General features: G+C 35.2%; 7 protein-coding genes across 7 annotated transcripts; 2 read left to right on the top strand and 5 right to left on the bottom strand.

Annotated features, from left to right (window-relative positions):
* Positions 1 to 52118: 52118 nt before the first annotated feature.
* Positions 52119 to 54711, bottom strand: IFT57 (intraflagellar transport 57). Its single transcript, XM_014357785.2, has 9 exons — positions 54520 to 54711; positions 54190 to 54426; positions 53852 to 54060; positions 53508 to 53789; positions 53266 to 53428; positions 53072 to 53180; positions 52805 to 53001; positions 52576 to 52720; positions 52119 to 52360 (listed from the first exon to the last, which is right to left on the bottom strand). Exons 3-9 carry the CDS (start codon positions 54007 to 54009, stop codon positions 52194 to 52196), a joined length of 1221 nt encoding a protein of 406 aa, XP_014213271.2. The 5' UTR covers positions 54010 to 54060; positions 54190 to 54426; positions 54520 to 54711; the 3' UTR covers positions 52119 to 52193.
* A 669-nt stretch (positions 54712 to 55380) lies between these two features.
* Positions 55381 to 57177, top strand: cnir (cornichon-like protein). Its single transcript, XM_014357783.2, has 4 exons — positions 55381 to 55815; positions 56335 to 56403; positions 56486 to 56739; positions 56817 to 57177. Exons 1-4 carry the CDS (start codon positions 55726 to 55728, stop codon positions 56881 to 56883), a joined length of 480 nt encoding a protein of 159 aa, XP_014213269.1. The 5' UTR covers positions 55381 to 55725; the 3' UTR covers positions 56884 to 57177.
* A 14447-nt stretch (positions 57178 to 71624) lies between these two features.
* On the top strand, positions 71625 to 83419 carry Plc21C (Phospholipase C at 21C). Its single transcript, XM_089589084.1, has 18 exons — positions 71625 to 71812; positions 73771 to 74062; positions 74577 to 74723; positions 75600 to 75871; positions 77954 to 78456; positions 78531 to 78651; positions 79012 to 79207; positions 79264 to 79612; positions 79696 to 79884; positions 79948 to 80157; positions 80286 to 80605; positions 80683 to 81000; positions 81433 to 81474; positions 81841 to 82048; positions 82131 to 82374; positions 82435 to 82768; positions 82964 to 83155; positions 83229 to 83419. Exons 2-18 carry the CDS (start codon positions 73964 to 73966, stop codon positions 83352 to 83354), a joined length of 3870 nt encoding a protein of 1289 aa, XP_089445210.1. The 5' UTR covers positions 71625 to 71812; positions 73771 to 73963; the 3' UTR covers positions 83355 to 83419.
* Positions 83420 to 94084: 10665 nt separating this feature from the next.
* On the bottom strand, positions 94085 to 98352 carry LOC106642877 (juvenile hormone acid O-methyltransferase-like). Its single transcript, XM_014357787.2, has 5 exons — positions 98013 to 98352; positions 96416 to 96587; positions 94739 to 94871; positions 94502 to 94649; positions 94085 to 94415 (listed from the first exon to the last, which is right to left on the bottom strand). The coding sequence occupies exons 1-5, from the start codon at positions 98200 to 98202 to the stop codon at positions 94219 to 94221; spliced, it is 840 nt and encodes a 279-aa protein (XP_014213273.2). The 5' UTR covers positions 98203 to 98352; the 3' UTR covers positions 94085 to 94218.
* Positions 98353 to 102718: 4366 nt separating this feature from the next.
* LOC111643740 (juvenile hormone acid O-methyltransferase-like) lies at positions 102719 to 110608 on the bottom strand. Its single transcript, XM_089593078.1, has 5 exons — positions 110294 to 110608; positions 107202 to 107373; positions 103216 to 103348; positions 102991 to 103138; positions 102719 to 102903 (listed from the first exon to the last, which is right to left on the bottom strand). The coding sequence occupies exons 1-5, from the start codon at positions 110478 to 110480 to the stop codon at positions 102719 to 102721; spliced, it is 825 nt and encodes a 274-aa protein (XP_089449204.1). The 5' UTR covers positions 110481 to 110608.
* A 2862-nt stretch (positions 110609 to 113470) lies between these two features.
* LOC106642862 (juvenile hormone acid O-methyltransferase-like) lies at positions 113471 to 116878 on the bottom strand. Its single transcript, XM_089593082.1, has 5 exons — positions 116664 to 116878; positions 114817 to 114988; positions 113968 to 114100; positions 113743 to 113890; positions 113471 to 113655 (listed from the first exon to the last, which is right to left on the bottom strand). Exons 1-5 carry the CDS (start codon positions 116848 to 116850, stop codon positions 113471 to 113473), a joined length of 825 nt encoding a protein of 274 aa, XP_089449208.1. The 5' UTR covers positions 116851 to 116878.
* A 4255-nt stretch (positions 116879 to 121133) lies between these two features.
* On the bottom strand, positions 121134 to 126977 carry LOC106642874 (juvenile hormone acid O-methyltransferase-like). Its single transcript, XM_089591486.1, has 5 exons — positions 126597 to 126977; positions 122738 to 122909; positions 122048 to 122180; positions 121814 to 121961; positions 121134 to 121738 (listed from the first exon to the last, which is right to left on the bottom strand). The coding sequence occupies exons 1-5, from the start codon at positions 126784 to 126786 to the stop codon at positions 121536 to 121538; spliced, it is 846 nt and encodes a 281-aa protein (XP_089447612.1). The 5' UTR covers positions 126787 to 126977; the 3' UTR covers positions 121134 to 121535.
* Positions 126978 to 144179: the final 17202 nt, after the last annotated feature.

Below are 144179 nucleotides of genomic sequence, written 5' to 3' on the forward strand. Positions count from 1 at the left end.
CGTCGGAGGCTAGCTCTAGTTTACGACGGGCAAAGCCATTTACCCGGGGTTGGGGGGGTAGAGGCTGCTGCTTCTCCAAGTGGGAATATTCGCGCCTGCTGGCTCTAACGACGATTTACGCCGACCGGGCCCGACCGACCTCTTTGTTTTGACGCGCGTGGAAAGGTACAAGTGCGCGCTGGTCCTGACACGAGGGGAGTGACCAACCGCGCGCTATACGGAGACCCTTTTGCGGAAGCGCAAGCGTGTGCAACCCCATCCGAGGGTTTCGTAACGTTTAAACGGTGAAAGTGTGGACGTTCATGGCTGCGCCTCTTTGTACCTGATCGTACGAGTCTTGTTAGTACCAAACGTGAAATTTTTATTATTTTTGCTCCATGATTGCGCTGTTACAATCGGTAGGTAAATTTTTTTGGTTTCAATGTCATAGTCACTCGTGTTGCCATTCAAACTTGGCAGTCCTTGTTATTTTTGCTTCCAATTTACTTGTACATTAGGACGATAAATCACTCATCCCTATTTCACAATCACTACTTCCAACCACTAACATCATCATCAATTTTTCTTTCAGTGATTCCTAGAAAAATTGAGTAAACATTTATCAAGTACCTTGTTTGCTCTGGGCAAATAAACATTGTCGAGCAAATAACAATTTTGTTTATTTGTTTTCTTTTCAAATAAAAGATTGACCCATTTCTAATTTTTTTTTTTTTTTTTTTTTGCTTTGTTGATTGACAAGGACATTTTGCAGTATCCGCATAAAAGCTGTATTTCATGTAGCAAGCACGAAAACAAACACCGCGTTTGTACCACATCACGATTTTTTTATACTGCATTGTTTTTGTTTTAAACAACCTCGGAGGTCGAGGGCCTCTTTGACACACGAATAGCATTTCATCTAACGAAACAAGCCCAAACGAATTTCGCAGCAGGAACGAAAACAGATCTGATTACGCGATTGTAGGTATGATATTTTTTCCGGTATTTTTACGAATTTTCCAAACGCAAATGAGCGAAACGCCAAAATACCCACAAATGAATCGCGTACGGATTCAAGTTACAATAAAAGACGTGCGAAGTGGAACACAATACGTGACCCCATATGCATGAGGTAGCAAGCAGTGACGCACAAAGGAAACGTGTCGCGTGGCGTGTTTTTGATGAACGAAGAAATGAAATAGATCGGACCGAGCGACAGGCGATGCGAGTCACATAGAATATTGGAGGCTGCAGAGGAGAATGGATTATGAGTCCACGTGTCGGGGGTGGAACGCGAACGTGGTCAACTCTGGCTCTGCTGGTATGTATTAAGGATACGTGGAGCCGAAGTGCATGCTATGAACGCACATTTTTCTGCAAGACCACTGAGCTGCTGCTGCATTCGATGTGGGGTGTGTTATTGGGAAAAGTTCCCGTGAGGTACTGCATTTACCGTTATTTGTTTGTTTTTCTCGTCACAAATTGTGTTTTGATAACTACTTCTCCTGATCAATTGCACCGTTCCAGTCATTAAAATCGGCATTTTGTACAACGATTAGGGAGATTTGAAGTAAAAATCTACAATTACGCGATAAAGCCTGTTTTTCACGCGTGTCTTCTACTAATGGTGTGCCGAATACCTGATCCAAATATAGTTTTAGTTTTATTCGTTTTTTTTCTGCCTCGACCTATCCGTGTGAATCGCACGTGTTAGCAGCCTCTTTAGAGTCAAATTGTGAGGCCACTGCACACTTTTTTTAAGAGAATTAACTTACCATCGTGTAAAATATGCAACGCCATTAGCTAGTTTCGGCCCCTTTCTATCGCTATAGTCAGGCTGCATCGTCTATCCCGTTCGGTCTATCAAATAAACACCACTATACCTCGGTCTTGCTGAAAATTTCCGACAAGCTTATACAGGTTAACTCTGAGCTTTTTGCACTGCTCTTCTGAGGGTATGCAAATTTTAAACTCACCCAGAGCTACGTACGTTTGCGAGTAAAGCCTGTTGTTGTTTAATCCAACCTTTTTTTAAAAAGGGAAAATGTATGTTGCGTAAGTTTAGTGATCTTGAGAGAAATCTAATAGTGCAAAGTCCACTATTTCCTCCAAGTCGTGGAAATAGTTTAAAAATCTCTGAAATCATCGCTAATGCAAAAGTACTCTGTGATCCCCTTTTTCCAAGTTTTTCCAGTAACTGCACACGTGCACCAGCCACAGTATTGACGAGAACACAAAATCCGCAGAGAGTCGTATCTTAATGAGAATTTCCATGTAAATTATATCCATCTCGAAAGCACATTACACGCACTGCCGAGCAATTAAAGTTACACGCGGCTACGTATACGCGCTGCGCAAGTATACACAGTATGGAAACGAACCTAAATACACGCGCGTATAATAACCATTCGCTGTGAGAGGGGCAGGGCTCGAAAAGTTGGGGGGCAAGGGAGAGTTGTACTTTTGAGTCCTTGAATATTCAAAGGACTCGTGAAATTCCTCGCGCAACGAGATAATAATGAACGAAAGATGTGGACTATTAACATCCGGGCAGGGTTGGGCTAAAAGTCCAGACCCTTGGTGAAATTTACAATTTACAAATGTAATTACCAGTGTCTTTTTCGACTTTTACCGGGTTGGGGGTGCATTTATACCTCCACGCCCGGAAATTATTCCATCCGCGTTAATTCTCCTTGTTCGCGCGCGAGCCCACTCGAATGTATACAGGCGAATGTACGTTTTGCGCAGCGAGAGCGGGGGGCAAAAAAGCAAATTACTTCGCTACTGAAAGCACTGCAACCAGTTTTTCAGGGTCCCGCTCCTGTGTGTATTAATGAGCGTGATGAAGCGCGTGCCGGGGAACACTTATTAATAGACGAATTTAATTCGGAAAGTTGATTAGACCGGCGGGGAAATTAGAAGATTTCACTTTGCGAGGCGGAAGAGGCGAGAGGAGTCATTTAGTTAGATGTACATACAACTCTGAGTTTACTCGATGTTTTGATAGGAATGAATATGTACATCCGTGCATTAGATTTTTCTTTAATCTTATGCCGACATGTATTGGATCGATGGGTAATTAATTAATTTCTAATTAGTTCATTTTGGCGAGTATGGCTTTGAGCGTGGAAAGTTTTTTTGAGCTTTTTTTCATACTCCTACCCACATATAAATACAGACGCACGGCTGGACGCAGGAAGTACCCTAGGCAAATGTAAAAAGCGAAATGGAATGAAAAAACAGCTGACTCCCAGCGTTGGGAGCACTGTCACGCGCGATGTTTTACGTGTGCACGTACAATGGGGGGGAGAGAGGAAAAAAAGGAATGTTTGCTAAACACACGCCGGTCAATCAAGCGTCATTCAGCGACTCATCGACACAGACGGGCGAAATAACGCCCAGCACGTGAAAAGTCGTTTGTACCATTGGACTCGATTTTTTTTTTCCTTCCAATGCTTTTGGGTCGTGTGGATATGCAGGACTTTTATCTGGTCAACTTGGTCTACGTTGTTCAACCTTTTTGGGAATTATCAAAGCTTCCTCTGAGCGTGTAGGTACATCCACTATTTTCACTGGCTAATTGATATAAAGCGCTTTCTTTTGGCTACTTATCATCATTACAAAGATTCAAGCTATCCTCACAATGATGCACTTAACAAAAAGCTCGGCTATGATAAGTTACTTAGCAGCGGAAAATATAAATGAATAGATAATGGTTGATTCACATTTTTTTATCATGTATTCTCTGAGTGACAGGGCATGGACAATTTTTACTTGGTTCCTCAATGTAGTACAGCAACAATTTTAGCTCATTTGGAAAATCTGTAAAATGTATTGTCGAAAGTATTTGTCCACGTTGCAAGTAGGCGTTGAATATGCTAGTGTACAACATATTAATGTGGTGTTGTTATTCATTTACGAGCATCCCAAGCGTTCCAGTACATCAATACGATATGAGTACCCGTGACATACGTTACTACAAGCAGCTAATGCAGCAAAATCATCTAGATTGACACTAATAAGCATTTATACAATTTGACATTGTCAACTGTCTATGAAATACTCGTTGTTCTATCTACTTACAATCGTGGATCGAAATTTAAAAGTTCACATCTGCCCTGTCCTACGGCAGTTTGAGTCTGTCAATCAAAATTTAACCATATGAAATATAAGCTATTTTTAAGTTATGAAAAGTGAATTATACATTATCACAAACGAAGTTCGATTGGCTTTTTCCTTCTTCTCTGCTGTCTTTTTTTCTCCTTCTGTCCCTCTTAACGTTTTTTTTTGCTTTGCTTTTTCTTGTTAGTTATGTCCTTTTTCCTCATTATTTTCCTCTATATCTTTATAATCATTTACCTAGAGTCTCCTTTGGTATTTTTTTGTTTTTATAAATGTCCCTAAATATATTGTCTTTACATCAGTCTCATTGAAAGTGACTGGATTTGAATCAGGGTCTTATAGTTTGTATTAATGTCTCTACTTATAGTACCTTTCAACGTGTGTATGGGTCTCTACTTCAAATTTATTATGTCCCTACATTTTTCTTGTTTGTTTTTCTTTCTTGGCTTTTGAATTAATGTATATCTTAATTTACAGTTTGTCTTTGTAATCGATGATTCTCTTTACTTTTTGTTTGTCTTTGTTGTGCCTACTGGCTATTTGTCGTTTTTTCTATGTCAATGACATTACATGTGTTTTTTTTTTCAAGTCGTGAGACAAAGAAAATCTTTGAAAGACATAAATACAGAGGGTAGTCACCATTTGAAGTTGATGTCCTCTTGGTTAAAAACTACCTCCCAAAGGAAGCTTGACTAGAAAGCCATTGCTTCGCGAAAAATAAAGGAAAAAAGAAGAGAAAAATAAAAAAATCATAAATTTCTCTTTTTCTTCCGTAACGTCTTTTTCTTTTCATTTTATTTCCTTCGACTTCTCTTCAATTCATCCACCTTATTAAAATCTCCCAGTGTCGTGTGCTCTCATTTTTCCTACTGTCGTCTTATCCTTGCACTTCTAAATTTATGTAGCTTCTTTTGTGCATTGATTTCAACATAGAAGCAGTAAAGAAGAGCCATAGTTACTGGAGATAAAATTTTAAGCTTGTAGTATAAGAAAAATGACAAATGAAATTTAAAAAAAGTAATGTATGAGAAAATGAAAATACTAATGCAAAGTAAAAAATCTGCAGACATAAAAACAATAAACTTTGCGTTGTTATACAAGCATAAAATATAAAATCTTGACAATTAAATATAAATACACTGTGTAAGAGTGACAAGAACTTAGAGCCATAAGTTTATGGAAAGAGGAAAGATGGCCATAAAAGAGGATTTAAAAGCAAATAAAATTATTTGAATATTGAGGCACGGATATCTTTAAAGAAAATGTTCAAGGGGGGATGATCCTAAAATAATTTTGTAAATACGACAAAATAGACGAAGTATAAATATAATTACGTGAAATAAACCTAGAGAGACACATATTTGAAGGTATTAACTCTAGTGCAGTGAATAGAAAAATATAACGGTATGGAATAAGTCACACAGACACAAAAAAGTGGAAGAACTTAGCGACTAAAATTAGAGATGTCTAAAGACAACCCCCCCCCCCACCCAAAGAAAACAAAGATTTACAGATGAAAAAACGAATGATATGTGACAAAAAATAAAAAATAGAGACAAATATACAGAAAAAAAGACGAATATATTGAATATATAATTTAATATATTTTTATTTATATCTATTAAGCCATACGGTCCTTGAGTGAGACAAATAATGCTACTAAGGTAAGTGATTAAAATGCAGAGAAGCTGGAAAATAGAGATCAATAATGGATCATTTTTACATCTAAAAAGAGAGCTCATGTAAACCTCTTAGTCACTTTAACAGTCCCAAGTAGAGGAATGGACATACCATGAGCATAAATATCGTCATCTGCTAGTAGGAAGGAGGTAACTCGACTATCGCAATGTGAACAAAAGGGAATGAATCCATTTTATACGATTTATAATCTTGAGTAAAAAAAAATTGTTTGGATTTTGAGAGTACAAGGACAAGTCTGATGGCTTTCGAGCTCACATTATAACGTAGAGCCAAATTATATTAGTTTTTTCCTGAAGATTGAACTGACCTCATTTATATGGCAAAGTCGATTCATCCCTTTCTTTTTTTCCAGCCGAGGATGATACATCCTGAACACTTAATCATTACGAATATCCTCTAGCACGAATTCAAAAAGTATCAAGCGTTAAATACGGGACAAGCCAATAAATCCCCTTTATCAATTTGTCGCTGAACCGATTTCAATGGGGAGCTTTGAAAAATCTCCCGTGTGCTTTGAACGCGGTGAAAAATCATCGCAAACGCCACGCTGCGCATACATAATAGATTTTGGCTCGAAAGTCAAACAAAAGATACGTATATCCATACGTACGCATACAAAGAGAGAAAGAGGGAGAAGTGCGCATCGTCGGCTGGTCGTTGGAAATATTTGCTCGGGCCCAACACGCGATCTCCGGGTTCCCATCCCAAATTGACGCTTCGGGTCAAACGAATATGATTCGGAGCGAGTTTACACGAGTGGCTCTAACGAAAACCTTTTATTTTCGTGCCTATGCCAGACACCAAGAGGGTGCCCGAAAATGCGAGATATTGATGCAAATGGAATTTGTGTCAATAAGGAATAAGGACTACGATTGCCTGGACTCTGGATGTTTACGAGGAAGTGATAACTTATTCTTGATTGAACAAACCTGAGTGAAATTGTTGAGGCAATAACTGTATAGAATGCAAGTGGTATGTATATCAACTCTCGTGAAAGAGAAGCATTGAATAAAAGAACATCATAATGCTCTGGAAAAACTTTATTGAATGGTATGAATCCTTTCAATTGAGTCAGTCGACAATAAACTTTTGGTCGATCTAGTTGCTGAGAGAGCAGCATCTGACAAAACTTTTGACTTTCTTCATAAGCTCTAATATTGTATTTTCCTCAACAATTGTCCGATAGTTGTATGGTTGGTAGAAAAAAAATAAATTTATTAAATCGTCGAGCAATTCTACTTCTTGTGCTGCAACATTCACGGTAAAATTATTGACACACATTCCTGTAACGCATTCACGTAGTTGGTGCACGATAATAATAATAATCGACGCAGGTTATATTGGACGACGTAATCTCGAAAAAATCATTCATGAAACTCGCATCGCTCATTCGCGTACTACACATGCTTATTACAGTGTACGCGCGTAAACACAGCTCGTCCAAACTAACTCCCTTATTCGCCCGTGTGTAGCCCTCCGTATGCTCGACAACCGATAAGCCTTGGGGGGCTCTCGTGCACACGATGGTTGTTCCAACATCGTCGTCCCCTGCACGTTACAGGTGTACATACAATACACGTCACTGTACACCCCCCTATCCCCTCTATGTCTACCGCTGCTGTGCGTATAATAAGCAGGAAGACGTGCTGAGTGCAGTCGCATACTTTCGAGGATGAGCTCCGTCGCGTGCGCGATTTTGCGAGCCCACTAAAAGCGATACTGTATCCACGTTTTCTTACTCCCGGGGAAAGTGCACTCGGCGATTCACGGTGTGTACTTACAGGTAAAGAGCGACATTGTTGAGGTCTCAATTTTTTTTCTTTTTTTTTTCTCTCTCTCGAGCTTCATTCGAAGTATCGCGGTGATGATCGATCAATTTTACTCTTCGAGAGTCGAATTTCACGTAAATGTTGAATCCGTGCTCATTTTTTCTTGGTTGGTGCGAGTATTGTGTAACACTCGAATGATCCGAGTATTGTGTATCACTCGAGTACGCGAAAATACAGGTGTACGCTCGAGCGAGTGGATGGAAATGTTTCGTGTAATTGGCAGTCTGATGAATTGTAAATTTTCACTCGCTCAACAGGCCAAGTCTTTCCCCCTGGTGAATTAAAAATTTAATCAACGTTTATTACGATTTAATAAATATTTTCAATTTTCAAAGGAAGCCTCCGACATTTGTAATTTAAATTTCACTGGGGGCCGTATTTATGTGAAATGGCAGTCCGGTGCGCAAACGCAATGAATAGAGGAATTGCGTTTGAATGTGTATGAACTGGCGATTAAATTTCTTTTCAAACGTACACAAGTAGAGAGCGTTTATCCCCTTTTTTTTCTTTCTTCTCTGCCTCTATAGTTGCTTCTTTCACGTGTAAACATCCATTCCTTTGAAATACCTTTTTTACTGCAATTCAGTATATTACGTCATTTAAAGCTCCAACAGCCAATATTGTCATGATATGAAGTGGAGTTGTAGATATTCACGTGGAAAAAAAACCCCTTTTGAAATACCTTTGATTGCTTTTAACAAATTGATAAGTATACTGTTGAACTCCAAATGATTGTATACCGATGGTATCTGTTGCGATTCCATGGCTCTTTGATTTAAAAATCCTCCAAAAGCGTCGATGATGATTTTCAGCAGCACGTGGTACGCGAGAGTGGGTACCTATAACGTTGGAAGCAAAGTTTGACAAACAGATGCTCGCGATGCGGGGCAAGTGTACATGTGTAAGCAAAGGCCAACAAAAGGGCTTTTTACGGCTAAAGTGTTTACCGGGAGATCAAACACATGCAGTGCACTGTCAGGGTGGCTCTACGCATTTTTCCGAGCCCAAGTTTTATTACTGCCTTCCAACAAACCTCGATCCATCTTTGCTAAAGAGATATCAAGTTCATAAAAAAAAAGTTGCGCACATTTTCGCTGCTCGGTAATCTAAATTTACCGTGCAGCATTCGTTGGGCAGGTGTTACACACACGAGTGTTTATAGGCCGACTTTTAGTGTTTGTACAACGCGTGAATATGCGGACGGGTGTAAAGTAGGAAAATTTGTGGTCATCTTTATGCGCGTGTGTTTTCACGCTTAAGAAGGTATAGGTAGGGGAAAAAAGCTTTACGGGAGTTGTTCGTAGCGCGGAATTGAAGATAAAAGCGCGGCATAAACCTTTACGACGTGCACAAAGCACCCGAGGCACCTTTTCGCGAGTGATAATTTCAGGAGAGGAGCCTGTTTTGTTTTGAAATTCATTTTAACGCTGGGCAATCTTTTTGGCGTAAAGACACGCGCGTCGCTCCGCTCTCGAGTAAATGTATTGCTCGTACGGGGACTATTGCTGGAGGTGTACGACAGCAGAGACGATTGAAAGAGCCACGGAATTGCACGCGCGTTAAATTACAGGGATTTAGGGGACGCGCTGAGCTTCGCTGAATAATTTGTGTCCGCGTTTGTGGAGTCGTTTGAAAATTTCATGGCTCGATGCGGAAGCCTTTGGAGTTTACCGAGTAAAATAGTTGCTGATTAGGAACAAACCACGGCGGGAAATGCAACATTCTGGTACAGATAATTTGTAAGAGCCGTACATCCAAAACTGCGTGTGACGATCATGGTATCTTGAAATTATTACATTTCGGGTAATAATGAAAGATGAAAAATTAAAGAGAAAAAGCAATGACTACGATAATCTGGAACTATCAGTTGCACTGCAAAAGTATTTTAATTTAATCTGGCCAAACCAAACATTTCTGTATCGCGTAGAGCTCGCTACCACCCGATCGATTCATCAAATACGCATATGTATAAATTTGCACAATTTTAACCAAAGAGCTCATATTCATATTGAATTCAATCAAATAAGCTGGTGTACTCAAATATTATTTTTTATCTCGCGTGGCTACCGGGTTACGATGTAAAAAAAGTTTCAAATTTACTAGGTCGTAAAAAAACAAAAAAAATAAATAAATGAATAAATCTTGGGTTTGAAAGTACAAAACCACATTCCCGTGGAATGGCTTGGATGGCGCAAGAGATCGACAAGATAAACTTTCGCCCATGTGTCAGAAAAGCCAATAAGAAATCGAAAACCAATAAGATACGTACCAGCGGAGGGGGGTGGGCGGGTAGTTAGAGAAACGAAGCCTTGGTAATGACAAAAGTTGGTCGTAATAGAGCAGCGACGTAGATTGAAAAAGAACAGCAAGTCGACGATTAATCCCAGCCTGGCCCAACAACGAAACGAACGCCAAAGATTTATACGGGGTGCAATGGAGCGGAGCTTCCATCCAACGACGACGCGACCACGACCCAAGCAATGATTTCCAACTGGAGAAACGTCTGTCCCTCTCTCCCACCCAACCCGTGCTCTTTTCTCTTTCCTCACACATATATATTATCTCTCGATCTGTCGCACGACCCTTTTGATCTCCGTAGCTCAAAGACACGAGGCGCGATCTGATGCCTCGCGAGTCTCCCTCGCGTTTGCGGTCGAAGAAACAACTTAATGGCCATCCGTGGAGCGCTCGACGTCTGCAAGTTCGTGCGAGCTAAGTAATTTTCACCTCACTAACGATCCCTGAATTTACTTACCTGTTATTTAGTGTACACAACAATAATTTGATGAATAATGATGTTATCGCTGCGTTACATGGCACTCTTTTCTTTACTTGTACTTGGAGGGTAGGTCAGAGATTAAGATTAAAGGTTTTAATGAGTTTCGGCTTGTTGAAACAAGAAATGGTCACAGTACTATTAAACCCTAATGCGCTGTTGTTTTAATACTGTGTTGAACAATCAAATTTTATTAAAAATTTGTAATTGTCTTACTGTGTTCGTGGCTTTTTGTTTTGACTTTTTCATTGGTATAAAAATTTCATAAAAAAGTGATTCATGTAGAGTCACTTTATTTGGTGGTCATCAATTATTTCAATAGACAATATCAATATATATAATATGATTACCACCATTTATCGGTAGTAAAAACTTTGTTATGATTTATAATAATTTAAAACTTTAGCTTGAAGGTTTTCCATTTCCAGCGTTTGTTTCATTCAAGGATTTGCAGAGTATATATATATATATATATATATATATATATATATATATATATAGTGTCGTCGATTTTAGTGTACCGTAAAGCCATAAATTTCTATTGGGTATCAATATAACATTTTGCTTCCTGTAAACTTCCTTTCTCATTCTTAAAGTACAAATATATTGCCTGAAAAAACGCCTGGAATCGACGAAAAAATGTTACGAGAAATTTTTCTCGGCAAATCTTAAATGGATCAAGCTTTATTTATGAATTTTGCAAACGATGCGTGCTGTGAAAGAAGTTCCGACTTTTTCAGGCCTAAAGTACCTTTTGAAAAAAGGATTTGAGTCTTGTTAAAATAAATATCCACAAAGTGATATTGGAACATCATGGCACCATATCTTTCAAAGTTTTTCATCAATAAATTCACAACACCGACCATTTAAATACCAAGTAGTGGCTCGTAGTGGAATTCGAGTAACGCATCTTAACCATTCAGCCATCGTATTTGACATTTCCATGGAAACTCTTCTTATTAAAAATACCAAAAATTCCCGAGCTTTCAATCCTATCATGAATTTCCACGGTTTTTTGCGTAGCTATAAAGTTGAAAAATATTTTGCTTAAAAAAGTACAAAAATTTATTGCCTCAAGTAAATTCCGCACCCGTGCTTTACCGAGAAATAAAAAAAATAATAATAATAATAAAAAATAGAAAACAGGTCTTCCTCTGCACCACCAACTCCCGTCTAAAACATCTTTACGCGCTCTGACACTTTTCTTCATGAAAATGTTATTTTCCATACACGCACGTGGTGCTCAAGAGCCCCCCATTATCTCCTCCGAACAAAGAGGGCTAGGACCGTACAAGCCTCATTCTTACACATACACACATGCATACTTAGGTACAAAGGTGCAGCCGAGTAGATCCCGCAGCTACGTCACTCATAAATTATGCAAAACGTCGCTTTGAATGGCCCTTGTCGACTACTAGTCACCCCCACCGCCCCTCCCGACAACAAAGCGATATCGTTAAGCGATACCCCCTCCCGTTCGCCCTGCCGCTTAACTATTGGTGTAATCACGTGGTGACTATTCCAACCGCAAATGCGGTGGTGCACGTATACGTATGTATACATCCGTGCATGTGTACCACTGCCTTGAAGGTTGAAATTAAGCCGTCAAGCGAAAACCTGGTATTATGTGCTTGAAAATGAAAGTAATGCTTCGGCCGCGTCGGACGTATAGCCGTGGTGCTGAGATTTTTATAGTATTTTTGGGCCCTTGATTGATTGTTGGCCGACCATGCAAGCGTACAACGATAGTCTGCACGAATGTCGGGTGTATACACGGCCACGGGTGCGAGAGCACGTGTTTTGCGGGGTGTGGGGTGGAAAATTGTAGGGGTGATTTTTCGAATTAATGAGACTTCGATGTAGATAATCCGTGGAAGGTGGGTGAGTGATTGTGAAAAGGTGGTGTTTAACGCGCGCCGCGATTTGTATCTTTTCGTTCGCGGGTAACGTTGCTCAGCAGCAAAGATGCGAAATTCATAACACGCAGTCATACGTATGTGTACTTGGTTTACGAAAAAATAAACTTGGATACGATGAATACAAGTCCTAGGGAATTTCTCGTTTTTTTGTTTAGGGGCACGTCAGTCTGGCACTTTGCCGTAAATATTGATTCCCCGGGATGTCTGCCATCGTGGCCGCGCGAATAAATCTCATGAAGCGTCGTTCGGCCTGAAAGAAGTGGAAAAATCGATAAGAATAACTGTTTGGAGCCTTTGAAAGTCAAATATAAACACCAACCACGGAGTCGTGGAAAAAACAGTCGAGCGTCTACTACCGCATGTGTATACATCAACGTAATCTCCCCATGGAATATACTGTGTGTACGGTATTCAAATACTCGCTCCGCAGGATTTATAAAGTATTTTTTTCAACTTGATGGTTCGTTTTTTCCATGTTTTATAAAGAAAAAACTCCATGGTTGAAAAAATCTATCCAGTTTTCGTTGCATTTACACTCCACTGTAAATATTTATTCTTTATAAAAAAAAATACTGTGAATTTAACAAAACAAAAAAAATAGAGAGTTAAAAAAACAAGTCGAGCGTACCACCTTTTGTATTCGTAAACAAAAATCACGCTCCTGATTGTCATGTACACATGTATTGGCTTAGCTGTATGCTCCCATGACTTGTGCTAATGCCACTGACAAAATTACACTTAAGTATACATATTCGACTCGCAAGACCCACTTGATATCAAAACGATCATCCAGATGGAGCGTGGCTCCGGATAAAACCGTGCGGGAGCACAGCCAGTGAGAGAAAGACGGCTCAGTTACGATGAGCTGCGCACGGCAATACCAAGCACACGATGCACGCGTGGCCGTGAGCGCGCTCACGTCCTCCACAAACCTGCAAATACACGAAGAAGCTGAAGAAGCCAAAAAGACCCTAGCTAGCGTACGTAAAATTGCGAGCTATTTGCATTCCGCGTAGCTATCCCTCACCCCCCCCCCATTCCCCAGACTGGCACACAAGTAAAGTTCGGAGGGAGCGGCACTTTTGTATTCAGTGTATTCCAGTGGGGGGTGCGCATTTCGCGAGATCCCGCGCCATCGCCGCACTAGCTGGCCCGTCCTCTCTTTCCTCTATATATATGGCGTATATTTGGCCGCAAACTTTGGCACACTGATGAAGACGGGGCGGAGAGGAGTTTCCGCGCTGCTGAGATGATGGATGATAGTCGCTGCTGTACCCCCTCTCAATCTCTTTGGTGGTGGGTGGAGGGTAGGGTCGTTGGGTGGGTGTATGTTACGAAATGTCGGGCGCGCCGATGGTATTGAATCGCGGCCGCTGGCCTCGTGCCTTCCTGGTTATACGCGTGCGATCAAATACCAAATCGCTATGCTGCCTTCCATCGCGCGCTTCTTCTTTTTCTTTGCCCATGTGACTCGACGATTTTGGACTTTGCAACGTAAAGCTCATCAGGCACATCTTTCAGGCAAAGATGTTGCTCTTCTGCTTGCCTGCGGGAAAATAAATAATTTTATCGAGGTAAAAAAAACCACGTGTGATTTATTAGTTTTATTTTTGAGATCTCAAAGTTATCTTACAAAAAAAAAAGTTTCAACTCCAGCGTGTACTCCCCTGAGGGGCTTTATTCGTCCAACTGTGACTATTAAGAGATATACACCTTGATGAACCAAAAACTCTAGATATCACATCGTATGAATTCATTAGAAGACTCGATTTTGATCAAATTCTCAACAACTTTTGCTAACAGGCTAGATTTTTAGAATACTTGGCAAGTAATTGATGGCTCACGATATTTTCTACAACTACATTAGAATAGAGACAATTGATACTATGAGGAAACCGGGGGAACTATGCTATTTTTACCTAGATGTCTATCTTAGATTACATCAACACGAATTTTTTCAAATCAGAAAAGCAAAACCCTAAACTGATGGCAGTTAATTAACCCATGCAGAATGTCCGAAGGAGCCGATGACAAAATGCGTATGCTTTCGAAGGAAATGTGGGACAGCCGCATGTCTGTGAGTTCTTGTAGAGATTGGGAGAGAAGTAGTGTCTGGATCTTTCCAACAACTGAACACAAAATTATTAAGAACGAGAAAAATCAATCCGTAGTCGAGTACAAAGTTCAAGGACTATTTTGTGCGGGTAAAAGGCTGTCTTGTAGATTGAAAAAATTGTTCAAAAAAGTTTAGGTACTTGCTAATGGAGAAGTGTGGATATAAGGTACAAGAAACTTAATGTGATGATATCAACATACTGCCTACTATTTCAAGCTTTACTATCTTGTTAGAAATCAATCGCATTTTGTCTCTAACAACATAAAATTAGATACAGAAAGACAGCTTTGTAGCCTTGCAACTAAACTAAAGACTTTAAATCCTACAATTAACTTATAAAATAAGGAAACAGCTGGCTTTGACATTTAAATTATGAAATATGCGTCTTATCAAGTTAATAGAGTAAGTATCAGAGTCAGAAAAATTATAAAATTAGATCATAACTTATCTCCTCTTGAAGATGTAAGGGATATGTGTATTTTGTAAGGCTAAATGCCTAACTAAGTTATGGATCTCTATACCTCTAAACCCTGAAAACAGCCGAAATAAAGTATGTCTCTAGCTCACGTAGTATCGGTACTTCTTAATAAAAAATGAGTGTTAAGATAATAAATCGTTTGGTAATAATTTTATAAAGTAGTTTATTGATATTTAAAGACAATTAGATACATGAAGGACCAGTTCTTATGTTCAAATTCGAAATTGAAGGCAACATGTTCGGAAACTGGGTGGACTTCTGCTTCGTTACCAGAGTTATTATAAGGCAAGATAATTTATAATTCTGTATGATCAACTTATTAAAACTATTGGGGTTGAATTAACAAATATCAAAAAGATTTTGAAAAACTTTGAACATTGACTGTCTGACGAAAACTCGAGTTTTACTACTGAAAACAGTACCGACAACATTCCATTCAACACAATTTCACAGATAATCGAATAACCAATTTTAAAGTATCGTTTAAATTTCTGTTCAATGGAACAAAAATATTCACAAGCTTTTAAAAACGGTCTTGATAAGCAGAACGAAAAAAAAACTTTTTTATCGCACTCATAAATTCAATGGGTGAAAATGTGCATCTGTAGTATCCAGGCAGTGTATTTTTTTTTCGTGTGCGAAACAAAGAAAAATCAATATTTTTATATCGGCCAGCCGGGATTCATCCGATTCGTTATGTTTAAAACCGAGATATTCACACACACACCCCCCCCCCGTTCAGTACTTTACTTTACTCTCATTTCCCCTTTGTTTGTCGATTTCCAGTGCTCACCGGCAATTGATATAAGCTGGTTATAAATTTATTTTAATAAACTTCACCTCCGACAGCACAGCTGCTACGCTTATTTTTTTCAAAGATACCTACTAACTTTAGAAATGTATCGATCGCCCACGACAAAGTTATGGACGTAATTTTTTTTCTCTTTCGTTTATTTTTTGTAACTTTCTCATTGCTTGAACAAACTCTGCACTTTGCGAAGAAAAAAAAAGAGATTAGTAATTTTCCAACGTGCAAACGAAATTCCTCTCTCCATTTCAGTTCAAAAGTTTGTCCGGAGAATGCAACATTTTTCCAAGTCATGATTGTATACGTACCAAGTTATCGGATACTTGTTCAAGTGATCAAATAAAAATGTACAAAATATTTTAATAAACGAAACTTAAAGTTAAAAAAAAATGTACAAAACCCTCGTAATTTTCATGTTAAAGAAAAGCCCAAGGTGTAAGCGTGTACGTTTCATAATCAACGCGAATTTTAATTAAACGTCAGGTAAAAGCAATGCATCATACGCGAACAACCAACCCCGGTTCTGGGGTAAACATACGCGTGAAAGAAATGAGGGACGATCGATTTACAATCTATTAATACACACGCTCGCACGGGACAAACACGCAACCGATCGCCCAAAGACTTTTCGCACACAATACCGATCGCGGGAGTGTTTGTATCCCCGTTATTGACCAAATAGGTACGAATTCGTGACTCTCGCCTCTGATAATTTCGCGACTAAACAGTGCCGGGGTCAGTCCATCGCGTCCATACGCCCGCATATCGGATCCATCTGGTGCTCAAAATTTAAAAGCCCACGTGTTTACACAAGCGTTGAATGTCGGGTGGAGAGAGAGAGAGAGAGAGAGAAAGCTCACGTGTACGGGGTGTAAAACTGTGCATCGGCACATACATCTGCGCAGTGACGCGTGAATTCGCGACATACCACCCTTCTGCCCCTATGTAGCATCAATACGCTCATGCCTACGCGATATTGGAAGTTGGGAAACCGCACGCGAAATTGTTAACGCAAGGCTGCACCGATTGCTGCTCAATTCGCCGTGACTCGCGCACTCGTGGTGGTTTTCTCTCGCGCATAGTTGCACGTTTGGGATCGGGGGTGAGGGTACTCTTTTTTTTACCCCCCACTCGTTTTTCCACTTTAGCTTCCGTGTGTTGTGCGCCACGACGCTCCAAGGGGGGGAGGGGGGGATCAATCGACGCTGCGGCACAAGTGCAGGCTTACCTATGAGTATTTACGCCCACGAGATACTTTTTTTTATTTTCATCGTGTTTCTTTGTCGATGCTCTCATGTTTTTGTACGTGAGGCACGTTTTTTTGGTTATCGTGGGCTAGCGTGGGCAAATGGATTTTCACTAACATTCGGCTTTTTGTCCCTTCTCTGTCCTCCCAACCTTTCTGAATTATGAATCACCATGTAAAATATGTATTTTTCGTATTGCATCATTTGTTCCAAAGTGCTTTCGAATTATTCAAGTCATAAATGACCACCCAATCTACCCAGTGTGTGGTCTAATGCATTGGACATAAGCTCGTTTTCCGCCCAGCAACCAAAAAATGGGTATTGACATTACGCGTCAGACTCATGAATTTTTGTCAGAAATTTTCTCTCCACTGATAATTTTTTTATTCATCAGTGAAGGTTAAACTCCCATTGACCGGTGAAAGTGTGTGTTTGTGTGTGTACCACGAGGAAACTTTTATTCCCGCAAGAGCGTATAGTGAAAACCGTTGTTCAATAACGAAAGGTAAATCGTACGCCAGTCAGATAAATACGAGGGTATATTGGTTTTTATTTTATTTTTCCTAGCAAGTACGTGGTCACGTAGTGAGATTGTACTTAAAGTTATAGTTCAAAGATAAGTTACTTGTGAATTATAGACATATGAATTGTTCCTTTTATCTGTAAGTAAAAGCTAAATCTGTTTTCAGGGAGGTTTATGAACGATTCATCGAGATAAATTTTTTAATTTTTGCTTTATGAAATAATGTATGAGAAAATTTAATAGCGCAATAAACTAAAAAAAAAACTGTGTCAACATTTTATGAAACAGACTAGCGAGATAAAAAGCTCCTGTACGTATTAGCATGTGCACGCTGTTGGTACCGTAATGTTACCATTGCAATCTTAAAAGACTGTGGTATCTAAAAAATTAATTGAACTATCTATCAGAGTTTCTAATATAAATTGCATGTGCTCATGTATACCGTAGAAAAAATCCTAATGTCATATTGACTAGTTAATTGGCACACAAGCTATATTGCATCTTCTACTTATATTTTTTGAAGTATTTAATAGGAACTCGACAAATATTAATAAGAATGTTGCATCGTGAGGCCAGCCAGTATGGGACTGCAAGGACTGCTCATGTCAGAACGAAGCTTTTGTCTGTCAAACTTACCATAAAAAACAAAAAAATAAGTAACCATGAATTTGACTATTTCCAAACGTTGATTTGTAGACAAATTTATGGTAAGAGGTGAATCGAGAAAAACAGACTGGCGCCATTGTCACCCATTCGAAGTATTTAGCTTCCCGGTAAATACCCGGACGCGTGTGGTTTTGATATTCCGTAAGCACGAGGACGCCACTTTTTAAAGTTCATGCATACTCAAGACGTGACCGGAAAACAAAAGACAGTCCCGTTAGAACCGCTGAAAAAAAACAGCGATTCGCTCCGGGGGAGGAAAAAAAAGAAGGCAGGGGAGGCAGGGTAAGTTTCGAAACTAATCCAGGCATTTTTCTCTCTGTCTCCCTCTTGCTCTTTTTCTTTATTCTCCGCTGGCTAGTTCGCGGACGATGAATTATTAAAAAGCTACACTTGCCCGAGTGCGTATTTCAAACACGCGTCAGCCTGACAAACAAAGGGGGCAGCGCTTCTTGGAAAGAAGGAGAAAAAAAAGAAACAAAAAAAAATAGAATTAAGTGCAGTTAACACTGGAGCGTGAGTTGTTGACCTCTGGTATGCGCTGATAAATTAATTAGGCAGGTAGTTGGCCAGGTCAGCAGAGCTGGAAAATTCGAGGAACTACCTCTCGTAAACTCTTCTTTGCTGTTGTACGTGCTTTGTCATGAAAGTTGCTCTGGATTCTTTTTCATTTCCATGAATTCTATAAGTACATTGGTGGGTAAACTTTTTTAGAAATAGAAGCTTCCGTAAATAATATAATTGTGTACAAAACTACGGACATACTGATGGTAGAAATGGTGTCAATGGCCGCCACTACTGGGTTCAACTGGTATATCTGGTAAAAAAATCATTTAACCTTATGGATACGTAGGCACCTCTTGCAAAAACTTTTCACTTTCACGATAAAGTCGAGATAGTATTTATTTTTAAACGATTACAACCCAGAGAGTTTTGTGTCCTCACTATGTGAACGAAAATTAATGTGTTTACTTCACACGATCAATCCAACGATGATTTTCTCTGAGCAGAATGGGTCGATACATTTTTTTTTTTTTTTACTGCGTTTCTCGACGCACTGACATTTTGTGTAAAAAAAACGATACGGTAAAATTCTTTTAACTCGTTTTCAACCACTACAAGTGAAACATGGAACAATTGCCCGCTTTACAGCGAAGATACATTCAAGAGAGCCTAAGAGAGTATAAACTCGAATGGCTTGAAAATATCAACTGCTTCCTTAAGTGGTACTAACAGTTTACGTATTGCCCACTTCACGTCTGTTCAGCAGAGTTAAAGCGTATCACGATGATTCTTCTAATATTTCAACTGTAGCAACGTTTCGCCAACATCCTAAATCCAGTAGAGAAATAAACTATACTCACGGTTCAAGCTCAATTTTTATGGAAAATGAAACAAGCGGTTAATCTAAATGCCTCGTGTAGCCAGAAAATTAAAAAAAAAATCAGCAACATCTTTTTAACATGACAACGCTCGTCATTTTACATTCGAACGCATTTTTCTTATTTTACTACACATACAAGACAAAAACTTTCACATGTTTCACTTTTAAAACGTATGCTCAATCTATCTAGAACATAATAACTCCTTGGTCGACGCACAATCGATTATTAAAAAGGTCCTGTGTTTTTCATTCATTAAACGTTTGTGCAAAGATGATTTTCCGATCGCGTGCACTTTGCATAATTTAAGCCACGTGTTGTTCATGGGAAACACAAACAGAACGCCCAACGACGCGGTGATGTAGTGAATATGTAATATTACTTTGCGCAGGAAATATTGGTTTTTAAAAAGTGTACGCTCGTAAGATCGAGACGTATCCTGGTAGCAAAAGAAAATAACGTGGTACGCTAATAACGTATAAAGAAAGAGTCAAAGAAATTTATCACGTGCGTGATTATACCACAGACTCGAGGGGGTATGGTATAGACGCGGATAGACGACCGCACGTGTACATGTAGGGCATTGCAATTAAATTATTCACTCGACCATGTAATTTTGTTCGAGTGAATCTCAAATATACAGCCGCACAGCCAACGGTCGAGACAGTAATACGCGTCAAGGTGAAATGTACTTAAATATCCGTTTTAATTTGATTGCCAAAAGCAGATACGCTCATTTTCTAATTTTAGTCTTATTTTCCAATGTTCAAACTAGTTACGTGAATTTTCGCATAGTTTTCAACGTACCGTACGCACCTCATGATTATTCCGTTAAATTCATATTATTTTTGTATATTTTTCTTTTGACTCGAGCACATACATTCTATTCAAATACATAAATATGCCTCTTATTCCTAATGGACATTTTCAGAAGCCATTAAAACATCAACGGAATAAATGGAATTGAATAACTTTTTTAACGTTTTGATTCACACTTTACCGTTGCACACTGCGTATAGACTCCTTTTGTGGACTGAATGGTAAATTAAATAGTGGAAAATGCTTTCATCGGTGGCCTGATTTTGTATTTAAATATTGTAAAGCAGACTATTAAAAGCGTTCAAATACGATACGAGCACTCACTTTTAAATAAAAGAAAAAAAAACTTCTGCTCTGGGTAAAAAAAACTTTTTCATCCAACGTATATACCACGATAAAACAATGACTCGCCCGAGCATTATCGGATTCCGCGTAATGCACACTCTTGTTCTCTCTTATCAAAAACAAGATAACCCTCCCGAATCCATAGGCAACGCGATTTCTGACGCCATTAACCAAGACCACCGATCGAGCTATCCGTTAGACCACGTTCCTATAAAATTATACCATTAAATTTGTGATATTGAAATAGCCATCGATAGATTATTCACTCAAGGGATAAAAATACTGTGAAAATGGAATCAGCAAAAAAATAACAACAGTATCAGCATGAAAAATCAGCTCCCCTCTAAAGTTCCGGTAAAATCCCCAGCTTCGTTCCCCCTTGCCGAAACTCGCTGTACAGGCAAGAAAGAGCGATGAGACGCGCGCAGACTGTTTTTCGAGAAAATACCTGTTCCAAGGGAGAAGGGCCTGACCCCCCTTGTCCCCCAACTCTGAAAATGAAACTTGGAACTGCAGCGAGAGGTGAGAAGATTCGAGCAAAGTTCTCCACGGGGAAGGCGTCAGCGAAAAGTTAAGCCACCGCAATTGGCAGCCCATCCCACCCCACGGGAAGAGTTCGTCTCACACCGTGTTCTTATCCACGTGGAGAAAAAGAGTGACAAGGGAAGCTATGGAGTTTATTCCAGGCGTGAGTCGCTCATACATTATCTTGACCCAAATAGAGTAGAGAAAGGGAAGGGTAAAAAGGAGAGGTGTGCGTTCCCTTGGGAAGGGGGGGAGTGTTGTTTGAGGAGCAAAGAGAGAGCTGACTTTGCGCGATCGAGCCCGATCATTGGCTTTCCATTAATTACTTGGGCGCTTTCGCGCGTCACGTAGCTTTTCTTGTCGGTGTTTTTCCGAGAACTAGAGAGTTCCACGGCGGGCTTTGAGGCTTGTTTGGATGAGTAAGCCTTTTTGTCGCGCGCGTCCTTAGTCGAGTGGCTGTTTAAATATTTAGGTTTCGCAAAAGTTCCTCGACAAAGCCTTTTTTTAATTCCTGGGAGACATTACATCCTCCTAGGTATACGTAAAATGATTTTTATACTCAAGGAAGCTTGATACCCTTTTTTATTACAAATAATTTATGCAGCAACTTGCTAGAGTTTAATACTAACATAACGTTACGACACGCTTGCTACAAGTTTTTCCTTTGGTGGGAAAAATTTTTTTAGTGAAATTGGCTTATGTCTCACACTCATGGTAATAACAGCCCTCGTATAAGAAAACCAGTTGATAAAAAACCGTTATGTGGATCAAAGTAACAGTAGGACAAGAAAATTGAGAAAACAGTACTTGAAATTAAGAGAAAAAATAAATAAAAGTAGCCGAGGATAGGAAAAAAAATGTTGAAAAGCACATTAAAGAATCAAGCCAAGAAAAGTTCCTGCAAGCTCAGCGTGCCCATCACTCCAATCAGACGTACCCTGCCTGACACGTTAATATGAACTCGATGACAAATTCAATTTTTTGTAGAGTCAATTCACAGACAAAATTTTTCCCCAACAACAAAAAAAAAAAAAAAACAAGATACCTGCTTGTTAATCCTACCATGTACACAAGCACAAAGGTAAACACGAGCAATCGTCTGCCACAGCAGAGCAGCAAACACGACCTACCGCTCCGAGCATCAACAACCACTCGAGCTTCTATCCCTCCGTCGCCAAATCCGTGAACAATCTCATTCGCATTAGATACCGCGACTATACGGCTTCCCCTGGTACACCGCGCACTCGCTCGAAACAACCTATGCATATCGCAGTATACACGATCCCCCGACTAATGCGCCTCGCGAAATTATCCGAGAATTACTGCGCGTTCAACCGTAAAGCTCAAGAGGATACCACGCGAACGTCGATTACCCGGTTAATATTGAAAGAACGTGCGAAACGCGCAGTCCCACGCTATGTATTTATCGAGTGCGAATGAGGAGTGCGACTCGTGATTTGTGACTCCTATGTTCGCGTGTACGTGTTTGCGTAGCGCGCACGTGTTCGCGGAAAAAACGGACTTTCCTTTATCTCCTACCAGGGCATTTATCTTTGTTGAATTTAATATCGCTTGGCTGGTCGTCGGGGGCGGGAGGGAGAGGGCTCAGAGTGCCTGGTACTTATTCTTACACATGGTCGGGTACGTGTGTGGGTACGTAAGGACGTTAGTAGTCATGAGGACGCGTTTTGGCCGAGAAGGTGTAGGGGAAACGAGGAGTGGCTTCGGCTCACTTATTTATATTTATGGGCTGCGAGCGTATGCGGGGAAAAAATTCCTTTTCTGACAGAAAGTCATTTTGGTCGCATCGTTTCTTTTCCCCTTTCCTCAAGGTTTTGAGGATATGTGGGGAGAATGGAAAAGGATGAATTTCATCCATAGTTGCTCTTTTTTATAGCGATATTCGGGCTGGAATGAGCTGGGAGTTTGAGAAAAAAATTTAAGCTTAGCTCTCGATTAAGTGGATCTGAAGTCCTTGATTCACCTTGCCTTGAACACTTGAGTCTCAAATAATCAGCCAGCATTGCTGATAATAAAATTCAAACGTCAATCTTCGCTATCCCACATTTTTTATGATCTCTTATTATGTCAAATTTTCATGAAAGTACATCATGTCTGATGTAATCGGGCTATTACTACTGATTTTAATACATTATGTATTTGATACTATCGTGTCTTACTTTTAAATAATACACAGCCTTGAAATACAAAGACAAGTTTTAATTATTTTATTCACATGTGTTTACTTTCATTTACACGGCTCATACAATATACCTTCAACCAGAGTGCACTTTACATTCAGTAGAATAAAACCTCGATCCGGTCGGACATTCATTTCTCGTAACATCTGCATGTATTTATCACAAAACTCAAAGAGAAACAACATATATATTCCTCTTGATACAAATAACTCTCTGCAACACGACTAAACTCTGCAAAACTTTCTTCTCAAACAGCACCTACCTCAAGTTGTGATGTATTTGGGAGTTGCGCAGCCAGCTCATATGAAAAAAACTCTCCGTAGTCCGTATATAACACGCACCGTCTCTGTCTCTTCTCCTTAGATTTTATACATGTGTGAATCTTTGCAGACAGGAAAAGATAAATCTTATCTAGCTGTTCTCTTATGCTGTGACGCCGCACCAAAAATGAGATAGGAATATTGACAATTCAAATCTTAGTTCTTAATTTATCTCTTCACTGAGTAACTCGATTTTCTCAATTAAAATACAACTTAATAATTAGATCATCTACAAGTTATCGTTTGAGGTTTAAAAATATACTGCGAAATAGCAAAAAGACTTTACACTTGAGTGAAATTTTCACGAGGTTAAGTATTCATGTACATTTTTTCTGATTTCGCGGAATCATCATTAGTCAATATTTTTTGAAGTCTTTAAATACGACAATAAGTTTTCATTCTTTCGTATACTCATAATTTACATGTACTTTTTTTGGTACTTATTAAGACCCAATTGACTATAAGGCTTTAAAAAATTAGTAGAACAAATCATGATGTAGTCAGCCATCGATTATTATGAACCGTTTTATTACAAAATTTAAACAGATCTAAAACGTTTTTTCCATCACACAGAATTCTTTACCATGTGAAAAGTTCCTTTCTTCAATCCCGCTTATTTGCTGAACTGTTAGTAAGTCCTAGTAGTAAAATCACGATAAGATCAGCTGCTATGATGACTAGTCGATTTATTATCAAATTCAATTCGAACCAACTTAAATTTTTTTTTCAATACCGTGTTCTTCAACAAGCATCAAGTTTCTTTTTTAAACAACTTATTTGTTTAATAGCTATTTAGTAGATAAAATCGTGATATGGTCAGCCATGCGTTATTACAAGCTATTTAATTACAAAGCTCAAACAGAACCCAAAATTTTTTTTTTCAAAATATAGACATGTTTCCTTCTTGCATCCAAGTGGTTTTTAAACTTGTTGGTGAATCCTAGTAGAAAAATTCACGATTTGTTCAGCCATTCATCATAACTAGTGGTTTTATCAAAAAGTTCAAACAGAACTAAAACATTTCTTTCACTAGACAGAGTTTTTCATTAGGGGACAAATTTTCTTCTTAAATTCAACTTATTTGTTAAACTTCTCGTTAAATTAAGTAGAAAAAGTCAGGATATGGTCAGCCGTTTCTTGTTATGAGCCGTTTTATCGCAAAATTTGAACAGAAATGAAATATTTTTTTTAATACTAAGTTTTCTATGAAGCATCAATTTTTCTGCTTATACTAATTAATTTTTCGCAGAATTTCAACAGAAAAAAAATAATTTTTTTTTTCATACTGAGTTATTCATCAACCATCAATTTTCATACTTATATTTAACTAATTTATTGAAGTGCTCATTAAATTAAGTAGAAAAAGGCATGATGTGGTCAGCCGTTTATTTTTATACGCCATTTTATCACGAAATTCAAACAGAACTGAAATGTTTAGAGTTTTTCATTATATGATGAGTTTCCTTTATCGAATCCAAATAATTTGTTAAACTGTTTGTGAACTCTCGTAGAAAAAGTCACCATATAGTCAGCCGTCCTTTATTACGAGCTGTTTGATAAAGCTTAATCATAATCGAAATATTTTCCAACTCAAAGTTTTTTATCGCGACACAATTTTTCCTCTTCAATTCAACCGATTCGTTTAACTGCTAGTTAAATTAAGTAGAAAAGTCACGACGTGGTCAGCCGTTCATCATAACCAGCTGTTTTATCACAAAACATAAACAAGAACCGAAATATGTTTTTCAGTACCGAGTTTTTCATCAAGCATGAAACTCCCTTCTGAAACCCGACAAATTTATTTAACTGTTTGATAAATTTCGTAGAAAAAGTCACGATGTAGCCAGCCATTCATTATTACGAGCTATTCATCGAAACTCAAAGGAATACAAACCATCTTCCTTTCATAATATTTCGAGACTCAATGTATTATTGGCGTTACAAAAAAAATCACTTCACAGTTTGCTTTTGCGCAACATCGCACAGCCCCTCGCTACTTGATGATTTCTTCAAAAACATTATATAGTCTGAAACAAACAAAAAATAAATGAAAAGTACGAGCACCAACATGATAAAAAGCTCCAGCCAGAGTGGGGTGAACAGTGAAATTTCATCGGAATCGCAATCTCTCCACGACCATACGACCGCGGCTAAGCTGATGCGTTCGAGTACTGAGAAGGGGTAGCGGAGACCCGAATCCTAATTGAAAATCCGAAATCGTTACCCAGCACACTGGAATCGGCTGCTAGACTCGTTACCATCCTCCCACCACACCCACCTTGCTCCAAACGACAGAGACGGGGGGGCATCGATTTGTTTCGAAAGAGAGTGGTATAGGATAGAGCAGCAGAGTACGGAACGACGAGACGAAACCAAATGAAGATGTGCGCCGGTAAATCTCGCTCCCCCTCCCTTTTTTTTTAACCTTTTTTCGGAATACCTAATGAAAGTGAGGGGAAAAGTCGCCCGCACACAACTCGATATTCGAGCACGTGCTGTGTATTATGCAAACCAAACGAACGAGCAAGCATGGGATGTTTGCTCACCGCTGTATTTGTGCAAAACACACACCAGCGATCAAAACAAGTGATAAAGAGCTGTGACGTGGGATTCACTGTCAGGAGTCTCTTGTCTTTTTTTGTCTCTATTTTGAAGTACGGAGTTACGGTACCGACCTACTCGACTTTTTTTCTTCCTTTATTTTCTCGTCGTCGTACAGAACATGGGATAGGTACTCCTCTCACGATCACAGCGCTTTCAATTCCTCCCAGGTTAGTTTCTAATCACTTGTATCAGTGCTCAAAACGAACTATTCCAGAGGTGACTGTATACAGCCCTGGAATTCTCCACTCGAGCTGAATAGCTGTGTCGAAAATCACCACATTTCGTCGTTCGAACAGCGCTGTGTTAACGTTCAATGAGCAGAATTTCAAAGCGCCTGCTCGTTACTTCCGCACAATGAATTGCTGTGATAAAATAATACGCGCGTCAATAAATTACACCGTTGCAACGATATTACACATCAACCAAGTGATTTACCGCGCACTCTCGAGTATACAAATTTTAACAGATAACTTGATCACAATGAATGATAATTTTGACCACAATGAGGTCTGGTTACTCGTTTCTAGTATATTTAAGTTATTGCGTTGTTGTTTTTTTGCCTTTTTCAGCGTTTAAAATATCCATAAGTATTACCTATCCACGCCACAACAAGCATCTGCTCCTAGACTTTAGTCTAAAAAAGGGGATATTGACCCTGAATCGTCGCAGGCATCCCGAATAAATAAAAATTTCAATTATTCAGTATAATCAACGGGTCTCGCGAAAGAAAAAACTCGGCGCGAAGAAAAAGACCCGAAATTCTACGAACCCGTTGATGCAACCACCCACCCCTTTCTCTCTCGCCCCCGAGAAACGGATAGATAGACAGACAGACGCACCCAGCGTCGTCGCCGTCATCGTCGTAATTACAAACGAGGCGTATCACGCGCGCAGCCAGACAGTCGCTCTCCCATTTCGCTAATACATAAAGGCCCGTATGCAGTACACGCTCGAAAAACTGCAGCGCCCCCCCCCCCAACGCTGTTGATATAGTTCAATTACACAGGTGGCAGTAGAGCGGAGCAGAGCAGCGCCCGAGTAATTTCATTAGCCCCCTTTATCCAGCTCCAAGATTCCCTCCACGGGGACTCCCGTCTGTTTGCCGTGCTGACGTTATTGTCGCTTGTGCCCCCCCCTGCCCTGCAGGTTTCAGTGCGTATGAACTTGCCCACCAAGCTAGCTGCTTTAAACTTTCAGCGCTGTGCTCTTGTAGCTCTCGTCGACCCTCCCTCCCTCCAGACCTTACATAAAGTGTATAATGAGCTGCGATGTCACCTACCTGACCCGCCGCGGAACACGTAGTGTGTGTCAGTGGTGCCAGCGGCACCTCCCCCGGGGGAGCTTATTAAGCTTTCTTTTTTTTCTCTCTCTCATCTTCCCTTTTTTGGGGATGCAGGCTAAGACGCCGGAAATTAGCGGTGGACTGGTTTTCACCTTTTGTTTCTCCAATTTCGGGGAAAGAGCCGGACTTATTGTTTTCTCACCTGAGTTTTGTTTTGCCACTGCGCTATGGGGGCTGCCTCTAGCTGTACTTAATTTTCACTCGCAATTAGTTTAAAAATGTAGAAGGGCTCGGATGAAGTATATATATTTTTTTGCTTTAAAAAGTTGCGGGTGGTAATTTAGGGATCGTGCGGTGTGTTTTATTGTGAAAAATTGACTCGACTTTGTCGATTTGGAATTCAGCCGGGAGGGTGACTCTCTACCGAGAGGGAGAAGAGATACTTGCAACTTTTCATGAAGAGATCACGAGCCACGCGGGAAAAGTTACGTTTCGTGGGACAGCGCTTGAAGATCGGAATTTTCCAACCAGCGTCCCTCCGGTTGTTGTACTACATGAACTGTCGATATTCCATGTTTGTATTTTATTTTATATTGTGCATTTGATTTTTCCACTCGATGTTTGAAAGAGAAATAATTTAGGTCAAACGATGTTGCGCAGAAAATAATCACACTGTTTTTAAAAGGGAACTTTTGTTCTTTAAAGAAAAAAGGGTTATGCAATGTTGTTCACAGAAAGTCTCTTTAGAGAATGACGTTTTCTCTCTCCTTCGTTTCGAACTACAAAACAAGCTGCCATGGCAACAAACTACTAAAAAATAAAACAATAACGCTATGTTCGAATGTCTCGTGATGACCGTCTACGAGAGGGAAAGGAACCTCCTCTTCACCCTTACCCCTCTCGTCCCGTAATTTCACCGATAGAATGCGTCTGTAGTGACAAATCGGCCCTGAATGACACCTCTTCTTCTATCGTCAGGCACGCAAACATCGACACAACGATCGTATCAACGACCGCTATGCGTGAGACATTCGAACGAAGCACCTCCTTTCACAAAAGAAACTTAACGCTTTTTTATTAAAGAGAAGGAGAGGAAAAACTTATAATTCGTTGTTTATAATTAGCCGACTCTGTCAGGAACAAAGGTATTACACATCAATTACGTAGAAATGTCAGTTCGTTAATCCTCCAAAAATCTCCAACTGTACATGTGTGTATCTGTATTTAATAAGTTATATTTTAATATTTCCTTCGCTAATATTGATTCAATGAAGCTCATTTTATATCGAATGCTTATTGGAATACTATATTTAATTTCTTTCAAAATTCATGGTTCCCAATTGAGAATACAAATTATCATTTGATTGATTTGTCCCAGAGTATAAAATATTCTGGATTCATGGTAAGATATAAATTGAAACCTCATTTGCATGTCTTTTAATATTCACCTGTCTCTTTACCGTCAGATCTACATGGATGAACAATAAAAAAACTATTTTTGGTAAATGTAACTTCAAAAAATTTTATTTGTCACCTTTGTGGTAGTTGTGTCATTTTTATTGTCATCGTAATTACTTTGCATTAGTATATTAAAAAAAAGAAGAAAAAAAAAACAATTTTAACTTGAAACTAAAAAGAAAATTTTTTAATAAAATTAGAAAAATAATAAAAATTCAGAGTAACAGTGGTGATAATTACGAGTTTGAGATAGTATGATTCAATAAATTGGCAGCAGTTCTTTACGATATAAATGGTCTGAAAAATTGTAGTGACAGTTTTCCACGTTACTGTTTGTCAGTATTACAATTTCAATTTCAAGCGGTTGTTTCCATATATTACCATGAGTTTTGAATAAATATGCGATTCACGATTGATTCGAAGATTACGTGTATTCGATCCAGCGTAAGCTTCCCGGTATAAATGTTGTGTAAGGCAAAGACCTTCTGTCGAATCAGGCTGAAAAATACACCAGCTCCGAAATAGAAGCCACAGACGAAAAGACAATTCCAGGCAAATGCTGTTCCTTGCCGTAAAAAATCAAGCCACATCAATTCGACGCCGGAGAGCCCTCCAACCACTAACAAAGAAATAGCTAAAAAAAAAAAAAAATGAAATAAAGCCACAAGACAGGCAAGTGTAAGAAGAAAAAAAAAGACAACGAAGGAAGACAAGAGTGGAGTCAGGGAAAAAAAAAAAGCAGGAGAACGATCGCCTAGGAGACGAGCTTGAGACGAGAAAATCAGAGCGGAGAGAAAATGATTGCGCGATAAATCTCCTGCGAAACGGAAGAAGACAGACGATGGACGAAAAAAGTAAAAGAGAGCAGTACTGCCATGCGCTGCCATGCAAATGACGAGCTGGTACCCTGGGTATATTGCAGGAGGCCGCCAAAGAATCACTCGACGGACCGGGTGGAGCAGTTGCTTGCCGCGTGCTATTTGATTAACATTTTCGTCATAATGTCTCAGTGAGCAGTTGAAGAGGAGAAAGAAGAAGTTCCATCCAGGAGCCGGTGCTGCTGCTGATGCTGTTCAACTCTTCTCTTGGAAATCCGAGATTACAAATTTTCATTAAAAACTTTACCGCACCGGCAGTACCAGCCAGCTTCCGTATTTGCATAACTTTGCTCCTCCGCGCTCGTTTTGTGTGTCTGCTGTATGCACGAGTGCGAGAAGGAACATTTGTTGGCTCTCTCTCCTCTTTCGTTTATTTTTATACATGTACATATGTATATACATATACGTGTGCCTGAAAGTGCAAAAAAAAAAAAAAAAAAAAAAAAAAAAAGAAAGAAAGAAAGAAAAACATCTGTGCCAACCGTGCATCTTATTTTATCTTTTTCATCCGTCGTAATCGAGTCCTTTCTTGCCACGTTTTGCCAAGTGAAATAAGGTCCCGGGGATTATTTTAATAATCTCTTGAGGAAGCTGAAGAACATTTTTTTCTCCTAGAGATGTGATGATATTTTTGACAAATCGAGTTGTGCGCGTCACTGAGGTGGTTTCACGGAGATCGGATAAAACTGAGTGAAAATGTTTTGTTTTTTTTTGTTTTTTTTTTGTGATTTCGTCGATGTTGAAATCTAAATATTTTATTCGCTTTTACACAAAATACCATAGTTTTAACCAAAGTGAAATTCACGAATATCGATGTACTGTACCGACAATATTGGATAGAAAAGCCGGAAAAATTCACCTTTGATTACATAGAAAAAAAATTTCTTCGTTTAAGTAGTCAAAGTCGAGATATGGTCAGACAGTCGTAAACTCAAGTATCGTTATTTTCCAATCAAGCTTACACTTATTGCACGTCGTCCCAACTTAATTGTCCCTGTATGATTCAACACGTCAAATACCACCAAATATATCAGAAATCGCGCAAAGAAATTTCAGAAAAACTGATACCCTTGCACAATCCCCCTGAAACCTCAATACCAAGAAACTCGTTACTGGCTGTAATTTTCTACTGTAGGGCTGAAACAAAGAGAAAGAAAGCAAGAGAGAGAGAAGTACGTCAGCGAAAACTGGTCGGTGTATGTATACGTGGTGCCTCGGTCGCTGCTCGCCTGCAAGCTCAGTGCTCTCGCGGAGCTCGTAAATTACGACAATTCATAGCGCGTCGTCTTGGGCTTTAATAACGACTTTCCAGCCGAAGCACGATTTTCTACCCACCCGCCCCTTTACCCTGCCTCCCTGGCTTTTATTGCTTTACCTTTCCTCTCGTCCCCCTCTCTCTCTCTTTCTCTCTCCGGCTCTTCGTGTGTGTTTCTGGCAACGAATGCTACCCCATTGTGATAATCTCCGAAGGTACCGTGCATAGGCATATTAAAGGCTACCCGATGTGTTTTCGATAACGAGAGTGTCGAAAACAAGGGCACGACGTGATATAGTGCTTCAGCAAGTACAACAAAAAGTTGGTTTCAACAACCGTTAAATCTCTCTAGAGAATATTAGCTGACCTTGGCCATCATTCATTAGTAATTACTATTTTTAGTGGATGAAAACAAGTATATAATGCAGAACTGTGAACTGTTTTCTGGAAATTGAACGACTCTTGTTCGGTCAAAGCAGCCAATCAATATTTAGAATCGAAAAACAGCTAATTCGATCAAATACTTTTTTTGTTACATTGTTACATTATATATCATGGTTTATTTTCAAATTATTCTTCTGACTTAAAAATTTGATGTTTATGACTTGACATAAACAATAATATATTTCTGATGCTGAGAAAATCGATGAGTTGCCTCCACTACCTTTTCATGTATTCCTTGTAAGGGAAACGTGTCACCTTTCGACCTTGAAAAAATTTGTTAACCTGGTTTTTTGTGCGATTCATTTAGTATAATTTATGAGTTCATTACGTTACGTCCATGTATTGGAATTAAACTTTAAGAGAAAATTTAGGAGTAAACGGAGTTGTATCATTCCAAAGCTCATAAATACTCTGTATAGCCCTGTAAGAAGCAAAAGAAGGTACTCCATACATTTTTCGGCGGAGATAGCTTTCAAAGCACGAAATCCCCGCTCGACACTTCAATGCCACTTATCTAATCTCTGACTGACGTACAGAAGGAAAGAGCAAGCCCGTATACACGCGTTCGTATGCAAAACGAGATTTCCCAGATCAAGTAACACTCGTGCGCGACATTAACGCAAACACGAGCTCCGTTTGATGGTGGCGTTGTCTCTTTGCATCCACAATGCCTCAAAATCCTTGGATGCCGGAATCTGGTTTGTCCAAACAACTCGAGTCTCGATGAAACTGATTAACTTTATGAAGCTCGAGGGAAATAAGTAATACTGTACAATTTGACTTACCATCGAACCACAGTCTACAATACTTGCGATATCGCGCATCTGAAGTCTGAAGTTCAAATGTAAAATCCTTCCTTCAAACAGGGCCGTGGCATCGCAACACTGGTGTTCTCAATCCTCCCGTATAAATCAGCATGAATCAGTTTCTGGTTGCTGGCTGTTGTCGAGAAAGGAAGCGAAGCTTCGCAAAGCCACCAGGGCCTGATTTACCGCAGCCGAAAAAAAGCAGCTTCCACACTCCTATTCGGCATACGCTCGGGTATCGCATCCACTTATCGAGGGACTCGTCTTCTTCCGACTGCCTGAGCGACCTCCTTAACATTCTGTCACACGTGCACGTACACGCATATCGACAAACAGACTCTGCTGCACTTTCTTTTTTTTTTTTTTTTTTCTTTCTTTTCTCCTTATTCCAGCACCAGCGAGAGAGTAGCTGGTGGGCGCATCGGATCAAAGACGCGATGTATACCCTAGCACATCCTGCGACGACGTCCGCTACAGAAGCTCCGAGAGAAAATCGACTCGCAAACTACTTAGCTTTTCTCTCTCTCTCTCTCTCTCTCTCTCTCTCTCTCTTTGCCATCGTCGCTGTCGGGTTCTCCACTATATCTCACTTGGCGCTCCTTCAATCTCTGCACGCGTGCATACAGCAGCTCTCGTGTCTCGCGGCGCGCAAATGCATATACATATATACATACCGACGCGCATGCATATGCACGTACGTACGTATGCTCAAAGTCAAATACACAGTGATGGGCGTATGGGTCGCGTGTATGCACGGGCAAACAAGCGGGTGTACGACTGAAGCTCGCTGTGAGAATATTTACAGGGAGCTCAGTTGGTTTTCGGATTGAAAGAATATCATACGCATCCTTTTCTTTCACAAGAACGTACGTGTTTGCGTCTCGTTGTTTCGCTTAACAAGTCAAGGTGAAAGTGTGCAAGTTAATGGGTTTTCTGCGATACGATCGGAACGGATGTATGACTGCCCAGGGTGTTTTTATTTTCTTGCGTATCTCGAGCTGTTGACTTACTCCTCTTGGGGTCATTTCGTTTGGGAGGAAAATTGATTTTCAAAGTTTCCCGAGAGCACGCTCGAGGCTCTTCGTACGTACCATCTTTGTGTGTTCCAAGGTGAGGTCAACTTGACGGGGAAACTCATCCAAAGTCGTAGTGCCGTGAAAGGGTCATTTACAACATCGTTGCCATCGATTACAATGCCTCCTTTCGGAAAACTTTGCCGAAACCTTTCGCCCACGCGTCCCGAGGGATACGGACTCTTTTTATGTTCCGTCGTAAACGAACGTACGTGCAGGTGAAAGGCGCGCGTAAATTTTTCTCCGCGTCGATGTGCTTAAGACAACGGCAGTTACGACAAAAAGTAACGTTTATTCAAGCCATGGAGATTTTTAGCTTTACCTTTTCTTTGTATGAACGTAAGTGTAAACAACAGGTTTTTTTACGATATTTTTCATGATAATATTTTTCATTGCACTGCTCGAAAAAAAAAAAATAAAATAAAAGCTAGAAAACACCTACTGACGCCCGAAAAAGACCGAAGGCGAAAAACAATGCGCAAGTCATGTTTGCTCGTCAAAAATCACCAAACTTCTAAATCGCATTTGGACGTCCTAGGGGAGGTGGAAAAGGCAGGAACGAAAGAGAGAGAGAGAGAGAGAGAGAAAAAGAGCTTAGCGGTACTTTTTAACGGGCACATGTTTCTCCCGATCCCTCCCTCGAGCGACAGCTCGGGGCGAATTTCTTACTTAGCACGTCCGAGTTCTTCCCCACGTTTTCCTCGGGAATCATTGCCTCTTGCGCTCGGCTCCATTTGGAGTTCTATTTGCCGAGCGAGTCCGAAAAACCTTCTACCCTCTTATTTTCCTCTTTTCCTCCAAATGGAGCTGTCGATCCCAAAATAAGCAACCCATCAACCGGACGAGCCTTTAATAAAATTCCAATCCAGTGTAGATATGACGCATATTTCCCCCCAAAACAGTGGATCAACCTTTTCCCACATGTCCTCTTCTTTTTTCCAGGGACGCGTAATCCGAGAAAGACGCGAGGGACCACCTTATCTCCGAAGCACGAGATAAGCGCCCGTGCGAGTTCCCTGCATGGCGAGTAAGTGATTTACTTGCTCTGTGCTTTTGCCTGTGCTTACGGGGTAGGTGTGTGTAAAAAGCTCCGATGCATTCTTTATGGGCGGGGGAGGGCTCGGCGTGGAGCAAAAAAGGGATTTTATGATCAAAATTGTACGGCTTCGGCTGCTCACCCAAGAATCGGTGAGATCGTATTTTATTATGTATTAACGCCAAGGGCTTTTTGCGCTCTGTCGTTACCAGGAGTTCCTTGGGTATTCAACAGAGTGTGCATGTTTATTTTTTTGTTTCTATTTTTTGCAATGTATTGATCCAACATTTGGATGGAAATACAAGTTGTCTGAGCTCAAAGAAGGGGTGCTGCAAACGATGCTGTTTTTGCAACGTAAATTGAATATAAATTTTATTTTTTTGGTCCGAACAAAAAAATTCACTTAAAGTCAGTATGGTTTGGTTACCTCTTGGATTATCTTACTCAAACTTTGAAAATTTTTTCATGATTCATTAAAAGATGAAAAAAGTATTTATCCAATACTATAAAACGAATACATGTTTGCATTCTTTTTATAACTAAAACTTGATGGAACTACAGAGTTGCAAGAAAATACTACTTTTTGTGTACTCACAATACATACTACAACTAATTGATCACAATTCATTCATAAAATCGAATTCCTATAAACACTATTTTGTAATTCTAGAATGACAATACATACTCACACTGAGCTGCTACGTGTAATTCTCTGGAATTCACATAATTGTTGGTAAATTATCGTCAAAAATAACCAACAGCTCATGTACGAGCGAGACGAGTAGTTTCTATTGTGGTGAGTCAAGACTCGATATTTTTTATTTTGTTTTTTTTAAATATTCTTTAAAAAAAATTATGTTTAAAATGTTGTTATAGTTTAAGTGTAATTTTAGAATTGTGCATCGAAATAATTAGGAATTTAAACTGCGTTCGCGTTATAAAAAAGTTGCAACTTAGTTGAAAACACTCTCAATACGGATTGGCTGATTAGATCGGATAACTATGAAAAAAAGTCCTAATCTGTTTCCTCACTCCCAAAAGTACTTAGGATAAGCCTTTGAACAGACAACTCATAAATAAATAGCAGATGTACCTGATGTAATCATGGTAATTGACATACACGTTTAATGTAGTTGGATAATATTTCATCAAGCCACATTTTATTTTACGCTATTTCAATGACCACTGACATTATTTAAAAAAAAAGTGAATCTATTACCTTTAAACACAACTTGGCATTATTTTCAAATTCAATGAATCCACAAATACTTAGTTTTAATCCTTCACTTTACCAAACCAGTTTAAATATATACACGCAGTGAATCTCAGAGATCCAAAACTTTTCAACATTTTTGCTTGAAATTATTTTTAACAATACGTCAAAGACACTCAAAGCTTAAAATAGCCTTTACACAATTTTTATTTATTTCATTTATTTTAGACAAGACGCCTCTTTGTTTTCGAATGCCTATTTTAAAATAGCTGCTTCAAAGTCTTTGATATATTGCTTCGTCAAATATTTGGAAATATTTCCAAGCCACATGGATGCATCAGTTTTATCGAGACAAGACAGTAATTTCATAGGAAAAAATCATAACTCAAACCTATTTTTTAAAATTATAAGCAAGAGTAAGAACTTTTAAGACCTTTCGAAGCCAACGTGCAACGTGGCAATAAAAAAAATGGCAAGATAATAATTTAATTGTCTCCGAGATAATAATGAAACAACTTTTCACGATTGCCACTTTTATCTTTCATCCCTCGGCGACAAAGTCACAAAAGAAAAGCGAATAAGTTGAGCGAACAGGTGCACATGAAATACACAAATAAATCTCGCAGCAATATTTGAGCAAACAAAAAGGTAATGAAGGTGCGTGGTGGGAGGGGCTGAAAGAGACTCGCGAACTTTGCATGAAAAAAATTATCCTCGGAAACATCGCATCAAAAGCACTCGGGGGTGGGGGGTGAACAACAAACGACGTAACGAGCGCGTAAAAAAGAGCCACTGCGATAAAAACCGTGACGGAGATATCAAGTGTTGAGTAACTTTGCGACTGCTACTGCGGGAAAAAACGAGGGAAGGGCCGAGCCGCAATATCATCCGGGAAGCAGGTAAGTTGAAAGAGATACGAGAAAGAGAGTGCTCGAGTGGAGAGGAAAGAAAACAAAAGGCGTGGGGGAGGAGGAGGAGAAAAAGAATATTACGAGAGAGAGATTTCTCTATGTGTAGCATCAGTTGGGTAAACGACGTAGTTTTGCGGCAAAATAAAATAATAGGCGGCTCTGCAGAGAGAGCTGCAGTGGTTGTTGCATCAGCTTGTATGCAAAGTAAAAGTGGACGGGGCGTGCCATGCGCGTATTGTTTTTTCGTACTAATATAGGTGGGTGTTTGCAAAAATAGCGAGTTGGTAAAATCTCGCGGACGCGTGGCGTTCGCATTTATTCAGGAAAAAAAAAAAAAAAGAAAAAGAGGATCGGACATCATAAGTATGCTAATGCCACGTGCTGGAGGCTCCTGATGTTGTTACGCTGGCCCCTCTCTTTCTTGTTTACCACAAAAACTGCTGCTCAAGGTTTCAATGAAAGTTTAATTGGAGAAATATTGATGAATAATTTATAACTTTGGACGAGCTGCGCTTGCTTTGATTTTTTCTTTTAAGAACATGGGCTGATGGCGAGAGATTGCTGATCTGCATAGTTTTATGACGCTAACAAATATCGGGTCAAACGATACTTCGCATTATTGATGTCGAAGTTGCTTTTTGCACGAAGGTTACAAGCTTGGCTCTGAAGATTTCCTTTAAAAGGATAAAATTATTAAAACTCGATTGATTTTTTTTTTTTTTTTTGTTTTACAGCGATTATTGACTGTACAAAGTATTCAAAGTACACTCGTGAATATACTTAGGCATAGACACTTTTTAATTTAAAAAAAAATATATTCTATTTTGTTAAATAGATATTACGGTGTAATACCGTGTAATTCTTTGCTTGTGCTGAAAATTTTTTTTATTACCACTTCATAGCCCATTGCTTCACAAAGTTTTTTTTCGCAAAAAAATATACAATTTTAATAGAAAAACAATTTGGAAAAAAAAAGTCAAAGTAGTTGAAAAAGTATTTGAATGTTCAATTTCATGTATTATACTTTAAAATATACTTTAATGTACAAAATGTATCGCACTTATCTGTTAAAATCTGTTACTACAATTGTGATTAAATCTACGTGCAGATCGGATGGGTCCAGTTATTTTAAGGATTTTTAAACACTAATAAGAAACTTTTTTCTGGTCCCTTCTTAAATAAAGTTTATTCTTTTTGCTAAAAAAATTTCGTATTTATCGCTATTATATTATACACATAGAGATATAAGATTCTTACATCTCTATGATTATACATCATAGTAACTAACGATTCATGTCTACACGCATTTATCATTCGTACAGTGACGGCAGATAATCAAATTATATTTGATAATGCGAAATCAGTATCAGTTTGTTTTAATTTGTTTGGCATTCAAGTTAGACAGATAATTTGCTTGTCAGAGACATTTTGCTGTTGAAAACAAAGTTAGAGTTTATATAAAATACGACAATGTGTACGTCCGCTGCATTATCGTTACCAGCAAAATTACCGTTTTTTTTCTCCCACGATGAAAACACCAAAGCAGTCAAAACTTTTTTAATGATTCTATAGTCTTTATTGTACGATTAAAATGTCCGCGTAAAGTAAGTATCTCTTTTCTGCACGAAAAAACAAAAATTTCTACCCAAACTCTTGTGTGATGTTGAATTTTTCTGGGATTTTAAGTAACGCTTAGTATTCCATACAACAACTTTTTCAGAACTTTTGATTGGAACACGTAAAAGAAAAGCTCGAAAATTCTACTTCCAAGCAACCTCATAAGAATTAACGTTCCTAATCACCCTTATAATTTTTATAGCGTAACATTCTTACGGACAACACTGCGTAACTATTGTTATAAATGTCACACACTCCAACTTTTTCAGTAATGGTACAGAGTAACTTCTGTTGTTACCATTTTTGCCCATTTTCACGGTAAATAATATTAGCGTAACTTGTATCATAATTGTTCCAGTGTAATTTTTTCATCGTGGATGGCACATTATTTTGGTTGTATATTGTTTGTTCGATTCAACACAAGGTATAGCTGATGAGAAAAAATTTAAACTATACTATTAAAATACTGTCTGATCCTGTGCGTTGATGTTATTAAATATATACTGCCATATTACTTGATGCACCAACAAGACTTTTGTACTTTGAAATATTTTACTATGAGATTAAATAACATTGCGAGTATGGATTAAGTGCGTATGTTTACTACGTCCACATACAAATATTTGTCTGTACATGGTGATACAAAGTTTTGCATTGCACGTTTCTCTTAGTACGTCCTTTTTAGGTGCAGATGCAATACAGCCACAGAGTTTCGATTAAGTTGAAATCCAATTTATATAACAGTTTACCTCTAATACTCTAAAAAAAAGTGTTCAGCATCATTTTTTTTCTTTTTGCTTCTTGCGATTCTCTCGTATTCAGTATACAATCCAAGTGGTGACAAATTCAAAAGTACCCTCTTAAATCTTCCGAGCCGCGAAAGAACTGATTTCTCGTAAATGTCGTCGTTCGGAAATCCACATCGAAGAAAAAGCCGGTAGACACAGGCCGCTACTTACGTGCCGAGAGAAAAGAGCCGAATGAGTAATGCAGTCAGTCTCTGCGCGTGCCTGGCGTCTTGAATAAACCACAAGCCCAGGGAACAAGGAGACGCACTCCGGAATGGCTATATTAGCGACTAAACCACCTACATTTGGCATTTTCGAAAGATTAAAAGGAAAAGCCGAGGTTGCGGAGGAAACAACGATTTTCAGGTCAGCCCTCCAAGGATACCAAAAAAACAAAAAAATAAGAACGGCATATTAAATTTGTTGACCGCCCCCTTGTATCACGAAGAATCCAGAGTCAAAGCGATTCCACAACGACTCCCTCTTAACGACACCATCGTTATAACGATAACGATGCCTCGATCCAATACCCAACAAAACTGCCCTGCTCGATCTGAGCTCCAGACGATCGAAGGTACATCGTGAAATGGCATCGCTTCGCAAGCACACCCACACGAGCCGTGTAGCCGATGAGACCAGAAACGCAAAGAAAAAAAAGGGGGGGAGGAAGGAAGGCAGTCGCGAAAGACACCGGGTGCATCCACTTGACCTAGTAGTCCACATTACGAGAACACACAACAAGAGAGAGAGAGAAAGAGAAAGCCTTCGAGCGACACTCGTACAGTGAGAGGCATCGAGATCTCCCTCTCCGGAAATTGTCTATCGAACGAACGCACAAAAACAGCCCGGCGGCAGTTGACTGTACAACGGGGCGAAAACGGAAGGTTGGTGGCTGTTCCTGGGCCGTGCTTTGCTTTGACGCACACGCGCTTGTCGTTTTATCGTGAAACAAAAAAAAAAGGGAATCCAGCGAGGGGGAGGTTTTAACAACGACGGGAGCAAAGAGGGCGAGGAAGGAGAGGCAGGTCGGGTTTTCTTTTAGACGCTGCTCGTTTCTTATTTTTCTTATTATCATTTTTTTTTTTTTTTTTTTTTTTCTTATTCTCTGCTCCCTTGCAGTCTCGGGGGAAAAACGTTTGACAAGATGACGCTGAGAGAGAGAAAGTCGAGATAAGTTGAATGAGTTCCGGCAGGAGGAAATGCGTGGCACGAGATGCAGAAGGTGTACATCGATTTCTCTTTTCCTCCCGTTTTTTTTTTCCTTGACTATTCTTGTATGCTCGACTCTCTGTGTCGTCGTGAGTGTCTCGGATGAGCTTTTCCTCGATCCTCGTGAGAAAAAGAGATGCTAAAACTCGGAGCTCGAGGAGAGGAGGCTCTCAAAGCTTTGCTCTCTCGTTAGCGGAAAACGACTTCGACGAGATTGGAAATTTTTGTTTACGCTTTTTCCTGCCACGACGCAGCTGATGGATCTATACAGTGTATGCTTGTGTTAAGATTTTACAGATACCCAGTCGATTATTTCTCTGAGATCTTTTAGGAATCGCATTGCATCTAAAGGCACAAGTTGCCATTGTATAGGGAAGTGGTGAGAGATTGGGGAGAAAATTGTAAAACAAATCGTACTGATCTCGTCTTGGGAACGGTCTGTTGAATTAACAGAGAGGCGAGGGAGTACAGTGAAATTATCCTCTTATGAACTTCATCTCTCCGAGGACGTCCGGTAATGAGAGTCTGTACTACGAAGACCAGAGATAATGATCATTACGAACTCGTTGCGTGGATCGCGCGAAATTGCAGAATCCATACACCGTGAGAACGAGTTTTCATAACTTAATAATCCATTCGTGTTCTTTCCTCTTTTTGCACGCTTTTTTTTTTTTTTGTCATGTCCTTTGCTTAATACGGTCAACACAAGCAGCTGATTGTTTTATTTTAATTTTCGATATCGACATTTATGAAACACTTATAGACGATCATCTTTACTCTCTCTTTCTCCTATACCTAATGTTTATAAGCACTTTGTTATGCGAGTTTCGCAATCATGCATGAGTACGATTATAATAACCCTTTGATCTTTAGGTCAACTATAGAATCCTTGCCATCCAATAACTGTTTACCTCTATGGCTGTAAAAGGCAGAAAAAGATTTGGAGAGAGATTGTAGTGGGTACGGACATTCAGTCCAATCCATATTTGGATGTGTATGGGTAGATCCAGTACTACCTGTGCGTGCAGCATCATCTACTCCGTTGTTAACTAGTAGGCGAATTTATTAAAAGATATACACCGAAATAATAAAAAAATACTCACCAGCCTATGATCACAGCCTGTACTCGAAGTAAGTGAAAATAAAAGAAACATCTGCTGTCAAGTCCATTGAGAGATGGTTATCTTATTAAGAGATCACTGATCTCATAAGATAAGATATAGTAATCCACGTAAAGAAACGCAAGCACGAAAACAGAGATTTATGAGTCAAGAAATAAAAATGAAGCATAAATACACAAATTCCAATTAACACAGGTGATAAAGATTTTCACATTTAGTTATAAAAAGTTTAAGTAACATAAAAATATATTAGAAGCAGAGTCAAAAAAGTAGAAACAAAAAACTGATGAATAAGGAAAAAGAATATGGTGGCTGGAGAAAAGAAACGAGGGTATTAAATTTTGTGTTTTTGTTGTAAAGGCATACGTTATCACGAAAAAATATCGACACGCACGTAAAAGCAAACATATACAAAATACAGTGTCCAAGAAAAAAGGTCGCTTATTCGAAAAATTGGAGTTACAGAGACTGTAAGATGTAGACTTAAAAATAGAAGATAAACAGTAGTAGACATATACTTGAAGACAAATTAGTTAATTTCGAGATCCGAAAATAGATACAGTAGCACCTTTGATTGGTACTGCCTTTGGGTCAAATATTTTCATTGATTAACGTTCATTGAAATGAATAAATGTCAATGTTTAAAAATTTATTTTTTATTCTTTTTTTTTTTAACTATTGTAAACTGACAATCAGGCTACTGCATGTGGAGGTCTCCTACCACATCTGGGCTGAAGTAATTTCCATTCTTATGTTGCTACCGGAGGAATCCACGTCTTAGAAGTTAATTCAAGATTTTTAGCTGCTAAAAGAGCATCAAAAAAACTTCCGGTATCTATAGGTTTTCTTAAGGCCCATTCCTTTGGGGACCAACTCTTTAACTCGATTATAATCACTGAGTTAATACAACTCCAAAACTAATATTTATTCTCGTCTGGACTTTTTGCTACATCCAATGCCTCCTTCTATTCCTTAAACGTTTTATACCTTCGTCAATTTACGTTTAACCCTTCACTCTAGACCAATCAAAAAATACCAGGCCACAAAACATGATTGAGATTCCAAGAGCATCTTCAACTTCTTGTCGAATTTCCAAAGCAAGTAAAGAAACCGAAGGAAAAGACCAAGTCACGCTAAATGTAGACCATAAGAGAAGATTTTTTGTCTTACACTTTGGATAAAAAAGATTTTTCAAAATTAGTTCAAAACATACATTTTCAGCTATTTTTCATCAACTTTAATTCCACATGAACAGTCGTGAATCGATTCAAATCAATTGGTACGTACTTACTGATGGAAGTCAATAGCAGCGCATGCGATAGCAGGGGGAGGGGGGTTCGATTTATTCGCTAAATCAAACATTTTCCCGCGTAAAAGTCGTCCTTTGCAAAACGTGATAGCGATTTGGGAAAAAATGTTCAATCCCATTCCCATCCCACGACTCCAGCTTCGAGTCAATAGCTATCTATTTTCGTTTCTGTCCTGCCCATTTTGCCCGAGAACAAAGATTCCCCGGGATTTAATGTTACGGTTTCATCGTTTCACTCTCACTTTCTGTTTTCATTCGACGCCGCGCCACCCCTTACCCCCGAGGATTTATCGATCTCGCACCTACGCCTGAGTCCGTATTTATTAGAGAATATGCCCTTACGGGGCGCTGGAAAGGGATTTTTCTCTCATTGTTGGTTTCAGATCCAATCAGAACCGAAATGGAAAAGACCCCTGCTCTATAACCATTTTTTTTTTCTTTCCGTAAGAGCCGAAAAAAAAAAAATATCCATCAAATCCAACACCGAGTGTCGGAAAACGATTAATTGAAATCACATTTCATGGCAAATAGAAAAGCTGATCAACCACAGTCTTACAAGCTTCGCCGTCACTCGTACCGCGAAAGCGGTAGCAGCTTGCTTTTGCCCGAGCTCGGCATAACTCTCTTGTTTATTGCTGCGAGCTCGTATCTTAACCTTGTTTTCAACGCAAGCAGCGCCGCGAAATTTACGATATTGCGATTAACCCTCTCCTCCTCCTCCTCCTCCTTCTCATCCACCGACACACAAACTTTAACGAAGAAAACGAGTATGGATACGCGGTTGAGGAAAATTGGTGGTGGAAAAGCAGTTTTGCCGTTGGTGAAGGAAAAAAAAAAAAGGAAAGTTTGTGTGTATACTCGCTTGTGCAGTGTTCACATGTGTCTATAGTCTTATATGAAGCGAAATAATGCATGACAAAGCATGAAAATTGGGTTTCCGTCAAAATGTTGGTGAACGACTGATACACAAGTGAAAAGCTTGGGATTTCACACCAATATAAAATTTTCGTGGTGAAAATGTAACCAAAACCAACTTAAAAAAGGCTGGATAGCACAAGATTATACGGATCGCAGTTAGGAAGGATACGCAAAGCCGCATAAGGAAGCAAGGCTCAAGTCACCCTGCCCGTATATGATGTGCGTGTGCGACAGGATATCCCACCAGCTCCTCTTGCGTCTTGCAAATACGAGTGTACAGAGCCAACTACAGCGTATATGTACGCGGAGGATGCGGTGCACCTAAATGGGATATGGTATTAGATTCTCCGGTGCACCCGCAACCCTTGCACTCCCCGCGTGCATTTAAACACCACCACGCATACCATACAGCGGCCGTTTTCAAACCCGGAAATGCCAGTTTTACCGTGCCGTTTGATACTCTTACGTGCATGTATATACATATGTATATGCTGAATCTACGCGTGTACAGTATTATGCATTCTCGGCTGTATACCTTGCGGATTCGCTCTCTCTCTGTGCGCGGGCTCGCATAATGGATTTATGTATATAGATGCGCCGTTGCCCATTGTGCTGTCGTATACACTGTGGACTCCTGTATGTATGGAAGCTCAGACGCGTGTATATGCCCAGGGTGCATGCATATACGCGTGCCGAATACGGGTTAGGGTGTGCATTGTATATGGCTCGTGTATGTGCTCGAGTTTGAATAGTCAATTACAATCAATAGTTACGATTAATTGTGTAATAATGATGAACGGCTTTGATTCATGGGATTATTGATTGGCTCACTTTTGTGTGGTATATAAGTATTTGGTTCTCCATTTCTTTCGGAATATTCCACTGCCCCGGACAATCGCACTCGTGGATTTCCTTCTGCCGCATAACATCTTTGATCTACCCTGTCTCACCATCCTTATGACATTTCTGGCTGTTCAATAGTGTGTATAATGTATTCCTCGTTTCAATGTTTATCGGATCGCGTTGTATAATATAGCTTTTGAATTTACTTTGATAGGAAAACCTTGGGATGTACGATGATCCTTTTTTTTCATTGTTTATTTTGGCAAGAGCACTCGCATCAGTTTACACTTCCAAATTCAGAACCTTAATTCACTTGACCTTCGAAACTATTGAATCACTTGTACTAAGGGTTGAAATCGATTTTTATTTTATAACTTGGAGTTATCTAACGATTGATGGGATCCATCTGAAACTATTAACGTTTAAAGGTCTTGCACGTTATTAGTCTTTATATTTATCAGTCTTGTAATAAATAACTAGTTAAAAATTGATGACAGAGAGAGGTAATATGAGAGCTTGTTATCCATCGCCATGTAAAAAGTATGTTCTAACAATCCAGAATAATGTAACTGAGGTTTGCTAGCTGTGGTCTATACCCTTTCCTGGTGCCATAGCTGAAACAATGACCATGTAATGATGTCGTAAGATTATGAATGTAGTCACTTGGAGGGGTTAATTAATTGCAATGATTCTTCATGGGCCATAAATTTCAACAACGTCAATCCACAAATTCGTAACCACAATTAATGGAATTAATTTAAAAAATGTTCAGTAAGTAGGCACGTACATAAAGGTTTACCTTGTTTTGTTTTCTATCGTCTATTTATTTAGTACAGGCTAAATCCTCCCTGAGCTTTTCTTTGAACATGAGGCATAACTTCCCTTCGAAATTAGAACAGTTCGCCAATACATACAATTTTTATTCATCATTTTGACGCGATTCTGATAATTTTAACGATAAATCTTTAGTTCAAAAAATAGAATAACACTTTTTTCTACTCAAAGTAATATGATACGGTTTAAAAATTTAAAAATTATCTACAGTTGCCAGTTTAACTGATGCATTATTAAATTATTAGAACATTGGTTGAGACTGAGGGAAGAAAACATTTTGAATACTTCACCTGGACACGGTAAAACACATGACTCTGTACTCGAGTATTTCAGAAGTTTTAATGTTTTTTCAAAACTTTCATCGTTGTCCTGCACTTCAGGTAGTTTAGCACCTACGGTCGTTATACAACAGACAAGAAGTATCGAAAATATTGTATGGAATACAAAATAATACAACACGCAGCTACAGCCGAAGTATGGTCCATTTATAGATTTACTATTTTAATTTGATAAGTTATAATCCTCGAATGAAGACGGAAAGAAGTGTTTACGTGATTCCTTGCTAATCGATTATTAATAAGAATTTTTGTAAAATTAAAAATTTCATAGCACTCTTTGGTACATTTTGAACATACAAAGTCTCTTTAAATTTTTTTGTAAACTCCTCAGATGAACTGTAAACTATTTTTTACGACTCCAAAAAAATAACATCAGTTCTTTGAACTGCTGATAATATACTTTACGGTTAATACATTCCGTATAAAGTACTGCTATAATTACAAAGAATAAATCAGATTGATCAGGTATTAATTTTTTGTATCATGCAATAACAAATTATCACTTATAAAACAAACATTCAAGAAGTATATGTTACTAAATTATGGTAAATAGTGAACAGAAGGAAAAAACACAATTCTAAATTTAAAAAAAGTTGTGTAACAATATTTCACCTCAACAATACAGAAACTTGTAAGCCTTGGCGATCGGTATTTGTTTAATCATCCACGAGTGTAAAGTAAATCCGTGAAATGCCGAAATACACGAATACATACTTACATCGACAGAATCACTCAAGTGTTTTGCTACTACTTAATGCTCACCAGGAAAGTCCCAAGCGGGTATTCCCGAGACATCTCCCTCTCTCTCTCTCTAGTTACGTTTTGCCTCCGCATAGGCTTTCCGTAGCCAACATTATTTTACTCGTACATTTCAGAGGTGTACTACTCATGGTCAAAGGTGATATCTCTCTTGTCACAGACAATATTTTTTTTACATCGGCTCTTATAAAAACACGTAAACACGGGACTAACTTTTTCATTTACCTTAGATACGTTCTAAAGTATATTGCTAACCATATTCGATAAGTGATAAATAAATTTGTTGTGATTTTTGTTTTCTGCATAACAAAATGTTAGAATATGTTAGTTAATTTCACTGATTAACTACTCTATTGAGAACAGAAATTATCATACAGTGACGTTTTATTAATGTTTGTTGAATGTTGTGAAAAGTAAAATATCGAAGCAAGCTCCTGAAATTGTAAAAAGTTAATAACTACGACTTTAAACCATCCACAGAACAATACAAAGTGTTATGAAGATCTCCAAAAAAAGCAATACAGGAAGTGCTTCGGCTAAAGAAGATTCATTGTATGCAAATAAATGTTCGCAAGAACCTGCATTAGACATTATGTGGTAAGTTTTTTAAATTATAGAAATTACTGTCATTTAAAAAATATACATTAATCTTGGATTAAAGTTTATAAAATGTTGATTTTACGCTCCCTCATCACTGATTTAAGATAAATTCTTTTTTTGACAGAATTATTAGAATTTTTTTCAAAATGTTTTTTTTTATGTTCACATGGTTTTATCTAATAAAGGCTTAACTTTTGTTTATTAAGAGATTAAATTAACTATACTGATTTTCTATTATTGAATAGTATTTTTTTTTTACTTCATGTAAGTATCAGAAAATAAAGTAATGTACTTATTTCATAAAATTTTAACCAGATATTTTTGACTCTAAATCTCATACTTTGATGGAATGATTTTATAGAAAATTTTAATTAAAAATTCATACATAGTATTATTTTTTGATTTGTAATTATTTAATTTTAACACAACATGCGAACTTAATGTAATTTTACATTATTGCTGAGTTGATTAATTTATACTTGTAACTATCAACATCTAAACGAAATATCGAGTTAAAAAGCACAGTTTAGACAGTAACAACCAAAAATAATAATTGGTTAAGTATTTGTGTAATTCACCAAATTAAAATGAGACTTCCGTAAAATAATTCTTGGTATGATTATTAGGTGATGTGTTTCAAACATATCATAGAATTTCTGCGGCAAAAATTTGTAGAAAAGTAGATACAAATGAATGTTTTCATTATTTAAATGTAGACTTAAACAATAAAATCGCTTTAAAAATGGAAATAAAGATGTAAAAAGCATAAGTAATGAGAACTTAAATAGATCGTATTCTTGTTTAGAGCTCTGAGGTTAGAGAATTATTGTTTAACGAGTACAATTTATCATTTTATATCATGTTCTTATCGATGCTATGCAGAAATATGATGATAAAAACTTTAAAAAACGTATTGCTTTATAAGTATGTGATTAATTTTTTTTTATTAAATTGTCTGAAATATAACTGATGAGTCATACGTTGCAACCGTTAAACTAAAAAATGTTGTTCAATTCTTTTTAAACAATTTTAATTAACAATTATTAATACAGCTAGAAAAGTTTTTTTATTTACCAATATTACTTACCTGATATTTAGGATAAAATAAAAAAAATATTCGGTCAATTCAAAGTTTGTACTAAATTATTTCTATACATGCCACAAATCGATTAAGAAACCTGAGAAACAAAATTTTTCACATTTTTACACTTACAGTTCAACTACGCATTCTGATTTTCCATTATTTGCTTATTATTTCATGCGGGTACACAAGACACACAATTAAAATGCGTCAGTGTCAACGTGATATTGAGCTAAAATAATAAAAAGTAACGATACGTAAATATTATTCATCAGTCAATTTTTTAAATAAAATACGCAAGTAGAAAAAATTATTCAGTAGTTTACGATCAATTAAAAACTTATGATTATTTCTTGAAAAAAAAATTTCATGTCTTAGCTGAAGTACTAGTGGATATATTATATAAATTACATCGTGGACATGGGACCGAAAAGACATTCTATGTTGTTTTTAATTTTTTATTGTATGAAAAAAAAAAAATCCCAAAAAATCTAAAGGTATGGAAAAAAAGTCATTTATATTGAGCGCATACGATATAAATTTTTAAATCAATTTTTATTAATTTATATCAAATAAAAAAAAAAGCACAACAATGAGGTGAGTACACATTTAAGTCGACTTTTTGGCAATAACCCAATTAATAAGCGTAACGTTTTTTAAAGGTTTTCATGACTTTATAAGATACTTGATTTCTAATGGTATGATGAAAAAAAAAGTATTTTTACGTTTTTTAAACATGTTCTGAAAGAAACCTTTTCACTAGCTATGACATGTAAAAAAAAACGAAGATATTTAATGAAAATTTAAAAAAATTTGGTGCCTGACGCAAAAGCAAAACACATGAAAAATTTAAAAGCAATTCTAAAAACCACATATCATAATAAATGCATAATTTTAATTTAGAGTTCCCAATGGGTAATTGAGGGTACTCTACTAAAGATAAGAAATAATGAAAATATAAAAGTGGTAAACGTTGCAACCTACTACGTATGCATACAAATAATAAGATATTTTTTTGCCAACAGCCGCACAAGCTTTCAACAAAATAGCCGTTGTCCTAAAATAAAAACCCCATCGCCACCTGTTAAAACCATCAGCAACAGCAAGAAGATAAAAAGTGGTGCTCCTCCAAAATCCACGAAGGCGCGGTTCGCATGCAGCTTCTGCGGCAAATCGTTCGCACACCTGGGCGACCAGCGCAAGCATTGCCGTAGCCACACGGGTGAGCGGCCCTATCGCTGCGTCGTGTGCCAACGAGCTTTCGGACAGGCCAGTAATCTAGCGAGGCACAGTCGCGTCCACACGGGCGAGAAGCCCTTTCGGTGCACCATCTGCAAGCACAGCTTCGCGAGGTCGGACAAGCTCACGAGGCACTTTGAACGCTGCGCGCGAAACGGAATCGAATAAGTGCGGTTAAAGGGTGTCTTTTGAAGTGCGGTTATTGAAGGGTGTTTTCTTTTTTTTTTTTTTTTCTCGACGCCTACACATAATAAGGCTTGTCGAGTGATTGCGTTAACTTTTCGCAGTGTGTGCGAAAAAATAGTTGTGCGTACTACTGTCGGAGTGTGCCATATATTTTTGTATCTTCTATTTTTCCGATTTGCAACTACGAGTGAAGTGCTCTGAATTAACAACGCGTACAAATATACTTTTTATATTACTCTTACGTTATATGATTGAAATATATAATTGTTTTAAAAAAACTATTGATTGACCATGAAAGATTGTTATTTATATATTTTTGTGATCGGAATTTATTTTTTTGTACGTAAGAAAAAAGTGACGGATGGAGGGCAGATCAAAGTTGAAGAGTAACGATAAAATAAATCATTGTAATAAGTACATCATTTAAATAGTACGTTTAGGAACAATAAAATTGTTAATAACTGAAATGGCTCGGTTAGCTTATAAATAAAAATTATTAACAAACATAATCTTTCACTCCCAATTCCTTCAGCTCCTAACCCTTTACTCCAAGTACTTTAACCGCATGACCCTGTACTCTTCAGCCCTTAAACCAAATGACACGGGGTGTGGAGTTCAATTAGTTAATAATTTCATTTTTTTATTAACAATAAAAGAGCTACTCATCGTAAAAAAAAGATACAACTAGTAAATCATTTGAATGATCTTTGTAGGTAAAAAAAGAGTATGAATTGTTAAAATAACTTGGTTATTATATTGGTGAAAATTATTAACAAATAAAATTTCTCATTTTTAAGCTTTTAAGCCTCTAGCCTTTTACTCGAAGTGCTTTTACCCTAGAAAATAACCTAGGACAAAGTAGATCATAATTCGATTATCTTTTAATAATAATACATCTATAAAATTACGGCAAAGTAATATTTTAATGGCTTGCATATTTTAAGATCACTTTTCTAAAGTAGTTCACTGGACTTATAAGTTATTTATCCTTATACAATTGAGCTTCAGTAATTGTAAAAGTTTTACAGTTGTAACACTCGAAGTTGTTGTTAACACTTTTTGTACAAAAATTGTAATTAATTAGTTAAAGTGATTAGTATTTTATTAAAATCAACTGATATAAGTGAGCACATCAGTTTAATACGTTGGAATTCTTATTGATACAACAATTCAAATACTTTTCTCACTGAATTGTAAAATTCATTCTAATTCAAGCAAGCACCTCGAAGTCTTGAAAAAAAATTCTCACGTCTTAAGAAGTTTATTGTCTAATTTTGTCTTAATGTGCGATATGTCCTTTTTTTATTCAAGTACAATTTCAACACTTGTCTTTTACCTTGTATGACTGATCCTGAAATAAAACATTGTACCCACAGAATTATGACAATCTGTACTTATTAAATTATGTACAATTTTTACTTATCTGAGAGTGTTTCAAAGTTCAGTGGGTTGATCATTATCCGCTCCCACTCAAACGTTGAATTAGGTATACTCTGTTATTAGCTAGAGCAATCCCATAATTCACGACATTTGTTAATCTACTCCAAAACTCCGAAGCAATGCCAACAAAAACGAAAGTCACCATGCAGTATATATACATAAATTTCGTATCAATAAGACGAATTACCACATGAAGTAGGTAAGGCGTTTTCTTCTGTACCATGGATAATTGCATTACCGTACGAACTTAAGTGGAGCATTACCAATATTACCATTACCTAGTAGGTAATACTTATTCGCTATATATATATACGTGCACAATTTTGAAGCAGCGCTATCCTAGGGAAAAACGAGAACTATTGGTCTGGCACAGCCATAGAGATATAAAAGAATCTTTTATTTTATATCTCTATGGGCACAGCAGAAGGCAACATTCGCGATATGTGCTTGATACCTATAGGAACACAGTACCTCGATAGATACACTAAAGATTGTGTGTTTATTATATCACGAATTAATACAATGTCTCAAGTCTCATTTTTTGACAGTCGTTCTTGAAAAAAAAATTTGTTTTAAAAATAATATATTTTGAATTTTTCCGCGAGTCGCCATGACAGAGTTGGTTTACCCTGGCGCCATCTATACTTTGAGCTTGCAAGGCAAACTTCCTCATATTTCTATATTTCTATGGTAACAAGTGCCGTTGCGCGGATGTTATTTTTTCAAAGTCGCACTTCTCTCGACACACTCAACTGCATGGTAATTTTAATCAGGATGTGGATCTTTGCTGTTTTTTTTGTCTTGGGAACCGTTCGTCGATTGCAGGAGCAAATAAATGTATTTACATTCAAATAAAGCACGTAACAAGTTTTTTTTTATCAGAGGATGAGTACTTGAAGTTTTTTTTTTCTGGTGATAAGTTTCATACATTATGACTCACCCACGATGTATGCAAATTATCCAATTTGAATCACTCGGATTGACGAGGCGTAATAATTATATTTATAACGAAGGGTGGTTGACTGTTTTCTCACACGTAATGAATAAACTAGACTTTCTTTTTAGTATCATGTATCAGTGCCACAAATGTATGTATGTACAACAAAAATTGACTAGAACAGACTTGAAAAATGGTACAAATATATAACAGATTTTACAAATAGTTGATTGATTAAGACACGTGTGTTTGAGGGTTTTATCAAGTTGAAACAGTGTTGTTCGTGCTTTTCATGTCCTCTCGCAGTTGAGCACTGTCCCGCACTCTCGAACACATCAGACTGTACTCCAGAACTCCTATTCGTATGCTCATTTCCGAAATTTCGCTTTTCATGTTGGCTATTGTCTTTTTTATATTGATCAACGGAGCTGAAATGGAATGGTTTATTTATATTTTTTTTTTTCTGCGAACGTAAATAAAAGCATAATAAATGTTTATTGATACTAATAATATCTCTTTGGGTAATCGGATTACTGGCATTCAAGTTTTTATATTATAAGGGTCAGTCGCAAGTTTTTCTTACATCTTTTTTTGGTCTACTTTCAAAAACGATGGTGCATTTTTTAACAAAAAAGATACTTACTTCCATCCGTCATACTTGAGCCTCTTTCATCCATTTCTTTCTTGACTTGTTCCAACTCTTCCGTGAGTTTGTTCAAGGTCCTAGTGCGTTCTGTTACTCCTCCACTAACATCTCTGTATTGTTCTTTGACTTTTGAAAGTTCTTCCTGGATTATTCAACGAGAACTTTTATTGGTAATTTATAGTTTTATTAAAAATACGGTAAAAAAAATTATGTTTTTATCTTTTACCTGTAGAAACCTTAATTCTTGTAGTTGTGGCTCTAGTTGGCGATTGAGCTCTGTTTCTCTGGAATTGATTTTGTCTAGTGCTCTGCCAATGTCTGCATGTAGCTTTTCTAGCTGGCCCTTTGTTCCTGATAAATTTTGTCCCATACCTGCATGCAAGGCTTTCATTTGTTCAAGGTGTGCCTTCCAGTCTCGAGTATCTTTAAAAAAAAGTTGATTTATTAAATAAACGTTGTGTTGCCCGCAAAACAATGATGTTCGTGTCATTACCAGCGTCAATGGATAACTTTAGCTGTGGCAAAACACGTTCTAACTCTAATTTCCATTCTTCAGCATCCATCGTTGATTCCAAGATTTTTTCTCTTTTTTGAGTATTAGCCTATAACAATGAGTAATTTAACGTCTAATTTTTTTTTTTTCTTTCTTTGCTTAATAATTTACACAAAATACATATCAGAACTTACTGAAGATTCTTTGTATAATTTTGTTATATCATCAACATGAACAATGTCTTCGTCGTCCTCATCATATTCAGCTGTTATTTCTTCCTCGACTTTTTCTAGTATGATCTCTGCGTCGTCTTCAACTTCTGCTTCAGCTATGGATTCGTCTGGTAAAATTTTTGGTCTGAAAAATAATTCATTTCTTAAAACTCAGCTTTAGGTGATTTTAAAGCCATAGCTTAATTAACTTTGAAGCAATTTACTTTTCCCATTTGAACTTCAAAAATTTCATGGCATAATCAGCAAGATTGTCAAGCACATAAACAGCCTGCTCTCCAACCCCTTGTTTCAATTTGTTTGGAGGGAATTCCACGGGCACGTCGATTTCCTTTAAAACTTCCAAGATATCTGAGATAGTTGAATTTGGATCATCAGACTCTTGTGGGGGATCAAATTTTTTTCCAGCTTTTCTTATTAACCAAGCAGCCAAAGATGTGAACATGTAAAACTGTTCTCCTGGATTTGTTGGTACAACAAAGTAATGCCTATAAAAATAAATTTTTAAGTAATACAACATTTTCCGAAAATCTAATCATAAGAGGCTCACCTGTTGATATGTTTCATCTTTAATTCTTGAATAAATTCAGCATCATAGTTGAGCAGCTTGAGTTTTTCATACAGATCTTCCATCCGAATATTAGCAACGAATGCTATCGATGGTGCTGATGGATCTTCGATCACAAGTTTTGGTAGGTCTCTGAACATTTTGCTGATTTTCAAGTGTCAGCGATTATCAATACAAATGCCTTATGGAAACTGAAAAAAGAAATAACAAATAAGAAAAGGATGCACTTGAAAAAGGGATATAGTTAAAGTGGTTGTAAATTTAAATCATAAACTTTTATTGTATCGACAAAAAAAAAATGAACAGTTCTAGAAACTTACAGAGCGTTACAAAACGGAGCAGCTCACAATATCAACAAAGGCACCGAGTGACTATAGACGAAGTTTCGCGGCTACTCTCAATAATAATACAACTAATATCCTGCATGATGACAAACGTAAGTCAGGAGTGCAGCGTTTTCAAAAGGTTAAACTGAATGCGCTTCCTCGAACTGGGACATCAGCGATAAGCCTTGGGTATTGTCTCTTGAAACGGCTGGATCACGACGCATCCGTCGCCTGCACTTCCATTCAACAAATTATCTCTCATACTTATTTCACGAGCGAGGAACGACGATGCAAATGCAATTGAACGCGAACATATAGGTATACCTGGTCGACACGTTCAAGTTTTCCTTATCATCATCGCAGGCAGGTGCGTGTGGGCGTATATGTATATAAGGGCTCTCTCGTGCTTTGTTTGCGTTGAAAATCGTTACTTTTTGACCATCCGTCATGCGTGACAACTGTCAAGCAAAACGCAATTGCGATTACATTTACATGAGAGGGTGTTGAGTCATTGAATGTTGAGAGAGAGGTTCTGTTGTCGGGGGTTTGTTGTTTTTTTTTTTCGTTCTGCTCTGCTTATATGTGTCGTCTGCTTGTCATATTGGGATCGGGCGATATAGGGACTTTTAAAATTTTTTCAGTGCACGCAAGGTTACTAGTATACATTCGTGGGGGAATCCACGTTGATTAAGTTTGTGGTGCCGGATATGAAATACATGTACATAATTCGAAATCGCAAAGAAAGACACGTATAGTAAAATATTAATTAACTATTGATCGCAATTTATCTTTTGGGATTTACGAGCGAGGAAGGTTATGGTATGATATAATAATATACAAGTATAGTAGTAGTGACTGGTGGAAAAAAATGCTTTTGGTGCAAATATTAAAGATTGAATAAATAAAGCATAATATTAAACTAGTTTGCATGTAAATATATACAAAGCTTTCATGTAGGCCTATGGATACCATTTTTATCTATCATCTACGGTCTGATTTTACTCTAGAATTTTTTTAACGATACTTATTTACAATACCTAACAGCAATTGTTAATTGGTGCTGTGCGTGATACCTTCATTGCCGACTTCACATCTGTGAATGTGTGAATTAAGCGTGTGTCTGTCATATTCTGTGTGATTGCTGCAGTCGATCTGCTAATTTATTATAATAGATATACTTAGTAGTTATAGCGACTAACAACAACATTTATTTTTATATCTACAACAAAAAAAAGAAAAGGGAAGAAAGAAATCATCCATACTCATCGCGTTATCGTTTCTGCTCTGCTTTTTTTGCATTCGGACCGCTATTGTGTGCTGTGTGTTATTATTGTTTGACTTTGATTACAAGCGTTTCATAGACATATATAATCAAAGAGGAAAATTATTCAAATGATATTAAGCAACTAGAACCAACCGTGCAGTGACCAAGTTGGAGACTAATTGTTCGAGAAGTTGAAGAGTGAAGTTACATAGAAGGTTTTAGTGTAGCTTTCTACGCTGGAGCATAAAGTAAATACAGATGACATTATGTCGTCGCTGGCGTTCTTTGCTGAGCCGCTGCTCTTTGGTTTTGCCCTCATGAACACCGGCGCACTTTTGTTCCTGCTTGTCTATTATGTATCCTTTGCATTGTTTTTTTACACTTCTTCCAGTTTTACATCAAAATTATGGAGTATAAGCTTCGTTGCTCCAATACTGGGGTGATTCAAAAACAGTTACTTGTGCTCAATTGATATGTTGTTTAAAAAATATATATTTTCAAAATTTAAGAGTGTGAAAGCTTAAAGGCATGAATATTTTTAATAGTTTTGAATAATAAAGTTTGAATTCAGTGAATGAGTACTATACCAAAAGTTGTTTGAACTGAAGTATCCAAAAGCTTACTTCTTAACTTATTATTGTATTCTAATTCGTTAAAAAAAAAAAACATAAGCGGCTTAAAAAAAATTTTTTAATCTTTATCAATGAAGAAAGCTATTTTATATTATCAGTAACTCTAGTTGATTGGTTACCATGATAAGTAGAAAATATTTCAAAAGATTGAGACCTCCATGAATATAATAAAACAATACATATAATGAAAATGCAAGCAATAATAACTATTAACATGTTGACCTTGACTCTTGCAATTTAAAGGTGATAACACTCTCGGATCTAGAATGTGATTACTTAAATGCACAGCAGTGCTGCTCCAGACTGAATGCGGTACTTCACCATGCTATAATATTATCATATTGAAGGAATTTTATTATTGTATTTTCACCAAATAATTTTTGTTTTGTTTTAGTGGGTCATTACAAAAATGATAGCCCATGCTTTTCTCATGATCTTGCTGCTATTTAATAGCCAGTGGATAATGACTATTCTGAATCTACCAATGTTATTATGGCTACTTTATGAAATTTTTACCGTACCTAAAGGTAATATGGGAGTATATGACCCCACAGAAATTCATAACAGGGGACAGCTGAAGAGGCATATGAGAGACTGTATGATCTACCTTGGATACTATTTAGTTTTCTTTTTTATTTACCTATACTGGTACGTAACTTTTCACCCTGATTTATATGTTGCATAAATTTTCATTTTCGTATTTGACGTGATTTTTTTCTTTCCAGTTTGATTGTGGCACTATTGAAAGGAGATCCAATAAATAGACACGATGACGATATAGTGGAATTCTGAAGCCCAATGGACAACAAATTTTACTCTGTTGGCAGTAATTTTGTACATCTATTTTGTATTTTAGTGATGTGGTGACTTTAAGTTATAAGTAGTTTGTTAAGATGCCAGTGCATTGTTTTTCGACTGAAAGTTAGAGGGCAGTATGTACTATTACTGCAACTTGACATTAGTTTTGTATCTAAAAAAAAGGCTGTAATATAAAACTCTCATGTATTTCTAGTCCTATTATCATAATTGACATGATTACGACATTTACGCAATGAACAAAATTTTTTTTTACAATATAACGGAATTCTTCTTAGAAATAATTTTTGTATGAAAATATATTTCTATTCTTGTGTCAAACTTCTCTCTTTTTCCCTTTTTTTCTTTTTTTTTTCAATTAACTATGTCAATGAAAAAACCTAATTTAGAGAATGCATCTCTGAGGAACAAAAAGCGCAGTCGCGCAAAAAATTGCACGCACGCATATAGCAACGGAAAAAATAAAAGTGGTACGGTACAATGAAAACAGCTTGCAGGCATTCTATTTGCACTGTTTTATGCATGTGTACGCATATACTTCAGGAGAGCTTTTCGTGCTATCTTTACCGTGCGCAGCTCTGCTTTTGTTTTACCATACTGCTCATTCATGTTTGCCTGCTTGCGGGCATCGAGGGACCCTTCGTGATGTGCGCTCAGCGAAAAGACTCTACTGTCATTATTTTTCTCTTTTACTGTTACTTTTCTGTTCGTTTTGATTTACCTTTTTTGCTCGTTTACTAAACGATTTTCAGAGTTTTGAAGAAAAAAGAATCTATATTACGGACAAGCCAAAGGAGTCAGGAGCGACCTTCTTTTCTGCACGTGTCAGGCTACGACTTTAAATTTCAGTGCTGAACTAATGCACGGAATTTCAATGTGTATAACTGCGAAAGCAGGTTTCGACAATTCGAGCCCCTTTCAATAACATGTATACCATTTCAAGTTACAATGAATACAGATATCATGAATAAAATTTAACGAATTTCACGTTTCAGATACCAAAGTACATGCCATCATCAGAGTTTCGACAATGTTTAAATTAAACTCATGCACGTTAGCGAACAATCATTTTGATTACAGTTAGACGGCGAAGCTCAGGTCACGTATACATGTTCGTATGGTTGAATCATACAATGCTCACACGATTTATTTATTATCCATCAAAATAATAATAGACTTTGATGGTAAACCAAAGCTATGACTAATGCGATTATCTTCCAATTAAATTACCATTTTGTCTATTGATTTTTTGTGCGTCGAGTATATAAGTAGCAATACTTTTATGGAATGCAACTTCTTTGACTTTCGTTGTCGAATGTATAAATACCAATTGTATGCAACATGTAAGCTTGACATCTATATAGCGCCAGAATCAAACGAGGGAAGTGAAACCTCGAGCCAATCGATAATCACTACGCGTAATATGCTTTACGCGCTCAGGCCGGGGATTGAAAAGCGGAAGCGTGTGTATCGATTCGGTTAGTTCGGGGTGTAGCTCGTACGTGGGTACAAAAATACGTATAATGGGTTGTTCAATAAGTGGGTTGGGAGTTGGGAGGGAATGGTATATATATACCCTACACGTCGAAACTGAATCGTGCAGTGCACGGAGACGCTGTATTTTTTCTGGCACTTACACAATGTTTGAGTTATCTGTTTGATCGGGTGGTGCGGAGCCGTAATTTACGTTACATTATTAAACATCAACTGTTATCATACCTCAAAATGGGTACACCAGATCCTCGTAAGGGATTTAAAAAAGCAAAATGGTTTTTCCCCGTAAGCTTTGCTTTTTTTTACCTGTAAATTACTTCTTATCAACCTCGTCTTTTATAAAAAAAAATAAAATCTTTTCAAGCATTTTTTTCGTTCGAGGTGACCCGAGGAATTTTAATAATATAATTACAATAAAAGTTTGAATTTCGTCCCCAGTGATTTTGTCATCTTGCTTGATGAAGTATAGCGATAACACACCTTATTCGATTCATTAAATTATTAGGAGTAAATGGCAGAGCGCATTTTTGTGTATTGCCAAAGACGTTTCACGTACCTTCCAATTTTATGCTGATGTAAAAATTAATTTAATTTTTTCTTCTAAAAACTGCGATTTTTGTGAAATGCTTGTTGCCGAGAAATAAAAACTATACTTAGAATTGTTGGATTAAACTTGTTTAATAGTTTGGATGTAATCGTGCGACTTAATGTTTTTACAGTTTTACTAGTACTGTTTTCTTAACTAAAGGCCAAAATCAACATGATTTGTAACAATATGAGTTCGCTTGTTATTCACACTCGAATAAGTGTCTCTCACTTATCTGTTGTGTACATGCCAGTCAAAAAAGTTTTATTGGTTCTATATAAAAATACATTATACTCATATATCATAAACTAATAAGTTACTGACATAAAATTTTTTCATGAAATCCTATAAAAGTTGATAGTGCTTTGTAAGAGCACAATAACCAAATTTTCAGATTAAAAAATTCTTATTTAATGCTTGGAAGCTTCATTAAAAAAATATTCTTTTAATAACACTATTATTGTGAGTAAAACTTTCAAATCTTCGTTAAAAAAATTTTTTCATAATTTTTATCATCACAAAGATACTGAAAAATTATCATGAAATTTTAATACGTACCTAACGCAAAACAGTTGTTCATTATAATTTGATAATTAAAAAATATAATTCAAAAACTGATATCAGTCACTCAGTAATAATTGTTAATGATGAAAGACGTAAAAAAATTTTAATTTACGTTTTAACATTGTAAAAATTATTAGTTTTAAAATAATACGTACATAATTATAGAGAATTCTTCGTTCCCGTACATCTAAGCTTTACTGAAAGATTATGAGTGAACAATTTCATGTGGAAGTTAAGCTGTACGTAACGGATTCATAGCAAAGTAAGAATTTTTTTATGATAATTGTTTTTTTCTTAATTTTAATGTTACCGTCATATTTATTGTAAATTGTATTAGGAATTTTTTAAAATGATTTTCTAAATGTATGATTAAAAATATTGTTAAAACAAACGAATTATAACGCTTGTCTTATTAAATTACCAATAAAAGAAAAAAATCTATGGCCTATATAAGTATCTTATGTTAATCTAAACTGTTGCAAAAATATTTAGTCAACTCTGGCTAACTGGATAATAAAAGCGCTGTGTACTATCCATCTGTGGTTAAGGATTCGATCCTAATTTGACATTTTTTTTCACTATTTTTTTTAACATTATTAACTATTCCATTCCATGTAAAAACATATAAGTTTTTGAATTTAACTATTCTTAATAATCTAAGTGTAAGAAACTAACACGTGTGTAAATAAATAATTCTTTAAGGATACTGAGATTATTAATTTTTGTTTTCTAAAAGTAGACATTTAAGATCATTAATGTATTTCTTTAAACCAAATTGGTACTTCTAATGGTTATTGAGATTACTACAATTCGATAAAAATGTTTCAAAATTTTTAGAGAAATAAAATAAAAAATTTTGAATATGATGGTTATTTTTTTTAATTAAATTTTTTTCAAGTTTATTGAATCGTCTCTTCAATAAGGTTTATTTTATAACTGAAAGGCTTTTATTATAAATAATATATCTCACATATCTAAATTTTAAAGTACAATTAACCCTACCTGGGAAGTAACAACTCTCATGTTGTTGAAACATAACTGCTTTGAGTATTAGAAACCAATTTTGCAAACATATACATTTTTATGACAACAACTGAGCTGTTTTTATGAAGACAGACTTTTATAACTAATTTTTAAAATAATATATACTAACTAAGTACCTTTATTTGCCACAGGAAAATACAGCACTTTTATTCCACGAAAAGGAAGTTTTGATTCGCTAGAAGGTAAAGTTTTATAAATAATATAATAATAATAATATTTTTTGTAGCGCCAGAAATTGAAATCATTTTTTTTTCTCGTGCATATCTGCGTCAATCCGTCGACAGATTTTATCACAGGACTAAAAATGTAAGTTTTTGTATTCTTATAAGGGCTCAAAAATAAAGTGCAGCCACGTACCTTGTAATAATTTTTTTTTTTTAATTTTTCAAATTACTAATTTTTATTTTATTTTTAGAGTATTTTAAATTTTTTGTAACTTAAAAAGGCTATTTTTTCTATTTTTAATCATCTCAATCGGTTTTTGTTTTATTTATTTACTTATTTTTGTTTTTGTCTTTTTTAAATCAAAGAACAATTTTTTCTTAATTACAACAATACGTACTCAATAAAACTTTTATCGGCCATACGTTACATTAATTATCAGTTTCAGTGTGAATTTCTGGTGACTCCATTCATTGATAATTTAATGAAATTAATTTTTTTTCAGAGAATCTAATTTTTTAGAAATCTACAATTTTTTTTATTCAAACAAAAAAATGGAAAACCGAAAAATAAGGTGGCCAATAAATCGTTAGCGGTTTTTTATACCTTAATGTATTTATAACATCAAATAATTTCTTGGATTATTAGGTTTAAAGTAAGATTTGTAAACAACTAACTTTTTCAATTTAAAATTGTTACAGTATGTTTTTTGATCAAAAGTCGATATAGTATTGATCTAAAAACAAAATATGAAGACGATGACTTTTTCCACCAAGCTATTATCAATAATATTAAAGTAGACACGAGTCAAACCCTACAAAGACCAGACCTCGTCGATGTACGAGTGTTTGCCCGGCAGTAAGATATGTTTGCCCGCTCAAACCAACGACCCATTTTTTTTCTCAAAGCGATGAACGCGACGGCTCTCTTTTTTTCGCTTTTCTCTTCGTGCTCAGCGATCCTGCACCCTTTTTTCTCCTACTTTTTTTTTTTTTTTTTTTGCTCGATAAATACCCGTCTGTGCAGTAAACTTTCTTTGTACTTTCATATGGTTCTTCATACCCTTGTGTCAAAACTCTGTATATTTTAGATATACCGATGGATTTCATAACTTGTTTTTTTCCTTTAATATCCACCGATCATATTTACTGTACTTTTAACTACTAGTTACGTCCAGTGAAAAAGAAAGCCTTTTTCCATTCCATGCATTCTTCTGAACAGTAAAATGTACATACTTTTACTTGGTTGGATCATAATTTATTTTTTATATGGTCTAAACGTGCGTGTCATATGTAAAATAGTTATCTTGACTGTAAAGAACTGTTTGAAATTTTCAAGTAATAAGCTGTTATCTAGATCGATACGATATGGCTAAAATCACTTGTTTCTAGTAAAAAAAAAAAAAAAAAAAAAAAAAAAAAAAAAAAAAAAAAAAAAAAAAAAAATCCTATTGAGCTCAGTGTTTATAAATTATTATTATTATCATACAATAATGCCGAGGTTAATTACGATGTAGATAATGCAAATGGATATTTAATCTGGTATGTTATTCATGACGCAATGGGCACCAAAATGTGGAAGCACAAGCACATTTTATTATCTCTGTATAGATATGGAAATCGAAACACATTAGTCTATAATACGGAGTAGGTACTGGTATCACCCCCCCCCCCATTTCATTCACATGCATTATTGAAGTATCATCAATATTTTATCAAATGTACGCTCGAATGATTCATGATTCATGAGAAACAGGTACATCAGTATTATCAGTATTTCAATTTGGGAAGAAAATAGTAGATTGAGAAAATGTGAATGACATAACAAAAAGAAAATCAACGATATCTGATGTTCAGACTGGTTTAAAAATATCTCATTTGCACTATTAGTAATGAGATGTTTTGTTTATCTATTGATTTATGTATTGGTTGTTGTATTTATTTTATTTTTTATTAGATTCGTACCTATCACTTTTTAGTTTGAGATGTCAATAAGAGTTTGAACAACATAAACTGGTCTGCTTTAGTGTATAGTAAGTAATTCTAGACGTGACTGTTCCTTTTAAAAACGGCTGATTGAATTATTTCGGGTCAGTACTTTTTTTTAAATGGTGAAAACTAATTTTTTCTAAATACGTTTTTGAGATTAAAACGTAATAATTGTTTGCGCGGTCGAAAGGTAGAAAAAACAAGTCAAAATGTGATTACTGCAAAGCAAAACATTTAAAAATTTTATTTTTAACTCCTTATGGTGCCTATTCATTGACTTTTAATTTTGTTCTCACTGTACTATGCGAAAGCTTGAGTCTTGAAGTTTATTTTTCTGTGATTAAATTAAAAAAAATTATTTATAAAAAATTGCACTTAAATTTATACATTTCAAAATGACCATGGAGTTGAGCCCAAAAGTGTGTAGCTTATTGAGACGTCTCATGACTTGGAAAAGACGTGAAAGAAATTCCAAGTACGAAATTCAGGATACAAAATGACACGAGTGCTTGAGAAAACATGGAATGTTAATACTTAATAACTTACTGAATTGGAAATGCAAGCCAGTGATTGATATCCATTGAATTAAAAATGAGGCAAATTTTTGGTGGAGGCACAGTAATTTTTTATCTCAATTCGTACCTCATGCCCCAAACGACTGATAATAATATCAGTAAGTAACTTTTAATAATTTATTAAAAGTCATTAGGTTTTTCAAAGATAACTTTTTAAAAATCTAAGTGAACTTACTGGAACTACTTGATGTTTTTAAATAAATAATTTAAAATGTTAACTGATACGATTACCTATCGTTTGAAGTGTTGAGCATTGTAAGTGAAGTTGATAATTATTTTTTACATTTATCCTTACGAAAAATGTGCTTTGTATTGCAATACTTTAATTCCCAATCGAGTCATTTATTAACATTTGAAATCGGCACTCCGAAGCATTAAATTTTTTGTGAAATAATCAACGTACGATAGAATAAGCATCTAACAAATGTGATGAAAACTTAGCTCCAGGTATTTAATAAATGCATGTTGTATGTCGAATTTGTCCTGGTCGAAAGATAATGATTTAATTAGTGTCGAATCGATTCTAAGTGATAAGATCCTTTTTTTAATTAATGTAGAATTTATTGGTGCTAAGTAATTACCTTCGTTTTTTTAATTAATGTCAAATTTGTGCTGAACAAAAAAATCATACTTTACCCGTCACACTTTACCTATAGGCATCGGACTGTCAGTTCTACGTAAAAACAGGCGTGTTAAAAAAATGTTTTTCCCACATTACACAAATACATTTTTAAAATTTATTTTACCATTTCATCATTAAAAATATTTATTTTTCTTTCGCATCATTATAATAAGTATACGTTCGTTTGCAGTGTTGGCTAACGAGGAATTAAAGGGCGATATTGAAATTGAGGTAAGTCCCATGTACTGCTATGAAGTAACAGAAAATAAGCAATACAAATACCTACAGGTGCACCTCTAACACTATACATCAATACACATCAATTTAAGTGTACAAGTATATGCGCGAATAAACAAAACCATGCGTACTCATGCATGAGAAATAGAGTTGTACGTAGGTTGGTAATGCTATAATACGTTTGAAAACTATCAGATGCCGATTAATTCATTGGCCAGCAAATGACGTTAGCCAATGGCCTAGAACAAATTCGACAATAGCTTAAAAAATAAAGCTTATCGATTTGCATTAATTCGACAAACTGCGTTACATACTTATTCATCCAATTGAGCTCTGCTAGATACTTTCTTAACAGAAAACCTTACAAGAGAAAGTTTTTTGTGTGATTTTTCCAGAACGTCAAGCAAACGGATCAATTTTCAAAAACAGCTAAACATGCAGTAAAAAATGGATTTTGCCAAAAACATGATAAATCAACGTAAGATGTAAAAATGGTAGAGTAAAACAAACTTTAGTTCTGAACATAATGTCATTTCATTGTAAGTTACTCTTTACACTGTAACGAACAACAGCTACGTAAGAAATCAATTTAAGTAGAAAACACCGCTTTACTTAATGAGGTTTTGGCAAAAAGCAAAAAATGTTATACAGCGCTGAAACAAAATTACGTTGTTTGCTTAGGAATTTTTTCAAAATTTTTTCTTGTAAAATTGTATTTAAACTAACATTAATATAAATCAAAACTCAAAAAAAAATAAACGAATGAAAAAAAGTCACACAAAAAATCTTCAAAAAAGTTACATTTAAAAAAATTTAAGTAGCGACACCATACGAATCTACGTTAAATTGGGGAGTTAAATAATTTTTTTTCTCGAAAATATATCTTGAAAAAAATATTGAAACAGTTCGTACACCCATTTTATGTTCTTGAAAAGATCGTATTTTTTTCAGTGTCATCAAACACTTTTTATTTTTCGCCAGAACCTTCTTAATGACCTTTATATTGAAATTTTTAGCTAAGTATAAAACATCTCTTTTTTAATTTTTTCTAAGTAACATTAGTCTCCACGTGGTCAAGTAAAGATTTTTTGATAAATGATAAACTTAGCCATCGTGCAGAAGCGATATTTTTCATTGAGCTTATTTATTCATTCAGACGTACATGATAAAAACGAACGAATACTCTCTTTTTACTCGAAATGTTATTCTTTACTCTGAAAATGTAGCTGTACCTTTTAACTTTCGATAAAAAGTGTGTTTGTAACAAGAAGCAGCAAACGTTACTATTTAAGATTGAAAAATCAAAAATAATGGCTTAGTGAGACTCTACAGGACTGTATAAGTGATAAAGCATGCGCATCTTCATTTTCTAAAAATAACAATTTTCTTGTCATTTTTTTATCCGCTTTCTAACAGCAACGCTAATTTCTCCCCCCCTCCCCCTAAATCGAGATCTTAGTGTTATCACATGGTTCTAGCCGTAAGTAAGGTGTGTAAGCCAACCAGCTGTACACAATCGAATCCAATAGGTATTCGTTGTCTTGGAGGAATTTTCGTTTGAATACTGCAATTATTAATAGAATCAGATATTTCAGAATTTCAGTTTCTACAATCAGACAAGAGAGTCTGTTTGACAAAAGACGTAGGCGTCACAAGCTTTTTCTCAATAAAGTCATTCCCTTTCAAAAATCTTCCTCGTCATGTTGTCCACGCCACAGACGTCGCGTTAATAAATCTCTTAAACATTTTACGTAAACACCAGCCGACAGGCCTTACATTTTACGCTCTCGCCACATCGCGTATCAGCCTCCGAAACGACTTCTTTCTTTTTCTTTTCCTTTTTTTTTTTTTTTTTTTTAAGCCTCTACCCTACCTACACACATCCACGCGAGTAATCCTCCCGTCTCCCCGAGGCCAAATATCTTTTGGCAGTAAGTATGTACGTATAGCGGTGAAATAAGTTGCCCAAGAGGGCTAAGCTTCGGGATTACGTGTCTGTTCATCCCACCCTCCCGGAGGGAGTGTATTTTAGGGTGGTGACGGCAGTACCTGATACACACACCTACACGCCTTCAAACGTACGCTCTTTTCCCCTCGGCTGTGTGGAGGCACTTTTTTTTTTTTTTTTTTTAGAATTTTTACTCCACCCGTCCGCATACGATCGCCCGCCTTGTACACAGTTGAAAGGCGCGTAAGTGTGATCTTACGATTCAATAGTATACCTATAATGTACGTGCGCGGGTATACATTTTTTCGTGGTGCTCGGGGTATATGATCCGTGTGCGTGTCTACGGCGAGGGGGTGCAACTTTTCTCTGACATTACAATTTTTCAAGGTTGGCGTTGTGTGTATATCGTCGGTAGGGGGGAGGATCTGCGCTTAAGAGGAGGACGCGCGAGTTTTAAGGTCAAAAGGGGACAAACCGAGCTGTGGGACGAAATGTATGTGCCTCGCTTGGAAACGTGACGGAGAAAAGTTTTCGAGTCAAGTGTCCCCTTCGTCTTTGGTGCTTAACAGAACTGGACATTTTTTTTTTTTTTTTTTCCTCCCCTGTGGGTGGTGATGAGTGTACGGGGATTTTTATCAATCATCTGCCGAGTTTTGAGCCAGTGATGTAGGTTTTAGTTTTTTTCGGCCCAACGTTTTGCAGAGAATACTATTATTATTTTTTTTTTATCCTATTATAACTCAATGAACGAGTCACTGTATCATCGCAGAGTTTCTCGAGAATTCACTATTAGCCGAAATTGAAAATTTTTTGGAAAAAAGGTCTTGTCTTGGTTCAACCACAAAAAATAGTGTAATGATTTAATTAGGACAAATGATTTTTATTTTACTTTGTTTTTACAATTTTTGTACTTTTTGTCGCAAAATGTCTTTTTTGACTGATATAGACGAAAAATCGATATTTTAACTATATTCAATTATTTTTTGACGAGCAATCAATGGATTTATGAGAAATGAATAACGTAGTAGACAAAAAAGTTTTATTTTTGCGAAGTTTTTTCGGGTTTCGATGGCAAAAGAACTGAGAATTTGTTTTTTTTTTTTTCGATAAAACTTCTCCAATGGCCAACCATAACGATCTATGGTGAATACCTAGTTCATAGTTTGATGCTATTTTGACAAAACTTACTCAAGATAATTTGGTAACTAATTACATGCACACATAGTTGGTTACACTTGGATTTCACTTATTTTAGGATATGTTATCCAAAAAAAATAAAAAATTTTTGTATGGTTGTACTTTCTGCTCTAGTAAAAAAAAGTGGTATACTTGTAAAACAGTAGTGCTTAAAAGTCCAACAAATGGGAACCGAGAACAAAGTAATTACAAGCAAGTTTTCGCAATCATTGAGCGGTTGACTAATAAGATTGCTAATGAGTAAAGCAATAATTTACGACCACAATAATCTTACCTTACTGTATGTGTAAAAAGCTTAGTTTTTCACAAATAATAACTAATTCAAATGTGCTGCTTCAGTAAGACGACCGAAAATTAGTTTTCTTAGTCCACTGGATAATTTTGAGATAAAAAAATTTAAACGTACATGACTAACATTATCCCCGAATCATCCAACTTTAGGTTTAATATACATGTATTGCATTTTTTGGGTATTAGAGAACGGTACACAAAATAAAACTCAATATTTTAACACTAACTTTTTTTGTCCATAAAAGCATCTGAAAAATTGAAAATGGTACTTTGTGACGGAGACACTTTTTCTCTTCCAAGCCATAAGTGCCAGAATCCGAGCCATTTTTAATTTGCGCTAGCGTTATTTTAATTCCCATTGTGTGTGCTTGGTTTATTTTTTTATTGTTCAACATGAGAGAGAGAGAGAGAGAGAATCAACAGCGAAGCATCATGTGATGTCCGTAACAGAGAGAAGAAGGAAGAAAACAGAATGAACGATTTAAAGCGTCAAGTTTAAGAAACAATGAGTGCACTGTGAAAGGTAAGGGGTAATGTAAAAACGAGAACACGAATTGTGTAATGGATGTATTAGCTTTTTTTGTACCCATGGCAGTAGGGTTTTAACGAATCCTAAGAATCCCTAACTTTTATCATCTTGTTCTTTTTATTTTTCTCTCTGATTATACCCTCCTTTTCCCCAAGTATGCGAGTCGTTTGTGCGGGCCCCTGGCAAAGTTCTCCCCTCAGACGACTCGGTCATCCATCCTACTGGGTACTATGTTTACAGGGTGCAACGATTGTCTCAAATACACCCCATGATGGAAGGATCTTTTTCCAATAAACCATCCAACTCGATGTACCAATCCTTTTTTCAGCTAACAGTGACTTTTTCCCGATGAGTTGGCCAGGCGTTGGCTCCCCTTCGAAAAGAAGGCCCCTGGAGTTCCAGGCACTACCAGAAAAATCGGGCAGATGCAGGTTTTTGACATCTTGGGTGCTCATCCCATCGAAAAAGCCCGAGAAAAATATCTCGATATCTTTCGACGGGAGTCCAATCCACGACCCCTCTTTTTTAAAACTTATTTATCTCAAAGATACGCACACTTTCTAACGAAAGTAGCTTGTTACCGGTAAGCGTCTCGAAATCGGTGATTGTAATTGTCACCGTTTATTTTACTTGTGCCTGAATTAATGTTGTATTATTGCAACACCTATACAGTCGTTTGTAGGCCTGGTAATTTTTACTGTCAAAATGTCAAAATGTAGTATATCACAAAGGCGTGAGAGGAGTATAGGTGTGGTGTGTATCGGTAACGAGGACGAATCAAACGTGGGGGTCGTGATGTACTAATGAGGGAGAGGGGAGGGGGGCAACGAAGCAAAAAAGTCTTGGCAAGCCAGTGATTCCTGAGCATCGCCACTTCTTCGCCACCTCCCGCGCGGAATATTGCGTGCGCGCTTTTTGTACCTCTATCAAGTATACCTACCTACAGTCAACTCGTTCCTGCGTTATCCGGTCGTTCATCGCCGAGATCGACGCCCATCCATCGCGGGAGGGAGCCAGGAGGACATCGAGGTCATCACCCCAGGAATGGCTCGTCTTAATCGTGCACCGATGAATATTAATACGGTAAGAACCACAGCGTGGTGTATAGGTGTACTGAGGCCAGTTAACGCGAGGCTGCATGCATTGTACGCCAAGTGTTGAATAAATCGCGTGGCTCAAGGGTGAACATTGAGTGCCCTCCTAGTGGCCCAACGGTGCCCAATGACCCCCAATACATTGCTACATCAATAAAATCATGCATTGAGATTTGCATCCAAAAAATTGTTAACGGCCACCCGGAAAAATACTAAACTGTACCCATAACTACACAATAAGTTCAGTAGTACACCTTTATAATGATGTGTTGACTTGAAAACTTCATCTCCCCACCTGCTTCGTATTTTCGATGGAACAGAAATTTCACGTGAGAGCAAAAAGCACAATGTTATCATAGATTTTCAAGATTGCCGTTATACTTTAGAGTAATTTTTTATCTGTTTTTAACTACAATGCCTACGTCACGATTTTGGTACAAATAAGTTACAATGGTTAACTTAATTGGCCATCGCGATGTTAGTTTCTTTATTCAAATATTTATGTGCGGAGTTAGTAAATACGACATGAAACGAGCGTAGAGAATCCTATCACTAAAGCGAACGCCGGTTGATAATAAGGTGGCTTGAAAGAGAGAAAAAAAACCGAATATGTAGGGGTTGAAATTCTAAATATTTAAAATTAGGGCATAATAACGTCACTAAGGCGCACAGTACAAACTTGAGCTTGAAAGGTTGTTATTCTCACCGGTGGCGAGACGGGCAATTTTGTGCCCATATAGGCATACACCTTGCGCTCGGTAAATCATTTTAGGCCCTAAGGTATAGATAAGTAGAGGATTATTATTCTGTTGAGACTTGATAAAGGAAAAATTGTGATGTACAACGTGATCCGCCCAATATTATTGGAATTTTTTTCTGTCATTCTCCAAGTAAAACCTTCTTTTTACTTTTAAAGCAAAAAATGTTTAAAAAAGAAGCACAATTTAAGAAATGACAGAAAGAAAAAAAAAAGTACGATTTAAAAGGCTGATAAGAAAGATACGCGTCATCAGTAAATGAACTGAAAAATTTTTCACTTATGACACGACGTACGTAATGTTGTTTTAATTTTTTTTCTAAAAATACTAATCTCACGAAAGCGCGCGTTCATAGAGAAAGTCAAACAAACTCAAACTTGGAGTTTTTTCTCGATTGTTTTCGCCCTCAATATTGTCCAGTATACATGTATTGTATTTAATTGATCTTTTAGGGCAAATAGTTATAATCAAGTGACATTTTCACAGCAAAATTTCCCTTGACTGTTTCCCTGATCTGACCTGCATATAGTCAGTGACTCGAGTTCAATCATGTAGATATATGAGGAAATCCACAAAAAATATCGCGTTTGTGTCCCCCATTTTAATGAAAAAAATTATTTTTACATACAATTTTAACATATAATTCGCGGAAAAAGAGGGTCATTGGATTCCGCCACTGTAAAAGGGTACCAGCAGCTCTTGGGAAAGGAAGCCACTTGGAAAATAAACCACTCAAATGCAGAAAGTTTATTCTTGAGTCCCACACGTGTTGCTTATTTTTGCAATTAGTTTCTAAATACTGTCATTAAAATAAATGGTATTACAATACAATATAGAATGAATATAGAAGAAGTGGATTGCGTTTAAAAAATGGCCCTATGTTGGCTAACAACTTTTTTTTTGGAAACAAACCACGCAGGTTATTTGTTTTAGAAAAAATGTCCAAAAATGGCGGTTTTTGGCAATTGACGAAAAAATGGCCAAACCAATTGGGGCCCACTGTGGCTCATTTTGTTTGTCTTCAAATTACGCATTTTTTATACAATCCTTTTCTTTCTTTCTTTCCTCTAGATGCAAAAAGATCTGTTTTTGCCATTTTTACCATTCTTTTTTTGGAGCCTTGCCTGATACTTTGAGCTGTTAAAAAGTCCTTCGATTTGTTACAATGTTGGAAAACTATCGTTAAAATTTTTTTTCCTCGTAATAACGATTTTCCTAAAATTGATAGGATTATTATATTGGCCAATTACATCGTTAACCCAGTAGGATCAAACAATAACCGGCAATTTGGCGCACATCTTAGAGTTTTTAAAATAAAATCGTCGATCTTGTGAGTGGCTTTTTTTTTCGTAAAAAATTGCACATAAAATAATGCGAACCGGAGAGCCCACTTTGCGAGCTTTGATTGCTCACCACAACTGACAATAACAGCTGGCGCCAATGCTCGGGAGCACCTTCTCGCAGCTTTGTAAATTCGCCACCGTACATAAAAATTTGGCGCTGACGCTTGCAAATATATATACATAATGATACAACACATATACATATATATATATACACAGCTTGAGAGAGAGAAGCTGAGAGCGCGGCAGTCCTCTCGCAGCAGACGTCGTTGTCGTCGCGCTCCCGCAAGAGTGTCTCGACAGCAAAAGAACGAGAACGCGACAGCACAAGGAAGAGCCTCGCGCGAACGCACAGCTTTATCTTAAACTTACATTTTTGTTCTTTTATTTTTTCGTTAACCGTGTATAGTCCTGAACGCCGTAACAGTGTTAACGTATAAAGTGTGCAGTGAGAGAGATGAATAAGATTATAGGTAGGTTAATAGTTCAGGTCACTTCGGAGCCTGGTGTTTTATAATCTGCACTTTGATGTTTCTTGGGCCTTTGGGCTGCAGCTGCATGTGTACTGTGTGTATAATATAGTGTAGAGTGTGAGTTTGAGCAACGGGCAGCGGGTTCATTGTGCATGATGAAAAATATGACAGTTTGACAGGTATAATGTTGTGTATATGTATATAATATATACTATACACGATGTATACTATACATGTGTATATATCGGGCGAATCGGAGCAGAAAGTCACAGCAGAGATAGAGAGAGAGAGAGAGAGAGACCTGCAGAATCAGCAGAAGACAGTAGTAAATAAAGATGTAGAATCTTATATATATATTTAATAACAGTAATGACAGAGTGCACGAGGTGTTTACAAAAGGAGGGAGGAGTGTATTATCTGCGATTACGTCTCGGGCTGTTGAAGCTATTATATTATTCACTTTAATACATAAATCCACACCGCTCTCGCTCTGTATTGTATACCATCCAGGCATCAAGCCAGCTTCTCATTATCTTCTATTATTCTTCTCTCTTTCTCTCGTCCACCTTGACACATCAAGCTCATCAGCTTGTCCTTGCGGTTCTTTGTTGTTTTTTTTTTTTTTTTTTTTTTTTCTATCCAACCCATTATGCTGTTATCTTGGGAGCATACTGAATACATAATAATTACATGTTACAGTAAACAGGACAAAGTTGGGAGTATTGGATTTACGTTGCGGAAAGTACTGTGCGTGTCGCCTTCTCGTTACATTGCTCCGCTTCCGCGATTCTCACACATGTGTGTTATATATATATATATATATTTTGTCTTTCTGTTCATCTCTGTATCTTCTCCATTCCAGCCCCCTCGGGCGAGGTGTATATGTAGCAGGTGTACAATTGTATATACAGTTGTGGGTGCGTATTTTTCTTGTCCAATGTAATTTGTTCCTAGTGCGTGCTTTTTTTTTTTTTTTTTTTTGTTAATCAAGAAAGAAAAAATGAAGATCAAGAAGAGGACTCGTTGTCATCGTTGTGTGTGATCTTTATACATTATTACCCTTGCTCGTGATATTAAATCTACAGGCTCGCGTGTTGGAGAGCATTTTTTTTCTTCTTCTAATCTCCTTATCCCATCTTCTCTTTTCGTCTGATATTTTGCGAGAAAACTCCAGTGTGTCTGGAAAAAAAGAGGAACGGGGGAAATCGTAAAAAAAAGAGGAGCTTCAATTTAATCCATGGCCCTCTCGGGTCGTAACAAAATTCATAGGTCTTACCCCCTTCTTTGTTTTTGCCCTTTATCTCGCTCTCTTTATCTGTATTTTATTTTGCTACTCTCACATACTGCTGATGCTCGTATAGAACACACATGATCGCTCATTTCCCCCTTTGTTGTGGATGAGAGGAGGAGGAGGAGGGAGCACTGATTTATGTATAAAACGGGAAGGGAAGCTCTTATCCTCTCTTTCTGTCTGCTGTCCGTTGTTTTTTTTTTTTTTTTTTTTTTTTTTGCGTTCGCCAAAGTGTGCGAGGCTGTTGCGAATCATTTCTGTCTGGCTGTTCAATGGTACGACGTAGACGTTAGATCTGGAAGCTGTTGACGTTGAACAGTGTATAGAAAGTAGTGTTTTAACGACCACTTGACAGTTGTGTGAATGTTGGTTTGATTTAATGCAATTTCCTCTCCGTACTTGAATGTGATTGGTTTTTTTTTTTTTTTTTTCAGAGGGCCAGAGTCGAATGCCCTGATGTTTGTTAAGCAGTGCTTTTGCCAAAGGAGTTTTCAAAGTAGTGTGATGTATTCACATTGAATGTAACATCAATTGAATATACTTAGAAGGCTCTTTGGACTTATGCACTTTAAGTTGTATTAAAAAGTTTCGTTCTGTAGTGCTCGTGTTGTTAAAGTTTAGCATGTTACTTGTACCACTTAGAATACAAGGAAGTGTTCTCTTTTAGCCTTCAGTCAATGTTTGAGAGACAGGAAACTGGTGCCCAGTTCTTTGCAGCAAACAAGCTGCACCTGGGCAAACGGAGCTCAAGATTAAATTAGAGAAAATTTCAGTGAGCAGCAGAAAAGTCTTCAATTAACAATCTGTGAACTTCATGCTTCTGGACTTTTCACCTCGTGCCAAGGAAATCTCCAGAAACGATGGCAGGTACCAAGTCAGCAGAAAACGCCGCTCAGGTCAGGCCTGTCGATGTATCGCAGCAGCTACAAGATGGAGAGAAATTTGTCAAGTGGGACGAGGTATGAGTTTTCATGCTATTGGAATGAAGTTTGATTTGTGCTTGCACAAGAATGTCAACTTTCACTGTAAGATAAACGCAAGCTCTCCATCTGTAATGGAATGACTCAACTGACACAAAGTTTCGTTCAAAGATCATTACTTGAGAATATCATTTCAGTTGTGCAAATACTTTTTTTTTTTTTTTTTTAAGTAAATTAATATTGCTACTAAAACATTTTAACTGTTGAGGATTTAATAAGCAAATGTAAGATAAAGTTTCAACAAGCTGTGTATAGGATTACATTTCCTTACAAAGGGACAATGTCTTACAATTGTATACATTATTAGTAAACGTTATAAAGTTAAGTTTCAAGTTTCAATATACTTATTTATAAAGATATGACAATGTATGAAACACTTTTTAGTGACATTCTTATAAATTGTTGGAATAGTATATGATTAGAACAATAAAATAGTGTACGGAATTTCCCATAAGTTAAAAGCCCACCATCACATTGTTTTGCCCAAATGTAGGATTCACAAGTAGCAACACCAGTCACTCTGAAAGTGGACAAACATGGTTTTTATCTGTATTGGATAGATCAGCACAACGAAGTGGATATGCTAGACATAGCTATGATTCGTGACACACGAACTGGAAAGTTTGCTAAGATACCCAAGGTGATTACTAAAAGAAAAAAAAAAAATTTGACTTGGGTGTTCTGGCTTTTGTTTTGAATAACTTTTTAATATTCTAGAATGCATGCTTGTGACCTACTTTGTATCATAATTTTTTTTTTTGCTGTGTTTGTATAATTTTATCACCAAAATACGTGAATTCTATATGTGTAAACATATATTTATTTGTGAATGTCTTTGTGTATGCCATGTGTATATGTATATTTATGTATGTATGTAAAGTGTAAAATTTTTCGAAAGTTATAAATAAAAGTTTTTTTTTTCTCTTGTTTATTTGGTTACACTTTTCATGTAAAAAGTTTGTTATCAAACGATCGAGTATGCATAAAATACAGCTTCATGCAGATGACAAGTTGGGTGTTATTGATTAATTATAGACCTTGATGACATCGATACGTAATTATAAGTTTTGACAGTAGATTGACCTATGTGTGGCGTAAAATGTTTGCCGTTTGTTTGTCATCGAAAAGTTTTAATACTCTTGTCACCCCTTTCAATTTTATTTCATTTTTTTATTTTTCATTATGCCACGAAAATTAATTTACTCAAAAACAGCTTGTCCATCATACATGTTTTATGTGTTAACTTATCATTTTGCTTATTGCTTTGCTTGAAAACATTTCACATTAAAAGAATAAAGTAACTATATAGTCGCAGTTCTTTTTTTTTCGTCATTCATTGTCCTTTCACGCGTCGATGCCAAAATATATTGAAAGTGTAAAGCCTCGCTTTTCCATTAACGAACGTGCCTCTGCTTGTCTTACTCATCCGGTATTAAAAATACTCTCATGTGCACGAGCAATGAGAAAAAATGTATATACAATGCACCGATCGTCTGTAAAACCGACGGTTCCTCAGGACATGAAATTACGATCTATGGTGACAATGGGCTCGCAAGACTCGCTAGAAGACAAAACCCTGACCATCTGCCACGGCTCGGACTTTGTCAACATGACTTTTATCAACTTCTGCACGACGCGCGCCGAAATAGCCCGACACTGGGCCGACGAGATCTTCCACTTGGCTAACAATCTCACTCAGCTCAATACCAGCACCATCATGTTCTTGCAAAAGGCCCACACGAAGCTCACCCTGTCCGCCGACAAGTCTGGCAACATACCAGTTAAAAAGTTAGTGCAAGCAGCTCAGAAAAAAAAAATTATCTATCGCTGTTTACAGTTTTTGACGCATATACATTGAGAGAAAAAAGTAACTTAAGCTAGCTGCACTGTAAACTGGTGGTACTACGTCTACGTCGTCTTCAGAGACTTTTTACTGTCTGTTGATTCAGCAAATGATAAAAATGACTGAAAATAACTATATCCTGGATAGAGAAAAAATTAGTTTATGAACAGTAAAAAGTCGCTAGATGACAAAATACTTTGAGCTTACAGTGCAAATGGCACACTAATTTTAATACATTGTTTTCTCTCAAAATATGTGTTTCATGCAATTTTATACCCTTCCCTCTAAAGTGTACCATTTTTTGGGCCAGGGAAAGTATTGAATAAATAAATGGCTGTACTGTTTCCACACTTGGTAAAGTTTGCTGAGTATGTAACTGTATTATTTGTTGTTTAAGAAGTTTCGCGTCTCAAGAGAATTGATAAGTTGTTATTTAATATTAAAAAAACAAGCTTCTAACTGTAAAAGTTTTTAAAACTAAGTTGACTTCATATTTGCTGAAGAAAAGAAAACAGAACAAATTACCCATATAGTTTAGTGAAAACCTTTTAAACTTTTTGGAAAGAAAAAGGAAGAGATAAAACTTGGCCCGAAAGTGATACTTTCTTTCCTTTTTGCTTGGGATAAAACTTCCTTTCCCAAAAAGATGTAAGATTGTATAAACACTAAGACCGAAAGTAAATAATGCTCTTATTTCATGTTTGCAAGTACACATGAGATCTGGGACATTATCGATTTTACCACCTTGTATACATATATATGGGTCGTTTTACCAAAAAAGCCATTTTCCATGGCCCAGTCAATTGAAGCGACATTCATAATAGATAATTGGTTTTAAAACTTTTTTTAAATAATAGAGAGTAAGTTGCAATAGAAATTATATCATAAAAAGCTATTACTTTTTTTTTGTTAATGGAAAAAAAACTAAATTGGCGTTACGCGCTCATGCCGTGTCCCACTCCAAAAGTCTCCCTTAATAAGGCAAAATATGGCTTCATAATTTTTTTTGCTCCATAGCCTATAAGCTGTCCAAGACATTAACCTTCGCATTATTTTTATATCTTTTCGAAAACCCAGATAAAATGTGTATAAAAGGTTGTACGTTATGAAACGTGATGGCCCCAAAATCTGATTCATCCACAAAAAATCTTTCGTAAGTGCACGCAATTGTATACTTGGGTGCTCCAATTCGTTTGATATATCGCTTTACGGAGATTCAGGGTACTGCAGAAATTTTTTCAAATTTTTCCATTAAGTACCACTGGCCAGTGCTACAGACTCGCGAGTTCTCAGTCTCCCCAAAATGAAAATTCGAAACCCGTTCAGTGGAAAGGATAAAATAAATAGCTGTCACGTACATGAAACAAGTGCGAGGGTGAAATTTAATTCTCATTTATGGTGCGTCGGAATTTTTATCTCACAAGTTTCTTAAAGTGCGTAAAAGTCTTATTTTTGCTTGAAGCCCGTAATGGCACCCATAATATTAATATTAAAAAGTTCTTTTTCGAGCAGTTCCGGTGGGACTTGAAAAATTGTCACGTTCACAAAGAGGACAGAAAAAATATTACAAACATTAAAAAACCCTTGTTAGTTTTTGTCCGTTTCAGCCTTTGGATTATGCCAGTTTTCGTAAAATGACCCATATTTCACGCTATTAACTATTTCACACGTCTACACGCAGTTAAACAGTCTTTTCTACCGACACTATTACAAAAATAACTACATTCTACACGATTATAAAATATGAAGAAAAAAAAATGCATTGACCATTCGTGCCGTATTTTTCAATTGATGGCGCGTCAGAGTATGTTAAAGTATATTTAGTAATGAAATCGTGTACAACTTGAGCGAACGGTCGAACAAGAAGTAAATTTTTCCATGAGTATAAACACGCAACTGAAACATACAAATGCCAATTAAAGCAATAAAAACCAACAAAACGAACGAAAGAAAAAAATAATGATACGACAAAAAATGAAAAAAAAAAAAAACAAAGCCCGAGTAATCGATTTGCCCATCGGCCGCAGCATAATAAAGATGTTCACGCAAAACAAAGAGGACCGCAAGCGGCTGGAGAAGGCCCTGGACATATCCGGGTACGCGTCGGGTAAAAACGACGGCATCCCCCTGTCAAAGTTCCAATTCGAGGAGTTCTTCAACTTCTACAAGTCCCTGACGCAGCGCAGCGACGTCGAGCGGGTCTTCGAGGAGTTGACGGGCTCGTCGAAGCGCAAGCTCATGTCGGCCGCCCAGTTCGTCGAGTTCCTCAACCAGACGCAGCGCGACCCCCGGCTCAACGAGATCCTCCACCCGTACGCCAACACCGCCCGGGCGACGGAGATCATCCGCCAGTACGAGCCCAACGCCCACAACGCCCAGAAGGGCCAGCTCAGCCTGGACGGCTTCCTGAGGTACCTCATGAGCGAGGACAACCCCATCGTCGCCGCCTCGAGGTTCGAGCTCTGCGACGACATGGAGCAACCCCTGGCCCACTACTTCATCAACTCTAGTCACAACACCTACCTCACTGGTTAGACGCTTTGGCCTTTCGTTACTTCTTTCTCTCTTCTTCATACTACACGTTGCGTTTCGACCCCCTTCCAGGCCATCAGTTCACGGGCAAGAGCTCCGTGGAGATATACCGCCAGTGTCTGCTTTCCGGCTGCCGGTGCGTCGAGCTTGACTTCTGGAACGGGAAATTTGACGAGCCTGTCATCGTTCACGGGTATATACAACTCTGCCTTTGTCCTCATCGTCACCCGATAATGTATACTCATTGGAATCTTCATAAAATCCCTTTGGAGAATCTCGACGAGGTGTCCTTATGGCTTCCAGATGGAGTTAGACTTGTCTTCGAACAGCAATGTCTTGACGAGATCCCTAAAGAGTCCTTGCTTGGGTGGAGCGTGTGGAGACAAGTCTTGCTCATGACGGTGACTTTGTCGAGATTCTCCGATGATTTTACGTGGAAAACGATTCAGAGTACGTGGGGTGATGTATCCGAGTAGATTTCCATACGGAATCTGTGGGGGATATTAGTGATCGCGTACTTGTTAAGTTTTTGACTTTTCCCATCGAACGACAGGTACACACTGGTGCCGGATATATCGGCTCGAGATGTCATCGAGGCGATAGCGGACAGTGCCTTCAAGACGTCCGAGTACCCCGTTGTGCTCAGCTTCGAGAACCACTGCAACCCGAGACAGCAGGCCAAGATCGCCCAGTACTGTCGGGAATTCTTCGGGGACATGCTGCTCGACGCGCCCCTTGAGTCCCACAAGGTGAGTGCTCCCGTGTAACCATCAATATACGACCTGACAATCATACCCCTGTGCAGTTGGTGCCGGGCCAAGAGTTGCCACCACCGGCGCTGCTAAAACGCAAAATCATCATAAAGAACAAAAAGAAGCACCACCACAAGAAGAACCAGAAGAAGAAACAACAAGCCCAGGCTGGGAACGCCGCCCAACAGCAGGAGGACGGCACGGCCGGGGAGGTAAACGGCACGGACGACCAGACCAAAGGAGAAAATGGCCCTCCGCCCGACATCATACCCCAGAACGAGGTAATCGATGGCGTAGTCGTTGTCACCAATGGAAACAACAACGAGGATCCCAACGACGAAGCTCACGCTCCCATGATACAGCAACGGCAAGGCAGCAAGGACAGCACCCAGGACGACGATGGTCTGCTCTTTGTCCCCGATACAGCACCTTTTTTGTAAATTCATCGGTGCATTGGATGAGGAGAACTGCTTTTGTCATTACAGACGAGGAGGAGGAGTCGAGTACCGAGGAGGACGAGTCCAACGTCGAGGACATAAATGCGCTGCGAGTGGGGGAGAAGGGCGCGGTCGCCGACACGAAGGCGTCCAAGGAAACGGAGGCCGGGGCCGAGATCTCGGCCCTCGTCAACTACGTCCAGCCGGTTCACTTTGTCAGTTTCGAGTATGCGGAAAGTAAGTGTATGGTTGCCATCGAAGGGAGCGCATGGAGTGTATAACGTGGGGGTTGAATTTCAGAGAAGAACCGCATGTACGAGATGTCGTCGTTGGACGAGAAGCAAGCCACGACTTTGCTGAAGGAGCGCCCGCTGGAGTTTGTCAACTACAACAAACACCAGCTGTCGCGGGTCTACCCCTCGGGCACGCGCTTCGACTCGAGCAACTTCATGCCCCAAGTTTTTTGGAACGCTGGCTGTCAGCTGGTAGCTCTCAACTATCAAACTCTAGGTAGGCGGATCGGCTAATTTTAGCCAGCGGTGTGCGCTGCTTTCGTCTCGCGTTTGTTGTATTACGAGAGCTTTTGTTTGCTTTCGTAATTAATCCCCGTCCGGCGCAATTGGACTTTATGGTTTCAGATCTCGCTATGCAATTAAACGTGGGCATATTTGAGTACAACAAGCGTTGCGGCTACTTGTTGAAGCCCGAATTCATGCGCAGGAAGGATCGGCGATTGGACCCTTTCGCGGAGTCGACGGTTGACGGTATAATTGCCGGGACCGTCAAGATTCACGTCATATCGGCGCAATTTTTGACCGACAAGAGGGTAGGGACTTACGTCGAGGTGGACATGTATGGTCTTCCAGCGGATACCGTCCGAAAGAAGTTTAGGACGAAAATAGTACCCAACAATGGTATCAATCCCGTGTACGACGAGGAGCCGTTTGTTTTCAAAAAGGTACGCGAGTTTCAGTGTACATATTTTAAAAAAAGTTGACATATTCACAAAACTGAACGAATTACGTCGCGCCGCAGGTGGTCTTACCAGAGTTGGCTTCCATCAGAATAGCAGCGTACGAGGAGTCGGGCAAAATGATAGGCCACCGAGTATTGCCGGTCGTAGGTCTTTGTCCGGGTTACCGTCACGTGGCCCTGAGAACCGAGTGCGGCCAACCACTGCCACTGGCCAGCCTCTTTTTACACGTGATCGTCAAGGATTACGTGCCGGACGGCCTGAGCGACTTTGCCGAGGCTCTGGCCAACCCGATAAAGTACCAGAGCGAGATCGAGAAGCGCGAAAAGCAATTGGCTGCCCTCACGGATGACTTGGAGGAGCCCGAAGGCGAGGCCGAGGTTTGTTTGCCTACCGTTGATGTGCTACTAACAATCGAATTTCCTCGCTTTTCTGCCTTTCCCTTTTCTTCTTTCGTAATATTTGATGAAAGGAAGACTGTGCGTGTTGGACTGATTGAATATACAAACAGGGCTTTGGACGACGATCTGACCCGCGTTTTTTTTTTATGAATCCTCCAAGAGAGAGAAAGACTCTTTAGTTTTGTTCCTCCTCCAGAAAGCATTATTTTACTTTTTTTAAGCTCCGAGTTGGAGGGTGTATTTTTGGCTCCTCTTTCGTACCGAAAGCATATACCAATATAACCCTTTTTTGTGCATAGAAAGTAGTAATATTTTTATTTTCAGTAGATACAGGGTAGTTGATATCTTTTATACATCTCTGCTCCAATATATGTATGTGTACTCAATTGGTAATAATATAAACTGTTGTAGATTAAGGAAAAGGGTAGTGGATCGAGTTCGTCTAAGCCAGCTGTGAGTTGACAAACGATTACCGATCTCATTTAGAAAATTCGATTGAAAACAACCACGACACGACGGACTTTTTACCTTCGAGACACCATGTCCTCTCTTAATGATCGACGCGGTACAAATTACACCTTTTTTCCGTAGCCGTTGTCTGAAAAAACCCTGTCCTCCTGACCATCCCAACCAAAGACCATACAGCTTGTTTGTCACACTAAATTCTACACCCCTCGGGACCAAAGTACACATCAACCCCACACCAGAACAAACATCGTTTTCAATGAATTATTCTAAGCCGAGAGAAAAATAATCAATAAGGTTTGGTGCCACGTGAGTTACTTTCTCACCGAATCCCTTTTTCGTGCACTTTAGGAGGACAGCAGCAGCAAGTCGAAGCGAGGGCAATCGATCAGCGAGCCGCCTCCGGGATTGGCACCCGGAACAACCGCCAGTCCACACGGTAGACCGTCGATCGGTTTGATCAACACCGCGGACTCGCAGGAGCTCGAGGACGGCACGGGCGTCGGGCCAAGCGGCGTCGTCGAAGCGTCGACCAACAAGAGCCCCCTCAACGCCAGCACCAGTGAGTGTGGATATATATACATATTTATTTGTTGGTCTTTCAATTGATGACCTTCCTTTTTTTTTTCGTTGCAAACGCGTAGGCTCGTTTTCGCTGGTGTCCGAGGACATCGTGGCCGAGTCGCTGGACAAGCTGATGGAAAACAAGCTGGTGAAGGAGAAGAAGATGGAGCTCGAGAAGAAGTTGGAGAACCTGAGGAAGAAGCAGGGCAAGGAAAAGGCTCGGGTGCAGGGCACAAAGGGCTCGTCGGTCGACGGGGAGAGCAAAAAGTCCAAATTTTACATGAGCAATATGCTGGTGAAGCGTCTCTCGAGTAAAAACATGTGAGCGAGCTATTCTGTTCTTTTTGCCAGATTTCCCTGGGCAAGCGTGTAAGGTCGTTTGACTCTTTCCAGCTTCACCGGTGAAGTGAGCCTCAGCGGTCTGACGCAGACCGACATCACGGACTCGTCCGAGGTCGACAACCGCGACAACAGCAACATCGAGACGTCCCCGCCCAAGGGCATCCCGCGCAGCCGGAGCGAGCGGCTGATTGCCGTGTGCAAGGAGCACGTGCTGCAGGAGCGCGAGCTGCAGGAAAAGTACCACGAGAACATGTTCGTGACCCTCGAGAAGGTCATGAAGTCGTCGCAGAGCAATCAGTTGAAAACGCTACAGGCGCTCTACGAACGCGAGACCGCCGATGTCAAGAGGAGGCTGCAGACCACGAGACGCGAGGAGGTGAGCTCCACGTGTTTCCCGCACGAGGCCTTACTAAAGTCACGTGCATAATTTTTATTTTTTCTCACTAATCTAATTAATTCAAGATAAAATACCCTGTGCTCATATGTCTGAGCCTTGCCACTTTTAGGATTCTAGTTGGCATTAAAAACAGCTTTTACCAATGAACAAATATACCTTTTTTGATGGATATAGGTGAAGCAATTGGCAAAAGTTCACAAAGACAAGGCCGAGCTGGACCGCATGAAGAGGGAAGTGGCAAAGTCGACTGTCGAGAAGGGAGTGAACGAGTGCACGAGACTGACCAAGAAGTACGAGAAGAAGAAAATCGAGCTGGACAAGCAGCACGAGGAAGTGCGTCAAAAGCTCGAAGAGGAGAGGGCAAGGGTAAGCGATGTACCGTTGTTCTTTGCCACCGAGGCCTTTGCCAGAGTAACCCAAATTGTGGCATTTGGTGTAGATTCGAGCGTCGCTCGAGGCGGAGTACTCCAGCCGCTACAGCAGATTCGAGAGCGGCGAGATCGACTTGTCGCCAACGAACGACGGGCCCGACGACGCGGAGGCCCTCAGCGGCAAGACTTACTAGCACGAGGCCAGGCGTCACCGCTGGCTGAGGTGTTTCCAGAGCGACAAGCGTCAGTGAACGCGCGGTACCGACCCGCACGTGGTTCACCTTGATATACGTGGTCGCGCGAGACGTTGGTCCTCGGGAAGCCCGGGAGGGGCCGAACGCAACGTCGCAGCAGGTCGCGCGCGGACACCGGAGGAGGAGGAGGAAGCGGCTGCATTTTCGACAAGTAACATTCCGATCTCCCGTATTATAAACGCCGCTCTCCGACTGGACGTGTAACTTTGGCGAAAAAACACGACTCGGTGTCGAGTCGAGCTTGCCGGGTACATATTGTTGTGTCGTCCTTGCGAGTCATGGAGGACTTGGGGCGAGGGCTGGTTTTACGGGGTGTTTGCACTCGCAGTCACAGTATTAGGCGAAACGCACTTGGAATTCCCGAGGGGAGATTGGTTCGATCGGCAAGACTTGGGTTTTACTCGTACTATTATCGTATAGGCATATGATTCTAAATAAGTGTGATGTTTTTAAACTGTAACTATATTAATCTTGTTGTTATATACATAAGGCGTTATAAATATAAATAGTCTCAACTCGAAGTAACTAAGTAACGATGCAAATCTCGCGAGGGAGAGATACCCTTTTTTTTTTAAGATGCAAAAAAAAAAAATGTTTCGAATGTCTCGTCGGTCTGAGTCGAATCTCACTTGGCCTAGAGGAGAATAACTTGAGATTTTCCAAAGGCTGATGAAAAGTTACAGTAAGCACACAGCGACTCGTGGGTTCTCGTTTGTTCTCCCGAGACAAGTCCAATTGATTTAACGAAAGTACGAGCGTATCGATCGGTTTTAGAGGTGGGGCTAAGGAGTAATGGACGAATCCCGCTTTACCCGAGGTTGCAAAACCTCCGCGTCACTTTCTCCCAACGACACGAAAGAAAAAAAAAGAAAAAAAAAAAAAGAAAAACGTTTATGAACGGGGGCGAGCGTGGCGAAATAAAATTTAAAAAAAAAGGTCCGCAGTGACCAATTTTTTCTTTTTTCTTTTTTTTTCTTTTTTTTTTCTTTTTTTTTTGAGATGACAATCAAAAATGTTGCGCGCGTGCAAATGTTTGTACGGCCGTGACGTTTTCCTTGTTATTAGTAATGGCGTATACGTATGAACACGTATTTATAGATTAACGAGTGTATACACGTAAAAACAAAAACAAAAATCGCATAAGCTACAAAATATAAATAGTCACGATAAAGATGATGATAATAACAATTAAGCAATTAAGTCGCATTGCACCGCAATCGTAAGCGAGAAAAGTTGAACAAAGTTTCGACTCTTCTCGTTGCGCGTAGGTTCTTAGGTGTAAATGTAAAAACACTGTTGTAAAGAGCCTGTGCAGAATTTGTTGTTGAAAAAAAAAAAAAAAAAAATCGCGTTGTAGGACACGCGTGCAAAGTGTACAATATTAGAACGCCTGCGATCTGCGTAATTTTCGCAGTTGTTCTCTCTCTCTCTCTCTTGAAATTATTGAACAGGATGTCCATCATTATCGAACTCGCGACCATCTTTACCACGGACAGTGCAGTGGTTGAAACGATGATGCTTTGTGATGTACCAATGGTTCCCAGGTGGAGCCCACGGGAGTAAGGATGGAAAGGGCGAATGAGCCGGGCTCGAATCGTTGGCGAGTGAAACTGTCCGTGAGTTATTTTGCGATTGGTTTTCGTTCGGGGCACCTTGCCAAATCCGCGAATGCTCGGTTATCCCGTCTCGCGCAAATTCATCTGTCCGTTCTATTTCAAGATATCACGTGCCGAAGGACTTGCTTTGTGGTATCCATTATTATTGTTATTTTTTTTTCCAAACGCACAATCATACGTTTCGTATACGTGGCACGAGGAGAACCGACGTGTTGTATAACGCTCAAAGTTATCGAGTTGTCATACTCAGGAAAGGCACAGGATCACAGCTCAATGTGAAGCAATAATTTGTGATATGTATTTTGTAACGATCGATACCGCGGGTATATTGTTCAAGTCTACACTAAACGTCAATTATGTATTCTTTAAGGCTCGTTCGATATTATTTTTATTATTTCCAAGCGGAAAACACTGAGCTTTCGACCTATGGTTTTTAAAATTTTCCTCTTCGGTGTGAGAAATCATCGACGGGGCAGGTACTGGGTATGACAGCTACTTGGTTGTTACCATTTGGACTCTTCTCCCATCGTCTTGGCCGACAATGTCGAGGTGATAGTTTATACCCGCTGAGCTACAAATCTATCGACTTTTCATGAATATTCGTGATGACAAAAATCCACTGTGGCCATTTTTCAAATCGATAAATCAATCGCATATCCTCGTTTGGTCGCGATATCGATGGATTTCGGAACGGGCGTGGGGCTTCTGCGTAAAAGTGCAGGGAAGGGATGTCGGGACGGTTGGAATTCCATTTTGGCCCCAATTGGCCGTTTTGTTTTTTCATACGGCTGCAAGGCCGTGGCTGTCTGTGGATCGAGTTAACATAAGGTGACAAACGCAAGCGAGGAAAGTTTTTGGGTCAATAACTTTGCGTTTCGATCTTTTCCTATAGCTGGTAACGTGCTTTCTGATGTTTCGATGAAATGCGTTAAATTTTTTGACCAGAAATACCATACATGTTAAGTTTTGTTAGAAAGTTCCAAAATTGAATTACATTATATTGTCAGAGAAATAAGAAATTCAAGTGGCATGTTTTTTTTTTTATAAGAAATGACAAAATATTGGAGTGAGACAAACAGTGGAGGAAAGTAGGTACTATCTCGAAATTGCGTAGTAAAAACGCATCGCTTCAAGGGAAATTTAAAAGTACTACAATTTAAAAACACAACATCACGGTGATTAACTCCGACAATTATCCCCAAGAACTGTATATTTTCAAACTCGATACTAGTTCGTAATATTTTGCAAAATATTTTGGCACTATTGTAGTCATTGTCACTTGATTTTTTTTCCAGGAGTTCTTTTTGTTGAAAACATTTCTTATTCGTCACTATATTAACTGTACGATATTTAGAAAAAATTTGTTTTCTTTCTACCACACAAAATAAGGGTAAAGCAGTAATAATCACATCGACAATTTAATTAATCTTATAAATTCAAATGGTTTTCAACTAAGAAACTTTTATGCTTTTTGATTTCGAATTTCAATATGCTAAAAAAACTCACAACCTTGAAACACCCTAAACTGCACGTAAAAAGAGACTTTATGTGTTGAAAACTGAAATCATAATAAATGAGTTAAAGACGTGTGAGCGGAAAATTATGACAGCAAAAACAATCTTAATTGCATTATTATGCAACATTGATAGGTTACACTTTTGAGATGGAAAGCGAAGTGAGTGAGGTGAGGGAAACAACGTGACGGACAATTTGTGGTACATTCGCATTACGTTCTTCCAACTGTGCACACATACTCTTCCATCAAACGTTACTAGATTTTCCAAAGTATACGCGAAAAAATGTCAGCTAGGGCTATACTATTTAATTGATACTAACGTGCACACACTCACGTTCGTGATTGCTTTTCTGTTTCCCCTGGTATCCTCGACATCGGTAAAACTGTAAATACGATGCAAAAAGTAATTATTAAAACATGCGAATAATATACATAAATGTTTTACATTATCTGCGTTGAACTATTACGTGTTGTTGATGTTGTTGTTGTTATTTATCGTGTAAGTCTTAAAGTTACAGTCGAAGATAAAAAATAAGTATGGATGATTACATTGAAACCCCCTCCCTCTGACTGCAAAAAAAAAAAAGTTTCAACGACAAGGAACTTGACGGAATCTAAGTGTGTAAAAATAACAAATGGCCAATTCGAAGTGGTTGATCAGCATTCGAATTGGGTATTATTAAGTATATCCGTAAATACGTTGAAATCGATATTGTTGTTATTCTACGATCGTTGTACGATTTTCTTTTGAGTTAAACTAGTCTTTGACGATACCCTCGAGTCAAACTCAATATCTAATCAATTTTACACTTTTAAGTTGCTTTGGTAATAATAATTTTGATAGTTTATGGGTTGTAAAGACACAAGCAATTTTTATGCTTTATTTGTAAATATATATTATTTAATGAGTAACTTTTACTATTTTCTTTGTCAAAGTCAGTCTGCCAATTATGAATACGAATATGTCACAAGCTTAGACCTTATGCAGTTTTTGTTTCCATCGATAAACGAGGGCGTACAGTTGATCGTAGTGAGAATTAAAAAATCTCTAAATATATTTGGTATGATTTAAGCTGTACATAAGTAACGAGAAAAAAACTAAGCATTCAAATGTTGGCAGTCTTAACTTTATTTGAAGAGTAATAATACTTTTTTGATGGATAAGTTCCAAAAAAAAAAATACTTATTTTTTCTAGTTGTATACTCAACATGATTAATATTTAAACGTTTATTTACTGCCAATTGAAAAGTCTCGTTATTAAATTATTGACAAATAATTATATTAATATGTTTTAAACCGGAAAGTTTTATAACTACGTTGATCAACTCGGAAAATTTGTTTGTCAATATTGAATTATGCAGCTATTTACATTGTATTTATTTATAATGAACGATAAACATCAAGTTTTCACAAAATCGCCAAATAATTAAAGTTATACTCCAAAAAAAAAAAAAAAAAAAAAAAATATACAAGTTAATAGATCTTATTGAGTAATAACAATATTTTTTATGGAGAAAAATCTCAACATATGAAAATATGTAATGCATATTGTCCTTTTTTCTTATGAGCTTCCTGTGCTTACGCACATGTTTATGTATGAAACTCTACAACATTGTGATGCTCTTTTATTAGTGCAGAAAACACTAAAACGTATTTTTTTGAGTAATGTTTTAAAAATGATATTTTTTAAACGAATAACTATTCATGCATCATAGAAATAATAAATGCAATTGAAAATATTTTCATTGTTTAAAAAAGTAACTGAAAAATGCACAACTATGAGCAATGCAATACTTTATGAGCACAGTAAACCAGGGTACTGCACAAAATTTTATTTGGGCTAATTTTTGAAGCGTGATATTATTTGTCTCTTCTAGCAAATATTTTTCATTTAAATGCTTTTTTTTGCAATGTTTTCTAATCCGTATAAACTTGTAAGAATTAAAATCCCGTAGTTGCAATTTTGTGTGTAGCACAATTAGAGGGCATTGATTTTTTTCGATTTAACTTTTATAACTCTAATCATGAAAATGTTTAAACGCAATTCTTTTCACTCGACTATTTTAAAAAACTTGTGCTGCATCATATTAATATTACTTCTACTGACATTCTGCGGTCGGTGGTTGTTTTCGAATAAAGTTTCGATGTTCCATTCAATGGCACATTCATCTCGTCTGTACTACTGACTCTGAGTTGTGTTCCACTTTTACATGAAAAAAATAAATGATTGTGATTACATTTCTTCCTACTACGTACAAAGCTCAAACGAAAATAACTCACTCGCTTTAATTTTATACGTAACATTTTTTTCTGCTTCTTTCGCTTGGCTACACGATTATCGCTCGTTTCAAGTGACGATTAAAGCAAATTTTCCAACCGTACCGATTGATACATTAATGGAATTGCTTGAACTTACGCTTAAACTTACAAAGTATATTGCACGCTTATCTATAACGTATACGAAACCAAGTGTATAAATATATCTATTTAATAAAAAGCAATCGATTTAAGCGTTTTTCGATTTCCAAATATTTATATATACATATGATATGCATAAACACGAGCACGTACATATTGTTACATTTAAAATATTTAAAATATTTAACATGAAAATTTAGTCTTTAAGGGGCTTGAGAGTTGTTCTACTGGAGCTTTCCGATCACATTTCTCTTGACTAATATATTCTCAGGGCGCGCGTCTTTCCAGTCGACTCTTTTACACAAATATATTAATATATCGCATTACTGTTACGATGAAGAGAAAAAAAAAAAAAAATTGTGATGGAAGCAAAGCATGCCTACCTATATATATATATATATATGACTTTTTAAAGTACTTAAAAAAAATTATTGCGATAAAAGTAACAAATATTCAATAAAACTTATTGTAAAATCTATACATTAACACTATTGGATAGCTCTATCAATTCAAGACACACGAAACGAAAATGCGTTTGAAAAATGTATTTATCGATCGATGATGCGTTAAGATAACCATTTCGTTCTCTGTTGATGTACAGTTATTCTTTCGCGTATCTTGTTGTGGGCAAGAGAATCATTAGAAAATTTCAAACATTCCAGTCTGTAAAAAAAAAAAAAAAAAAATATTGCAAAAAAAAGAAACTATTAAATTTTTTTTTTTAATATGCGAGAAAAATATATTTTATTTTGAAATTAACATTATGATACTGTTTAATAATAAAATTATTTTAATATAAAGTTGATCTAATATTTGTATATTATAACGTCTACATTGAACAGATTCGATATTAATAAGTAATGTGTTAGTTGCGGGTGAAATTGCGATACGTCCAAAAAAAGTGTACAAAAAATGATACATTATTCTTTATAATTATGCTATTTATGGTTCTGGAGATACAAAACTAAACTTTTCATACACAAAATAAACCTTATTTTGTATTTCAATGGTACAACGTTTCATACCAATTATAACACAATATCTCCTTGAAACTGATAAATAATTTATCATAAGGTTAAACACGATGATTGTTAGAAAATGCGAATTCAATTATGTAAAAATTTATAATAAACTGTTGATTTGACTTAATAATATTTATCGACGCTTCTAAAGTGTGAAGTATCTAATAAAATAAAATTCATTATTAATAATTTAAAAAAAAAGTTATAAGCAATTTTTCTAATGATTCTCCAGTGTTCAGCGATGCGTACAACGTTCCAATGAAAGTACTTAAAAGTAATAATAATAATACCTGCTACATACGACACAAACTAAACGAAAATATATTTTCACCGCGCACCTACTTGATGTTTTATCGCACTTGCGCGTCTCTAATTTTTTTTTTATTCTTCATACCTACTTTATTGTTCTCTCTTACTCGTATGCAACCATAAAAAAAAAAAATGCGAGTACGTACCAGCGTCTGTATACTCGTTGCCATTACGCGCCACAATACCGTATTTAAAAGTTCAAATAGGCATATACTTTATTGTAAGTGTAGTAACTTTTTTAATATTAATTTTAGGAAACATATTTTTAATTGCACAAAATTTTTGATTATTTTCACTTTTAGTATATCAAATCTAGGTAGACAGTTACGAAATGCGCGAGCGAAGTGTAGTGAATGCTTGGAGACTTCCATTGCTGATTGTAGAAAATATAGTGGTAGTAACGTGCAATTTATGTCCGCCAAAACAAACGTATAGTCGTAAGTTGTTATAATTTTAAGGTGAAGAATCACAATATTATTCGTCAAGTGTAAAAGTCGTACCATGTTTTTTTTTAGTTAACTAGTCAATACTCGATGTTTTTAGCCAGACCAAAGATTTTTTTTTTTTCAAGACTTTCGTCGCTAAATATGTACATTTAGATATAATGATTATAATGAACATTAATTGATGATAAAAAAAAAGTAATGATGCAAAGCCATAGTCAAACAGTATATGGATTAAATAAGTGTCATTTGTTTGCTTCCCTTTACAAGTCAAGTGCGGTGCAACAACCGGAAGGAACGTCGTTGATCATTACAACTATTTTACACTCAACTCTTACGGACTGTATTAAAACAAACCTTGCGCGCACACCCTTGTACACGCATTGTATAAGTTGTAAATCTGCAAGGGTCAAATGTTGTTAAAGATTGTTTCTCGAGAAGTAATACAAAATTGGATCGTTGTTTTACGATTAAGTTTTATACCTATTGTAAACAAGTGTATAATTCATTGCTGGTATACATTGAATTTTCAGGAACAGTTCAACGATTTAAATTCAGGAGTATCGAGCGATGTTGAAAAATGTATTTTTCTTGTACGAAAATGTACATAAATAAATGAGCGTTATGTGTTCAAAGATACAAGCTTTTGTTCCGTTGCACACTTAATATTTTGTCATGCTGTAGTGTTCCATGAAAGTTTTCAATCTGAAGTAGCATGTTTTTTTTTTTACAAAAAATATTAAAACTCCTTTTTTTTATTAATAGTTGGACTGTCCATTATTGAAGGAGAAAATGTCTGCTCACTAGGCTTGGCAAAACTGTTTCCAAGTACATGGGCTTTTTCTTTTTCGGAGCAGACGAATGTGATGGACGTTTCGAAATAGTGAGCAGACCTTGTATGATCTAACGACAAAAATTTGAAACTAAAGGAAAATTTTTAACAGTATCCTTTAGTCAAACGAACGAAAATTTTAATGAACACTACGCCAATATATTTTAAAAAAACATTAGAGAAAAAATTTTAGTTAAAAATCGGAGGACCATTTGAAAGTGAACTTCAAACTAGTATCATTGAGATGAGTATGAAAGAAAATATGATGAATAAAAACAAAAATAGTCCAATTTCCTTCAACGAACCCTTATCTGACTCACTTGTGCCTTGTCCTCGATATGAGTATCCGTTATACTAAAGTGAAATTAAAAGATAAAAGTTCTTTTGAGCCCAAAACAAAATATTGCTAAAACTATCTCTTTTTTCTTGCATATGTAAAGGATTATTGTTGATGTTCGATGTTGCTTAGGATAAATAAAATGATACTACGATCAAACGATATTAAAAAATATTAAGCAAAGCCACGATATCGTGGACTTTTCTATTTGTTAAGACGATCAGGCTGTACCACGTTTTTTGACAGCTTGAAAAAATTTTTATTTCATTTTAAATTTTCAAATTTGGTAATGTACCAACTACCTACAATAAATAAATACTATTCCAGTTTGTAAACTTTAAGATTTTTATTATTTGTCGCGTATTAGAGAATTACGTGATAATACGTGCTTTTTCTCATTGGGCTATACAAACAAGATTTCAATAAATCAAACAACTACCGCATTGATACAATGCAATTAAATACAAATTTCATTTTTTTAATTTAATAACTATGAGCAAACGTTAAGTTTGGTATTTCAGTAGAAATTTAATTAACTTATTTAACGTTAGTTACATACCAAAATAAAACTGAAACTGCTAAACGTAGTAATAATTTACGCTATTTGTTTACCAGCTCTTGCGAGTTTTGACAGAATGAGCTGCGTTTCGTTTATTATGAATACATGTACCATTAATTTTCAATCGTGAAAAAAATGCGTTTATTAATGTTATCCTACTGTTCGCAAATCGTTGCGTTTTCCTCAGTGAATTTATGGTAACATTTGTTAATGTTAATAATAAAGATTTACAACTTCAACGTAATGAAAAAAGTCTGTATAAGAATCGTTCTTCCCGATTTTCTTCGAGAAAAAATTTTGATGCGTCAACAAGGTATCAGTTTTCATTGAAACCCTTTACTACACAGGGAAGGGACTTGAATCGTTAAATTTCCTATTAATTGTTATTAGCTGAATGTAAACGAAAGATCAGTGATTATAATAGTAATAATAATAATCATGATAGTGTATTAATACCAATAATATGTAATGAACTCATAACAACAAAAACATTCTGTAAATGATTGTACCGCAATGTAAGATCAAGGAGAGTAGATAATAAAGTAAAAATACATGTTAATCTTCAAAATTGTTTTTTCATTTTATGTTTTCATATTTTTAGGTATGACTGCTTGACAAAAGTGCTTATATTTTCGTTAGAATAAAAAGTATAACTATTTTAAATGAAAATGGTGTGAAGCAAACTCAAAAATATACCACACAAAATGTCAAATGGTAGTAATAACTGTTACGTAGGATAAAGAGCATATCGTACGTAACATAACGCTATAATGTGTAGTTTGTCACGTACGGTATCATAGCTACATGTACGTAAGCACATAGTATTTTTTGTGGAAAAAATTGATTGATCAAACCATCCTGCATTAAAAAGCCACGGATCGAGGTATAAATAAATTTCATTAAAAAAATTAAATTTTGATCGTCCACCCTCCAAATGGTTGTCATTTTTCAGATGATTCAAAAAAAAATGAGAGCTATTTTAAAGCACTACATTTTTCTGTTTATCCCTGTGACTTTTTTTAATAAAGTTATGATGAATATCGTTTAAAAAAATTAAAAATATTTTTAGACATTCCATGCTCTAAATTTAAAAAATCTGGAAAGAATAATGACTCAAGTGGTAATGCTATAAAAAAATACTTATTTTTTTTAATAATTAACTTTATATTACTGAAATAGTTGGATGGAACTTTGAAGTGTTTAAAAAAGCTTGAAAAAGTTTATTTATTTTTATTTGCTATTTTGGTGAGTAAAGTTTCTTTGAAAAAAAAAAAGAAATTTTGAAATTATATTTTTACGTACATATTTTCTAAAACTACATGAAAATATACAAGTATTTGGAACAAATCGTTTTGTTTCATTTTCTTTTGTGTAACGAAACGAAAAGAAAAACAGTGAGGCTAAATTTTTTAATAAGTGAACCAACTGAACTAAATCTTAAATTTTGTTCATTTAAATCACAGGAAATTTTTTGTTTTTGTGTTACGGAATAAAGCTTTCTCCTTGTTTTGTTTCGTTGATAAAAAAAACAGAGCGAAATTTACATTTTTGTAGTATCCATTTATCATCGTCTAATTAGGTACAAAAACTAATTTTTACAAAAACGTAATTTTCATTTATTATATTTATTATATGGTATGATATGATATGGCTGAGCTGTGTAAAGTTGATATCACAGTTTACTATATTATTGTTCAAATCACAATACATAAATTTCATGAATTTCAGCGTTATTATAAAAATTCTCATTTCTAATCTTTGTTCGGTTTTTCCACATACGCCACGAGTACGCGATACCGGTCGTATACTTTTCCGTTCTCTATTGATTCTTTGTTATCTTTGAAATATTTATTAACGTTTACGAATTCACGCATGAGATCATTTGCAAAATTTTCTGCAATTTCCTTTGGCATCCTTTTAACAAACGGATTGATAGCCATGAAATGTTCTGAAACACCAAAAAAATCGTTTTCACCGATAATACTAAAATAATTGTTTGATGTTTTTCGTATGATTAACTATTTGCAGGCTTACTCTTTGTTATTTCCAAACTTTTGAAAACGTATAACTTTTCGCGTAAACTGCAGTGTAGCACCTTAAAACCGACTTCCTTTAGTATTTTCTTCATTTCGGCTTCCGGATTATCCCTATGTTGGAAATAGAAGATGTACTTTGCAACGTCCTGGAAAATCGATCGGTTTCCGGATAGCTACCGGTATTATTTTCACTCAAAAATTTATTTGTGTTACTGATAATATTGCTATTAATTACCGTCATGTATTGTTTGTAACAAGGGATGTCAAACATTTTAAGATATACTTCCATGACATCATGGTAAGCTAAGAACAGCACCAATGCCCTTCCACCTGGACGCAGTAGTTTATAAATATTGCCGAAAACTTGGCTGAAAATGAGATCATCTTTTTAATAATGATGATGAAAAGTGTGTGTATTTATTCAGAAACATTTTAATTGGTATCAATAATATTTTGTTAGCATTCAAGGATAATAGTTGGATGTAAAATATTGTTCTAGTTGTCCAATTTTGTTTTTTTTTGTTTTTTAATGTTTTCATATATTTGGTACTTGGATGTTTTAAATAATCTGTGTTGTTCAAAGAGACCAAGCTATCGAAACAACCGGAAAAATTCTGATCGCTTACAAAGCAAATGATTAAAAGCAAAGTTTAAATTGAACGATTGAGTAGTTCAAAAATTCCGTTGCTACTTAGATCATTTAAATTGTTCAAAAAATTACAGACAGCCAAAAAATTTTAAGGTATTATTGAACGATGTAAGCTATTAATAGGCCAATATGAGGATTCGTTAGGTAAACTTGACTTAAGATTTAGAATCCAATTGTAGGGCTTAGAATATTTTATTTTTCGATTTGTGTGCCATATGGTTTAAAAATTTACTTTATAAGATCCAATAAATGTAACTTATAGCACAACACCAAGTTAAAAATTTAATAACTCTCAGTAAGTACACAAACTTTGATGCAGAAAAGTAAAAATATTTTTCCGCCCTTGGGTGGTTTTGGGAGGCTGGTACTTCCTCGGGCAAAAAAGCAGTTTTCCGATACTCGTTCGAAAAGTCTCCTTTACGAACCTCGTTACGGACCTCACCTTCGGCTCGGGCCGCAAACCTCTCGGTTCGCAAACAAAGACTTTTGAAACTCGTAGGAAAACTACTATTTCGCAATAGTGTGCAGAAAATGGATGTTTTCCGCACTGGTATTAGTGTGGAAAATCGATTTTCCCACATAGTGTGCGACAAAGGTGTGTGGCAAAGGTTTTTGTCGCACAGTGTGTGGAAAAAGTGTGCGGCAAAGGTTTTTGCCGTACAGTGTGCGGAAAAGGTGTGTGGAAAAGGTTTTGCCACACATGGGAAAAAATTTTGCTACACACTGGAAATCAAAATTCGAACCTATTTTGTACCTATTTTCCTCACACATTGCGAAAAAACTTGTACGCAACTCGTGCGGGACGATTTCCCGCACTCGTGTGATAGACTCGCACTCGTGGCCGGTGACGGTAACTCGTACCTTGCGATCAAACTCGTGCTAAACACTCGTGTGCTCAACTGGTACTCGTTCCCGTCAACTCCGGCCACTCGTGCGAGTCAATCACTACTCGAACGGGAAATCGTCTTTTCCGCACTTGTTACGTAAATAACTATGTTCTCAAACAAATTGCGTACTAAGCTTTACAATGTCACGGAAATTTTTTTCATCAAGTTTACTATGTTCAAAACAATTTTTGCCGTTTTCTTAAAATCAGGCGCAAATTTTCAGGTACTGTGATTGGCCTGATTTGTCCATCCAGTTACCTATAAATTTCACTGACTTTACGTTACATGTACATCATCACATGTCATACAATCACGGTAATTGACTGTGTGTTGATAAACCAGATATGCATATCAGATTTTCATAAATACTACATACTTCATTTTTTGACACCAGTGTAGACAGTAGAAAGAAATGGCGTTGTCGAAAGCGCAAATCAGCTCTTTTGGTATTTTCTCCACCTCTACGTTCAATTCGATAAATGATAGGCGTTTCTCATCACTGTGAGTTTGCTTAGCAAATTCAACCATTTCCTTGGATATGTCAGCACCTGAAATCATAAAAAACAAAAATGTACATCACTAATGATGATGTACAAGAAATTGGGGCTGCGTTACGTACGATAGCATGTAGCTATGCGTCCGTGCGCTCCTTCTGATCTTCGTCCACGAAGAGAGGGTACAAGTACAGGGATAGAAATTGAGGAAAGTCATAAATTGGTATAGCCAAGAAAAGAGGTTGAGCAAAAGACTTAAGTTAGAAACGTGAGAGTGAACAGACCGGGCACACAATCAATTTATTTATTTATTTATTGGAGCTTGGATGTAAAATTAAAATTCTTCAAGATACACTTAAGATCAAGAATAAGATGCATAGAATTGAAAACAAATTTTAAAAGCGAATAACATAAAAGTTGGGAAAAAGGAAAAAATCAAGGTACTAATAGTAGACAGTTTGGGCATATCAAAAAATCATAATAAAGTAGAAATAAATATTTTTTATTATGAGTATAATGAGGTGAATGTGTAAATTGATAATTTCATAGCAATATATACTACATTGAGTTGTGCAACAAATTCAACATTTTTCTTGAGAAATCAGGCAATAAATTAATTAATTGTAAGTAAATATTTGGGTGAAAGAAAAAAAAATGTCAAAAATTAAATTTCTCATACCTTAGTTATTTTATGTGTACACACGGGTAATGCGCGATTGTTTGACAAAGTAAATTGAGAATAAATTCATTTTTTTCAAACAATTTTCATTGGTATGGCTCGTAAAATAAGTTACATCTTTCAATATGTGTTACGATCATGGCAACTATAAACAAATCCCTTTTCCATATCTTAGCTGTTGAAAATTATAAATGAATACTTATGACAACTTGAAGCTACTTAAATACATTGTCAAACTAACTATAGTATTTTGTCAAAGTACTTTTAATTTATTTATAAAGGTACAAGACGATTTGACTAATTAATGATTAAAAAATATTTATAAGTATAAATAATAGATTTTATCAAACAAAATTCATTTTGTGTAACGCTTGAAAGCATTTAGTCTATCAACGGAAGTTTCAACGGTACTGATAGAATTACCTTAACACATTTCTATTAAGTAGTAATCTTACGGTTACTTTTACATAAAATAACGAGAAGAGGCAAAAATCAGAGAAATCTTTCCAACCAAAGTTTCTCGTAATCCATTGAGAATTGGGGTAGAAAAGTCACAGACTTCAACGATAAAATGTCACACTTTTCCTGCCTCAATCCTCAATGGATAACCCTAAATTATTGCTTGAATAATTCCTCAAAGCACCAGCGTCTTGTCTCAAGACACCTCTTTACCCAGTAAACCGCAGGAAACAAAGCTGTTCGCCAAAAATTCAGGTACCAAATGAAAACGTCCACTTGGTCAACAATAATGAAAAAAATATGTCCCTTAAAACCAATCGCACATTAAAAATACCACTTACCAACTATGTGAACATCGGCTGGCATTCGGGGCATGAGAAGATTGCGCGCAACCAAGGCAGGGCCGCAGCCGATGTCGATGCACTTGCCGGTCATTATTGCAAGTTCGTCACTAAACTCTTCGATAAGATCGGTGTCATCGCGAGTCTGTATGTCATTGGCATCTATGTACTCCTTGACGTTGTTGTTCATTGCTTGACTTTTTTTTCTTAAGCCACTTTATTCTTTTTTTAGTACACCTTCCACGCAGAGTGTAGCTACGCAGTAACTACCATGGACTGCTTATCTCGGCGTGTGTATTGTAACCAAACGAGCGCAGAAGAATCTTCCGCCACGGCAGGGGTATCCTCTTGACTGTCCATATATTATTGCAAGCATGTCTTTTTATACGTGGTTACACAGCGACGACAGAAAATTCCCTTTCCGCTCGCTTGCTCCGTCCATTTCTCTCTATCTCTTTTTCTCTCTCTCTAATTGTCTACGCGCAATCGTTTGTCACGCGTGCATATATGCAGGTACTCGAGTGTCATAATTTACTTTCCCTTCGATAAACTAGAAAAGCACAAGACTATGTTTCTAGATTTAAGAGCAAATGTTTAGATAATAATATAAGTGGAAAATACTTGCACAAAATTAGTAAGGAATATTTTTAATAAAAAATACTAACGTGCAGTAAACAAAGCCGTACGATATTTCAATATTTTAAAAAATTTTTGTGGATTCGTGTACATAAAGTACGTTATGTATTATCAAGGAAGTCATTGAAACTAATGTTGTACAAAATTTTTTTTTATTGTGTATTTATTGTTTACCAGCAAAAACAAATATAATTACAGCAAATATGATGTTAATGATTTCTTGAAAGTTTATTTTGTGGCTATACACTACTGTTGCTTGATGTAAAATATTGTATTTGTTGTATTTCGAAAATACCTATATCTTTTCGCGATGAAACAGTTTTACATTAAATATAATGTATTTTTATGTGCCTTATGTATCCCAAATTTATTTGCAATTAAAATATATTTATCAAGATCTTTAAAATTTTCTTAGCGTTCTTTACTTTTTTCGTGACAGCATTAAATTTTTTGGACATAATGTTTTAAATTTCTTTAATTTGGTATGCAACTCTTTAAGCTTCCGCAGCTTTGTTTCTCGTTAGTTCCAACAAAAATATCTGCTCTGGTTTCTTGTATTTGAGTAGGCAAAGTTATAAAATTTTCGGTATACCATTGTGCTGCCGTTTGGATTGACAAGCTTTTATCTTAAAATTGTTCGTATTAATCTCATGGTCATTAATTTGTTTTTTAATCTGTTGAGCAATAAACATCAGAAGTACTGTATATTAAAAAAAAAATTCCGTACGCTTTGTAATTATCTTATTTGTTGAGATTTAAAAATCATTCATTTAATAAGTGGTATTGTTGTATTGTCACAGGTAAAATAAATATCAAAACTTGATTTTTTTATGCAGCTTTTATCAGTCACGATGAAGCGTCTTTATCTTACCAATGGCTCTTTGTGAGATAAAGACACATTAGTGCGATCAAGATCCTTTTCACCTCGTTGTTGAAATGTTTATCAATGTTAATATAATTTTAAAAGAAATATTTAGTTTTATACATCCCAATGTATACAACAATTGTATGTACAAGTAGTTACAGATGGAAATGACAGTAGTAATCTGTTAATAAATATGAATTCCAATAATCTCGGGATTACTTGAAGTTATTGGACAGTTACAACAACGACATTGAGGGTATTTTGGGCATACTTAAGGTAATACTGTCGTATATTGGTTGACCTACAAGATTTCGATAAAATTAAATACATGAGATTATAAGTACCCAAAAATGATCAAGTTAAATTTTTGTGGACCTACAGTGTGTAGGAAGAAAAAAATCATGGGCATTTTATCACTCACCAGTTTAACACATAATCTTATGGAAGATGAAGATTTATTTCGTACGTCTTAACACTGGCCAACAAGACATTTATAAGGTCTACAAAGAAGATGCTAAAAACGTAAATTACATTTTGGTCACTTCATAATATTCATTAGGTGCCTGTGAGATCTTCAATTCACTATTAAATGAATATAATTAAGAGCTTAAGCAAGGGTATTATATACATACACACAACGAATATAGATATACTAACATATTGCCATTAAGATTAAGTTCTCAGTTGATTAGTGCGGTATCGACAGTACTACCTTAATCCTCTTTAGTTGCACTAAAACAGTATCACAATCACAGCTTTTCCATTGCCCATTATTCATATATTTTTTAACAGTTCTTATTTCAATAATTGGTTTTTTAATTCACAAACAGTACCGACTGATCATTACAACATGTTTTCTACTTCGTAGTGGTACGTTTATTATTATGGTGATAAAAAAATATTGTTTAACATGCTTCACTTATAACCAAAACATTACCATATAATCATTATCGCCATTTTCATAATAGGTTTTACTTTTTGTCCAAACCAAGGATGATTCAATAAAACTGTGATTTTAATGACACTTTATAAAAATAAGAAATATTTACTGTAGAAACTCAAAAGTTTTTTATTTTTACACGCCGCAAATTTTATTTGAATCATTACCATGTAATTCCAGCTTAAACCAATCACATAACGAATAATATTTCAAAATCAAACAAGCTGGTGAAACAAATTATTTATTTTTGTTTTGATAACGTCTCTAATATTGTTTTAAAACCCTGTAATTCTTATCTTGCAGATTTGCTTCCTGCGTTTATTATACAAGTAACACATTCAAGAAAAATTGCAAGAGGTTTAATGAATCTCAAAATAATTGATTTCTTAATGAACTTAAATGCATCTGTCCGTATCAGTCAGACAACGGAGAATATCTCGTTGTTTCAAAAACAGTCACGAGCGTCCCGATGGTAACCTACCTGAGGAAGAAGCTTTTTCGTCCCGTTTTTTACTACTAAACAGCCATGGTAAAATTACCATATTATTTCAATTGTCATGCTTGCTACCCATGTAGTGCTCACATCTCGCGCAGAGACTCTACATCTCACTGATTTGCAGTATTGTATGATTATCTTGCAAAGTTGTGAAAATTGTCAAATTTTGTATCCATCTTGGCACAGTAAGTATACCTTTTTTATGACACTCGTAGTATTGTACTGTTACTCGTACATCAACGAAATTAAACTGAGTTATCTCTATTTTTGGCTTGTATTACTTTTCTTAAAAAAACATGATGCAACGGGCTAACGTTTCTCCATGCACTCATCATAAATGACGTTGTATGTATTGTATATAAGGTTTGTAAATAATAATTAGAAGTAAGCTTTTATTAATATACGACCAACTGAAAAGTACAATGTTACTTCTAGTGACGTACAAAAAATATACTACGCTAAAAAGAAAACAAGACATGACCATTTCTTACATGAGTGTTCCGGTTTATGAGTATTTTATCCAACTCTCTTATCTAAGGAAAGTATTCCGTGTCGCTTGTTTAGTCCTATGAGACCGGTAGCCTACGGCAGATCGCTGAGAACAATTAGTTTACGTCTGAAAAGTATGTAGACCTTTGCTTGTAGGATATAAAAATGTCAAGAAAAAAGAAAAAAAAAGAAAAAAAAAAAAACTGTGTCTGGGAAATTAATTGTGTTTCTAGCTAAAAAGATAAAATAAAACGTGTACAGTATAAAATAATAATTCATGGTCATTTTGGAAATGCTAAACAATATTGTAGAAAAGTTATTACAATCACAGTGTTTTACACATTTTTTACTCATTGTGATTATTGCACAAATCGATGCAAATAAAAACATCAAGAGAAAGTTATACCTTTACTTTCTATGTATATTGCCATGACTCTATTTTACATTCATAATGTTAAATACGACATTTTTATAAAAATGTATTTATTAAAAAATCTACAATACTTATATTTATACCAAAAATGTATAAATGGAAGAAGAAAAAAATTAATGCGTTACATAGCAAATGGTCCTAACTAATACGTAACCTAATGAAAGTTGGTGTAAGCTTAAAAAAACTTTTACACAAATGTATAATAGGATTGTTAACGTTGTATGCCTTGAGTCCTTTTTCAGCAAATGCGTGTAGCCAATATAGTACTGTTTGTAGAATTTATTAATTTTTAGAACATGTCTGTCTCAACCATACAAGAAAGATTTTTCTCATAGTTAACATTGTAGAAAAAGCACTATGAAACCTATAGACTCATATAGGAACCCTACGTTGAAAGAGCCTTGGCTTGAGCTTTTGAGAACACATATCTTGTAGTGCTCTTACGCTATTGGATAAATAATTCAGTAAATAATTCTGTTATTAAATAATTTATAGACTGAAATTTACATTCAAAGTGAAAAGTAATTTGCTTTATTATATTGGTTGTTATTATAATCATCAGATATAATCAAAGAATAGCCTAATTAATAAATAAATTTTCGAGATTAAAATCAGAAAAATTTAATTAATGTTTAAGCAACCCCTGAATAATAGTATACAGTATCTATGTACTATTATTCAGTATATATTATATTGCATAAATATAAAATATTATATCTTTTACTTATCAACCTATTTTCACAATTTTTTAGCATCTACAATCAAATCACAACCACACGTGTACATGATTGATTTATGTATAGATTATTTTTTAAATCGTGCAGTTATCGTATATAAATATTTTTCCTTATTTTTCTCTTTCCGGCTTCTCCAAATGAATGATAAGTAAATGATGCGGGTCAAGTATTTCCTCCTCCTCGTTTAATTCCTTATTTTTTTCACTTGCGAATTCGCGTGCCAGAACATTTCCGAATTCTTTTCCAAGGTCCTCTGGCATTTTGCTTATGAACGGATTAACAGCCACAAAGTGTTCTAAAACATGCGAAAAATATTTTTGATAAGTAATATCAATTATCTAGATGCTTACTTTTTCGCGTGATATATTACGTGAAGACCAACTTTTTGTGATTTCCAAATTTCTGAAGACGTACGTCTTTTTGCGTAAGCTGCAGTGCAAGACCTTAAAACCGGTTTCCTCAAGTATTTTCTTCATCTGAACCGTTGGACTGTCACAATGTTGAAATTTTGGGATGAAGTTACTGACTTCCTGGAAAATACATTATATTCGGATTGTTCTTGTTCTTCAAAACTATTGGTACTAGTAAAAACATCATTATTAATTACCGTCATATACGGTTTGTATTGAGACATCTGAGCTATTCTCAGGTAGCAGTCAAATATTTTGTGGTAAGCTACATACATCACCAGGGCTCTTCCACCTGGCCGCAGTATTTGGTAAATATTTTCAAATGCTCTTCTAAAACAGAAAAAAAATCTTTTGATTAATTGTTACGGTAAAATATATGTATTTATTAATCAGAAGAGCTAATCATATTAAAAATTTTCTCAGTGTCTGGGCAAGATCTCGGTTTTTAAAAAGTACTTTAAACAGCATTGAGTTGTCGGGTTTTTTGTCAACTGCTTGATCTACTTAAACGTATCGTTTGGCTTGGAAGAACCTATAGACGAGTAGAAAATCCGCTGAACCTAAAAATTGATATCCAAGGGGTCGTTTTTGATATAGTACGTAATTCAATGCCTAGAAATAGCTTTTAAAACTTGTTTCGCTTATATCTCATTAACGGTAACAGATCGAACGAAAATAAAAATACCAGCGTGTAAAGCGGAAAATTTCCTATCGATAAGGTCTTTTACTTTTGTTCGGACCAATACAAAATTTTAAGATCAAAAATATCTTATGTATATTCGTCCAATATGCCATGAGAGCGAGTGAGACAGAGAGCGCGTGGACAAGCAGCTGTGTGCTCCGACCTACACCGACGATCGTCGGGTGCTCCTTGCATGAATATAGGTGTATACGTGATCATATGTGTGCACTATGCAGTATCCGCATCTACTTACACTAAAATCAGTGTTTCGAACTTTTTGGAGTCAGAGAGGAATGAGGCTTGAAGAGCAACTCTTTATGTATGAAAAAATATGTTGTTAAGGTAAATGTCCCTATTGTGAGACAGGGTTAAGCGTACTAAAAAGTAAATTAAGCTATTCAAAACCAAAAAATACACATAAGTGGGCAATTTTTTGTATTATAATATAAAATGACGTGCTTTAGCAATAAAAAATTTATTTTAATGTATAAATAAGATCGCAATAATAATTTAATTTGAAATAATCGAGAAAAATATGAGGTACCGATTAATGGCACATCAAAAAATAGTATGGCCCAGTTGTCCCACTCAGTTAGTCCCGGTTTATAGGACATACAAAAACCGTTATGTTTAACCTACCTTGATAAAAAAAATATGTTGTAGATCGTAAAAATTAATAACAATTTTTATAATATAAAGAAGTTCATCCCAAAAAATCACAATCTTCTATAATTTAACAAAACAAGCTCAAAGGAAGGTAAAAATCAAGATTTTAAATAATTTTCGGAAATAATAATAATTCTTAAAGATATTCAAACTTAATTTATTCATTCATATAATTGACATTAGAATTTAAACAAATAAATAGTATGATGCCTGACACTAAACTTTAAATTTTGACAAACAATAAAATATTAAGAGAACAAAATATATTAATCTTAATATACCTACTTTTCTTGTTTAATTCTTTTTTTAATATCTTTAATGTATTCTTGTAACTTTTTTAATCCTCTTTTATGTTTTTTATCTCTTGTAATTGTTATTTTTCTCCCTTCTTTTTCTAAAATAAAATCAATACACGTCATATAATAAAATAAAAGTTACAGTAAAATAATAGAATTGTGGGTTTTGAGTGAATAAATCGATTCTATAGTCTAATTGTCTGAACGTAAAAAGTATGTGATAAAATGATTATTTTTTAATAAAATATATCGTGGTTATTAAAAGATATTTTTTAAGGTGAAAAAAATCATGAACTAAAAAATTTGTAGTATAAATTTCTTTTTCATACATTTAACACTCTTTTCTCTTTTTTTTTTCTTTCATTTTTTAAATAAAATCTATAAATGTTCTTAATTAAGTAGGTAATTACAAAACAAAGAGTTCAATGACTGCTAAATTTTGAGGTTATAAGTTTATATAAACTTTTTATATAATATTTGATTACATAAACTTATAACCTCAAGAGTGTTAAATGTATGAAAAAGAAATTTATACTACAAATTTTTTAGTTCATGATTTTTTTCACCTTAAAAAATATCTTTTAATAACCACGATATATTTTATTAAAAAATAATCATTTTATCACATACTTTTTACGTTCAGACAATTAGACTATAGAATCGATTTATTCACTCAAAACCCACAATTCTATTATTTTACTGTAACTTTTATTTTATTATATGACGTGTATTGATTTTATTTTAGAAAAAGAAGGGAGAAAAATAACAATTACAAGAGATAAAAAACATAAAAGAGGATTAAAAAAGTTACAAGAATACATTAAAGATATTAAAAAAAGAATTAAACAAGAAAAGTAGGTATATTAAGATTAATATATTTTGTTCTCTTAATATTTTATTGTTTGTCAAAATTTAAAGTTTAGTGTCAGGCATCATACTATTTATTTGTTTAAATTCTAATGTCAATTATATGAATGAATAAATTAAGTTTGAATATCTTTAAGAATTATTATTATTTCCGAAAATTATTTAAAATCTTGATTTTTACCTTCCTTTGAGCTTGTTTTGTTAAATTATAGAAGATTGTGATTTTTTGGGATGAACTTCTTTATATTATAAAAATTGTTATTAATTTTTACGATCTACAACATATTTTTTTTATCAAGGTAGGTTAAACATAACGGTTTTTGTATGTCCTATAAACCGGGACTAACTGAGTGGGACAACTGGGCCATACTATTTTTTGATGTGCCATTAATCGGTACCTCATATTTTTCTCGATTATTTCAAATTAAATTATTATTGCGATCTTATTTATACATTAAAATAAATTTTTTATTGCTAAAGCACGTCATTTTATATTATAATACAAAAAATTGCCCACTTATGTGTATTTTTTGGTTTTGAATAGCTTAATTTACTTTTTAGTACGCTTAACCCTGTCTCACAATAGGGACATTTACCTTAACAACATATTTTTTCATACATAAAGAGTTGCTCTTCAAGCCTCATTCCTCTCTGACTCCAAAAAGTTCGAAACACTGATTTTAGTGTAAGTAGATGCGGATACTGCATAGTGCACACATATGATCACGTATACACCTATATTCATGCAAGGAGCACCCGACGATCGTCGGTGTAGGTCGGAGCACACAGCTGCTTGTCCACGCGCTCTCTGTCTCACTCGCTCTCATGGCATATTGGACGAATATACATAAGATATTTTTGATCTTAAAATTTTGTATTGGTCCGAACAAAAGTAAAAGACCTTATCGATAGGAAATTTTCCGCTTTACACGCTGGTATTTTTATTTTCGTTCGATCTGTTACCGTTAATGAGATATAAGCGAAACAAGTTTTAATAGTAGTTTTCCTACGAGTTTGAAAAGTCTTTGTTTGCGAACTGAGAGGTTTGCGGCCCGAGCCGAAGGCGAAATCCGTAACGAGGTTCGTAAAGGAGACTTTTCGAACGAGTATCGGAAAACTGCTTTTTTGCCCGAGGAAGTACCAGCCTCCCAAAACCACCCGAGGGCGGAAAAAGCTGTTTTTACGCTATTCAAGAGAGCTTTCGAGTTTTTAACAATTTTTTTCGTAAACTACGCATTGAATTACGTACTATATTAAAAACGAACCCTTGGATATTAATTTTTAGGTTCAGCGGATTTTCTACTTGTCTATTAGCTTCAAAGGGATGAAGATTAAAGTTCTAAGTAATATTAAAAACAAAATACACAAAGTAATAGATGCATGTCAAAATAGTCCCTAATTAGAAAATTAAATTTGTTTAATCAAAACGCATAACACGTGCCGAAAAGACTTCATAATTAATTCCAGAGTTGCTTCACAAAACTCCATACAGATGAACAACCATATGTAGGATATACGAATAAAAATATTTACCATCATATGCATATGAATCGGGTTGTAAGCTATAAAATTTTACAAGGGCATTTCTCTGTAAATTTAGCATTTAAAAAAATTCATGCTGTTTCAAGTAAGTAAATTTTATATGACATACTTATAAATTTTATCTTTATACCTCGTATTTTGACACCAGTGTAGACAGAAGAAAGAAACGGCGTTGTCAAAGGCACAAATCAGCTCTTTTGGTATTTTTTCCACCTGTATGTCTAATTCGATAAATGATAACCGTTTCTCGTCACTGTGAGTTTGCTTAGCAAATTTGACCATTTCCTTGGATATGTCAGCACCTGAAATCATAATAAATAATTATTAAAACCATTGTGCTAGAAATTACGACTGTTTGCTTATACACTACAAGCTATCTAAATGCACACAAGACGGTTCCTGTCAGTTGAAAGTAAAGAAAAATTGTTCAAAAATAGCTTCTTGCAAGTGTATTTGTTTTATGGATGTATTAACACTTTGCATGAAAGGGTAATTTCTAACAGATGACTAGCTTCTGTTTTAATTTATAAGTGGAATAATATAGTTTGATTTTATCTTGGCAAAAAATTTTGATATTTCAGCTTGTTGTAAAGTACGTATTTCATTTTTATTAGAAAAGGGTAATATTTTCGAAGTATAAATCCAATAAATCTACTAACTCTGAATTTTTGAAGTAACTACATATATATATATATACTAGTGGGGCTGACGCCCCCCTGCGCGCTCCACGCGCCAACCCCCCACTAACAGATTGAGTAGACAAAATAACGACATTACTCGTGTATTTATCAATAAAGGCTGAAAATTAGTTCACAACAGCAGAATACGTGACTCACAAAGGAGTTGATAAAACATATGATTAACATAATTGAATTAGCATAAATATTAATTTTCCAATAGTATTTTAAAATAATATTAGAGAGGGTCTTCCATTACACGAATTAAAATTAAAAATAAATGCTATAGTAGTGTTAATAAGAACTTTAAGTATATCAGACGGTCTCTGTGGAGGCACAAGATTAAAAATAACAAAATTATTTAAGTATAATATCGAAGCAGAAATAATTATGGGAGAAAAAAAAAGCAAAGTTTATATTCCTAGAATATCAATGAATACTGGCACCTTATTATCATTACTTTTTGTCTGCTATAGAAAACAGTTTCCCTTTGTATTAGCATGTTCTATATTTATTAAAAAATCAGAAAAACAAAGTTTTGATTCTTTAGGATTGTATATTAAAAAACCTTTATTCTCTTACGGACAATTATACGTTGCTTTATTAAGATGTAAGAATCCAAAAAGAATTCTTATTCAAAGTGCATCCGAGAATAAATCAGAAATTAAAAATATTGTTTAGCTAGAAATTTTTCAGTGATTCAAAAATATGTAACTTTGAAGATCGTTACATTAAAACAGACGTATGTTAATTAATAAAAACCATGAAAAATAAATATGTGAAAAATGTGGAAAGGGTTTTAAAAGAACAGATGGGTTAAAATGAAACATAAAATGTCACAACATTAAGCTAACAGAATGAATTATTGTTTTAAAAGCTTAATTGTGTTTGTCTATTTAATTATACCTCCTCCTGAACTCTGTCTTTTACTTAATAAAGTCCTCAAGTAATCAAGAATTTTATATTTAGGTAAAGTAGACATGGACCAGAAAGAGATTTGAAATGTAAAAGTTCAATCAAGTTAAACAAATAATGGTACTTCAGAGACACATAGTGAGTAAGGGGAAGCGAATAGACAGAGGGAGACCTATGAACAGTGACTTAAAAAACCCTAAAAACGAGGTATGACTTAGGTACTAAATTGCTTATATTTTTTAACATTTATGAGGGTAAAACATTAGATGAATAAGTATTTTGTTGCGGGGGAGGTAGAGGAGCAGCAGGGGGAAGCTTACTCAACTACAATTTGATTAAAAATGACGTTAAAACAAGCAAATAACAACGTAAATCGAGGGGGAGCTGAGGGGTAGCAGGGGGAGAGGGGGGACTGAGACTCACTTTCGTCAATACAACTATATAATATAGGGATATATATATATATATATATATATATATATATATATATATATATATATATAACCAAATGAAAGTAGTATCTCAAAAATTAACATTGAAATATAAGTACTAGACATTTTTATAAAAAATCAAAATACTTAAGATACTTTGTGTTCCGACAAAAAATTTTTTAAGTAGTTGTCTTTTACGAGAAAAAGTGAAAAAACAGAGTACCAAGTACTTTTTTCCACTAAAGCAATGCAATGAATTTGTCTTTAATATTAGTTTTCTATTTTTATAGAACTTTTTTTGGTTGATTTTTAAAGATTTTGGTTGATCATCAGTAAACGAACTCCGTCAAAATAATTAAGTACTCTGAGAACTAACTTATTACACATATGCATACATACCCAATCTTGATTGTCTATACATTGTAAAAAAATATTCCTCACATGTTAAAAAAAATTTAATTTTCGACCGATAGAAGGCGTTGATAAAAAAGCAAAAATAAAAACATAATGATAATGAAAGTTATTAAAAATTCGATAACTATACAAAAATTAAAGGGAGGCATGTGATTTATTAGCAGTCGATTTCAATCGGCAAGCATACTCGTTAAAAAAATACTTGAGGGTGGCTCTTTAGTAGAATAAAAACCAGTTAAAAAAAAAAAGAAAAACTTTATTCATCAAAATTAAACCTGTTCCTACAATTTGATAACCTCGTAATCACACGAATTTTCATAAACAAACTATATTATGTATTACTGTGAAGTATATTTTTTAACATATCTTCGGACCTTCGCGTGAATTGTCAACCTTGTTTTGAAGTTTGTAATCCCGGGAATAGAATAAAAAAAATAATACAAAAAATATCTCTTAACACTGAATACATCGGTATTTCGAAAAGTACAAATAATAACTGGTTATCAAAAGATATTCTTCTAAATTTAAATGTCACACTTAATCATATTTATATGCTCATAGCCATTCAATGTATGAATAAATATGTAAGAATGGTATTAAACCTTCCGGATATTGTTGGCTTTGCTTTGGACAATAAACGGACTATCTGACACTTTTTTACTTTCCGGATATGGGTTGTATCTGATTTTTCCTATCCCCACAGCTGTAAAGAGAAAGTTCCCAACCTCTAGGACGAAAAAAATTGTTTTTTTCACAACTTGTTGCACACTAAACTTGCCACTTACCAACGATGTGAACATTAGGTGGCAGTCGGGGCATGAGGAGCTTGCGCGTAACTGAGGCAGGGCCGCAGCCGATGTCGATACACTTTCCGGTCATTTTTGCAAGTTCGTCACTAAACTCTTCGATAAGATCGGCATCTTCGTGAGCCTGCAGTTCGTGGGCCTCCATGTATCCTTTGACGTCATTCATTGTTTGATTTTTATCAAACCGATCAAGATCCGAAGCTGTAGGGCAAAACGTAGTCAAACGTATACTGAGTCAAGCTCGCACTCAACAAGCTACTGTCAAAGCGAGGCTTACCTCTTGACTGTTCATATCTAATTGCACGGGCTTTTTTTTATATGTGATTGAAGTAGCGGTGACTCAGGAAGAATTGGCTTGTGATGGACGAAAAATTTCATACTGAAATAACTGATATTGAAAAGTTTTTTGAATTTTAGATTTGAAATATAATACTCTGATAAAAATGTCTGTCGTCTGTGCCACTCTCTTTCTCTCGCTCTATTGAGAGCACCCGTGCACATGTGTCTGCTTGTGTGTGTAATCAGTCGTTCTCCGAGTCCCCTCGACCAATTTTATCAAATATTGAACGTTTTTTGTTTGTTTTTGATTATCCATTATCACTGAAAAATGATATTTCGATTTTATCGATTTCTTATTTCATTTTGATTTTATTGTTTTAAAAAAATTGGTTTTGCTTCTTCATGAAAGAAGCTTTGTAATAAACGAAAAATCATACATCGGCATGTGATATAAATGCCTTATAAATTATGGAATCGAATTAAAATACGCCGTTTGTAACCCAAATAATAAGAGTTGAATTTCCTTATTAGCTAATGGCATTGAGGGGTGTGCCGGACAAGAACAAGAAATTGTTTCTGATCATGCTAGAGTATGGTGGTTTGGATTTTTCATGAGATCTAAAGACTAGCTGTCGTGAGATTGACGACGAATTGAGAGACGGCTGACTAGATGACTGCATGTAGTGCGTTATTTGGACAGGGCCAAGGAGGGACGTCTGGTTGCCTGTTCCCTTGGTAGCTTGGGCGTAGCTCAATCCTTGTTTTCGCTGGTTAAGAATGTCGTTGGCCTGGTTGACTGCTTTGGTGGGTGAGGGCTGTTGCTCAGTCCTGGTGGTTATGACTGGTGCTTTTGGGCAGCATCGATAGGAAGACCAGTGGTTTCCGGAACAATTTGCACAGGACGGCTTGGCGTCCTTGACCGTTCTCGTGGTGCAGGCAGGGGTGGCGTGATTGCCTGAGCAAAACGCGCAGACCCACTGTGCGTGGCAGTAGTTCGCTGTGTGGTTGTATTTCTGACAGCGCTTACACTGCAGAATGAGGGACGTCTTTTTCTTCGGTTCAACTCTTACGCTCAGGCCGCCGATTAAGTGAATTCCGAAGATGGCTGCTTTGGATTCAGGGGTAGAGTCGAGATGAACTACGACTAGTGGCCAGACCTGGTTACCTTTGCGCATACGATGAACGTTTTTAACTGTTCGTACTTTGGATTGGAGTTCTTTGAGAACTTCGGTGTCCATAAGGTGCTGAAAAACACCACGAATGACGACCTCGAGGTCGCGGTCTTGTTTTAGTTGATGGGTCGTGTACTCGACCTTGCTCTTCTCCAGTTCAGAGGTTATGTATCTGAAGTCATCGAATGTCTTGGTATAGATTTTTACGCCGTCGTTAACGTTGACTGCCTTGCAGAGTTCGATGTTCTCGGCTGTCAACGCAGAGTGTATTTTCGGCCAGCGTTTGGACTCACGTATGATGATTGGTGGAGGTGCTGATTGACGCTGTGTGAAGCCAGGTGCCGGAGTTTCTTCTTCAGGGTCCTTGGCGGATTCTGACTCGGATGAAAAGTCGTTAAAAAGGCCGGTTCCATGACGGGGTTTTGCTTCAGACGTAGCCTTACGTTTCGCACTCCTGATCTGAGTACCGTGGGTTTGACTAGAAGGATTCGCGGTAGATGTGCCGGCGAGTTTTTGTAGGGTGGCGCTTTGAGCGGCGATGGTTGTTCGTAGTTCAGAGATGATGGCATTTGATTGCGCCTGTTGTTCTCAAAGGCTCGTAATTGTAGCCTGAAGTTCCGCTATTAAAGTCTCAAGGTGCTCATGTTGAGAGTTAGATGCAAAAGTTAAAATGGAGGAATGTAACAAATTGCACTCCTCCATGTGGGTATCAGGATCGTCAGTGATCGATTCCATGGTGCAGCAGTGATCCTGCTTATGCTTAAGTTCGCCTGTAGGACCTGGCTGATCCTCGATTTTTCTGGCCTTGGCACCGTTAGAAGAGGGGGCCATCCAGGCCGACGTATAGGTTGACGAGCCCGAGCGAGGTTTGGTGACAGAGAGACGACTATGCAGTTTCGGCGTCTCTTCTAGGAGGTCCGAAAAACAGGAGAGTGGAGATCCAGGGCCCTAATAAAGGCCGTTTAAAGTGTTTTCTTATGAAGGAGTAATCACTGATGCGAAGTGGACTGTTCGACTGGCAACAGAGGAATGTGTATGATGTAATTACGAGACTGTATAATGTGATGATTAACGTTGTACGCCCTAAGTCCTTTTTCAGCAAATGCGTGTGGCTAATATAGTACTGTTTGCACAGTTTTTTAATTTTTAAAACATGTCTGTCTCAACCATACAAGAAAAATTTTTTCTCATAGTTAACATTGTAGAAAAAACACTATGGAACCTACAGACTCATATAGGAACCCTACGTTGAAAGAGCCTTGGCTTGAGCTTTTGAGAACACATATCTTGTAGTGCTCTCACGCTATTAGATAAATAATTCAGTAAATAATTCTGTTATTAAATAATTTATAGACTGAAGTTTACATTTAAAGTAAAAAGTAATTTGCTTTATTATATTGGTTATTATAATAATCATCAGATATAATCAAAGAATAGCCTAATTAATAAATAAATTTTCGAGATTAAAATCAGAAAAATTTAATTAATGTTCGAGCAACCCCTGCATAATAGTATACAGTATCTATGTACTATTATTCAGTATATATTATATGACATAAATATAAAATATTATATCTTTTACTTATCAACCTAATTTCACAATTTTTTAGCATCTACAATCAAATCACAACCACACGTGTACATGATTGATTTATGTATAGATTATTTTTTAAATCGTGCAGTTATCGTATATAAATATTTTTCCTTATTTTTCTCTTTCCGGCTTCTCCAAATGAATGATAAGTAAATGATGCGGGTCAAGTACTTCCTCCTCCTCGTTTAATTCCTTATTTTTTTCACTTGCGAATTCGCGTGCCAGAACATTTCCGAATTCTTTTCCAAGGTCCTCTGGCATTTTGCTTATGAACGGATTAACAGCCACAAAGTGTTCTAAAACATGCGAAAAATATTTTTGATAAGTAATATCAATTATCTGGATGCTTACTTTTTCGCGTGATATATTACGTGAAGACTAACTTTTTGCGATTTCTAAATTTCTGAAGACGTACGTCTTTTTGCGTAAGCTGCAGTGCAAGACCTTAAAACCGGCTTCCTCAAGTATTTTCTCCATCTGAACCGTCGGACTGTCACAATGTTGAAATTTTGGGATGAATTTAGTGACTTCCTGGAAAATACATTATATTCGGATTGTTCTTGTTCTTCAAAACTATTGGTACTAGTAAAAACATCATTATTAATTACCGTCATATACGGTTTGTATTGAGACATCTGAGCTATTCTCAGGTAGCAGTCATATATTTTGTGGTAAGCTAAATACAGCACCAGGGCTCTTCCACCTGGCCGCAGTATTTGGTAAATATTTTCAAATGTTCTTCTAAAACAGAAAAAAATCTTTTGATTAATTATTACGGTAAAATATATGTATTTATTAATCAGAAGAGCTAATCATATTAAAAATTTTCTCAGTGTCTAGGCAAGATATCAGATTTAAAAAAATACTGTAAACAGCATTGAGTTGTCAGGTTTTTTGTAACTGCTTGATCTACTCAAATGTATTGTTTGGCTTGGAAGAACTGAGCTTTGAAGGGGTGAAAATTAAAGTTCTAAGTAATATTAAAAACAAGATACACAAAATAATAGATGCATGTACAAATAGTCCCTAATAAGAAAATCGAAAATTTGTAAACTCGTCAAAAAATCAAGCTCTTTAATAAATATCAGTAGTTCAAGTAATCCATGTGAGTCGAAATAGCCAGCTAAAGTGAGAATTCAGAGGATTTGAATTATAACTAGACATACTTTATGTTCCTACAGCTCGCAAGCTCTGTCATTTATTTGTTTAATCAAAACGCATAACACGTGCCGAAAAGACTTCATAATTAATCTCAGAGTTGCTTCACCCAACCCCATACAGACGAACAAACATAAGCAGGATATATGAATAGAAATATTTACAATTGTATGCACATGAATCGGATTGTAAGCTATAAAATTTTACAAGTGCATTTCTCCGTAAATTTACTATTTAAAAAAATGTATGCCGTTTAAAGTAAATTTTATACAACATACTAATAAATTTTATCTTCATACCTCGTATTTTGACACATGTTTAGACAGTAGAAAGAAACGGCGTTGTCGAAAGCGCAAATCAGCTCTTTTGGTATTTTTTCCACCTGTATGTCTAATTCGATAAATGATAACCGTTTCTCGTCACTGTGAGTTTGCTTAGCGAATTCAATCATTTTCTTAGATATATCAGCACCTGAAATCATAAAAAATAATTATTAAAATCATTGTGCTAGAAATTACGACTGTTTGTTTATACACTACAAGCTATCTAAATGCACACAAGACGGTTCCTGTCAGTTGAAAGTAAAGAAAAATAGTTCAAAAATAACTTCCTGCAAGTGTATTTGTTTTATGGATGTATTAACACTTTGCATGGAAGGGTACTTTCTAACAAATGACTAGATTTTGTTTTAATTTATAAGTTGAATAATATAGTTTAATTTCATCATGGCAGGAAATTTTGATATTTCAGCTTGTTGTAAAGTACATATTTCATTTTTATTAGAAAAGGGTAATATTTTCGAAGTATAAATCCAATAAATCTACTTACTCTGAATTTTTAAAGTAACTACATATATATATATATATATTTATATATATATATGTATATATATAACACCAAACGAGTTGTCGTATTATTTAAAAAAGAAAGAGAAAGAGAGATGTACGTAAGATAAAGATTTCCTAAAATTAAATATTAGGTTTGAAAAATTTAATTCTGAGATTTTTTTACCAGAAATGAAAGTAGTAACTGAAAAAATAAAATTGAAATATAAGTACTAGAAATTTTTATAAAAAATCAAAATACTCAAGATACTTACTGTTTCGACAAAAAATTTAATTAAGTAGTTGTCTTTTACGAGAAAAAGTTAAAAAACAGAGTACCAAGTACTTTTTTCCACTAAAGCAACGCAATGATTTTGTCTTTAATATTAGTTTTCTATTTTTATAGAACTTTTTTTAGTTGATTTTTGAAGACTTTGGTTGATCATCAGTAAACGTACTCCGTCATAATAATTAAGTACTCTAAGAACTAACTTATTACACATATGCAAACATACTTAATCTTGATTTTCTACATGATAAAAATATTCCTAACATATTAAAAAAAATTTAATTTTCGACCGATAAAAGGCGCTTATAAAAAAGCAAAAATGGAAACATAATGATAATAAAAATTATTAAAAATTCGGTACCAATACAAAAATTTAAGGGAGGCTTGTGTCGATTTACTAGCAGTCGAGTTTTACATAAAATAAATGCAAGCACACTCGTTAAAAAAATACTTGAGGGTGGCTCTTTAGTAGAATAAAAATCAGTTAAAAAAAAAAGAAAAACTTTATTCATCAAAATTAAACCTGTTCCTACAATTTGATAACCTCGTAATCACACGAATTTTCATAAACAAACTATATTATGTATTACTGTGAAGTATATTTTTTAACATATCTTCGGACCTTCGCGTGAATTGTCAACCTTGTTTTCAAGTTTGTAATCCCGGGAATAGAATAAAAAAAATAATACAAAAAATATCTCTTAACACTGAATACATCGGTATTTCGAAAAGTACAAGTAATAACTGGTTATCAAAAGATATTCACCTAAGTTTAAATGTAACACTTAATCATATTTATATGCTCATAGCCATTCAATGTATGAATAAATATGTAAGAATGGTATTAAACCTTCCGGATATTGTTGGCTTTGCTTTGGACAATAAACGGACTATCTGACACTTTTTTCCTTTCCGGATATGGGTTGTATCTGATTTTTCCTATCCCCACAGCTGTAAAGAGAAAGTTCCCAACCTCTAGGTCGAAAAAAATTGTTTTTTTCACAACTTGTTGCGCACTAAACTTGCCACTTACCAACGATGTGAACATTAGGTGGCAGTCGGGGCATGAGGAGCTTGCGCGTAACTGAGGCAGGTCCGCAGCCGATGTCGATGCACTTTCCGGTCATTTTTGCAAGTTCGTCACTAAACTCTTCGATAAGATCGGCATCGTCGTGAGCCTGCAGTTCGTGGGCCTCCATGTATCCCTTGACGTCATTCATTGTTTGATTTTTATCAAACCGATCAAGATCCGAAGCTGTAGGGCAAAACGTAGTCAAACGTATACTGAGTGAAGCTCGCACTCAACAAGCTACTGTCAAAGCGAGGCTTACCTCTCGACTGTTCATATCTAATTGCACGGGCTTCTTTTTATATGTGATTGAAGTAGCGGTGACTCAGAAGGAATTGTTTTTCCACTTCAAATTTATTTATTTATTTATTCACTACATAATATACATAATAAATAGTAATATAATATGTTTACAATTTTACAGTTTCGCATTGGTTTTTCTATTAAATAAGAAGTACTGAATTCTGATCTCAAGAGAATCAATACTACAACTATAGACTAAATGCATTCCAGCAAGGAGGCACTGAATGTGACTGTACACTGGAGTGGTGCACTAAGAGCTAGGAATCTTAGAACTTGAAATAAAAAAAGAAAAAAAAACAAAAAAAGAGTAACTTAGAGAAGGGAACAGAAATAGTTTGCAATGTTGTAACATAATTTCAAGAGAAAAATTGAATAACATGTGGGGCAGCAGTTTAAGTCTAACTTAATTCATTTTATGATTCTTATAAAAGATTTTTTTGTTTATTATATCTTATTTAAATTGCTATATCTTTCTTTCCCTCTTTTTTCTTAAGGGATTCGTCGTGGTACCGTAAACTTTACAGTTAAGTTTCAAGTTCAAATAATTTTAATTCGATTATTTTTGCACAAAAGATGTAAATGAGTATACAGTCTGACGTGCACACACAAAAATTGATGCAACAATAATCACAAAAAAAAAAGATTATTAATGAATATTAGTGTTTGTTCGAAACTGCGTTACTGTATGGATAAATGAATAATATTATACAACAACATTGAGTCGATTAATCTTTAAAACAATAAATATGGGTTCCCTGAAAATTTAACTATTTTTTTGTAATTATAGTTATCTTTATAATATATATATATATATATACAACCCCATTTAGGGGTAGTTTGGAACGTATTTTCAATCGGCTCCCATTTAAAAGCTATTTGCCCTAAAAAATTAATTCCAACGGGGTTCGCGTCAGAAAAAATCGCTCTACACGCGGTTCTCGGGAAATGCCACCGTTACATATCATGCTGTATATAATTTTTCAGTTATACTGTAAGAAATTCAATGAGTTTGGAGTAAAAATGAGTCTTTGGCAGCCCATCTGTGATGATTTCTCATTAAGAGTTTATGCAAAACTGAAAACTTTTGCGATGGAATCTGTTATAAATAACAAACTAGTACTTTTTTTACAGTTGAATCGAAATTGTTGAATTACTCATACAAATTAATACAATTAAGAGTCTTATTAATAGAGTTAATATTATTGCATTAATTAAATCCATTAAAAAAGAAAGCCATTTTAATACAAGAATCTGAGATATCAACTGAATTAATAAAGCGTTTTACGAAATGAATTTTAAAATTTGTGACAAGTAAGTAAATTATGCAAAATTTAAGCTTAGAACCGATAAAATATAACGGGAAGAACAAGTTTTCCTTGTTGCTGTCCGTATAGTTTATACAATCTTTGTATTATTACATAATGATAAAATAAACAAGGGATCATTATGTCATCATTTTTGATTCATTTATCAGATAACACCTGATGAACGTAGCAAACAGCCACCGAAACGTTGCGCACCTGTAATCATCAAAAATGTTGACTTATATTACTGACTACACCATTTGATAATTATATACTCAGGTGGCTATTACATTATTAATAATAAACTTAATGAAACTGAATAAAACTGAATAAATGAAACTTTAGGTATCTTTAGGTGGTTGCTGTGCCCCCAGTAGAAACAATAGTGTTCGTCACTACTAACACTCTTGTTATTTCTTCATAAACAGGAATATGATAATTTTTTTACCTGAGGCGCAATGTGCAACTGTCGCTTTTCGCCTTCAGTTCACACTGAGTCCTTGTAATCACTATACGCCTACGGACTGAAAAGTAAATCCCCTTAAAAATAGTTTTTTACAAACCTTAAATCTTAGGTAAGGTTGACGTATTGAGTTCATATTTTGTAAGGAATTTCTGAACCTTTATACACACTGGCAATAAATAGTATTCTTCCTAATGAACCTGTAGCCTGTGCCTCTATCTTACACACATGCTCACACATTTAATTTCTTTCATGGTCTTCGGTCTTTCTCTCTCCTCTGGCTGGTAGTCCGCGGCACCGAGAACACACATTAAGTAATGTGTTATAGATGTACATATAGAAAATATATATGTTATTCTAGCACTCGGTAACCACCGATGACTTGCCCCGAAATATGGGTATACAGTGACATGATAGCTTTAGCTACCACGACACAAGCCTTAACAAGTTCTGAAATCAAGATATAAAAACGGTCAAGTTTTTTTTTCGCGCAGCATACATTTGTATGACATTCGTAGTATAATACTGTTTAGTACTCGTACTTTAACAAAATCAAACTAAGTTATATTGCCCTTTGCCCTAACATTTTTATATACTTTCTACATAGCAAGGCATGAATGTGTTTGATGTGAGGTTTACATGGAATGGAATACCAGTCAAAAATCAATATTACTTAGTTTGATTTTGTTAAAGTACGAGTACTAAACACTATTATACTACGAATGTCATAAAAAATTTATGCTGCGCAAGAAAAAAACTTGACCGTTTTTATATCTTGATTTCAGAACTTGTTAAGGCTACAGATTCATTAGGAAGAATACTATTCATTGCCAGTGTGTATAAAGGCTCAGAAATTCCTTACGAAATATGAATTCAATACATCAAACTTACCTATTAACATTTAAGGTTTGTGAAAAACTATTTTTAAGGGGATATTATATACCTTGCACGTTTTTTATTAAAAACAAATTAAATTTGGCATTCAATTATGCAAGTAATAATGAATTAAATTAAGCAAGTCGAGATATCATTAACTTTCTCTCGTATCGTTATTACTTCACTTTACGAGTAAGATTAGTTCGGCTTCATTATCATGATTAATATTGTACGTTACTGACGACTACTATACTTAAAAATTTTAAAATTATTTGGGCTTTTACACCTACTTTTGCAATAAATTTGTAAACTTATAATTAACATTTGCCATCTACAATGCATTGAATCTGCTAAGGTCATGAAATTATGCACTGTTCAGTCGTAAGTTATTACCCATGTAATAATTTCGCACACAGCGAATAAATCGTTTACTTTTATAACTTTTCCTTGTTTTTTTATTGTAAAGTCACGGAAGTCACGTCTTCACTACATAAGTATTTTAATCTTTTCATCGAGTTTTCGTTTGTATAAATTTTTCACATACATACATATATATCATCATTATTATCGTGGGTCTATGGAAGACTTATTTACTCCCCATGGAATATTGCTCGGAATTAACCGTCTCATAATACTTATATTTTGATTTGAATTAGGTGTATTTATTTTTTTTAAATTAACTTAAAATTTTGTGATAATGTAAAAGCTTATATTATCTTACATACCAGATCTATTATTTGGTAATATTTAGCTAAGGAATAATGTAGCTTCCTCGAAAAAGAAGCTTTGTGATGGACGAAAAATTTCATATTGAAATAACTGATATTGAAAAGTTTTTTGAATTTTAGATTTGAAATATTATACTCTGATAAAAATGTCTGTCGTCTGTGCCACCCTCTTTCTCTCGCTCTATTGAGAGCACCAGTGCACATGTGTCTGCTTGTATGTGTAATCAGTCGTTCTTCGAGTCCCCTCGACCAATTTTATTAAATATTGAACGTTTTTTGTTTGTTTTTAATTATCCATCATCACTGAAAAATGATATTTCGATTTTATCGATTTCTTATTTCATTTTGATTTTATTGTTTTAAAAAAAATTGTTTTGATTTTTTATGAAAGAAGCTTTGTAATAGACGAAAAATCATACATCGGCATGTGATTTATAAATGTCATAAATTTCGGAATCGAATTAAAATACTTTGTTTGAAAATGCATTCCTCTGTCACTCTTTCTCTCTGTCTCTCTCTCGCTCTCTCTCTCTTTGTCTCTCTCTCTCTCTGTGTGTGTTAGTGCGCAGCAATATTTGAAGAATTTTTTAATAGATTTAAATAAATTAACAAAAAAGTTTTGTACGTACCAAGACGATTTTTTTCGTTTTATTTTTTTTTTTTTAACAATACAATCATTTATATTATTACAAAATACAATATTATATACGTAGTACTATTCAAGGTACGCTTATCTTATCCTATTTAAAATAAAATTAATTTTTAGAAATTGATCAGAGAGAGCCAAATAAAAAATTAGCTTTTGTGATGAAATTATAGTGCTTATTGTAATATTAGAGTATTGCCTGATTCACATAGTATCTAGAATGATCTAATGTAATGTAGAAACTCAATAGATAAAAAAAAAACTTTTTTTATTTAATTCTAAAATAATATGGCTTATGTTTATGACGTTAATTTCACAATGCATTAGCATTAATCAAATCACAATAATATCACGGTTAAATATTTGTAATTGATTTATAAATAGATTCAAAATCGTCAATATTCATCTAATTATTTACAGACGTTCATGGCGAAAATTATTCAGATCATTCTCACTAAAATACTTTGTACTTAGAAATAAGGCCCTGATGCAGCGTCATTGCATTTTCCTACTTTCTCATTTTCCTATATCCGGTTTCTCAAAATGAGCTATCAGTACATAATATCGATCGAGTACTTTTTCTTCCTCTTTTGATCCATTGTTTTTGTTGGCAAACGATATTTTTCCGCTGACGATTTCACGTAAAAGATCTTTTTCAAACTTTTCTCCGATGTCCTCTGGCATTCTGTTTATAAAAGGATTTACAGCCACGACATGTTCTAAAACATAAAATAAATCGTTTTTATAATGTTTAAAAACTTTTTTTTTTTTGTTTAATTTGTGCGTATACTAACTTTTCAAAATTTCCAAACTTTTGTACACGAACGTCTTTTCACGTAAACTGCAGTGCAGCACCTTGAAACCTACTTCCTCGAGCATTTTCTTCATTTTTGCTCTCGGATTGTCGCAGTGTTGAAAGTATGGGACATATTTTTCAACATCCTGAAAAATTGATGACTCTAAATTATTCCCAGGAAAAAAAATGTATTAAAATTATCATGATTATCGAGGACATTCTTATCAATTACCGTCATATACGATTTGTATTGAGGAACCTCAGCTATTCTCAGGTAGCTGTCGAAGCCGTCGTTGTAAGCTAAAAATAGTACCAGACCTCTTCCACTCGGACGTAATATTTGATAAATATTTTCAAACGCTTTTCTGAAACAAGCAAATATTTTTTTGCATCACAGATGAAAGTGTACATAATTATATGGTGGTTGATAATAAGTGCACGTCGAATTAAAAAGCTTAGCTCTAGTCATGTCAAAGTATTTTGCCAGTGCTCAATATGATTTTAAGAATACGTGTTCATAAAAATTGCACATCCAGCTAAAGAATTTTGCAGTTCTAAAAAAATATTCTCGAAATTTAAAATAGAAAAACTTTTTACTTGACGACGATTAATATAGATTACGAAAAAAAAAAAAAAAAAAAAAAAAAAAATATAAATGTCGACGAATCTTCTCTTAATTTATTAGTTTTTATAACAGCTGTTAACCATTTAGTTTCGAACTTAGTGTACATAGATTTTTACTCAGTTTGAATACACCTTAGTCTGAATGACGTACTGTGATACGGAAATAGCTGTTCCAAAAACTAATAAAATAAGTAAAGATTCATACAAATTCATAATTGAGTTTCCTATGACAGTAAAAAATTTTTTATCGAATGGTCAAAGTCAACTTCAAATTTGCTTGTAAGTTTTATCTTCGTACCTCGTATCTTGACACCAGTGTAGACAGTAAAAAGAAACGGCGTTGTCAAAAGCACAAATCAGCTCTTTTGGTATTTTTTCTACCTCTACGTCCAATTCGATAAATGATAGGCGTTCCTCGTCACTGTGAGTTTGCTTAGCAAATTCAACCATTTTTTTAGATATGTCACCACCTGAAAACATCACCAAAAAATTATTGACTAATATTACACGAGAAATCATAATCGTTCAAGTATGTGGTAAAAATTATCTGAGTGTATACCAAAAAAAAAAAAAAAAATCAAATGCATTATTTAGAAGAAAATCTGTGAATGCGTGTGTGTGTACAATAATGTCTGTTCTGGGAATATATCGATTCTTTGGTGGAATGATGGTATTTTATTTTTGGATTTCCAACATAAAGCAATCACGATACAGTATGGAAAAAGATGGTATACATGCATCTATACTTTTCATCTATTTTAAATGGGTACTCAATTTTTTTAAATTATATAGTTCTTTTGGCAGGGCTGGTGATGAGCCCCCTTCAGCCTCATGCAGCTGCTCCACAGTTTCTCCAAAAAATAAGGGAAAATTTGTTTAATTTCCCCGTTATTTAAACCTGATAAAATTAGGGTTAATTCTCTACAGCCCCTCATACGATTTTGAGAACCCCCTCCAAAGACCCCCACCATCCCCATAAATTTTATTCTTTCAGGATTTGATATATTTCTGTATAATAATTTTGTTATTGTTGTTTGTGCATATTTTAATTGCTAAGTTTCCATTGAAATTAATTGACTTTAATTTCATATATTTAAAACCTAGTAGCATTACAGTTTTTTTGCTAATATTATTTATGTATTCATGTAAAATTTTATTTAGTTGCATTGATTTATGTTTTATAATTTATGTATAACTGATATCAAAAATTTAACACTACAATATGATAAGAACTGTGATAGTCGTTACAAGTAGCCTTACGCAAGTCCGATTTTAATGTAGAAAAATTACATTTTAATTTTCAAACCTCAATAACCTTATGAATGATTGACCGTGATAATACATAGGTCCATTCAAGTATAGTCAAATTACTATCGATAATTTGACATTTGGATTTAATGGCAGCCATAGAAAATGCTAATGCTAAAAGAAATTATTTTTAACATGAAATAAAAGGTAATAAAGATATACTTTTCGTATTTAAAGGTAATAAAAGTACATATTGAATTTTCTTCCTATGTTATATGTAATTATTTTTGTGGGACTTACAATAAGCCCTCTGCAGTCCCGTAATTATCTCCTTCTAACCACCAATAAGATTATCATTTTCTGTATAACTAAGCAGATGATTGATATAATTTAACGTTAATTTTTTATTATGACTGTGTTCCACTTGCTCTGCCCATGTTCGACATTGATTTTTGAAAAACATTTTTAGAAGCTAGAACGATTATTTGATGATGACAATGCATATCATAATAATATTTGTAAATTTTGATACGTCATACTTCAATAAATGAGTTTTTTATCATTGTAAATAGGAGGTTGGAGCGAGTTGGAGTGCATAGCGAGATTGGTGTGAAGTCAAAGTCTCACTTGTAATTATGTATAGGTGGAAGTTAAAACAAATGATAGGATAGAATAGAACATTTTCACTGGCTATGGATGTGTTTTTTTTAGGTGTAAAACTAAGTACTTTCCACAAAAATCAAGATCATTCATCACATCTTTAATCACCTGAAATAAAGTAGTTGTATTTTTCTATCGTAAATCAAGATACAAAGTTTTTATGTTATAAATAGAATTAATGTATTCGCAAAAATCATGATATAATTTTTCAACTTTAAAAATCTACCAATGCTGCCTTTTTCCACCAAAGCTATACAATGCAATGGTTTTTAATATTGATCTCTGTTTTCGTCTTTGTATGAAGTATTTTTCATAAAAGTTCATTAGATTTTGAATCTTTTGGCTATTTATTAATTATAAACAAAAACTGAAAGATTTTTCAGCGAGTCTATTTTTAAAAATAGATTACTTTAAAAAAAAAAAAAAAAAAAATTTCAAATAATTTTCTGAGTAGTAAGCAATTAATTAATTTATAAAAAAACTAAACTTGTTTAAATAAGTTGACGCATATCTGAAATCTTCGTTGGTAAGTGCCAATGAAAAGCACCCGTAATTTATGAGTACAGTAACTTTCAATTGAGATATATTGTTCCCATTTATTTGTAGTAAATTTTTTTTAGCATAATGCATTGATTTGAGGGAATACTTCATTTCTTCGACAAATTAATCCAAAAATTATGAAGTATTATTTTTACAGTTATAAATATCGCATTTAAATTTCAGAAGGTCTAGCTTTATGGTTATCAAAAAATCAAATCACAAAGATTCTCGGTTCCACATGGTTTCTTATAAAAAGATTTTTACTAAATAAACGTTGTCACTTAAAGCTTGGTTAATTTATCGCAGAACTGTATAAAAAAATGAATGTATAAAAGGTGACTACCATCAAAATCATAACTCATAATTTTAACCAATTTAGCTTCATAGATATTAAGATTCATGGACTTAAAGTTATAGTTTGATGTTAATTGCAAGTCCATACAGTGGTAAAAATCAAAACAAAAATTTAATATTTATTTATAACAAATAAAAAAAGTTTTTTCATTTTTAATAAAATTTTCAGTTACACGCTTTGTACAACAATACTCGTGTACTACGAATATAAAACGTCTAAAAAATTCTTTTTGAAGTTTACTGTATTACATTTTATATTACAGTACTTTATTACGTTTTGTATTACAGATTTTGTAGTATGTCTCATTAAATATAGATTTAACAGAATTTTTTTCGGCATTTCTTGTGTTCTTTTTAATTTCTGATACCACCATATATCATGTGTAAAAAGCTTGGGTATAGTACCATGTTAAGAGAAACGATTTCGTACGTTAGTATTTTTACACTGATGTATGAAAAAGCCCTTGAAGATAAAATCTGAACGTCAAAAAAAGCACTAGCTCAACTTGGGTGATATCACTCACGGTTTTGCGACAATCAGAACCTTTATGCATCCAATGCCAAATGTACTATTTAATATCATATTGTAAAGTTAAAACTTCAAACAGATGTTTTAAATTATTATCAAGTATTGATATTTCGCAAAATTAAGTTTTATTGATGCTTCAATAATTATTAAAAATCTACCAAAATGTAAAAAAATGTTTGAATATTTATTGAAGGCAGTTTTTGTACAATATAACAGATAATATACTCATTGATCTTAATTAAAAATTTGATATCATCATTACTAACTTGTTCGGAAACCTTACAGTTCTTTAAATAGTTATTTTGATAAATAATAAGTTTTGGTTGTAGATAGGCTTAAAATTAAAGTGTATGGAGTGTTTTTGAATTTACAATTGTGAATACTTCTACCCGCGGGATTTTTACACAAAAATAAACACAAATTGTAAATAAATATCAACGAAAAATGGGGGAATCCAATTAGAAAAATTTGTTTTCAACAAACGAAACCGATTCAAATACCCTTGAAAAATTGATGATAAATATAGTGATATTGAACGTAATTGTGCAACCAATTCCATTCAATCTGGATACAATCATTTATGTATTTTATTTTTTCAACCACCATAAAAATGCATCGTATCAGTATAGATTCTTCTATTTTGAAGTGTTTATTAATTTATTCATTAACGGAGCTTAACGTAATTTCCAAGGTCAAGAACTTTAACATTGTCAAACCTATTGGTGGATTACATTTAAAATAAAAAAAAGACACTTCACCCTTTCAACCCACACAAAACAAAAAATTCACGGATATACCCTGGAAATTCATTAAACGTGCCACTTACCAACGATGTGAACATTAGGTGGCATTCGGGGCATGAGGAGCTTGCGCGTAACTGAGGCAGGGCCGCAACCGATATCTATGCACTTGCCGGTCATTTTTGCAAGTTCGTCACTAAACTCTTCAATGACATCTGTGGCGTCACGAGTTTGCAAGTCGTGAGCTTCCATATACTCTTTGACGGTGCTGTTCATTGTTGAACTTTATTTCAAATTTTTTTTAAATTGTATGTTTAATTGTATTTTTTTTTTTTTTTTTTTTTTTTTTTTTTTCTTTGTAATGTTACTGGTTATTGTTAATAATCAAAATTAGTTTCGAAAAGCTCTAGGGCAAATCATAGTCAAAAGATCACTATTATACGGTTTAAATGCTTGTATACCGTGGTTGAGGCAACGCACGAAAAGCTACTACCAAAGCGAGGACCGCCTCTGAACTGTCCATCTTCTTGCAAGCATTTCTTTTTATATGTGGTTAGAGCGACGACTACTAAGACGACTTGCCTCTTCCACTCGTGTGCTCCGTCTTTTTCTTGCGTTTGCTTCTTACTCAATCTTATTCGAGCTTCTCTCCCTCTCTTTTTCTCATTCTTACACTGTGATTTCTAAGATACATAAGCATGCACACGATCCTTTTCCATACTCCCCCTTTCGATTTTTGTATGGCATCACCATCTCATGAACAATACAAGCTTTCAACACTACTACATCCATGACTTCGAAAAAGCTACCAATATAACGACAACTTTAGCTAAAACCACAACTATAACTACTATAATCTACATTAACTACTCTCACTACTACAATAACTGCTTTTACTACTACTGACATTACTGCAGCTTATACATTCGTACTGTACTGTTACTACTGCTGTAACTTCTGTTACGATTAATTGATACTATTATTATTATCATTATTATTATTAATATTATTATTCTTATTTTTATTATTATTATTACTGTAATTTGATTGTTGGAGTGTTTTGGAGTGACGCCAATGAGCGATCGTATCTAGTGTGTAAGGACGAGTGGTATAGCTAATTGTATTGTATGATAAATAATTCAAAGGCTCATAAGCATTTTATTAGGTGAGATCAATGCACTATGATCTGCACAAAAGAAACAAGATTTCTATTAAATAATTAATAAAACTAGTATGAAAGCTACAAATCAGGCTATTTGAAACAAAACTCTGATGTAATTTGTCAATGAAGGTGTGTCTATTATTTATATAGCTTGATTTTTATATTTTTTAACAGCAATTGCTATATGATTTTTATAAAAAAGCCAATAGCTATATAGTTCTTTTATAACTATTGACCATTCAGTATATTTGTTAGTATGTAAATAAAAATGTTGACTTGGTGAGTAAAATCTCTTCAGTTAACGACTTGATAAAAAAAAAGAATCATTTTCTGAATACGTTTTGTTGTGAATGACTAACTTACCAAATGTCAAAATTCTGTAAGTATCTACTTATATAAATATACCTTATCTATTATTGATGTACTTTATGATATACCTTATCTATTAAGACATTTGGGAATTATGAGTTAGCTATTGATAACGCATTGTTCTTAAAAAAAAATGATTCTCTCTCCATAAAGTCTTCAACCGAAGAGTTATGAATTGGGAAGTTCAACTAGGAATTTCAAATTTTCTTGAGAAAAATAGTCATCAATTGTTACTGTGTAATAGGGGTCAATAAATCCATTACTGCGCATTGAAATTTTCGGTTATGCTACATTGCTTACTTCTCTATGTTTTTCGATGTACGTAGCAGTACTGACCAATGCACAGTAGTTAGTACCTGTGCCGTAATGAGGTCGTTTACCCCTACATTTAACATTATATACAATTCACCTACATCTAGCGTTTAAGTTTTTTTTTTTCATCTCATCATTGCTACTAGTGTTATTACTAACATTTTATTTAATTGGTTCACAATTTAAATGAATTTTTCCACAAAGAGCTTATAACTTGAATATGTTAGTAGAATACACGTTAGATATGTAAAACAAGTTTTCTAATCCAACTCGCCCTAAAAGTGAGTTGATTCTTGATAAGTTGTACACTTTGGGTTAAAAAATACGATTCTTTCTTTCTCATTATGTAATATGATAATAATGCATAGTATTTTAAAACCATAAAACTAAGAGTTATCATTTGTTGAGTACAGTGTTTTTTTATGTTGAAAATTATAAATTTTCTTGATCAATGACAGCTTATGAAATATTATAGAAGAGATTATATAGGATATTACAGGATTTTTACTTTAAATCCAGTTCATTTAAATATCCGATTTAATTCAATTACAAAGCCCCAAGGATTGAATGAACAATGATTTAACGAGGAAGTGTAAACATTTTTTTAGAATTAATAGTGAATCAACTCAATTTCGGAATTTTCTATGCAATATTTTCGTAAAATCGTAATATAATAAATGGACTGTGTACATGTAATGAATATACCAAAAGATATCTTGGATACTTTCTAAGATACTCAACTGTACGAATTGGTGAATAATATACTGTTTTATTGCCTAATGAGGACGTAAAAACGTTCAAAGGTAAAAAAAGCCCAACTTACCAAAATGAGGATTACAACAGGGTGCGATTAATTAGCTAAGTGTTAAAAAAAGCTAGAAAAAAAGTTACAAAATAATGTATTTAATAATTTTACAGTACATTTTAAAAAGTGAAAATTAATATTTCACATAAAAAATTAGTCTTAGGAACAATATTATTAATCATTCATATGTTTTCTAAGAAATCTCCCCTTACGTGATAGAAATAAACTATTTTATTTTAATACTACTTAAGTGAACCTTTGGAAAAAACATCTTTCACAAAAAATGTTTAATTTCCTAAAAAATTTTTGCAATCATTATCTAATTCTGCTAGCTCGTAATAAAGAATTCCGTCTCATTCAGGGAGTACCTTTGCATTACTTTTTTGATGATTTGGATTCAAAATACGGCGAATGGAGAGATGCTTCGCCTTAAAAAATTATTTGAAATTATGAACGTTGATTAAAGATTGAAATCACCGTGCATCTAAGTACGTTTTTTCAAACCACTTAAGTATGTAATTCTGTGTAATACTTATAACATACTTTCATCTATATGATTTTATGCATTTTTAGTGCATAATGATGAATCATTTGATCTAAAAATACATAAAACTATATAGATAAAAGTACGTAAAAACTGTTGCACAGAATTATTTACTTGAGTGCGATGACATAATCCACTAGGATTTACTGCGATGAAAACAAGGATATAACAAAAGTAATAAAATTAAAGGGTCTTCATAGAGCTCATATACTTAAAGAATAGGGAAAAAATTCTTTTGGTAAAAAAATATGCCATGCAAAGATTGCGATGAAAATTTGTAGCAGATACAAAGAATCATTAAAAAGTTCCCAACGAGTGCAAAAAACATCAAAGAAAGGAAGTTAAGGAAAGAAGCATAGAAAATGTGTGTATAAAGTTTTAAATGAATTTTCATGAGAAATAGCCACATAAAGTGTATAAAAAAAATTTTCTTAATACAGTTCATACATAAAATTATTTATTTGTAACAACATACATCAAAATAAACTCCCATTTTTATCAATCATGCGTACGTATAAAATTATTGTTTACATTAATTATACTGTTCACTACAATGAAAGAGTTGTGAAAAAACTTTTATTTTTTCATTTTTTACTTTTTAGTTGTAATTTTGATGAAAAATTTTCCAAAACAGACCACAGTATATTTAAAATCCAAAGGCAGATAAGTAAGGTAAGACGAGACATCGATAGGCGCACGGAGAAATTGAAGTTACCTCTTGTGATCTGTATTTAAAATCAGTGATTGTTAATTTGTGAGAACTAAATAAATAAGAGTCTTAGCGTTATATTTTCATTGGGTTGCATTATGAGCCAGAATAAGTATTTTTTTTGCAAAAAAAATATTTCTATCTGATCCAACAGTTGATAAAATTCGAGGAGCTAAGCTCTCTGAAGTCTTTTCAAGACTATAAAATTTTTTTTTTTAAGATTTCAAGTAATAGGCACTCTTGAAATCCTGATAAAACGATTGAAGTCTTCTTGAGACTTCTGGTGTCATTGAAAGACTTTGAATGACTTATGAAGCCTTTTTTAATGATTTCAAGCGATAGGCACTCTTGAAATCCTGATAAAACGACTGAAGTCTTCTTGAGACTTCTGGTGTCATTGAAAGACTTTGAATGACTTATGAAGTCTTTTTTAATGACTTTAAGAGTGCGCAATCCCTCAGTAAAAATCATATTTATCTGATTTGGAAGTGGGAAAAGGCGTATTTGAAGTACACAGTTGATGGCAATTTCATTGTTACAGGCTAAGATTTGAAAACCAAAGCTCTACAAATAGTGTTAGTAACTGTAAGAAAACATTTTAAATACGTATTAACAATAAAAGATAAGCGATATAAATAAAGAAAAATGTAAAGAGACAATTTTCACGCCACAAAGTCGGGAGAAATGATAGATACTTGTTAATGATATAAGAATGTAGAAGACTTACAAACTATGGGGCAAGATTTTATAACAATGGCAAACAATGTAAATTGAAAATGTCACAAAAAGTGATAATTACTAAATCACATACTCTAAGATGAATAAAAGATAAAAATAATTGATTTTGACTCCTACGAGCAAAACCATTTACATGTAAGTGAACATTTTTAAGCGTAGATGGTCAATGTGTGATGGACATAAGGAAGGGGCCAAGTCCTACTAGTGATAAATGTGTAATAACGACTTTATTGAAGAACACCAATAATATATAGAGTAAAATACCAGAAATCAGGGCACATAACAGGTACAATAGTATTAATGAGCTTTTATTCCGGCTGCATTCAACACAACATTGATGAATATTGCGACTCAACATGAAATTCGGAAATTAGTGAAATTGTTTAGACTACTTCATTATTACAATTTTTTTTTTTTTTTATTAAAAAATCTTTCTATGTGTTTTTTAATTAATGTTGATTGTCAAATGATATTAAGAAATGGTACTGTTGCATATTTAGAATAAAAAAATTACTACAAATTGTCATGTTACATCGAAGTTACACCCGAATATATGAGTGGTATAACTTAAAAAGTATAAATGAAATGAATACAAAACACTTAAACTAACTTACTAATACTATAACTTAAACAGTCAATAGTACATTACACTATACAGATTTTTTTTGGTTGATGATTTTTCCTAGGTACGAAAATTTATGCACAATGCTCACAAACGTTTTACCAGGCAAGTTTTCTTCTTTGTGGTAGAACTTGTGGTGAAAAAAAGTAAATTATTATCCTGGTGAAATTTACAACAAACGTTTTCTAAATTCCGTGTTTCACCAAAATTTCTCTCATTGAAAAAAAATTGTAAAAATATAATGTACCTCATAATCCCCATGTTTATTAAGCGTGAATTGTTGTATGAGTCTCAGTGTTCACTCAGTGTCCCTTTAATACATAATTCTACGAAAACCACCTAAATAATACTGACAGTGACTGTTTAAACTATTTTTAATTTGTGATAGTTAACATGTCTTGTCCTTAAAATCTTGGCAGATTTGAAGAAGCTTATAAATCTAAGGTCTGTAATACTCTAACGTGGAATCTTAAAAAAAAAAAAAAATTTTAGTGATCTGAAATCGCTTGACTTACACTGCAATAATATCGATGCTGCATAGTAATGTTGCAACCTATGTATTGCAGCCAAGATATTTTTCAATAACTTTTTTGGTGTTTTTTTTTCTACATCCATATTTTTAGTTTCCATATAAAGGTGACTTTATTTAGTGACCCATAAAAAAATGGCAGAATTACGCGTAGTATTAAATAACAGTTTTGAATAACTGTTTTCGTGTAAATTGACTATAAATGATGATTTATATTGCTATCATTCGAATTATTGCATCATTTGTCTATATATAAATATCCATATCTAGTGAATATCTCTCGAAATAATGCGTAGAACAAACTTTAAACATACATACGTCGTGGGACCAGCTTGTCAGTTTATCGCGTTATTCTAGTATCAAGTGAAGTATTAGACCTTAAAATGGTTATTGAAGAATATCCAAGGTTGACGGAATAATATACCCGACGAGGAAAAAGGCTGTTTTATCATTGAGCGAATTATTGACCTCGGAATAAAGGAAAATTTTGGTTTGATTTAAGTGTCTAAAATGAGCTTCTCATAATACGCTATGAGCTTTTCATTTAATTTAATGCAGAATCACTTGTTGCTATACACAATGAGCTTCTATGATTGTTACTGCATGAAAATTGTAACATAAATTTTCACCTTGAAGATGAATTGCATAAACAAAATAAACGTGTTTCCTCGTATGAATCTTTGTAAAGAATATCAATGGGTAGTCACACGAAATTACATCACTTGTTCGTTTATCTGTTTTAATTCTTTACTTAATCAATGCTTTTTAATATTATCGTAATACTTATTAATGTGACTGTATTCAACTAGAAAGGAAAATAAAAATAATGAAAAGATTTCCCATCTGGTACGTGTTCATAATGTTCATCGTATCTGGTCTTACTTATTTTATTATGAAATAAAAGTATGTTAGTATTAACGATATAAGGTGTAATTACTTTTATTCAATATTATCTATACAATTCCGTGAATTAACTACCAGAAGTATTGTAAGTAGCGAAATGCCACTGTTGCCAATACGTAACAATTTCTTGTAAAAATATAATCATGTAACCTACAGTAATAAAGAGAACTTTTTGTTACAATTATTTTTTTGTCAGCAATCACTGTCATATTGAGTAATTAACTTACTTATAGTATAGATTTTACAATATATTCCTCAAAATCCTCTGGTTAATTCAGTTGATATGTCTCTGCAAACTATTGTCTAAGGATCGAGTTTATTTTTAAGAGATTCCATTAACGACACGTCATTTAAAAGCAAGATATTGACACTTTTTCGTACTAACACGCATAAGTAACAGTTTTACGTCTTTTTTTTTCTCAAAGCTGTTACAGCGAAAATTTCACCTAATAAAAGTACAAAATAATAATGATACTACGCATGTTAGTGATTTCTTTAGTTGAAAAGTAAGTGCTGTACAATTTTCTCCAAACAGCATCATATTATCATTCATAAATTGTGTAATTAAACGTAAGAAATGAACCATGAAATTATTCGATGTTCTTAAACAAAATATTATAAATTAAAAAAAAAAAACTGTATTATTTGTATCAATTGTTATTTCTTCAAAGTATAGTAGGTACCACTAAGCCTTTTATACTCTACCGTGCAACTTTAGATTTTCGAAAGTTTTAATAGAGTTAATGGAAAAAAGTATTTATCTTACAACAATTGTCTGTGTATAGTGACAAACTTTAACATTTAATTATTTAGAAAATTCTCCTTCCTCTTTAATTATAAGCATAACTATAGTTGACTCAGAAGTTTTGCTCATTTGAAAAATCTCTTGAATTTATGAGAAATTTTCTTCATTTCTTCGAAAAAATATAACACACATCCATGTGCGTACACACACGTATGAGTCAGCAATGTTTTTCTTAAACGCACAAATATATCGCTTTACGGGTTCATCGCTCACTTGACCAGGAAAAATCAACGATCTCGTGCGTACACCCCCTTTCGTTGCTCTTGACTCGTTTTATTTTCATCCAATCAGCCCGGTTATGCGTTAAGTAAAACGAGTCCCAAAAATTTAAGTTGAGCATGCTTATACGCGGGTATACTTTGCAGTGCCATGTACGTGCAATAAGGACCGGAAACTGGTCGGACCAGTTTGCCCAAAGTTCAGGGCTGCGTTCGCGCTCATCTGCAGATGCATCTTCCCTGCTGCACTAGCATATATATATATATATATATATATATATACATACATTTGCTTGGGCCCAAAAGACGTAACATGTATACGCATACTGAATGCGAAAGGTGCTTGCTCGACCGAAACTGACCTATGGTTCTCCAAGAGGACGGTGCGTACATTATAAAAGGGAATGTGCAGAGAAAAAGGAAGATCGCGGTTTATGCGCCCGTCGACCAAAAGCTGCTGCACCGGTCCCTCTCGGCCCTCGCTTTTTTTTTCCTTTTCTTGAATCTCTCTCCCCTGTCGTCTCGTTCATCCCGATCAATGGGATGCAGTCCCGAAATTTCGCAGTTCAAGGTCGCCTGCCTTCTCCCCTACTCTCCTGCGTACTGACTGCAGCTGCTGGCTAATTCACGGGTGCAACGATCGTTAACAACTGCGGTTTGGTCGAAAAAATCGCTCAACTCATCAGCCTCCATTGCTTACATGTATATGTGTTCTACTATCCGCTGGACTGTATATATGTAGTCTGCGTCCTTGAACTCTGTTGGGCTCGGCCGGAGATTTTTCCAAGCTGTTAGCCAACTGGAAGACTCTTATCAATGATCTTTTTTTTTTTTTTTTTCTTTTCATTTTACGAATGAACTTGGTTTCCAATGAGTTTCGTCATTGCATTCAAAGGTAGCTGTATCCAGAGTGGCGAACAGTTTGAGGAAATCTAATTTAAATGGGTACTGCTGAGATGACGCAAAGTTTCGGATAAATCAGCCGTGTGCTTTTTAAGATGTCGCCTCCCACAAATTACGATTTCAGTCCTATGTGACATTCAACTGGGGTTTTAAATTGACGAGTGATCGAGAAACTGCTCGAATTTACTTTCCTGCATACTAGAGAATCACAAAATGTACCAACATATTATTGAGTCATGTACATCTGTAACGGGAAATCAAAACATTGGGATGAGTAGACCTTGTGTGACTCCCGATTATCAATTGGACGTAGTAATATCCAGTACGGGAGCAGACACTCGTTGTTACAGGTGGAGCATTGTCTTTGACATGTTTTAGTGTCACTAATGATTGCACTGCTATGAGCAAATTTTAGCAAATGGTAATTCAATTTTACAATACGCAGAGTATTTTACATATTAAAGTACATCATTTGCTTTGTTTTTTTTTTTTTTTTTATGCTTCGTGTTTGCTTCACTCGTGCAGTTGGGAAATAACTACTTTTAATGCAAGAGCTATCAAAACCACCGTGATTAGGAAATGAGCCACGAAACATAAAGATACACTGGTTTAACAGATGATGAAGTAGATTGAATCATGTAATTCATTTCCATACTTGAATTCTCACAAACTTTTCTTACCGAATTATGGTGTATGAAACAATATCAACTAAAATTTTTTATTTAAAATTTTTCCTCAGACTAACCTTTTGTGGAAATTTTCAATTTCGAACTGTTGAGTTTTGCAGCGGTTGGCCGAGCTGTTCATAGCGTACATCATCGAAAGGGATTCCCAATAATACTTCAACCATGGAAACATAGACGAGTTGCCAGTAGCCCATTCCTTTGAACGGGAAGTCCCTCTGACGATTAATTCAAAACCCATGCTGCATTACGGCAATAAGAATTTTTCCATCGCTCCTCCAGCGTAATTAAATTCCCCTCTCGAGATCACGAAATATCTGCTATTATGTATATCTTCTGCTATAATAGCCTTTGGGAAGAGCAGGAGAGAAAGGTCACTCTGTTATCTCTTGGTTGCATGTATTTGCTCTTTTGCCGCTGCTCTTGGACTTGGGGCGCTCTAGTGTATTTGCATATGCGGTCGCGCACTCCACATACACACACACACACACATACACATATATATAATGCCTACGACAATAATCTCGAGAAAACGCTCGCTATACCTATGTAAAACACAAGTATCGTATCATTCGCACGGCTTTTACCCTTCCAGCTATGATTTTTGTGTTGGTTCTGTTTGTACGGATACTTTGGACGCATAAGGAAGTAATTCAAGGTCTCGTATATTAAACAAAATAATAGTGAATACGCTTGATATAATATATATTTACTACTATTTCTCAGGGTAATATCACTGTTTGATAAATGAGTGTCATGTATCAAACTTTATAAACTTATTTTTTAATGAAATATTGTACATTATTGCTTTAACTAAAAAATATTTTACGTTGTGGTTAGATTGACGATAAAAATCTATTTACTGATGAAAACGTGTGCAATAATTTCAACACCTGATAATTTGGAACACTTCCATTTTACCTTATACAAAAGAAGCCAAGGAAGAGAGACGTAGAGGATTAAAATCGTATGCGGCAGTCATAGAAAGAGACACGTAGGGAAGCAGATGATAATTAATCTCCATACGTGTAATTACAGGGAGGAGGAATTATTAGCGCTATTGATATAGGACTAAGTAAAGTAAACCAGTGCGTGAATCATACATAGTTGAGGCAAGTTCTGCGATGATGTTACAGCAATAAATTAAGTCGAAGAAGCTCAAAAAGACGGATACTTGAGAATTTAGAGATGGACAAGAAAGATAGTCCTGTTAATGCTTTGTACGCTCTTAGGCACATTCAAAATATAATGTTACTACAATTTAAAGACTACATACAATCAAATAAGTCAGAAATAGGTGACAGAAGCTTTGAAAATAAAAAATCAAGATTACGATTGAAAGTATCACAAAAATTAATGCAGGGACATACACTCCTAGAAACAATAAAATTAAAGTATAAAAATAGTGATAAGATTAAAAAATGCGTATAAATGAAAACGTACTGTAAAAGATGATGTAGAGATAATAATCTACGTAGAAGAATAGTAAAGGTCACTTAAACGCAAAAACCTAAACCTATTGATATATGGCTACAGATTCGTAAGACAAAGATTTAGACGCAGACGAAAAGAATACATTATTTAAATGATATTGGAATCACACAATTACCAAGAAAAAAATAGTATTTGGATTTAATATTTTGATGTCGGAAAGTAGTAAGCAACGCATAAGAATACAAGCACAAAAGTTACTATAAAATAGAAGTAAAAATAAAATAGATTTATACGCATAAAATTGCAGACACTGCAACAAAAATACTTTATTATTATAAAGATACAATAGTGAAAAACGAAAAAAAGGAAAATACAATAGGAAAATACTGTGACAGAACCGAGGGACTAAAAATAAAAGCATTAGACATGTCGAATGATAAAACTACTGAAGTTAACGTGCAAAGTGGCAAAGATATAAATTTTCAGGTATTTGTTCATAAAACATACTGAAAGATAATAATAAACATGAAAACAAAGATACAAAAATAAAAAGATAGTGAGGTCTGAAAATGCTGAAAACAAGAGTCTTCCTCATTTTCCATAGAGAAAAAAGATGCTTTCGTGGTGGCATATTCAAATGTGTTTAAATTAAGTATCTTTAATATGAGCTATTTAAACCTATTTTATTCCTTTGTGTGGATTTATCTCTGCATCATCTCTAACTGTGCGTTTTTATGTTTACGCAGTTTGTAATCTTATCACTATTTTTGTACTTTAATTTTACTGTTTCTAGGTGTGTATGTCCCTGAATTAATTTTTGAGATACTTTTAATCGTAATCTTGATTTCTAATTTTCAAAGCTTCTGTCACCTATTTCTGACTTATTTGATAGTATATGGTCTTTAAATTATAGTAACACTCTATCTTTTGAATATGCCTAAGTGTGTAGGCATTAACAGGACCATATTTTTTTTAATTTCTAAATTTTTATGTATCAGTCATTATTTGAGCTTCATCGACTTAATTTATTGCTTCAATAATGTTTTCCTTAACTTTTTGTAAATCAAACCATCTTTAGAGTGTGTTTGTATCATCTGTAATTTGAGAGTCTTGCGTATTATCAATTATTGTTAAATTTAATGACTATTAATAATTACTATGAAAATCATTGATTACCCAGTGATAACTATTTAATCGCACTAACTACCTTTCAAATCGGTTCATTGAACACCAAATTTATTTTTCGAACGGGGAATTTGTCTAGGGTTTTAATTCAATGTTATCGATTAATCACATTTAATAATCTTATCATCATCTTTCTTGTCGCGATCAATAACTTTGATCTGCAAATAAAGCTTGAATAGTTGTATCATGTTACTCCAGAAAATGATTTTCATTATTCTCGTTGTTTAAATGAGATCTTTGGTTAATAGTCTTTATCATGATGTAGAAACTGAAAAGAGATTGAATCTTGAGTTAAAAATCTACGACAAAAGTTAGTTTGTCGGTTTTCTTGTTCAGTCTTACAGTTTCAGTACTTTTTGTTCGGATGTTTTCATAAATTTAAAGTGCTACAGTACCAAAAACTTTTTACAAATACTATTAAAATTTTTTCATAAATTGTAACGTAAGTTAATTTTTTTGTTCAGTTGAACATTGTATTGACTTCAATGTTTGCCGTTTTCAGGAATCGGCAGAATATAATCTGGAACAGTGTAACTATAGAATCTAGTTTCCTATAGAACTTAGGTATGATTAAACCATTGAATTTATACTTTTTCAAAATTATAACGTGATAGAAAGGATTCTAATAGTGCAGCAATATCGTTTGCTTTCACATCGCTTTAGATAACGACAATACAAAATTCAGACATTTTTGGTAGGCTTAAATCGTGAAGTAACGTTTTAACATTTCAATTTCGGCTGTTAAGCCTAATACTTCAGATTTCTTTGACACAACCACTGGTTTATTTTTTATCTTGGTCTTTGTAGGGTGTCATCTTATAACGTAAACAATGACAAGTTATATCTGCCTTCTAAGAAGCTTACCGACGTTGCAAAAATGATTTGCAGCTTAATTAAACACAAAAAATGTTTATAATAAGCTATAAATTTATATTAGAACATATTTGTCTGAAAGTCAGTTTGTGAAATTACAACGAAAAGATTTTTTGTAGCAGCTTAGTAATTAAAGTGCTGAAAAATTTTTTCTTTTTGATAAAACCTCTTTTATTGCAAATCACAACGTTGTTTAACGAATTTTCAGACGCCAACTAGTTCTGATATTTCATACGCAACTTTTTTTACGTCTTAACAAGCCTTACATATTTTTCAAGATTTAATATTTTTGTATCTCACAAAGCGATTTAATCCTTACCTCGAATAGATTTGTGACGTCTAATTCAATCATAACTTCTTCCTTCAACCATATGGTGTCACATTAAATACCGCAATACTGACGATCAGCATCTGGTATTATACTAAAGATCATGTAACTTCTACGTACACATTGGCACAAGCTAGCTTTTTATCACCACGATCTGCACCTACGCCGTTAACTCTATTAATTTCGAAGCGTTTTGTCGAAAATTTCCGGCAGTAAGCGGAAAATAGTAAATATATTCATACTTCAACGCACTTCGTTAACAATAGCGAACGGTTTCAATGAAATCGCACACCGTCGCGCACGCGAGTGTGCGTCATGAAGTTTCTTTGGCATAAGTTCAAGGACGAGAGCTTGTTTTCACTTTTTATTTCTGTTTCCATTTCTGAGCTTAACGTAACCATACAGCTGGATTATTGAGCTTTATCTTTCAACTGCGCGAGGCCATTGAACGGTACTTACTACACTTAGTTCGGGAATCATATGGCTACTATGCTGAGAATTTGAAATCAATGTCCCACAGCGCTTACCGGGAACTAAGCTGGTTCAAATGGCGGGCAAGTTGTAGATCAAACTAGAGTTTTTGAAACTTTTTTTTTTTTTGCATTGTCGTGCTCAACTGCGTGTTGAAGAGTGCAACGAGTTTTGGGTAGTAAATTTTGAATGATTTGCATCGGAGTGGCAAATAAAAAGGCAAAAAGTTTTAGTCACGCGATAAAAAATGTAGTAAATAATATATTTTGAAAAGAATATTTTTCAATGGTCTAGAAATATTCCACTCAAAAAATATCTCAATTTCGTTGAAAGAAATAAACAATTCACATGTTTAGATTCTTGGACTAGATATGTTATCATTTCCATTTTGCTTACATCATTACTTATTTATCTGTATACACATGAAATACTTATCGCAAATCAATGATTGCACGTTACATAGCAATGTTTTTCACTTTAGAGATTGAAGGTTTCGCGAATATTTCCTCATTATGTATTGCCTATAACACGGGAAAAAATCAATAAAATACGTCAATGGTAGCACTGGATGATGTAGAGGAAGTACACATTTACAAAAAACCATCATCCGCCCCGCAATAATGACCTCTTCTTCATTCCAAAGCCATCATGTCATGGTCTCTCAAAGTATTCGTCGTGCATGTGTATGAGGAAATTCACAAAAAATATCCCATTTTTGACTCGCATGTGAATAAAGAACATTTTTTTTTTAGGCAAACCTTCGAGATGGTGCTCATTTTACTTGTAGTGTGATCTACTACGAATAAAAAATTTCGAATACGGGTTTCAGTTATGATGACACTCTTGTTCTGCCAAACCCTTCTTTAAATATTTTTCCTTATAGTAGACAAAAACGGGATATTTTTTGTGGACTTCCTCATATACCTGCACAAGCTATTTCGGGCGTCGAGTGAGAATAATGCCTTTCTTTATCACCGTATCCTTATCAGAATGAGTACTAGCGCATAGTAGCAGCAGTAGCGGGGAAAAAGAGTCTACGGACGGAGTTTCAGGTCCTTTTTCCCTTCTAGAACGAGCATCGGTAGCTAAAAGTAAGTAACCAACAAAAGATGAAAGAAAAAAAAATCGAAGAAGAAGGAGCACACGCTTTCGAGGAGGAAGACGTATTGGCGTAGATTTTTTCCAAGCCAGTCATTTATCAAGGGCTCCTTTTTCCACTGCTACACGTATCAAACATGCGTGTGGGCACCACCAATACATCCGGCTGACCGCGAATTTCCCGTCAGAGCTGCAGCTGAGAAAAATCTGGTTTTACCAACATTTTTCTATGCCACGCTTGTGAGACTGGCTTCAATTGAAAAATGGAAAATCGCAAAGGTAGCACTGCCAGACTTGATTCCTTACTCCATACTATAATTAACTTCAATATACGTAGATTTCAAATGTTTTTGAATGTATGTTATTTTTATACGATGCTAGCTATATTTGCTCAGGATGGGTGAGTCTTATTGAGTCATGAAATCTGTTTGCAACAAATATTAATATTAATACTTCAAAACAATTGACAAGATACAAAAAGATATTGGTATTTCAAAAATAAATAAATAAATAAATAAATAAAATAAAAATATCTAAACAATCACTGAAAGCAGTTTAATACTCTTTAAGTTTAGGTGATGTAGTGATAAATTAAAAAAAAGTCCAAAAAACTAGCCAGTCTATCATAACACGAAAAAACTGTGATGAATAATAGTAGATGTATACGAATATTACGTAAAGAAGCGAAAAAAAAAAAATAATAAAATCAAAGTAGTAGTGATTTCTTATGAAAAAATTTTATACAAATTTTTTTTCGTCTATGCTCTTAAGTCGTTTTTGTCATTGGGACCGAAAAAACATGCAGAGAGGGTGGATGCATCGGTGCATTGGCTACATGATCAACAATTATCGGCTGTTTATTTGAATTTATTCGTTACAAGAAAAAACAGTTCATTTCACAAGTACAATTATAGTTTTATTATTATTTTTAGTGAAGTCTATAAAATTAAAATCGAAACACATTATAGATAAACACATAGTCTAATATTTAGTGAAATAATTTCGTAAAATTTAATTAAAAAAAAAAAACTGTAGCTACTATCCATCGAAGAAATTTTAAAATTTTGTCAAAAAAATTTTTTTTAATCTCCTTTGCCTCGTACTATTGATGTATTAAAAACCAAGAAAAATAATGAACTTGAAAATCTAAGATTTAAGTAAATTTTTTAAATCTAAAAAATATTAGTTTTTGGATAAAATATTTATAATAGACAGGTTATAATATAGCAAATAATAACGTTGTGAAATGATAAAAGTTTCAAAGGAAAAATTGCGCATACTTTGAGATTGAAAAGCAGGAGATAAGTGAGTAGAAATCAATAATACATGACGTCTTACAAGTACGGCTCGAATGACGTTGGTTTTTTTCAAGATCAGTGTTACAAAGGCCTCTGACGATAGATGACCTCCATTATTTGCTGATAAGTACGTGTGTATTACAAGAAATATGTACTACTTATTTATTTTACATTTTAGAAGATGATAATGGCTTTTTGGAAGTGTTGATAGCATGTACTTTTGCGTCATCATCTCGTGGTACTTTGTCAATTGTAACTCGAAATGTGTCCAAGAAATTATAATATCTCAAAATAGATGTCATAAGCTGTAAGGTTTCATTTCTTTAAGATATAATTGCTGTTCACAATAAAAGTACTGCTAGTATCCGATATTCTATTACGCCTAAAAAAAAAGGTTTGTTTAATAAAAGCTTCAAAGTGTTCATTATTTGATTAAAACAATAGCAAAAAAAAAAATTAAGAAAAAAATTCCATGGCTATAAAAATGTCTAAAATGTTATGGAACAGCGCTGTCAAAAAATTGTTGTGAGTAAATGTCATTCTTTAACTTATGCAGATAATCTTTAAAATTTTCAAACTTATAGTACTTTTAATAGTGTACTATTAGTGAAATATAGTTGAAAGTGAGCTTGGTATTGCCTTAAATTCATTTGCTCAGAAATTTTATGATTTAAATAACCTAATATATTTTCTACGTTAAGTAGCTCAATTAAAAAAAACTCTTCGAAATGGTTAAAAACTTTATTAGGTAATGAATTGCGTTTTTATCTAGTGCTTGCGTATTTAGTATTTTGTAAAACTTAGTTTTTGTATGAGCTTTATGGATCAAAATAAATGGCTTCTATTTTGAAGTAAACTATTTATGTATTTGCAAAGAAAAGAAACAATTTGTGTGATTGAAAAAAAGTGTACTTAATTACATCGTTATAAAAAGGCTCTGATCGGTTAAAATAGTAAATTTTTATTTTTAATTACAAACTTTTCATTTTAAACAAAAATCCAGCTAAAAACATAATTGTTGAGCAAAGTGAGTATTTTATGATTAGTAAGTATAAACACAAAGAATAATTTTCCGAACATAAAAATAATATACAATGCAAAAGTGTTTATCAATTTTAAATAATTTGAATTACAATTTTATTGTATATTTTTGATTAAATTCATTTTTTTTTAGTATTTTTGAATAATTAAATACATGAAAATTATATTTAAAAGATTTGCATCATTGCCAGATTCAAGAATATATTTTGTGGTAGGTTATACATCTCGATATCGAATTTAAAAGTAAGAAGAACGTTTATAGTTTAATCAATCATCGATCATACATCGTCAAGTATATCATTAAAACTCAAATTGTTTGTAACTTTCAAGCTGATGAATATTTTAACTCTACCACAACTTAATGTTAAAGTACTTACTTTTCATAAACTTTCTAGCTTTTCAAGTAGTTTTACTTTAAATAGAGTAATATTTAATCAGCGTCACATTTTTTATAAATGTGTTTTGTATTGATGATTTTCAGATATTTTGTTTTCAATTTTTAATACCAATTAATCACCATTTATGTAGTTATAAGTAGTTTACTAGATTTTTTAGTTTTGTATTATGTTTTCTTTCTTCGTATCCGCTCTCACTTAAATGATTCTTATTACATGCATTTTCGTTCCTAAGTTTTGACAC

This window comes from Copidosoma floridanum, unplaced genomic scaffold, assembly GCF_036245765.1.
Source record: "Copidosoma floridanum isolate Cflo_tuat_1 unplaced genomic scaffold, Cflo_Japanese_pri ptg000001l, whole genome shotgun sequence".
In the NCBI taxonomy this organism is placed as follows: Eukaryota; Metazoa; Arthropoda; class Insecta; order Hymenoptera; family Encyrtidae; genus Copidosoma; species Copidosoma floridanum.

What these genes read in the sequence shown, in the direction of transcription:
- IFT57 (XM_014357785.2), bottom strand. Translation starts at nt 54,009, where the DNA reads ATGTTCAGAGACCTACCAAAACTTGTGATCGAAGATCCATCAGCACCA. An exon ending in AAGATGAAACATATCAACAG is followed by an intron (nt 53,790 to 53,851) that starts GTGAGCCTCTTA and finishes TTATTTTTATAG; the next exon opens with GCATTACTTTGTTGTACCAA. An exon ending in TTGAAGTTCAAATGGGAAAA is followed by an intron (nt 53,429 to 53,507) that starts GTAAATTGCTTC and finishes ATTATTTTTCAG; the next exon opens with ACCAAAAATTTTACCAGACG.
- cnir (XM_014357783.2), top strand. Translation starts at nt 55,726, where the DNA reads ATGTCGTCGCTGGCGTTCTTTGCTGAGCCGCTGCTCTTTGGTTTTGCC. An exon ending in TGTTCCTGCTTGTCTATTAT is followed by an intron (nt 55,816 to 56,334) that starts GTATCCTTTGCA and finishes TGCAATTTAAAG; the next exon opens with GTGATAACACTCTCGGATCT. An exon ending in TTTTTTATTTACCTATACTG is followed by an intron (nt 56,740 to 56,816) that starts GTACGTAACTTT and finishes TTTTCTTTCCAG; the next exon opens with TTTGATTGTGGCACTATTGA.
- Plc21C (XM_089589084.1), top strand. Translation starts at nt 73,964, where the DNA reads ATGGCAGGTACCAAGTCAGCAGAAAACGCCGCTCAGGTCAGGCCTGTC. An exon ending in TCACAACACCTACCTCACTG is followed by an intron (nt 78,457 to 78,530) that starts GTTAGACGCTTT and finishes ACCCCCTTCCAG; the next exon opens with GCCATCAGTTCACGGGCAAG. An exon ending in TCTCAACTATCAAACTCTAG is followed by an intron (nt 80,158 to 80,285) that starts GTAGGCGGATCG and finishes TTATGGTTTCAG; the next exon opens with ATCTCGCTATGCAATTAAAC.
- LOC106642877 (XM_014357787.2), bottom strand. Translation starts at nt 98,202, where the DNA reads ATGAACAACAACGTCAAGGAGTACATAGATGCCAATGACATACAGACT. An exon ending in CACTGGTGTCAAAAAATGAA is followed by an intron (nt 94,872 to 96,415) that starts GTATGTAGTATT and finishes TCTCATTTTCAG; the next exon opens with CCAAGTTTTCGGCAATATTT. An exon ending in AAGTTTGGAAATAACAAAGA is followed by an intron (nt 94,416 to 94,501) that starts GTAAGCCTGCAA and finishes TTGGTGTTTCAG; the next exon opens with AACATTTCATGGCTATCAAT.
- LOC111643740 (XM_089593078.1), bottom strand. Translation starts at nt 110,480, where the DNA reads ATGAATGACGTCAAAGGATACATGGAGGCCCACGAACTGCAGGCTCAC. An exon ending in ACCTAATGTTCACATCGTTG is followed by an intron (nt 107,374 to 110,293) that starts GTAAGTGGCAAG and finishes TTATGATTTCAG; the next exon opens with GTGCTGACATATCCAAGGAA. An exon ending in AAATTTGGAAATCACAAAAA is followed by an intron (nt 102,904 to 102,990) that starts GTTGGTCTTCAC and finishes CGCATGTTTTAG; the next exon opens with AACACTTTGTGGCTGTTAAT.
- LOC106642862 (XM_089593082.1), bottom strand. Translation starts at nt 116,850, where the DNA reads ATGAATGACGTCAAGGGATACATGGAGGCCCACGAACTGCAGGCTCAC. An exon ending in ACCTAATGTTCACATCGTTG is followed by an intron (nt 114,989 to 116,663) that starts GTAAGTGGCAAG and finishes TTATGATTTCAG; the next exon opens with GTGCTGATATATCTAAGAAA. An exon ending in AATACAAACCGTATATGACG is followed by an intron (nt 113,891 to 113,967) that starts GTAATTAATAAT and finishes TGTATTTTCCAG; the next exon opens with GAAGTCACTAAATTCATCCC.
- LOC106642874 (XM_089591486.1), bottom strand. Translation starts at nt 126,786, where the DNA reads ATGAACAGCACCGTCAAAGAGTATATGGAAGCTCACGACTTGCAAACT. An exon ending in ACCTAATGTTCACATCGTTG is followed by an intron (nt 122,910 to 126,596) that starts GTAAGTGGCACG and finishes TGATGTTTTCAG; the next exon opens with GTGGTGACATATCTAAAAAA. An exon ending in CACTGGTGTCAAGATACGAG is followed by an intron (nt 122,181 to 122,737) that starts GTACGAAGATAA and finishes TGCTTGTTTCAG; the next exon opens with AAAAGCGTTTGAAAATATTT.